The 130625-nt window shown below is 34.7% G+C and overlaps 1 protein-coding gene across 1 annotated transcript; it reads left to right on the plus strand.

Moving 5' to 3' along the window:
- Positions 1-16181: 16181 nt before the first annotated feature.
- On the plus strand, positions 16182-121045 carry mei-P26 (E3 ubiquitin-protein ligase meiotic P26). Its single transcript, XM_089099162.1, has 19 exons — positions 16182-16320; positions 24495-24710; positions 27786-27963; positions 30087-30272; positions 34111-34251; positions 39712-39942; positions 44099-44199; positions 51603-51816; positions 56877-57137; positions 58867-58971; positions 67467-67704; positions 70386-70487; positions 86826-86945; positions 97674-97733; positions 104420-104640; positions 107650-107843; positions 110148-110311; positions 114423-114655; positions 120152-121045. Exons 2-19 carry the CDS (start codon positions 24589-24591, stop codon positions 120254-120256), a joined length of 2976 nt encoding a protein of 991 aa, XP_088955288.1. The 5' UTR covers positions 16182-16320; positions 24495-24588; the 3' UTR covers positions 120257-121045.
- The last annotated feature ends 9580 nt before the right edge of the window (positions 121046-130625 follow it).

Genomic DNA, 130625 nt, shown 5'->3' on the forward strand with positions numbered 1-130625 from the left:
AGAAGAGGTCTCGTCTCTGAGGCTGGGAGAACTGTCTGTATCCCCTGTCTCGAAAATTATTTACCTTGGTTTACCAATTGGAAAGGATCTAAAAACTACCCGCTCCCTTCTTGTTGATCATCTCTGCAAACGCCTGGCTTTTGCTTACAGTAGAGTAGTCTCATCTAAAATCCGTTTCAACCGTTTAATTCTGGCTCGACTTTATAACGCAGTATTCCTTCCCCATTTCCTGTATCTAAGCCCGTTTTGGAGAATTTTTCCCGAGCCAGAGATCCGAGCAAGAAGATCCCGAGCAAGAAAGCTCAGATCCGCGTTTTTTCAGTATGCGAAGCTCTTGTTGCGGCTCCCGCCGTGGGCAAGAAATTTGCACCTTGTTAAAAATTTTAAAATTGCGGACCCAATGGCAGCTATAATTGAACAAATTAAACGGTACAACGAGAAAGTTTCTTCCCACCCTTGGTACTGTTGCTAAGGCAGTAAATCGTTGTCCATTTAATTTTATTTGCACATCTCTTGTCATATTTAGTCTTTTTACTGTCTCTTGTCATATTTAGACTTGTTGATTGAGTTCGTTGATTTTGAATTGAAGTTATCAAATATTTTGCTGTAGGTTAGGTTAGTTGAATTGAAGTTATCAATTATATTGCTTATGTTTCTTCAGTAGTTGGGAGTTTAAAAAGTAAAATTTTTTACGTACCTGCAGTGCAGTGTATAATTGAGTTTTTGTTTCTCGTATTTGTTATTTGTTCGATTATGTGTAATGTGTTGTAATTTGTTTTTTGTGTGTGTTTTTTCTTTTTTTGTGGTATTCCGTCTTTTGTACCTTTTTTTGACGGGTAATAAATAAATAAATAAATAAATAAAAAATTAGTCGTGACTTTTACTATTGGAAAAATAATGTTTGCAGTAACACTTATTTTTCTGACTTGGAATTTTTTGGACTTGGAAAATTATTCAACTTCTTTTTAATTATTTTTTTCACTTATGTGGCTGTTTTATCGGTAATCTATGGCTACTCATCGACACTACTTAGTTTAGTATATATTTTTTAACAGTATTTTTGTACATAGGAAGGACAAACGAATGCCATATTCATTTTTTTCCTACCTTCATTTTCATATTGCCATCTTCATTTTTTCCTCAAGGCATTCATTAATAATCAACTAAGTCTTTTTTGGGGACCCTTCAGCATTTTGATATTCATGAAGTTAGTATGACTGCTTTGCTTGTCGCAGTAACTTTGTCAGACAATTTCTGTACTGCCGAAAATTGGCCTGATTTTCATGTGTAAGATCTGCCATGAATTTCCTGAAGAGGTTACTTTTGGTATGGATAGGGGACAGAACAGCAGCTTTAATCCATGGTTTGTTTGGTTTAATATAACGCCTAGTTTGCCGGATTGATAAAGGACATGCCTTATTAAGTACTATTTCGAACTGGTTGATAAGTACTCAGTAGCTTCGTCCACGTCGTCACATTCCAAGCAGGGAGACCGGTCGACTTGGGACAGTAAACTTTTCGGTTTATCAATCAAACCAGCGTCCAGTCTTCTTGACCTCAAAGAAGACGATTTAGGGGAGGCACCCGTCTGAAGGTCGCATAGGATCATAAAATGTTCAGAAGTATCTGCAACTATAACGTTACAACCCAGTGTCTCGCGATTTGTGAAAATATTGTCAATTAACGACGCTGACGACTCCGTGATTCTCGTCGGGACCCGGCATGTTGGAAGCAAACCGCGGACATACAGATCGCGGACATACATACAATATCAATATTAAAATCACCCAACTTCATTAATTTACACTTTCTTTGGGTCATCAGCTAGCTACGTTCATCGAGCTTTTCTACAAATTGTTTAGCATCCGAGATCGCAGCCTATATAGGGCGCAACATAACACTTTCGAAGGACTTGGATCCTTCTCAATATCAAAAAATTCGATTGACATTTCTTCATATTAATTAAAAAAAAACCTTCCTAAAAAGAAGTTTTTCAAAGAAAAGTAAAGGTCATTTTAAACTTTAGATCAGTAGAAACAAATATCTTTTGAAATTCAAACTCAAAACGACCAGAAATTATTATTAAAGAATAAATTAAACCCAAAACGAAGAGAAATTAAATAAACAATCGTAGCAAAAAACAAACAACAAGTAATAATATAAATGAATAAATATATCTTAAAGCAAGTAATGCTTAGATTGAATATGAAAATCAAGCTTAAAACGAAAAAAAATATTTTTCTATTAAAGTATAAATGAAACTTAAAACAAACAGAAATTAAATAAACAATCAATGCAAACAAACATACAATATATATTAATGTAAATGAATAAATAAATATTAAAACGAGTGAAACTTAAATTGAATATGCAAATAAAGTTTGAATCGAATAAAAATAACTACAAAAAGGAGTTTGGGTATCGTCTCACTGTAGAAGCCTAAAAGCTACTGTTCGCATTGATTGTTTATTTAATTTCTGTTCGTTTTAAATTTAATTTATACTTTAATAAAAAAAATATTTGTTTTCGTTTTAAGCTGGATTTGCATATTCAATTTAAGCATTACTTGGTTTAAGATCTGTCTATTCATTTACATTGTTACCTGCTGTTTGTTTTTTTGCTATGATTGTTTATTGAATTTAAGTTCATTTTGAACTTAATGTATTCTTTAACAGCAACCTATGGTTGCGTTGTTTTTGTATTTAAGCAGGTCTTTTTATCTTCAGATCTTAATTTTAAAATGGGCTTTACTTTTCTTTTAAAAAATTATTTTTCGGAAAGTTTAGTTTTAATTGATTTTTGTTCGTTTTTGATTGCAAAAAGTTTGAAGTTTTTTTGGCATGGGGGGGGGGGTGCTTACTGTAAGATTATTCTTGACTTTAAAAAACAGATCTAGAACTTTTAATTTAAATTGAATGAGGCTTTTTCAAAGTCTATACGATTACCTCTTTGATAAAAACCTTATATATGAACAATAGAGAGCTTGCATAACTTGTGGACAGCGATTGACAACAATGAATGGATTGAAAAAATAGCACCAATTAGGGGTTTAGACCATTTCACTTGCTGAAACAAAGGGATCAAGACTATTTGGAATTGACCTTAATAGGAATTTGTGTGCCAAAGCAATTTTCCATCTATCACAGAGTATGTATTTTAACCTTATAATTGGATTATTATAACATATTTCCGATGTGTTCTTACCATACAAAACCCCTTCCCATGAGTTATAAACCCCCCTTAATAAGTTATGCCCCAGGGCATAACTTACAAAGCCTGCCCCTGGGCCGTGGTGGGCTGTGTCGACACCGAACATTTTTGTTATAAGAACTTTGAACTATTTTACCAAAATGTCTATCTCAAAATTTTTATCTGATGCATTTAGAGAGTGGAGGAGGGAGAGGGGCTAGTTGCCCTTCAATCTCTTTTGACTCTTAAAAAGTGAACAAGAACTTTCAATTTTCAATCAAACGAGCCCTCTCTAAAGTTTATACGAGCATCCTTCCATAAGAAATAATATGAAGGATTCGGAAAATCCTTAAATTATAACCCTTGCCCTGAGGGCTTTGGGGGAGTTGTAATCCTCAAAGACCTAATTTCCAGAACTTAAAACTACATTTAATAAAATGGCTGTCTTAAAATTTTGGTTGGATATGTTTCGGGAAAAGGTGGGCGTGAGGGGGGGTTAGTAGCCCTCTAATCACTTTCGACTATTACAAAGGGCACTAGCCCTCGGAATTTCCAATCGAATGAGCCTTTTTTGAAGTTTTTACGACACCGCCTTCTATAAAAACCTTATATGACCCCAGGGCATAACTCAAAACCCCTGCCCTGAGGGTTGTGGGGGTTTATCCTCCTCAAAAATATTTTTTCTATTTGGAAATCAAATCCGCTTACCGATTGGAAAGACAAACAATTTGGTTGGGTGAGGGTGGTAGGAAGGATGGGCGTGGGAGGGGGGTGAAGTGCCCATCAATCATTTTTGACTATTAAAAAAGGCACTAGCCCTTTCAATTTCCAATTGAATGTGCCTGTTTTGAAGTTTCTACGACAACGCCTTCTTTAAATACCTTATATGCCCCCAGGGCATAACTTAAAACTCTTGCCCTGGGGGTTGTAAGGGAGTGTCCTCCTCAAAAATATATTTTCTATCTGGAAATCAACTACGCTGAACAAAATGGCTATCTCAAAATTTTGATTGGATGTGTTTGGGGGAATGATGGGCGTGGGGGAGGGGAGGGGGCTAGTTACACTCCAATCACTTTCGACTATTAAAAAGGGCACTAGCTCTTTAATTTCCTATCGAATGAGCATGTTTTGAAGTTTCTACGACAACGCCTTCTATAAAAAACCCTACATACCCCCAGGGCATAACTTAAAACGCTTGCCCTGAGGGTTGTGGGGGTCTCCTCCCCAAACATTTGCTTTCTATCTGGAAATGAACTAAGATGATCAAAATGAATATCTCAAAATTTTTATTGGATGTGTTTGGGGGAATGATGGGCGTGGGGAGGGGCTAATTGCCATCCAATTCTTCTCGGCTGTTAAAAAGGGCAATAGAACTCTCGATTTCCAATCGAATGAGCCCCCTTTGAAGTTTCTACGACGACCCCTTCCATATGAAGCGTCTCTGGAAAAAAAAGAATAATAAAACATTGGAGCCGTATGGCCTTTACTATAGGCAAAGCTACAGCGTTGCCTCTGAAAGGTAATCATAATCATTCACTTCTTTCGCAGGAATACTATCATTTACAAAAAAAGTCAATCCTCCTCTCTGTCTACCTGTTCTATTTTAAATAACGACTTATACCCATTTAGATGAGCTAGCTCAGAAGATTGCTCATTTAAAAATGTTTCATATTGAAAAAATTCTTTATCAGCATCTGACGTCGAATAACATTGACACAATCTAAGTATCAGAGTGAATAAATTCTTTGTCAACATCTTTTGTCCGAAACATAGGTTAACCTTGACACAATCTAAATATGAAACTGAGTAAATTCTTATTCAACATCTTTTGTCAGTTACGTCGGTTAACATTGACAAAATCTAAGAATCCGAGTGAATAAATTCTTTATGAACATCTTTCGTCAGATACGTTGTATAAATTTGACAAAATCTAAGAATCAGAGTGAAGTTTAGTTTAGTTTTAGTTTATAGAGTTTTAGTTAGTGTTAATTTTAGTTCAAGAGTTTTATTTTAAAGTTTTAATTTATAGTTTTAGTCTAGAGTTTTAGTTTAGTTTAGTTTTAGTTTAGTTTAGTTTTAGTTTTGAGTTTTAGTTAGTGTTAGTTTAGAGTTTTAGTTTAGTTTAGTTTTAGTTTAGAGTTTTAGTTAGATTTTTAGTTTAATTTTAGTTTAGTTTCAGTTTAGATTTTTTAGCTTAGTTTTGTTTCAGTTTAGCGTTTTACTTTAGAGCTTTAGTAGAGTTTTAGTTTAGATTTCTAGTTAGAGTTTAGTATAGTTTTAGTCTAGTTTTAGTTAAGAGTTTCAGTTTAGTTTTATTTTAGTTTTAGTTTAGAGTTTTAATTCAGAATTTTAGTTTAAAGATTCAGTTTAGAATTTTAGTTTAGAGTTTTAGTTTAGTTTTAGTTTAGATTTTTAATTGGAGTTTTATTTTAATTTTAGTTTAGACGTTCAATTTAGATTTTTAGTTCAGTTTAGTTTTAGTTTAGAGTTTTAGTTTAGTTTTCGTTTTAGAGTTTTAGTTTAGTTTAGTTTTAGGTTCTCAACACCATAAACCCTAACAACCAAGGACCTCAACCTCCAAGGGCCCACAACCCTCAAGGGCCCCCTCCCCCAACTCCCCCTATTTTGTATACTTTTTTGGAAGTTTTTTTTAACTTTTATATTTTATATTTTTATAATATAGAAAGTTTTTTTTTACATGTCGGAATGACATGAAATATGCTTAAAACCAAAAAAAATCAAAATTAATATTTTCAAAATAAAAAATGAGAATGATATAGATACATTAGTCGTAACTTTTACTAAAAAATAATGTTTGTAGTAGCACTTCTTTTTTCTGACTTGAAATGTTTTTGACTTGGAAGATTATTCAACTTTTATTGTTTTTATTACTTATACGGCTATATTAGTGATACTCTACGGCTACTCATCGACACTGCATAGTTTATTCTTTATTTTCAAAGAGTATTTTTGTACATCGGAAGGACAAAAGAATGCCATCTTCATTTTTTTCCGTGCCTATTCTATTGTATGTTTTAAATTCTAACATCTGTCGTCGGACATCGTATTATCAGAAGTGAATAAATTATTGTAAATATCAGAGTGAATAAATTCTTTATCAACATTGTTTATCAACATCATTTGTTGGATACTTGAGATAACATTATCTAAACCTATGTTTCAGAGTAATTTAATTCTTCATCAACATCTATGGTCAACTACATCGAATAACATTAACAAAATCTAAGAATCATAGTGAATAAATTCTTTGTCAACATATTTTGTCGGGTACGTTGGATAGTATTGACAAAATCTAAGTATCAGAGTGAATAAATTCTTGATCAATATCTTTTGTTGGATACCTTGAATAAAATTGACAAAATCTAAGAATCAAATTGAATAAACTCTTTGTCAGCATCTTTCGTCGGATACATAGGATAACATTGACAGAATATAAGTATCAGAGTGAATAAATAGTTAATCAACATCTTTTTCTGATACGTCAGTTAACAATGACCAAGTATAAGTATCAGAGTGGATAAATTCTTTATCAACATCTTTTGTCGGATACGTTTGATAAAATTGAGAAAATATAAGTATCAGAGTGAATAAATTAACTGTCAACATGTTTTGTAGGATACATAGGATAACATTGACAAAATCTAAGCATCAATGTAAATAAATTCTCAATCAACATCTTTTGTCTATATGTCGGATAAAATTGACGGGAAGTTTATCAGCCGTGCAGCTGAAGTATCAGCCGTGAAGTTTAGTTTAGTTTTAGTTTAGAGTTTTAGTTAGAGTTTTAGTTTACTTTTAGTTAAGAGTTTTAGTTTAGAATTTTAGTTTAGTTTTAGTTTAATTTAGTTTTAGTTTTGAGTTTTAGTTAGTTTTAGTTTAGAGTTTCAGTTTAGTTTAGTTTAAATTTTGAGTTTTAGTTAGAGTTTTATTTTACCTTTCGTTTACCTTAGTTAGTATAGCGTTTTTATTTAGAGTTTTAGTTTAGTTTTAGTTTAGAGTTCTAGCTACAGTTTTATTATAGTTTTAATTTAGTGTTAATTAACAGATTTGGTTTAGTTTAGTTTTAGTTTAGACTTTTAATTCATAGTTTTTATTTTAGAGTTTTTTAATTTTTAATTTATTTTAGAGTTTTAGTTTAGGGTTTTAGTTTAATTTTCGTTTAGAGTTTCAGTTAGAGTTTTAGTATAGTTTTAGCTTACACGTTCAATTTAGATTTTTAGTTTAGTTTTAGTTTAGAGTTTTGGTTTAGTTTTAGTTTAGAGTTTTGTTTAGAGTCTTAGTTTAGTTTTAGTTTAGAGCTTTAGTTAGAGTTTTAGTTTAGTTATAGTTTAGACGTTCAATTTAGATTTTTAGTTTAGTATAGTTTTAGTTTAGAGTTTTAGTTTAGTTTTGGTTTTAGAGTTTTAGTTTAGTTTAGTTTTAGGTTCTCAACACCATAGACCCTAACAACCAAGGACCTCAACCTCCAAGGGCCCACAAACCCCAAGGGCCCCACAAAATCTAAGAATCAGAGTGAATTAATTCTTTGTCAACATATTTTGTCGGGTACGTTGGATAGTATTGACAAAATCTAAGTATCAGAGTGAATAGATTCTTGATCAACATCTTTTGTTGGATACCTTGAATAAAATTGACAAAATCTAAGTATCAAATTGAATAAATTCTTTGTCAGCATCTTTCGTCGGATACATAGGATAACATTAACAAAATCTAAGTATCAGAGTGAATAAATTATTAATCAACATCTTTTGTCAGATACGTCGGTTAACAATGACCAAGTATAAGTATCAGAGTGGATAAATTCTTTATCAACATCTTTTGTCGGATACGTTTGATAAAATTGAGAAAATATAAGTATCAGAGTGAATAAATTCACTGTCAACATGTTTTGTAGGATACATAGGATAACATTGACAAAATCTAAGCATCAATGTGAATAAATTCTCAATCAATATCTTTTGTCTATATGTCGGATAAAATTGACGGGAAGTTTTAGTTTAGAGTCTTAGTTTAGTTTCAGTTTAGAGTTTTAGTTAGAGTTTTAGTTTAGTTATAGTTTAGACGTTCAATTTAGAGTTTTAGTTTAGTATAGTTTTAGTTTAGAGCTTTAGTTAGAGTGTTAGTTTAGTTTTAGTTTAGTCGGTCAATTTAGATTTTTAGTTTAGTTTAGTTTTAGTTTAGAGTTTTAGTTTAGATTTTTAGTTGAGTTTTAGTTTAGTTTTAGTTTAGAATTTTCGTTTAGAATTTTGGTTTAGAGTTTTGAGTTTATAATTTTAGTTTAGAGTTTTAGTTTGGAGTTTTAGTTTAGAGTTTTAGTTTAGAATTTTAATTTAGAGTTTTAGTTTAGATCTTTAGTTTAGAGTTTTAGTTTAGAGTTTTAGTTTAGAGTTTTAGTTTAGAGTTCTAGTTTAGAGTTTTAATGTGGAATTTCAGTTTAGAATTTTAGTTTAGAGTTTTAGCGTAGAGTTTTAGTTTAGATTATTAATTTAGAGTTTTGGTATAGAGTTTTAGTTTAGAGTTTTCTTTTAGTTTTAGTTTAGAATTTTAGTTTAGTTTTAGTTCAGAGCTTTTGTTTAGTTTTAGTTTAGTTTTGTTTTCAGCTTAGAGTTTTAGTTAGAGTTTTAGTTTATTTTTGAGTCTTAATTTAGAGTCTTAGTCTATTAGATTAGAGTTTTATTTTAGAGTCTTAGCTCAGAATTTTAACTTAGAGTTTTAGATCAAAGTTTTAGTTTGAGTTTTAGTTTAGTTTTAGTTAAGTGTTTTAGCTTGAGTTTTAGTTTAGTTTCCGTTAAGAGTCTTTGTTTAAAGTTTTAATTTAGAGTTATAGTTTAGAGTTTTAATTAAGAGTTTTAGTTTAGAGCTTTAGTTTAGTTTTAGTTTAGTTTTAATTTAGAGTTTTAGTTTAGTTTTAGTTTATTTTTAGTTAAGAGTTTTAGTTAGAGTTTTAGTTTAGTCTTAGTTAAGAGTTTTAGTTATGATTTTTAGTTTAGTTTTAGTTTAGAGTTTTAGTTAGAGTTTTAGTTTAATTTTATTTAGTCTTAGTTAAGAATTTTAGTTAGAGTTGTAGTTTAGTTTTAATTAAGAGTTTTTGTTTAAAGTTTTAATTTATAGTTTAGTTTAGTTTTAGCTTAGTTTAGTTTTAGTTTAGAGCTTTAGTTTAGTTTAGTTTCAGTTTAGATTTTTAGTCTAGTTTAGTTTTCGTTTTGCGTTTTTAATTTAGAGTTTTAGTTTAACGTTCCAGTTTAGAGTTTTAGTTTAGTGTAGTCTTAGTTAGAGTTTTAGTTCAGTTTTATTTATTTTCATTGTAAAAAATTGAATTGAACTGTAACATTTTTCTCTTCTTTGAGAAAATTCAGAAGAGAATTTGAACTTTTCTTTACTTCTTTGAGAAGTTTCAGAATTAAAGTGGAACTTTTTTTCTTTTCTGGGAAAAATTCAGAAGAGAACTTGACCTTTTATTCATTTCTTTGAGAAAACTCAGAATTAAAGTGAGAACTTTTTCTTTTCTTGGGAAAAATTTAGAATCCAAGTATAACTTTTTCTATCTTCTACAAGAGATTCAATTCAATTTCAATTAAATTTATTGAAATAAAAACAAGATGAAACATAACACCAATAATAATATGGATCCTGGAAGCGAACTTGTTGAGGACCATAACAACAAAAAATTGAAAATGAACAAGAGAGAGAAAAAAAGAAAAAAAAACAGAAAAAAAGAGAAAACACAAAAATTTATCGATTTATAATATCAAAGTTTAGTAACATTGTTATACAGCGTGCGAAAACTTGTGGATAGCTCGATACTGGAGGGTATCATATTCCATTGAAGTATAGATTTATAAATGGGGGATCGCTGGGCGGAGCTAGAGACACACTTGGGGACAATAAAGGAACAGTTGGATGAACGGAGACATAGGCCTTCAGAATTATTCAATTAAAATAAGATAATAATTGGGGAGGAAGGTTTTTATGGTAAGCGGAGTATGCAAGGGATAAATTTAATTTTTTAATAATTTGTTCAAAAGGAATAATATAAAAATCGGAGAACAAGTCCTGGGTGGGATATAGTCGGGGCAGCCGAAAAACTGCTTTGATGGCACGGTTTTGGGACGTTTTTAATTTATTGGTAACTGAAGGATAAGTATTGCCCCAAACAGATCCGCAGTATGATATATATGGGTAAATAAAAGAGTAATAAAGTATGACAAGAATATCAGGGGGAAGAAAATTATTCACACGATTAATCATACTTACCTGTCGCAAAATTATGGCTCTGATGCAGGATACATGAGTTGAAAATGATAGGGAGGAGTCTATGTGGACACCAAGAAACTTGGCAACTTCGACCTGCGGGAGGAGATTGGTGGAATATTTTAGGCCAAGTGCTTGCTGAGCTTCATTTTTTTTGTAAGGAGTTCGAAATAATACAACCTGACTTTTCTTGCTGTTAATGGTCATGCGGTTAACGAGAGACCAGTACTGTACTCTATTCAGAAGAATTTAAGCAGAGATGACGACGGATGGCAAAGTAGGGCCTGTGATGAAAAAGTTGGTATCGTAAGCAAAAAGTACTAGGGGCACTGATGGATCCATGCCTTTCACACAATCATTAATATAAAGGAGAAAAAGTATTGACCAAGAACAGAGCCCTTCGGGACGCCCCTCCGGACAGGTAGGGGATGCGAGGTCTCTCTACCAGAGAGATAGGAGCCGAACCATGAGGAAGGAATTCCACGAATCCCTATGTTCTTGAGTTTACTTAATAAAACACTGTGATCAACCACGTCAAAGGCCTTAGAAAAATCCAGAAATAACCCAATTACAATATTTTTAAGGTCAATTTGGGAACGAATAAACTGTGTGGCGTTGATTAGTGCATGAGCAGTTGAAAATTTGGAACGGAAGCCATATTGATGGGAAGAAATCAACGAATCTGAAGGGTTAATCCCAAATAAAAAGGAAGAAAGACGTCGGAAGATAATTCTCTCAAGCACTTTGGATACAACTGGGAGAAGTGAGATTGGACGATAATTACTTATCTCAGACGGATCGCCTTTTTTATGAATCGGGATAACAACTGCTGATTTAAATATTTCTGGGAAGACTCCATTGATCATAGACAGGTTTGCTATATGCACAATGGGTTCACAAACATAGGAAGATGCAGTTCTAAGAAGCTAATTACTTATCCCAAGGAAGTCAGGTGTACTACTATTAGAGAGAGATTCGATAACTTGAAGCACCTCATTACTATCAGTTGGAGAGAAAAATATGGATCTGGGACTCTTGCTAGGGTGTACTGACTCGGAGGAGGAACAGGAGTTAGCATTTGGAATATTTGTGAAATAATTATTAAAAGCATCCGGTACTGAAATTGGGTCAATTAATTTGCCACTGATGTCCTTAAGGTTAATAGGTATAGATCTTTTTGGACTGGGATCATTTTGGACTGGGATGGAAAGTTTGCCGTTTTTTTCTTAGATTTCTTACCTTTGACTAGGGCAATGGCACCGATTTGATTAGCAGTTGAGTCAACAGGCTTAACTAGCTTCGATGTGGAATCTATGTCCTTTTTGATGGAAGATAGTTGAGCTATAGCTGTTTGCAAGATGTCAACACCTAGGTGTTTGGTGACAGCTCTCTTGTACAGATTATTTTTGGTTTCTCCTGGTTCATTACTAACCTCAGTTAAGTGACTGACTGTGAGATAAGTTGCAAGTCTTTGCCATTCTTGGCAACTTTCGGATGAATCTTTTGGGGGCAGGATGTTGAAGTAAACTTAGGTAAGGGGGGGGGACTGACTAATACCTTGAGTATGAACATTGTTTGCTTCTTTAGGAAATGATACTGTATTTGCATCTTCTACAACAACTGTTGCTTGGCTTCTACTGGGCCGATGGGGTTTGGGTTGCCGAGGGATTCTTGCAGCTACAACTGAGTAGGGTAGGTTCATATTAACCGATGTTCTAAGGATTACGACTCGCTTTTGGTGAGCCGGGCAAGATTGTTTTGGAGGGCTGTGTGTCCCTTACGGTTACAATTTCTGCAGAAAGGGTCTGACTCAGGGCATTCACTAATTGCATGGCCTGTTTTCCCACACTTAAGGCAAGACGGATGGGACAGTTTGCAGGGTTTTTTTTGCTGTGGCCGTGGGCCAGACAAGTAGAGCATTGTAGGGGCTTAGGCTTATAAATCTTATAAAAAAGGGACATACCGTACAAGAATGTTTCTCTGTTTAGCTCAACTTTGCAGGAAATGAGGATTAAACGGCTTGGGTGAAGGACTCCTTCTTTGTTTAAACTTAGCCTTATTGCAGTTGAAGGATTTATGAGAAGGCCTGAAGAATCTATTAGTTCAGTTTGTATTTCCTCCACTTTTACACTGGTATCAACACCATAAAGCACATACTTGTGTAACTTTTTCACATTTTTTTTTGTGGCTAAAATTTTCGAGCCATCAAGAATTATTTCTCTGGATTTTGACAGGACATGGTCTGCCGCCTGTGAAGACGTAAAGTAAATATCAATAGACTCGTTCTGCTTGAAAACAAGTTCAAAATTTACCTTGGCGATCAAAAAAACAGCTTTCCCAATTTGCATTATTCGATCTTTTGAAAAGGGTTGGCCATTGATTTTCTTGATTACAGTATGATAATTAGGGTAATCTGCACTACTAGTTTCTGGGACACTTGAAGGGAGGGGTTGCACAATCACTGGTGATCGAGTTTCATCCTTTTTCCTCTTTTTGCCAGGCGTCTCACATCTTTCATTAGAGTTAGTTGTGGCTAATGCCTGAATTCTTGACAGGTGGCTAACTGTTTTCAACAGCGTAGTTGGGGGGGTTCTAGACAGCGTTACAGAAGGAGATTGGAAGGGCGACTGGCCAAGGGTTTCAGTGGGAGTACCCTTCTCGGGTGGTAGCCGTGGGGGCTGCTTTTTTCCCGACATTTATTATGACGAGACACAACATATTCACGAACTGTTCATCAGTCTTAATTCAAAGTTACTTGACCAATATTAAATATTCAGTTATGGAACTAGATTATTCACTATGATAAAAAAAAAATGAAAAAAGATTCAGAACAGATCTTGAGATTCAGCACAATAGCAACCGAAACTTTAAAAACCAAATTTTTATATCAATAGACATACCAAAGGATTCGATTTTTTACACTGATTCTAAATAGATAAAATTCATTTAGTTTAATGTTACCCATCAAAAGCCACAAGCCCATGAAAATTTTCCAGACTTTGAAAGAAGGGGAAAAACATCCCCCAAAAGTCAAGGAATCTCAATGAAAATTACACTATCAGGTTCAGCGTATACGAAAACCTTGCTGTAGAGGTTTCAAGCTCCCATATGCAAAGATGTGAAAAAAAAACAAAGAATATTTGTTTTGCTTGTTTGTTTTTGTTGTTTTTTTTTTTTTTTTTTTTTTTTTTTTTTTTTTTTGCTTCCCTGGGGATGATCGTATCGAACCAATGGTACTAAGAGGTCGAAAGAGGGCTCATCAGAATGAATATTAAAAGTTTTTATTCCTTTGACCAAACAGATTGGGTGGGCAACTGGTCCTCCTTCCACGCCTCTTTTTTCCTAAAAGTCATCTGATCAAAATTTTTAGATAGTCACTTTGTTCAGTATATTTGATTTTTCCAATAACTATGCATTTGAGGATAGCCTGATCCCTCCAGTCTATGGGGGAAGGGATGTAAGCTATGAAAATTCCCCATTGTTTATATATATATATATATATATATATATATATATATATATATATATATATATATATATATATATATATATATTGATATGAAAATTCCGTTTCCTAGAGTTTTGGTTGCTATTTAGCCATGTTGCTCTTTACTTACAGTTTGGTACCACGAACTGTTTGAAAAAAATTCATGGAAAAGGTTACTTTGTAGTTCTCTAGATTCTAATTATTTTGCCGCTTCACGGTATACTGAGTCACTTGAAAAACGGAAACTGATAATCCTTAATCCTAAGATTAAAAACAAAAAACAAAAAAAACGACAATTTGGCAATGGAATAAGCCGTCAACTAGCATAGGGATATAATGACCAAAGGAATGGCATTTTCAGGCTCATAACGTGAGATAGTTCTTCAAAGTGAATAATCTTAGTAGATGTTTAAAAGCAAAATAAAATCTGTAAAGGGGAAAATTTGAATTGCTGTAAGCCACTTCAAATACATTATCAAACTTTGTGGCAAGAAATCAAAAGTACTGCCTTAAGTTGGTGAATAAGCTATTTGAGAAAAGCTTGTAAAGTTTCTTCCCACCCTTAAATATGCCATTGCCTACTTTGTCCATAAGCTGTTATTCCCATTTTCTGGCTAGAAATAAGTATCGATAGGCTTTTATAAAGTTACTTTGCACGCTGGCTGACTTAGCACACAGAAATGAAAATCAGTGCAAAAATATTGGGCTAAATAGAAATAGACCGGCGCTGCTGCGGCAAAATTTTCTCCCCGCCAGTGCGTCTTTTATTGGCGATACGCTGCCAACAAATCGGTGCGGCGTCGGATACTAGTAGTTAGACCCTTGTCACTATTATTATTATGGATAGATTCAAAAAACAGTTGAGTACCAGACCACAAAGGCCCAGTGCCTCCAAACTTCCTAATAACAGCGAGTAATATAACACCAAAGTGCTAACGGCACCTCGTTCACGCATAATGTTTCGGGATAGGACTTGTCCATCTTTTTTCTCCCTTTATTGAAGACATTGTGCCAACTATGTACCAACGCCTCATAACGCTCAAGGTATTTAATTTTGGGCCCCGGTAGGTGCCTCAGGTGTCAAGGCAGAATAATCTGCCCCAGTAAAATTTCGGCAGCTATAAATGGCTTCAAATCATTTAACCTCGAAATGATTTTCCATATAATACCCTGGCCAGTTACGTCTGTTGAGTGGGGGGGGGTAAAACTAGATTTTAAATAACTCCTGTATTCGTATTTCTCTGGAAATGCCATTTTATTGAAAAAATCGAAAAAAACACCCCCCTAGATTAAAAAAAACACTTTTAACCCCCTCCCCAGTAATTCTCGTGAATTGACGTCAAAGACCCTGGTTGATTATAAGACCTTGAATAAAACGATCGGGGGCTTTATGGTAAATGTGACCCATTAGTCTTAGGAGCGCTACGACAATGTTTAGCTCTACCTCCTATTCAACCTCTGAGTAGAAGTTAAACCCTTCACATGAATCCTGAAGGTAGTTTTTCTACGAGAAAGTATATATATAAGCCTATTTTCGGGTCTAAATACGCTGGTAAAGAATTTGCTACCGAAGAGCGTGAATTAGGAAGCAAAAAGGGCAAAAGGTTTAGCCACGGATCTGAAATACCATGTTGTTGTACCAAAAGCCGTTCTTAAGGGAGGGGGGGGGCGACTGGGAAATTTCCCAATTTGATTCGGATTTTTGTTTATATTTGATTCCGGAGGGGCGCAATAATTAATTTTGCCCCTGGTGCCACAAGCGCTAGGATCGGCTCTGATTGTATTATTATCGTCCCAAAGATTTTGTGTTCTTTTTTCAAGTTTTAGGTAATTTTGTTCCTTAAAAGCATTTCATAATGAAAAAAGTTGCAAACTATAAGGATAACCAGAGTGTTGTTCTTAGAAAAAGTAGCTAAAAACTTTTCATCCTCACTTGGTATGGAAAAGAACTTCGTCTTATTCGTTTTAGGTTAATTTTGTTGGAATGTAGCGAATTGCAATTTTAACCAATACTTTTGGTTTGACAGATTGAACCTAAAACTGAAATAAAAGAAAATGGTATTTCAGTTCATGCGCTAGGATTGGTAAATTTTAATGGGTAAAAGTAGTTCTTTTGAAAGTGTACGCGGCGACCCTTATGGTTGCAATTTGGATTCATCCTTGATGCAAGGAAATGACAAAAAAGTCTGAACCAAACCTAAGCATGGCTTTCGGTCCTTATTCGACAAGAAAAGAAGATCAAAGCTAGCTCTACTTCATTTCTTTGAACCCAAGAAAATTTATGATGTTAATCCGTCAATTCCTATGGAATATGTGAATTTCTCAGCTTGTTCGTTAGTGGTTCTTATATGGAGAAGTAAAAATTATTTATTGTAAGCAAAAGCCTTCATCCTTTGTTTTGATTGTAGAATTTCTTGCTTTGGCTTTGAATTGTCTATTAGCCTAATCTGTGTTTTGTATGTTAAGACTTACCTTTTTTCATAATTGATGTGTGCAAATTACATACATAAGTTGAAGAGTGTAAAACTAGGTGAGAGAGGCATTTGGCAAAATCTTGTAACTGTTGCTAGACCCCAGATAGGCTAGATGAGCAGAACACTAAGGCCAATACTTAATGTTATATAAGTTAAGGCAAGAAATTAAGCCTGCACAGGAACAGAAGGTAAAATTCTACTTTTGGCTATCTTGGAAAGGAGTTAGGTTAGGAAAATGAAACTTTCAAGGATGGGTCTACAGACTAAAGTATTTCTTGGGAAGGCATTTTGAAGCACCTGTCTCCACTTCTCCCTGTAAAGGGTCTTGACCTTTGATGACCTTTAAAAATCTGTTTGTTATAAAAATGAAAAATGAAACCTTCTAAAATAGATCTTCTGCTTAAAATGAAGTCCAACAAAATTGTTTTCAGCTTCACAACTTTGCTCAATCCTGATTTATAGAGTTTTAAAGATATGCAAATACATTTCCTAAATTTTGAAAATTAACATTGAAATGGCTTAAAATACTACTCAAATAACAGAATTGCATTTTCAGAACTAAAGCCAGAGAAAAAGAATCATATAGCCTAACTGAAAATTAAGTTAAAATGTTGTTTTGCTAAAATTTCAATAGATATAGACCTGTCATGTAGGTAAATTTCAGGACCCTCTAGAGAGAGAAAGAGAGGAGATAAGTACTTCAAAATACCTTCCCAGGACATAGGCCTATTTTAGCCTGTAGACCCATCCCTGAAAGTTTCATTTTCCGAACCTAACCCCTTTCCAAGATAGGTAAAAGTAACTAAAGTAGAATTTTACTGAACAAAAAAAATCCATTTGGCTCCCTAGTAAATACTTTTCATCTTCAATTAATATGATAGCTTAGATAGAATATAGGCTAGCCTAAACATAAACCTGCCACTTGATATGCCTGATCCCACTTAGGCCATAGGGTCTAGGCCTGCTTATTGTCACCAATATAGCTATGGGTAAGTTTTTAGCAGTTCATATTATTGACTCGCAAATAAAGTAAACATACCACTCAATGCCTTTTTTATGCTCATTAGGCTACAAGTATAATCATTTTTGTCAGAAATGAATTTTAATCCCCCCCCCCCTGATGGTTTCATATTCTCACTTGATAATATACAGGATAAATATTAACCAGGTTATCATGTTACCTTAAATTACAGCTTGGAGCAAATAAAAGGATTTTTCATCCTTGTAATGCTCCATTATGACTTCTGTAGATTATTTGCTGCATTTGGGCTAAGGACTCAACAGCCTCCTGTTATAGGCTACAGGAACTTTTGTTGTAGCCATTCTTTGTCAAGATTTTGCTTGAATGCACCTGTTGAATCAGCAGCCACTGTAAATTCAGAGAGTTGATTCCACAAGTTTGTTACTTGTTGGCTGAAGAAATGGCTCCTTTTGTGGATTATGGAGCATTTTTTGAAGATTTTCTTGGAATGCCCTCTAGTCACAGAAGATTCCAGGGGGGGACAAGGAGACCAGGGAGAACATTTTTGGAAATAGTTTTGTGGCCCATAAAAATGTTGCCATGTTTCCTCCAGTATGCAAGAGTAGGAAGCTTCAAGTAATGTAGACACTCTTTGTATAGCATTTGTTTGCTCATTCAACCATGTTGGTTGCTCTTTGCTGTACTCCTTCTAGTTTTGTTTTGTCCTTCTTGAAATAGGGTTGTTTCCTTTGATTATTATACCCTTTAAAACCATCTAAAATAATATTATGGTAAAATATACACTAGATCAAACAGAGACAAATTATGAACTGAGAAGATAACTTGTTGGTCCTAGTTTACAGTTACTACTCATTAGAAGGAAAGCCTATAACACTTAAAAAAGAACTTTAAAAACTTCTAAAATGCTAACATTATTTCTAAAAACACTTAACTATAAAATTTTGGAAACAACTTCAACAAATTTCAAAATACTTATATCCTTCCTGAAAGTGCTTCACTTTACTTTAACTTCTCCTCCCCCTCCCCCCTCCCTAATGTGCAAATATGTAACCCAAATTGTATATTTTCAGTGCATTTTTCTTGGCATCACTTTTTCTTCTAGCAGTTACATCAATGAATTCAAGAAACAGAAAAATGCATAGAGAGTATATAATTGGTTTAAATCTTGGTATATTAGGTGGTGGGTGTAAAGTAAAGCAAAGTGCTCTGAGGAATGATATAAGTAAATTGTTTAAAGTTGTTATTAGAATTCAAAAGGGTTTCATTCTGAGGTGGGAATAATTGTAAGCTAGGACCAACCAGATTAATATAGGATCTAGAAGATATGAATACAGAAGACCTGTATTCATTTAATATAAGAAGTAAATGATTAGGGCTATATATGGGACCATGAGATGGGGAGAAAAGTGCATTTGTGAGTGAATTGATTAGTATAGTTGGAAGAACATACTCAAAGGAATTAAGTAATGCTTACCTTGTCCCTATGTCAGTTATGGAATCTTGCATATATTTATTAAATAATACAAAATTAGCAACCTTTATAAACTTAAGTCTATATCTTAACCAATTTGGGAGAGGATAAGGCGTATTTTCAAGTGTAGTGCTTAGTATATTTAGAATCAGTATCAAAATATGCATTGAGTACATTATTATGTTTTGCTTTTTCCTAGTATAATCAAGGAAACTCAACTGACTCAAAATAAAATCAACCAATTCCATGCTGTTCTATCCTCTTTGCAAATGTAGTAAAGATTGTTGTTGTCTTTCTCTCTCAGTCTTCTAATGGATCATTTTTAGGGCCCAACCAATATGGATTTTTGGGGTCTAATACTGATGCTGATGTATTGATACCACAGCAATATGATACTAATATAATTTGCTAATAAGTTCCTCTAGAGAAAAATAACTTACATAAAGTTTAAAGCCTGCACTCTCTGCCATATTCATATTCACATATTTTCTCTGTGGTCTATTGCACACCAAATAACAGTCTCAATAATTTTCTGTGGATTCCAAATAGTGCAAAACAGATTTCTTTAGAAAAGATTTAGAAAAACAATTAAACCCAATAAAGTTCTTATCTAGCCATACTGGATACAGGAGTGCAGCTAGGGTTTGAAGTTTGGAGGAGAGATCTAAAGAATGTTTGAACAAAATCATTGAGGATGCCAACAACTGCAGACACATAAGCTAAATTTCCAAGCAACACCCCTGACTAGATATCATGGTTTTAATCAATTTAACCATGGATCTTTCACCCATGCAAGTGAACATTCATTAAATAGAAAGGGCTGGTGTGTTCTTGAACTCACCCTACATTTCAAACATTGCTGCATCAGGTGTGTATTGACAACAAACATACTTTGACTTCATTTGACTCATCTCTGCTACTCTCTCCAGCATGGTTAGACCTAGCTGATGGCTCTGCCCCCAATGAATAGACAAGCAAAAATTACCTGAGGAAATTGGGTGCCATCTTCTGGATAAGTTGTATAAAAAAATTGGCTAATATCTATTTTTTTCTGATATCTGATAATGACACTGACCCCCTTATCAGCCCAATAATGTTGGCTGGCTGATATATCAGTTGGGCCCTAGTCATAATCATGTTCTGGTCTTTAAAAGGCACAAGGGGCATGAATCTTACTCATGTTAATTTCTGCTCATTTTGAGTTTGACTTGGTCATTTATTGTAATTTCTGTGTTTGGGGTTTCATTTATGTATTGATGTTTATTTGAGGTATTTTTCACTTGGAAGATTATTTCTGTTTATTATTATTGACATAATCTTTTTCATAAAAATGAAAATAATATTTTAAATCTTTGAAATTTTTTTTCTATAAGAATCCATAGTTTGGCTTGCTGTTTGTGTGTTCAGGAAAAAATTTCTAACAATATACTCCCTTTTGAAAATCTAGACACAAATAACATTGTTTAATTTTGTTTTATACCTCCTCAAGTTGACCTGAAAAATTAAACTGATTGCCGTTCCCCAAGAACCTTATCTTCTTTGACAACCTGGATACACTTACACTCTTTTGATTGAGTTAAATTGTATGAACAGATGAAGTGATAGTAGTAGCCCTGAAAGTTTCAACTTGATGCTGTCAGTTGTTCTTGGGATATTGCTGAGATTACTTGTTGGTGACCAGCATAAACACACTGCCTTTTGATTTAGTTTTAAAGCATAATGGGCAAATTGTACAAGTGGGGGGGGGGTTAACCTACCCAATATCCCTGGGAACATAATTACTGGACCGTTCAAATATGCTGAACAAAAGGGCTGTCTCAAAATTTTCATTGGGTAGGTGTGAAAAATTAATGGTCTTGGGAGGAAGGTTGCTTGCCCTTCAATCACTTTTGACTCTTAAAGAAGGCACTAGATCTTTCAGTTTTCAGTTGAATTAGCTCTTTTAAAAGTTTCTATCATAGTTCTATCTGTGATAGCACTGCACTGCCTATGATATTGCTTACATGCCCTTTTGAAAACCTAAATGCATATATATTTTTTTTGTTTAACTGAAACTCCCTCAATAAGTTTCAACCCTAATACTCTTAGCATCATTAATTGTAGCAATCATAGTAGGAGTATTAATATTATACACATAGCGTCTTCTGGCAAGTACTAATTCCACCACAAATTACCCTGAAAGGTCCAACTTGATAATGTAATCTGTTCTCAAGACATGTTTTAATGTCTTGAAACATGTTGCTGTTTCATCCTTTTGACAATCAGCATGATGATAGTTTGTTTTAATTTAGTTCAACATCCACCTAAATGCTCCTAGAAAGCTTCACCTTAACACCCATAGCTTGGGTAGTGGCAATAGCAGTATGAATGAACCTTTGGTTTTAGTCAACCTCCCCTTCAACACATGCTGAAAGTTTCAACTTAATACCAAAAACCACTCCAGAAGCATTGCTGATGCACCTTCTTGACAATCTGCATGTACATTGTTATTTCGATTTAGTTCAATACTCTTTCAGTACACCCCATTTTTTGCCTTAATACCCATAGCTTTAGTAGCAGTAGTAGTAGTACCAGGATTAATAGTAGTAGACTTAGCTTTTGTAGCAGTAGTAGTATGAGTAGAAGCAGTAGCATTAGGATGCAAATATTGTCTTTTGGATAGTTCAACATCCTCCACAGCAAGTCCTGTAAGTTTCAATTTCACATACCAAACTGTTCTGAAGATACTGCTGATATGCCCTTTTGACAACCTGCCTACAGACAGCATGTTGTGATTCAGTTCACCATCCCCCCTCAGTATTCCCTGAAAATTTTTACCTTCATAACCTTAGGCATAGTTCTAATGGTAATCTCAGTAGTAGTATTAGTGCTAGTAGTAGTATTAATAGCAATAGCACTAGTACTAGCAACAGTAGTAGTATTAACTTTGTCTTTTGTTCAGTTGAATATCCCCTCATCAAGTTGTGCAAGTTTCAACTTGATATAGTTAGCTGTTGCTATGGCATTGCTGATGTGCCCTTTTGATAACTTGTATACTAACATAATTCCTGAAATTTTTATTTTAATGCTCTTAGCCTTACAAGTAGTTGGAATAGAAGTAGCAATTGGAGTAGTAGTAGATTCTCAACTGGTTTCTGGCTGGACGAATTTTCAGGATGGTGCCTTCTTTAAGGTGTGTGGCATTCCCCCCTAAGTTTTCTGATTCCTTCAAATATATCTTTGAATTGTTAAATAGTGTTGTTGATATTTGTTTCTTTAGGTTTGCTTACATTCATGACCAGTTTGACTAGATTCAGATCAACACTTTATCTGAACCCTAGAATAGGAACAAAATCAGTTTTGACTAAATAGATCTGTAGCTTCAATGCTACTTGGAACTGGTAGCTGCCTGTGACTTGACATGTTCCTCTGTCTGGGTTGTGGTAGCTTTATGGTGTCAAAGTACTTAACAGGAAGTATATTTGCCTGAGTCCCAGTTTCTGATTTGAATCAAACTAGTTTTGTCATTTAGGTTCTGAGTGATGAATGTCTCATCTCTACTGTTGGACTGTTCCACCATATGTTTTGTTCTTTTCTTGATCCATGAATGTGAATATTTAAAAAATTTCATGTCCCTTGTCACCTGTCCAGATTAGGAGGTATGCAAACATTGTTTTTCCTGTCTTTCCTGAGAGTGGTCCATCAAACATTAGATTGACATGTTTCTCAAATCTCTTCCTTTCATTTGCCAGGCATGGGGCATTCCAGTTGATGGTTGGTTGTTTGACATCAATGGTAAAGGCTGTCTTCTCTTCTCATCTATGGTTGCTGAGTGGCTGATTAATTTGTAAGGCTGACTGGCAATCCCACTTCTGACTCCATGTAATGATTTTGAGATTATTCTTCATTAAACCCAGGCACCTATTAATAAAACACATAAGCAAAAGTGGAGCAAGCAAATAAACAAAAGCAAGCAAAGCAACATCACATATTACTACAATGGCTTAGAAAAAACTTCAGATGAATACAGCAACCTGACAAGATTTTTATTGTTTTCTGGTTTCCAAAATAAAATCTCGTTACAGAAGAGATTGCATTGTTTCAATTTGGATAATATTGCAATAATAGTTCCAGAATCTTGTTTGTATAAATCTGGATTTAAACATGCTTTCTACTTAGCAAAATATTCCTTACAGTTGTGTACAGTGAGAACTTACATGAAAATTTATTAGAAAAGCTGGCCCACATGCAAGTTGCAACTACCATTTATGACTTTTAGGTGGAACTGGGTTTTCACATATGTCTTTACAATAATTGTTTTTAAGGCTTCTTTATATTTCTGTTTAAAAAAAAACAACAACAAAGATTTGGTATTATGTTTTTCATAATGCCAAAAAAAAGCCAAGGCAAAAGTTAAAGGTCTAATAAAAAAAAACGTAATTTTACAAAGGTACTAATTCTAATTTAAGGTCATTTAAAATGTTTAAGGGGTTGATTGATGAAATTGAAGCACAAATAAATGTGATTAAAAAACTAGTGAAAGTGAGAATCACAACAGCTAAAGAGAAAGGCATAAAAAAAACATCAGCAAGAATCACATTGAATTGTAAACAAAATTTTGAACAGTGGTCTGTGTTTGGAAACTAGGAAAAATATGTTTGTTATCTATAATGCCCTAAGAAAGTAAATGAGATGACGTATGAATCTAAACTGCTAAAGCAATAAAATAAAATTCAAAATAGGGATAAAATCCTTTTTAATAGACAGTGTATAGAAATTCACAAAAAATACCAGATATTTCGGTCACATATACAGTGACCATCATCAGTAGTAAAAGTAAAGCAGTTTTACTACTGATGACAGTCACTGTATATATGACCAAAATATCTGGTATTTTTTTGTGAATTTCTATAAACTGTCTATTAAAAAGGATTTTGTTCCTAGTTTGAACTTTTATTTTATTGTCATGGAAAGGCAGTGTGGTCTCCAAAATTATCAAATGCTAAAGCATAAGGCATAGAAAAAAGTTTCAGAGGTAAAGATGAACAAAAACGGATAATGAAATCTATGATTGGAAAACAAGGAACAGTGATGACTGGATCCTGAATCCATATACAGACTGCTGAGTGCTGGGGCCCAGCTAGCTAAACCTGGCTTAACCCAAGTGTACATAATATTTTGTTAGTATCAAAAAAGCAACAATTGATTTTGAGTCATACCAAAGACCAAAGAGACAAAGAAGAAAAATCAAGTAAATCAGAGCAACTGCTTTCTAAGTGTATTTTAACATATTCTTCAAATTGAAATATAAATGAAAGAATAAAAAAGAGAAAAAAAAAATCTTGAAAGAAACAAAATCATTGGCAGGATATCTGTACAAAGAGAGAGTATCTCTCCCAGGTAGTATTGGTTGAAAGCACTACCTGAGCAAAATATTAATGTTTGGACTAAAAGATTTTCTGTGATTTCTGAATACTTTCTGAAAACTTACAGTCAGAAACCTAATTGACAAAATTTGGTTTTTGAAATTATTTCAGAAACTTTCTGATCGTTTTCTTTATTTTTCTTGAGCTTATCCAGACAAACCCACAAAGAACTAAAAAATGATATTTCATGTTATTAACATCTATAATTTTTCAGGTGCTCAAGTATCAACTACCTCATTTCTACCTAAATTTAGAAAATAGTGCTGTTTAATGACATTCTTGTCAGTTAGTTCCCATACCAGTGAAGAATGACTTCTTCAATCAATGAAAGCGACTTGGGAGATCTCTTAGAACTGTATTCTGGATCTGAAGTGAAGTTTGATGCTTTAGAAGACGAAACGGAGTTAGAACGTATTTGTGGAATTTGCAAGTAAGCAGGAAAATTTATACCTACCCCCTCCTTTCATTTAGATTGACTGTAGTCATTTTTATGGGAAGTTAAACCATGTAGAAAAAGTTGTTACCCAATTCTTTAGTTGCTAGAGCCCTGCAAGGGATATATGATGCATTTAGTTTTATTGTATATGATTTCTGATTATTGCTTTTACTTTCGAAATTTCTGGATTTTTTTTAAATCGTTTTTTTTTTTCAAATTCTGCCACTTATGGGTTTCCGCATGCATGCCGGACGTAATAAGTTGGCGTTTGAAAAATATACCCTTCCAGTGGACACACTGCTTTCATATACTGTATGCTGTAAACACCAATAACAAAATGCGCCTTCTTATCCCCCCCCTCTTTCCTAGCTTCCGCACCTTATCAGCAACAATTATCCTTGATTGTGATACAGTTTTATGTTTAAGTAATGGTGCCAACTCAGTAGTTAAAAAAAGTAGGTTATACTATTCAAGACCCCTTATGCCATATTGGCACTGAAGGCAACATTTCATCTGCTTTATCTCCATTGAACCTCTGCTCTTTACTGTTAAATTGTTATTCTCCTTTTAGAGTCAACTCTATAAGAGCTTAACATCTTCTTAACGTACTAAGTTTTTGTAGCATTTTCGTTGTGCAACAAATGCAGCATTATTCTCTCTACCATAACCAAGAATTGTCTCTCTGTTTTGATATTCGCACATCTGTATGACTGAAATGCCCCTCTGAAAAGGTCCAGTAGATGACAATATATTGCTTTGTACAACACTTTTTGCTGAAAAATTCTGTTTTTAGAGCTGAATCTCATGGGGAGTCATTTTGAATAATTCTTATAAAGTGTTCCTTACTATGTCCCTTCCTTCTTCTCTATGGCTTGTTGAAGCACTCCTCCCCTGAAATATTTGGCCCCAAAGTACATTTGTTTTGTTGCAATTTTGCATACTTTGACTGGGGCTTGACTGTCATCAGTTTATTGTTCTGCAGTATTTTAGAATTCAAAATCAATTCTGTTTATATCAGTTATGAATCCCCTTAGTAAATTACTAGAACCCACGAAGGGACATAGTGTCTCAATGAATGCATAGTTATTCTTATGTTTTATTCTATTTTTTTCTCTTTATCTTTAGTTTACTTATATTTTCATTAATTTGAATATTTTCTTGTTAGAGACTCAACATTAATTTTTACTATTGTCTAATATTAATACTCACTCCTAGGCTGTTCTATGTATAATGTGTTTGTTTTTGGCTGCTTTCATTGATGTTGGGCCAGTGGTGTAGCTGGGGGGGGGGCAAAAGGGGACGGCTCTCCCCAGGTGTAGTCACTAGGGGAGGGGGGCAAACTGACGTTTCTTGTTGTTTTTTGTTTGCCTATATTGTGGTAATGATGATGTGCGTGTGTGTGTGTGTGTGTGTTCCATGGTCTTTGTTTACCTCTATAGGGATTTGCCTTTTTGACTGACTTTTCTCACCTCTTTTCAATGTCTATTCGCATGGTTACATTTGTTGTCGTATGTGGTATAATCCTAAATAGCTGCACTTCTAGCACTGTATAGGTTTTCTTCAGTGCAAATAAACCAAGTATTACAATTTGGCAAAATAAGCACAAATCCTGTTTCACTAAAGTTTTCATTAATGTTCTACTGATTATTATCCAAGACAATTAAAAATTTTCATTCTGAATACTAGGAATTCCATTTAGAGTTTATTTCTCTTTCGGAAGTTGCTAATTTTGAGCCAATCTTGTACAGACTTGTCAAAATTACAAAGATGCCCTTGTGTTTTTGAACAACCCCGAGCACTGAGAGACCATCCCTCCTTCTCCCCTTGTATGCGGAAAAACTGGTTTCAAATAAGAAGAGAAAACCCAAAACTTGATTTACATTCCCCCCCCCCTTTCCTGTGTGTTGTGTAACATGTAACATTTACCATAAGGAAGTATTCTTGGGCCAACTCTTTTCTTGGTGTTTATAAATGACCTAGGGGACAACCTTGTGAAAAACCTCACCATTTTGCGGATGACACAACAACAAAAACATCAGTCGCATAAGACGAAGATCCCAGTGAACCCCACAAGGAGCTTCAGGCTGACCTGGTGAAAATTGAGGCGTGGGAAGATGCATGGCTTGTAAGTTTTAACACCAGGACCTACCTTAGGTCTATATCTGAAATCTGCGATTTTCAAAGAATTTTTTCGGTTTTTTTTTTTATTATTATTATGAAGTTTCAAGGGTAGTTCCACATCATCACCAGTGTTGCCGCGTTAAAAATTTAAAATAAATAAGTAAAATTAATAAGTTAAATAAGTGAAATACAAACATTAACAATCTGTTGATTCTCAAAGCTACACCTTCAATGGAAAGCTACTTCTTCATAAACACTCTAATGCCATTTGTTTTTAGTCCATTATTTGCTGATGTTTTACTCACGTTTCTTTTTTTTTAAATTTAGTGCCTGCTGCTACCAAAAACTGCATATGGAGGTCTTTTTAATTAAGAATTGAATCTTAATTTTTAAGATTTGTATTGTTGTTTAAGTTCTCCTCTTCCAATTTAAACAATCATATTTCCTTTTCATTATGATTCTTTTTCTGTTTTGTATTGTTGTTTTAGTTTTCACTCTTCCAATTTAAACAATCAGATTTCCTATTCATTAGAATTCTTTTTCTGTTTTGTTGTTTAAGTTTTCACTCTTCCAATTTAAACAATCAGATTTCCTTTTCATTTCAATTCTTTTTCTGTTTTGTATTGTTCTTTAATTTTTCACTCTTCCAATTTAAACAATCAGATTTCCTATTCATTAGAATTCTTTTTCTGTTTGTATTGTTGTTTGTTTTCACCCTTCCAATTTAAACAATCAGATTTCCTATTCATTAGAATTCTTTTTCTGTTTGTATTGTTGTTTGTTTTCACCCTCCCAATTTAAACAATCAGATTTCCTATTCATTGGAATTCTTTTTCTGTTTGTATTGTTGTTTGTTTTCACCCTTCCAATTTAAACAATCTGATTTACTTTTCATTATTATTCTTTTTCTGTTTTTCTTGTATGTGAACTTACTGTGTATGTTTTTAGTGAAAATCTAAATACACCTCGATTTCTGTCATGTCTTCATGAATTTTGCGAAGAATGTTTGACAGAATTAGCTGAAGAGGGTGATATGCAAGACAAATCAAAGAAAGAAGGAGAAGCCACTTTGATGAAACCTAAACCTGCCTTATTGGAATGCCCTAAATGCAAGCAAACTACAATGGTAAGTACCTTTATACCACAGTTCATATAATTATCCAGTATGATCATTCCCTATCTCACCCATTATAAAAACCCGGACTGGGGTGCGAGTGCTCCAGAGAACGTAGAAACATAAGCGGCGTCAGATCTTTTCATGGGTAGACAAGTCAGACGCGAAACAATCGAAAACAAGTGGAAACCCGCTATTAATAACTGCACGAAGAAGTGGGAGGAGCTTTTTGTTCGCACCGAGAACGAAGACCAGAAATGATCTGCGATAAGCTCACTGGATAATTATATGAACTGTGCTTTATACAAATTCTACGCACGCACTTGTATCGTTCAATCGCGTCAACCGTGTCACTAGGCAGTTTTTTTTTTATTTTTCATTTCTTTTTTTTACAATGGTTTACATGAGAATCCAAGAATTGATTTTGTTGCAATTTATTGTGCATTGTCTTTACGCTTTGAAACATTCAAATACAAGTAGATCTGCAATTTTTTTAAAAGATATTGTCCAGAATTATCTAGGTCGCTGCTTTTATACATTAAGCGCGGCATGCGTGACATATAATTTAGTTGTATGCATTGTCTTTTTTGTAAAATAATCCACTATGGCAGCGAAAGCTGGTATATATTGTATGCTTACTGTCTTAGCTGTTAGGATCCTAAATGCAATCTGTTGTATAAAAGTTTTGACTCCTCTTAAAGGAATTTAAAGATGGCTTTCTTGGGATCACTTCTGCTGGGACCTTATAGCATAAGGGAGTTTATAAATATTAGTAAGCTTGATGCTTATGAAATAACACAAGCTCAGTAATTCATTAAAGCGTTTTGATACTGCAATAGTGTGGTGTGAAACCCTCTTCTTTGTATTATTGTAAAAAAAAAGAAAAAAAGGAGATAATAACAATAATTATTATCTATTCTTCTATCAAATATTCTACTTTTATTTGAATTTTAGATGCAGAAGCGCATATTTTCCCTACATGTAAAATATGTCGCCTTGGCCTCTATAAAGCAGTGCACGAAGATATGTAAAACTACCTTTGATAGGAACAAAAGTTAAATTTTAAATCACTCTAAAAGGAGTCAACATTTTTTGAAGGGTATTTGTAAAAATTTTGATAAAAGCTAATTGATAACTCTACTCAGATGGATTTTATTTTTTAATGATGAATAATGATTGTTAAGCAATTTAATCGCTACGTTACTTTTATTAATTTCTTAAGCAAGTACCAGCCTTGAAAGAAATGCTGTCCTCCGTTCTTAAAATATTATAAAGGTCTAAAAAATAGTAAAAGTGAAATGAAAAAAGGAAAAATAAAATATAAAAATAAAATAAAAAATGCTCTAAAGAAGCACTTTTTATCGTTAAAAGCGTGACTTGCTTTACAAATAATCACAGCCCCCACATTCTTCGAAGGTAAATTAGATTTTTCAGTCTTATTTTTTTGGTTTGAGATTCCAGTATACATTATGAGTGTAATTTTCGTGCATTATACCTTATTTATTTCTCCAATCTATTTCTTCAGAGGGTCACTATTCCAAGAGCTAGTGAGATTTAACGAAGAATGCTTTAAAAGTTTTAGCAAATGTTATTTTGTTTGTAGTTTTAATAGTAAAAAAAAAATGTTCTGTATCATTTGGCTCCTCCTAGTAACATTCATTGCTCTTGCCGTCCTCCCACTGCTGCCTCTCCATACTGTTGTCTGCTTGAGTAGCAGGACTTCAATAGCTCTTGATGGGAATCCCTGTCTATATGTGTATTAGGTAAGTAAACAAGTATGACGGCACTAGACCCTCAAAGTCGAAACCGCCGGTGTTGATCTCCGTCTCGCGGCCCTTCAGCCAGGAATTGCAATGGGGAGTTGGGGGCCAGCCATCCTTTGCTTTGCACACCCTTCCTGCTTACCTTCTTCAGATTTCTCCAGGTACCTATTAGACCTCGGTCGACTCTGGCTGAGCTTACGAGTCACGCCACTAACCCTCGTCCCAAACCAAAGAACTGGCCACGCCTGGAACCAAACCCGCGCCCCTGGGATAAAGGATTCCCAACCCAGCGCGCTATATGTGTATTGTTTGTTAGTATGAAAACTCAAATTCTGGCGTGTTTTTTAATTTATTATCATTTACTTTTTCTAGCTTGGTTCAAATGGTATCAAAGGTCTTGCTTTAGATTTGATTGCAGTGGGGCCTTCAGAAGCCCCACCCAAGGATGCTAACGGGTCATCTATCCTCTGTACCAGCTGTAAGGCGAAGGAGCCAGCTGTTGGCAGATGTGAAGACTGCTCCAACTTCCTTTGCAATAACTGTTTTACTGCTCACAAGGTTGTTTGCTCTTTTATATAATTATTCACAATAATGATGTCAATTTACGGAAATTAGGGGGGGGCAAAAAAGTATTTTTTAGAATCCAGGAAAGGGGATTTTGCTGTGTATTCAATTTCTTCAACGAAAATACCAAGTAAAAACAAGCCTTTTTTCAATGAAAATACCACGAAAAGATTTTTTTTAATCTAGGGGGTGCAGGAAAAAGATCTTGTCGGGAGAATGCCCCCCTCCCATAATTGACGCCACTGATTTACAAGATAGATTTGCGAAATCAATTATTCATTGAATTTTACTCATAGGGTTTTATATTTAATCGTTTTCAGTGATACCAGAAAAATTATGTAGATGACATTATAATGTCGATATATATAAAGGCTACCGGTGGAATAATTACATTCTAAAAATTGTTGGTTTAAGACAAAACAAAGAAATGAATATAAAAATTACAAACGGGTCTATTAAAGGAAATGAAGAGAACAAAGAACAAAAATCAAACGAATATTTCGCCCGTATAAAGCAAGGCGGCTCCAGCGTAGAAAAAACAAAAAAAATAAAAAAATAGAATCTAAAACTAAAGTAATATGAATAAAAAATATATATAAAACTATGTATATGCGAGTAATTGTATTTATGTATTTTAGTTAGTCTGTTTTAGTTATAGTGTATATATTTTTTATTTATATTATTTTAGTTTTACATTCTTGTTTTTCTTTGTTGTTTTTTTCTACGCTGAAGACGCCTTGTTTTATACGGGAAAAATATTCGTTTGATTTTTGTTCTCTTCCATTCCCTTACTGGCCATAGACCCGTTTGTCATTTCCAGAGTCATTTCTTTGTTTTTGTCATGGTTGGCTAGTTTGATTGTAGATATTTTATTGTTGGGTTAAGATAAGTCAAAATTAAGTCTTTGTTGTCAAACAGTAATCACAATACCGTCAAACAGTGAACAAAATAAAATAAAATGTGTTATCCAGAAGCTGACTTTTTAAATTTTGAAAGTCTAATATTGTGTAAAAAATTAAGCTTTAATTAAAAGTGTATAACATTAAATCTTAAAAGTTTAAATTTTAAATATTGCTTGAATCCAATGAGGATAATAGAATAAAATTATTATAGTTGTAAGACAATTATAGCTGTTAAGTTTATTAGTAGGTTTAATTATAAACTAAGTTGAATTTTAATGTGCTCTGTTAATATTTTATTAAAAAGAAGCTGACTTTTCAAATTTTAAAAGTATTATGTATTTAATTTTGTAATGTGAAAATTTTCTGGAATCTCAGAGCTGAATTATTAAATTGGTTTAAAATACCTAGATTCTGTTTTCAATTTTTGAAAACTGAAGCTTACTTAGGCATTCTTTCAACTGTGAAATTTACGTGTTGCTTCACTGAGTAATCCATCGAGTAAATTGTTCAAGATTCAAGTCCGTTAAAGCACCAATGGTATCAAAATAATAGATTGCCCTATGGGTCCTGAGGGCAATCAAAATAAAACACTCGTTGCCCCCCTGGGCGTATCTTAGGTCTATTCACACCTGAAAACCGTAATTTTATAATATACTGTCATTCTTTGAAATGTAAAATTTAAGTGTTGCTTCACTGAGGAATCCATGGATTATTTCCAAATTTGTGAAGCATTATACGGTTTATCATTTTCTTCACTGTTGCCACTGTGAACCGTGATAATAATTAAATGAAAAAAATTAATTAAGTTTGTGATTGTCTTTAGCCCGTAAAAAATTCAAGCATTGACATCTATTGACTTCCAAAGAAACTAAACCTTCAAAGGAAAACTACGCCTTTTTAAGTTGCTCTGGGGTCGTATTTTTATCACTTATTTTTTATAATTGCCTCCCCCTCTAATTCCCGACTTTCATAAATCGTTAAGACATCCATAGTTTTGCAAGTTTCACCTAACCCATTCACACAATTAGATGTTGTTTTTACTGTCCTTAGTGCTTCAAAGATTTGATTATTATAGATTTAATATTTTTATTGATTTGATATTATTATTATAATATAAAAAGATTTGATTTTTTTTATGATAAAGATTTACTATAATAAAATATAATATTATAATTATAAATTATTATAATAAAAGAAAGATTTTTATTATAATATAAAAGATTTGATATTATTATTATAATATCATAATGTAAAAAGATTTGATTTTTATTATAATAAAGATGTGTTATAATAAATTATAATATTATAATTATAAATTATTATAATAAAAGAAAGATTTTTATTATAATATAAAAAATTTGATATTATTATTAGAGGTTGTCTTAAACCTCTCTGCCTCCCCTAAAAAACAAAAATAAATATGCATAAAAGAGTCACGGTTTAGTAGAATTACGGCATGAACCTTTAAGTTTTTTCTCTTCTCCTCTTGATTGGGCCTTCCCCCCTCCCGTATTTCGTAATTACTCGATAGATATTAAGCAATATGTATTTCGCGAGTAAAAAAACTCCTATTAAGGTCACTATGTTAAATAAATGTTAATGCAATCGTAGTTAATAATAGTATTATAATGCTATAAAAATAGTTAATACTATATCGTAGTTAATATTATGTAATTAAGTGTTTACAATTCAATAGTATATACAAGTGTTTATCATAAATAATAGTGGGCTGCAGTTTGCCCCAATAGTCAAGTTCAAAGAAGTGGAAAACTGATAAAAAAGGAAACATTCAATGATCAACTTTGATAGTTGGTAGCCATCTCAGCTAAAAAGTTATTAGTTTGACAGAGGAATTAAAGAAAAAGGGATTTGTGGTACAAAACGGCAGAAACAGGTACCTTTTTGCGGCATAATCCCTTTCGCTTGAAAAGAGAACTAGAGCTTTTTATTTATGTTTTTCTTCTTGTTTGAATGAGGCCTCTCCCAATATTCTATGACCATTGCTTGGTGATACGTGCCCCGACCTGATCCCCGCTGCCGCACGATTAGGTGGCAAGGCTTTGAGCTATACCTGTAAGAAGACCCAGAAACTGTAACGTCAATTTAACGCTCTATGTGCCATCAATGGCTCGGAAGAATCTTTATCTTTATCTAAAACTCCAGTATAGACGCCAATTAAAATATCAGCTAGACGGCAAACAGTCCCTCTCCGTGGAGATGTGTTTATATATTATATTCAAGTTCATTATTGGTGGGTACAAAAAAACAATAAAAAACAAGATAAAGTACATTCTCATGCCACCGAGCATTTGAGGTTGGAGAAAAGAAGTCTGAATCTGAAAGGAAGTCTTGAAGAGATTCGAGGCGCTATTTATTGAAGAAGAAAAATCTATTAAATCACGGTTGTAGTCATAGGTCACATCGCTGTATTAAAAAGGATGTTAAAAGGGCTAAGGGCTTAATTAATCTTGGTAACTGTGTTGAAAGGTAGCAAAGTATTTTTACTTGATGTTACAATAAATTTAGTTTTTAAATATGTATTTGATTTGTTTTATTGCCCAACAGAACTTGCTTCCTGGATATTCCTTCCTATAATAATTCATGTTTAAGATTAAAGTTACATGTTTAATATAAATTATGTATACACAAGGCCATATCTAGGATTTTGTGGGGGGGGGGGTACATTTTTTTTTTAAACGCATCAAAAATGTGTTTTTTATGCATTTTTATTATGTTTTTACGAGAAGGGCAAACATTTCGGGGAATGGAGGGGGTTACACCCCATAACATGTCCCCTGGTAAATACATATCAGAAAATGTGTATGTAACATAGGCCACACTATGATTATGTCAACTTTTGTAAGAAAAAGTAACGGGTATAGCTATGGCTTATTTGTTTGTAGGAATAACTTATGTTTTTGTTTTTCCAGTATATGAGAGTTTTGGAGAATCATCGTATTTTAACGCTTGAGGAATTGCAAGCAAGTGGTCAAGTTTCCCCACCTCCCAAGTATTTCCCATGTCCAAGACATACAGACAAATCAATAGAATTTTTCTGCCTCCCTTGTCAGGTAATTTTATTTATTTTTGCTTTGATAGTACTGTACTGATAATACGTCGATTGATGCTGTTTTTAGATCATATTAATTTTTTGAATTCTTCTTATGGGAATGTTCATGTTCAAACTCGCTGCAATCTGTGCTTGTCCCGCGGACTTTGGGGGTAATTATGTAAAAAAAAAAAATCCATTTAATGTTCAAATATTATGAACAAATTGGCAATATCAAAATATTTATGGGTTATGGATGGTAGTTGGGAAAATATGGCATGAGAGGGGGTCTGCTTGCCCTGTTATTTGCAAGAGCTTTTGTCTCTGAAAAAGAACAAACAGAATCTTTAATTTCCAATTCAGGGAGCCGCCCCCAGAGTTCCTGCAATAACCCTTCCATGCAAAGTGACCAATTAAGAAAAAAAAAATCACTGAAGGGTATTGGGGTATTTACTGGGGTATCTTGGGGTCTTTAATCTTATTTTTTTGAATTCTTCTAACTTCTTCTTCTGAAATGCTAAGTCTTCTTTTCCGTATGAATTTAATTAGTAATTTGGGTCATTTACATTGATGTACTTGTGGCAGTGATAATAAATTAGTCAAGTCATCACTTTTTGCGGTCATCCTTGTTTTCTTAAAGAATATTACTAATAAAGGAAACGAAGCGTAATACTGATAATACTAATACTGAGATATGGATAATAGTGATAAAAGAATTAGTCAATAATTCGTCAAATCATTATTTGTTGTGGTCATCTCTGCTTTCTTAGAAGCTATTTTTATTTATTTTTTTTTGGTGCCGAAGTTTTTTTTTAGCTGATTCATGTTATTTTTGGATGCTGAATCAAAATATATGATCAGCCGTACTTGTTGAAATATAGCACTATCATCCACAATTAAGTTTATTGTTAAATCATTATATACCAGTGATGGAAAATCATGTAATAACTATTCTTGTATTTTGTTTATGTGTAACATGTTTTGCTTATATACTTTTGGGATGCTGATTCCAAATATGAAATCAGTTTTTCATATTTTTTTAAAATATAGCTCTATCATCCACGGTAATGGTTTAATGGTTCAAACTTAATCGTTTTATTGATTTCACATATCTTAAAATTTTGAGCTCCTAGCCAAAATCTAATGTAATATCTGAATTCAGCTTATTAAATACATTCAAGCTCAGCAACAAATGCTGCGGTACCAAAAGCACTTTTACCCAGTGCATTTTCATTGAAAATCTATCCAGACGTTTGAGATTCAAAACACCAGATTATTTTTTTTGCCCTTTAATTTCTAGGTGATTTTTGGGCTAGTTTCTAGGATAATAAATAGTCCTTTGTTATTAGGTTTATTTTTTTCTAGCTTAAAAAATTATCTGCTGAATGATAGAAACGTTTTTTTAGTCGTTTTTCTCTGATTTTGCTAAACAGAACTGCCGCCAAGAAATAGGACAACATAATGACATGGTGTTAACATACTAACTTACTACTACTAATAACTCACGGCAGTACCAAACCGCCAGAGGCTAACACAGCTACGCACGCTCCTCCTCCATCCTAATCTATTCAAAGCTTCCCTCTTTGCACACTCCCAGGAAGTTCCCATAATCCGACTTACTTCCACCACCTGTATAAACGAAGCTTTCAATTCATTTAATTATTATTATTTAAGCTCATCCTGGAATTTTCAACCTCCTTTGGCCACATTATGGTACTTCAACTATAATTTGAAGGCTAGAGTGACACCTGTTGCTACCAGTTTTTTTCCAAATAATTCGGGTTTGATTGCATAGGCTCTTGCACTAGACTGGAGAGAAGGAAATAGTTCCATCGGTGAAGTTTGTCTAATGGAATTAAAACACACTCTTTTCGTCAAAGTACGTTTTCAATGGTTGAATTCTGTTTCCTTACCACTATCAACCGCCTGATTCTGTGTTTTCTGATGCCACTCACTGAAGTCATAGTCGCTGAGTGAATCGATTGAGCAACAGGTTCCACTGATATGCAGTCCTTTTAATAATCCTTCAGTTGATACTGATATGCAGTCCTTTTAATAATCCTTCAGTTGATACAGTGACCTTTAGATTGTGCAAAATTAATTTTTACGCTGTTGATGTGCTCCATTTCTTGTCTGAAGGCTTTTGCTTAACAGAAAATGCCTTACTAAAGTCACACCATTTCATATCAGGGTTGAGTAGCATCTGGCAGCTCAATTCCTGTGGCATATTCTTTTGATGAAAGAACACTTCTGATTATAGACCTGCACACTGTGGCCATTTCATGGCCTACTGGTTGAAGACCGACGAAGGTTACATTACCCAGCTGTCTAGATACTGATTTATGTTTTACAGTGTTCATTTTTCTAATATTATGTTAACCCTCTAGAGATACTGAGACCTTCTGACAGGTTCCTTTGAAAAAGAGCTCAGACTCTTGAATTAAATATGCTATACCTATCAATGAGAGGGCCTCAGTATGTATACATGGTTTGGTGTTTAAGGTGGTGTTCCATTGCTCCGTTTGCATGGACAAATTTTTTGTTTTGACCAGTGAAGAAAGGGCAACATTCAAGCGAGAACTTGAAAACACCAGAACGCTGTACCCAGATGTCATGTTTAGTCACTAATTCAACTCTAGAAACAGTTCAAGTTTTTCAGGACCAGAACCCTGAAAATAAATTTTGGACTGTAAACTCCAGCAGAGTGGCAGAATGGTTTGCACACTCTCCATCGAAAACATTTCCAGTTCAGGAACAGTATGAAGATTCTGTACCCCTTCTGCTTTCAATCGGATCTTCACGTGAAAGAGTCAGCCCCAGACCAGTAGACCTTAGGGAACAAGGAAGCAAGAGTGAGATAACAGCAGATGAATATCTGGTCTTTGCTTTGCTTGCAGATCAGCTCTTCCAGATATCAGATTACAAAGTGCTTGACTTACAGAAGTTTGTGTTAATCTTTGGCTGCCAAAGCAAACCGATGAAGCTTTTAATGAAGCAGAGTTAGTAAATGCTGAATGGATGGACTGTCCGTTTTACATTCTGATCTGAATTCAAGAAATGAACAGGAATGTCAAATGGATCAAAACGAAAGTGTTGCTGAAGAATCTCCTCTGGCTGAATCAGTGGGGATAAGTGTTCCTATTTTCTCACCTGCCCATGAAAGTGTGAACTTACAAATCCACGGCAGAAGTCTAGAAGATGTTCCAGAAAATAGTTCGGACGCAGAAACAGAAAGCTCAGTAATCTCAGAAAAGCTCCGAAAACACTATGCATGATCTAGAAAGAACAGGAACAAAGACAGATTAAAGCCAGGAGAAAACCGATTGAAAAATTATTATGCTAGATTTTAGGGGAGAGAATAAGAGGGAAGAAAAGTACAGAACAGAGAAAATAGTGTGTGGAAGCTACTAGATTCCATGCTTGACCGAAAAATTGGCTCTCGATGCAAAAATTATATGCTCTTGTCTCTCAATATATGGCTCTCATTATTTGCTCTTGGCTCTCTATTTGCATTGGCTCTCAATACAAATGTAAATCCTAAGAAGGTCGGAGTTTTCGAATGTTTACTGAAAGTAAGCAGTGAGATGCCTAGTTTGTTTGGTAGTTTTTGGACAAAAATATCCTTGGAACAAAAGAAGGTCTGCTTTGCTACATTTGTGACGATTGTAAGAAAGTCAAGGGGGCTTACCATGGCCTTTCGTGGCGAAAAGGAACCCTGAAATATAATTTAAAAATTTTGGACAGATGCTAAGAGTTCTGAAGCAAACGTTTTTAAATACGTTTGGTATTGGTGAATTGCCAGTGAATAATTGGTCCGAACAGGCATAGGAGGATGGTATCCATCCATCACAGGATCGAAACCACCCAGAAGGCTCAATTTGATTGGATACTAGGAAATAACTTAGCTTTGAGAAAGAAGGCAAAGTGCAGGGAAAAATTTGGATGATCTCCCGAAACTCCATCATACTAATGTAGAGCTTAGGACAAGAAAAATTACTTTGAGTATCCTTTTGGGACGTTTAGACTGACGTTTTATGTTAGCACGGATAAAATGACGAAAGAAAAGGCTGCGATTTGTTCGAACATAAAAGAGTCGTTTCTCTACCACAAAGGGAACCTAATTGTATATAATCGGACTAATTACGATCTTGTTAGTTTTGACACATTGAATTGGACGAAACTGAAGGGCGATTGAATGCGTCCAAATTTGTTTCATGTGTCCCTGACAGGTTGGAAGACCTGCATTGGTCACACCCAGACTCTGAGACAATTATTATGTGGAGGGATGGATGTTCAGAACAAGAACAAAGTTCTTTCTTTTGCACTTGCCCATTTCGCTACGATACATGGAGTAACAGCAGTGCAGAAATGGCAATGGAGTAAGACAGTGCGCACCAGAAAATTGAAACCCAATTCAAAGATAGAGACATTAAAGTTCCATCCCCATCCCCTTGCATGCATCTTACATGAGGGATGCAAGGCGCAATCCTTACCCTTATCGAGTAAAACAACTCATTCATACTTTTTTAAGGACTATACAGAATTGAAGTATTACCCTGACAATCACGCCCTTTTCGGGTTCCCCTTTTTATCTTGATGTAAAAAGAGGGACCCGACTATTACCAGGATAGTTGCTTACAGTACCGATATATCTGTTTTTTACAAGCTCAGGCTTACGGACGAATGGATGGTTCTGCCGGATTGGATTCTGAAAAAATCGAAATATCGAATACGCCCATTTCATGAAGGGACTCTTAACCTTGATGCATATAAGGTAAACGACCTCAGAGGATTGCTGGATGTGGTGCAACAAGACACTCATGTTTTCTACAATTGTATTAAAACTAAGTATCAAAATGATTGTAAACCATTTTTGTTTTCATATGAAAATAGCTGATTTTAAATTAATTACCGACAACCTAAACTGTTATTATACCCGATACGCCTCACAAACAGATTATTAACCCTTAAGAAATTGTGCACACCTCGTAAAGATTTCTCTTTACAGCGCTGAACTTTTGCACACCTCGTAAATTTTCCCTTTTCAAAAAAAGTCGGTTATCACACCTCCTATAAAGCATATGGAAGCCGCGCACGCCTCATATGAGCTGTTTACATCACTTGTATCAAATTGCTTATTGTAATTAAAATTTATATCTACGTATAAAGGATTTTTTGGTATCTTATCTTAAAAATCATACCAACAAATAAATTTTTATCGTCTCCTCAACAATTTGATTTTCCTTCATATGAAGTGTGAACGCAGCGATATGTTCTGAATTGCCAGGAGTCCACAGTCTAAAATATTGGAAATCTTTACTATACATACGACATATTATATATATATATATATATATATATATATATATATATATATATATATATATATATATATATATATATATATATATATATGTTGATTATTCTCTCGTCAATGTATATTTTTGCTCTCAATGCTACAATATGCTGTCTGTTTTTTTAGGAGGCCTGCTGTTTTCAGTGCCTTAATCGGGTCCACTGTGGCCCTGACCATAAATGTGATTCCGCCCATGTTGCTAGCAGCCGTTTTCGCACAGAAATACCCCTTTTGGGTATCAAAGCCAAGTCCAGTTTAGACGACTGTAAGAAGATGTATCGCCAGTTAGAGGCCAGCTTTGGTCAAATGGAAGAGCAAAAGGCATCTATCAAGAAAGTTGTTGAGGATGCCTTTCAGGTGAGCTATTTCAATGCTATTTTGGATTATTTGTATGAAGGTGAGACGCAGCCAATGGAATGTTGTTGGAAGGTTGAAAATATGCGGTATCAAAGAGAGAAAGAAAGTTCACCTTTTTTAGTTCTTTGGTAAAAAGTGTGCTTTAATTGCATTGGTTTGTATTTGTGATATATTGTCATAAGCCAATTACGTTATTCCTTATATCTGAAGAAACGAATAACCTTGTCTTTTTAAGACCTGATTAGTTTAAAACTTCGAAATTCTAAGCCAGTAAAAAGATAAGATAAGTTAAATTCCACCTCATTGGTTCATCTGTGTAGCATTTTCAGCTTGTCAATAAGAAAAATGAATCAGAGTATGATTTACAAATAAACTCTCCTTTTCTCTGTGGTTAGGGCTTTGGAATTTTGGGACAACTTTTACACCAAATTGGGATATTCTTCTTAATGTTGTTCTTGTTTAACGCTCCTCAGTAACAACTTCTTTGTTGTGGCCGTGTAGCTAGATAGGCTTTATTTGAATTTTGATTCTATTATAACTACGTGATAATTAGTTAATAGAAATCAAACTGCTACAGCTTTATTTCGTGTTCAAAATATGTTTTAAATAGTAGAACCTACAACAGAATTATGTCAAAATTAATTTTTCTTTATACAGACTTTTATCAACATTTAGTACGAACCTTAAGGCATGCCCAAAAAGTATAAACCGTCGTGAATTAGACGCCCGGAGGAGGGGCCCGGAGGAGCACCAGGAGGAATATTCCACTCCTGAGACTGGTTTGATGTTTTTGTCCCTCGGAAAAATGCTTCCTTCTAGAGAAGGGGGAGGGGGTTTGTATGCTTATTTTATATGATAGGGTAGACATAAAAAAAAAACTCTTAGCCATGGTTTAGGACTGTAGAGAATTTGTCGTTTTCTTGTAGAATTAATAGATTTTATTTATTTTGGTCCTAATGAGAGCAATAACGAAGATGTGAATGTAGGAAAGGCATACACACTTCTGTACAAAACGTCTTTTAAACCAAAGAGAAAAATCCTTTAAATAAATTTAAGATTATCAAATGCCCACCTTTCAAATAAGAATTGAGGGTTGTTTTTTTTTTTTTTTGTTGACTATGTTATTAAGAAGAAGCTTAGCGGTAGAAACATTATACCTGGCACTCAATGTGTGAAAAACGTGCTACAATTTAGAATTTTGACTGTGTGCATATATAGAATTTGATTTCTGGGAAGGGCAACTCCTCCGAAAAATAAGTAACAAAAGATAGGTTTACCATACACAAATCTCACAATTACTGGAAATCAAGTAGAAATCTGCGCTTTTTGGGGGGGGGGAGTAGTTGACGTGGTACCGAAATAAACCATCCCGACGTCGTGCGCACCGGCTTGCTTTCAGCGTCAGTGTCCTGATTGTTGAGGTTTTTTCCAAAATAGTTCTCCCAAGATGTTCTCTATCACCTGGAATGATGCTAAAATATAAATTTTACCGATCTTCGGGAACAAAAATGTGTATATTTTGTCAGTAAACTTGCAAAAGGGCTTTTCACCTCAACCTTTCGAGTAAGTAAGCATGGTTTTATTCATTCCAGATGTCAGGTTTCTCTCGGGGGAGGGGGGAAAATGAGCAACTCCTGAAAAATAAGTCACAAAAGATAGGTTTACCGTACACAAATCTCACAATTACTGGAAATCAAGTAGAAATCTGCGCTTTTTTTTGGGGGGGGGGGGGTAGTGGACGTGGTACCGAAATAAACCATCCCGACGTCGTGCACACCGGCTTGCTTTCAGCGTCTGTGTCCTGATTGTTGAGGTTTTTATTCCAAAATAGTTCTCCCAAGATGTTCTCTATCACCTGGAATGATGCTAAAATATAAATTTTACCGATCTTCGGGCACAAAAATGTGTATATTTTGTCAGTAAACTTGCAAAAGGGCTTTTCACCTCAACCTTTCGAGTAAGTAAGCATGGTTTTATTCATTCCAGATGTCAGGTTTCTCTCGGGGGAGGGGGAAAATGAGCAACTCCGAAAAATAAGTCACAAAAGATAGGTTTACCATACACAAATCTCACAATTACTGGAAATCAAGTAGAAATCTGCGCTTTTTTTGGGGGGGGGGGGTAGTGGACGTGGTACCGAAATAAACCATCCCGACGTCGTGCACACCGGCTTGCTTTCAGCGTCTGTGTCCTGATTGTTGAGGTTTTTATTCCAAAATAGTTCTCCCAAGATGTTCTCTATCACCTGGAATGATGCTAAAATATAAATTTTACCGATCTTCGGGCACAAAAATGTGTATATTTTGTCAGTAAACTTGCAAAAGGGCTTTTCACCTCAACCTTTCGAGTAAGTAAGCATGGTTTTATTCATTCCAGATGTCAGGTTTCTCTCGGGGGAGGGGGGATAAAAAATATTAAGATTTAGGCCTAAAATCTGAATTTGCCCGAAGAAGATGAGGTTGTTAGGACCGGTTTCATGATATAGCCTCATTTAGATGTTAGTCTAAGTTGATCTTCTGTTTTTCCCCTTTTTTGGCGTTTAAAATATAAACATTTTGATCTGAAATCCATGCTTACCTGAAGGAAATGAGGTGGTTAGGAAAAGTCTCATCATATACACATGTTAGTTCTAAGTTAGCTCGTTGTTTTACCTTGTTATCCTTGTTACTAATTGGTCCTAAAATTATCTCTTTAGGTCAAGTTATTTATTATCGAATGTTTTCTCTGAGTGTGGCACCTAACCTGTGGCACTTTGTTAACTTTGGCGTAATTTCGTCAAAATCTTGGGGGGGGGGGGAATATGGAGCCAGTTTTCCCAAATCAAGTGAAAATGACAGTAAAAACTGAAAATGAGCCATTTGGTACCATGAAAGTATACTAAAGAAAACTGATCCGTTTCTGTTAATGCTTAAATTATGCAGGCTTATACTTTTATGTATTAAATTTTTTCCTTATAATTAATTTTAAGCCCATAAAATGAACAATAAATTGTCATGAGAATAGCTAGCAGAGCTTTAAGCTAGTTCAAAGCTCCTTTAAATGGGTAAAAAAAGTTTAATCAACTTTTAAAAAAGTGAATCAGAACGAACCACTCTCACTTACCTGGAATTCCTAGCTTTAGAAAAATGAAAACACTTATAAACATGATTTTTAATTTCATTGTATGTATAAAAAGGAATGAAAACGGCCAAATCTTGAACGCTTACAATTAGAGTCGGGCACAGCCAAAAAATCAAATTTTTTCATCCTTAAAACCCTTCTCCCCTAACTTATAATTATAAGTTGATTAAATAAAAAAAATTGTCTGAGTGCATGGTTGTTTCCCTCTGACACCTTATTGGCCGTACCAATTCGATCCCTTGATATTGTCGGTAGAAGCGCTGGTAGCTCTCACGTAACACATGTGTGACTTCCGTCCTGTGCGTTATCTTGGACTAAGTTGCGCTTAAAAAGTAAAAAATTTGTCGCTATGGACGATCGAGAATCAATTAGTTGTTTTTTTCGTTGGATTTGTCAAATATATGATAATTCTATATATTCTTATATATATTCGATAGTTCATACATATGATAATATCTCCAGAAAAGGAAGCAAACGTAAAGCCATATATCACGGTGCGCTGAAACTATTCTTACTCGTGATATAACAATTTATTTTCATTAATATATCAATTCGTCAGATCGGAAAATCTGTTTTATCTCTACCTGCTGTTATACTTCATCAGATGTCAAATACGAGCCACCAGTAAAGATCTCGAAATCATTAGACTTCTTATCAGCTGGCTTTGCAGCTTATGACGAACATAAATAGATAATCTAATGAAAAATTTGTGACACATATCCGAGAAAATCGAACAACAATGGCTAATAAATGCACTTCCTTTGTGTGTAACTGGACTCAAATCTTGAAAATTATTATTTGAAAATAAAATCAAGAACATACACTCATACTTACAATTTTCTCATGGTGCGTTTTAATTCATTTTTCTAAAGAAAAAAAAGAATACGAGTCTAGGACGGTTCTTGGGGACGAAGATCGGAAAATTTAAGTGTGAATTAGGTTGTGGTATGGTGGTAAGTGACTCGATCTCGAAAACTGGTCTAAAAAATATAAAATAGCCAAATATTGTACTTTAAATAAAGTGTTTGAATTTCAGGTTTTTCGCGCAGTACTAGAAAATGTGAAAGAATCCGTTCTTGGGCAGATTGATGAAAAACACAAAGTAAAAGAACTTAAAGTTATGGATGATCTGAACAAGTAAGTGCTTTCTATATTCAAGTTTGTGTGTATGTTACAACATAGTCTTCTGCTAAGAAAAATGCTGTATTTTTCTAGCGGGTTTTGTTCCGGAATTAACCCTTTTGTGATTAGATTGGTAACCAATAGTACACACAATCCCCAATTATCTTTCGGGGGGGGGGGGAAATAAAAAAGCGTTGTCAGTTGCCAGCAAAAGCAGTTCATTTTGTGCGTTCGTAAGGGCATTCTCTAACTGTAAGTTTTCTGATCATGAAGTAGTATTTGTATATATACTTCGGCTTTGGCATCTACTGATCTCACAAATGGTTATCCCCACCGTACTCCTACACCAGACTTGACTAATCAACTTGGACTGCGTTCCATTCACCAGGTTTGTTATTGTTTTCAGTTAACTATTGAAAATTCGATGTCAAAAGTGTCGGGACCAGACGAGAGAGAGAGGAAGGGGAATCAAAATTCTCAAATCTGATCAAATCAAAAAGGCATCTACAGTATTATACAGTGCCACAATATTTAGCATCAAAGGAGCCAAAGGACATCGAGCCCTCAATGTACGGCATAAAAAGGGCATATACATTTTTGTTCAATTTGCGGAACATTATCTACTCAAGGCCGTATCCAGAGGGAGGGGGGAATTAAGGAGTTTGCCTTCCCAAGGTCAGAACAAAATTTGCACTTTACTGAAAAAATATAAATGTTTTTACTTATATAACTTTAATAAACCATATAATATTAACGCTTTGATTACTAAATATCAGTATATGTATATTAAGCTGACAATACACATTTATTTATATTTTTTTCAGTAAAGTGCAAATTTTGTTCTGGCCTTGGGTAGGCATAGGGGTTTTGAGCCCTACTCATGTTAATTTCTGCTTGTTTTGAGTTTGACTCGGTTATTTATTGTAATTTCTGTTCGTTTTGTGTTTCATTTATATATCGATACTGACTTGTGGTAGTTTCACGCTTGGTAGATTATTTTATTTTTGCTCATTTTTGTTTTTGTGGAGTTCTTTACTTTTCTTTGAAAAATTTTGCGGAAAGTTTTTTTTAATTAATTTGTGTTCGTTTTATATTGACATAATCTTTTCAGGGAAAAAGAAAATAATTCTTTAAATCTTTTCGTTTTTTTAAAATTTATAGTTTGGCCTGCTATTTGTATGCTGGAGGAAAATTTTTAGCAATTTTTAACAACAACATCCCTTTTAAAAATCCGGACACAAATAGTAGTGTTTAATTTAGTTTCATACCCCCTCTAGTTGACCTGAAATAGAAAACTTGATACCATTCGCAAAGAAATTCCGTTTACTTTCTTTAATAGCTTGGATACACTTACGCTATTTTGATTTGGTTAAATTTTAAGAGCAGAAGTAGCCTCGAAAGTTTGAACATAATACCCTCAGTCGTTCTTGGGATACTGCTGAGATGCCTTATTGGGGATTAACATTAAGACAGTGCATTTTGATTTAATCTTAAGGCAACATTTTGTTTTTAAACATAATGGGCAAATGGGAGGGTGTGAGTTGGACCAGTTGCCCTCCAGTCACTTTCAACTATTAAAAAGGGCATTAGCCCTTTCTAATTTCCAATCGAATGAGCCCTTTTTGAGTTTCTATGACAACGCTTTCAATAAACACCTGATATGCCCCCACGGCATAACTTACAACCCTTTCCCTGAGGTCTGTGAGGGGGTTGTCATCCTCAAAGACCTAATTTCCAGAACTTTTAACTACATTAAACCAAAACGGCTATCTGAAAATTTTAAGACAAAGCTTTCAGTAAAAACCTTATATGCCCCCAGGGCATAACTTACAACCCTTGCCCTGAGTGCTGGGGGGGGGGGGTTGTCATCCTCAAAAACCTAATTTCCTGAACTTTAAACTACGTTGAAGAAAATTGCTATCTCAAAATTTTGATTGGCTGTGTTTGGGAAAATGGTGGGCTAGAAAGGGGGTTAGTTGCTCTCCAATCACTTCAACAGAGCACTAGCCCTTTCAATTTCCAATCGAATGAGCCCTTTTTGAAGTTTCTACGACAACGCTTTCTGTAAAAACCTTATATGCCCCAGGGCATAACTCACAACCCTTGACACAAGGGCTGTGAGGGTGTTGTCATCCTCAAAGACATAATTTCCGGACCTTTCCACTACGTTGAACAAAATGGCTATCTCAAATTTTTGAAAACGCTTGAGGATTAGTTGCCCTCCAGTCACTTCCGGCTGTTAAAAAGGGCACAAGTCCTTCTAATTTCCAATCAAATGAGCCCTTTTTGAAGTCTATACGACAACGCTGTCTATATGAACCTTACATGATACGCGGGCACAACTTATAACCAGTGCCCTAAGATCTTTATAGGATGTTTCAACCTCAAAGACCTCGTTTCAACAAATTTTGACTATGTCGGACGAATGGGCAGTCTAAAAATATTTATTGCATGTGTTTAGAGGAAAGGTGGGCGTGAGAGGGGGTTTAGTTGACCTCAAATCACTTTTGACTATTAAAAAGGGCATTAGCCCTTTGAATTTCCAATCGAATGAGCCCTTTTTTCAAGTTTCTACGACAAAGCTTTCAATAAAACCTTATATGCCCCCAGGGCATAACTTACAACCCTCACCCTGAGGGCTGTGGGGGGAGTGTCATTCTTTTAGACATAATTTCCGGACCTTTCAACTACTTGGAACAAAATGGCTATCTCAAAATTTTGATTGGATGTGTTTGGATAAATGGGGGGCGTGGAAGGGGTTTTAGTTGCCTTCCCATCACTTTCGACTATTAAAAAAGGCACTAGCCATTTCAATTTCCCATAAAATGAGGCCTTTTTGAAGTTTCTACGACAACGCTTTCTGTAAAAAAAACCTTATATGCCCCCAGGACATAACTTACAACCCTTGCCCTAAGGGCTGTGGGGGTGGGGGTTGTCATACTCAAAGACCTAATTTCCAGAACTTTAAACTACATTGAACGAAATGGCTATCTTAAAATGTTGATTGGATGAGTTTGGCGAAAAGGTTGGCCTGAGAGGGGGGTTAGTTGCCCTCCAATTACTTTCGACTATTGAAAAGGGCACTAGCCCTTTGAATTTCCAATCGAATGAGGCTTCTTTGAAGTTTTTATGACAACGCTTTCTATAAAAATCTTATGTGCCCCCAGGGCATAACTTATAACCCTTGCCATGAGGGCTGTGGGAGAGTGTCCTCCTCAAAAACAATATATATATATATATATATATATATATATATATATATATATATATATATATATATATATATATATATATATATATATATATATATATATATATATATATATATATATATATATATATATTATGTGGAAATTAACTACGCTGAACAAAATGGCTATCTCAAAATTTTGATTGGATGTGTTTGGGGAATTGGTGGGCATGGAAGGGGTGTTAGTTGCCTTCCAATCACTTTCGGACTATTAAAAAGGGCACAATCCACTCCAATTTCCAATTGAATGAGTCCTTTTCAAAGTTTCTACGACAACTCCTTCGATACGATGTGCCTTGGTCTAAAGAAAAGAAAAGAAATAAATAATACATTGTGCCAACATCGTTTTTTACTTAGGCAGCGCTATTGCGCTGCCTATGATAGTTTTTATTTTATCTCTTTTTTCTTTTAATTGGTTTCGTTTTTAGATTATTTCAGTTTTTAGCGCCGATGACGCCTAGTTTTATACAGGCGAAACATCCGTCATGGTTGATGTCTCTATTCTTTTCTTTCTACTGGCTATATATGCGTTGTTTTGTTTTTCTTGAGATTTTTCTCTCTTTGTTCTTTCATGTTCTGAATGACTAATTCAAGAGCTTTTATTGCTAATTCTTCCTAACCACATTTCTTTTGTGGAAGATCCAGGAACAAATGTGGAATATTTGTCATAAAATTAGTTGAGCAATTTTTTACTGGATTTTACTGAATTATTTTTGGATCAAACTATTGCGAATCTACCCTAGTTTAGAGGGTTTTCACTCCCAATCTGGATCTTTGATTGGATTGTCAGATTTTCTGACTGTCCGGGAAAATTTAAGTTCTTACAATGCAGATTGTCAGTAATTCGTTCGATTGTGTTGGAAAACTAGATAGTAAACTGTAATGAAGTTTTTATAAAATATTTGAAATAAAAAATGATTTTTTTACAAAGTATTTTTTTGTGTTGACTAGTCTAAAAGCTGCTGATTTAAATCTCCATAAAGTATCTGATTTTATGTTTGTTTTTCATTTTACTATGTCTGCTCTTGTATGATCTGATATTTATGAGTAACATTTTCCGTTTATACGCATTTTGAATATTTGTGCGCAACTGGGCTATTCCGTTTAATAACATTGCTAAGTAGTAAGATTGTTGTATTGAGAATCGAAATTAGGATCGTATTATGCAATTGTCACTGATAATCAGGTTCCCAAAAATCTGATCATAAAAAAAAATGGAAATTTTGGAATCTTATTGTCAGTAGAAAACCCCTTTTAAGCGGCTTTGTGTCAAATATTTTATGCATATATGCCATGTGCCTGTGCTTTTGCCAGTGCCTTCGTGTCATGAAAAAGTTCATAAATGCCATTGTCATAATATTAATAAACAATGTAACCCCATGACGAACTTGAGTACCGTTTTAACAATATTGACATATAGATATGTCGTCTGCAACAACTTTACCTTAAGAAATATGGAAATTTGAAGTTTCAAAATTTACGTACATAGCTATATTAAAAAACGTAATTAGAAGACAGAATTAATTTACCCAAAAGTGTTTTTTTTTTTTGTCTTTAAGCATATTCAATGGCGTTTCCCAGTTTTATAGCCGGGATCTGACAGCAGTGTTCCCAAGAAAATGTTTGAGGCACATCATTGAATTACAGCTATTTTAAAAATACTCTTTTTGATTAAGTAGGAAATAAAAGTTAGTGCGACAACATTGTTTACCAGTGTTTTCGCTTGAATTATTTTATTTCCTCTGATGTATTCCTAGCCTTTTATTGTACCAAGGTAGCACTAGGAAGCAATGTTAGATTGCCATGATGAGGTTATTTTTTTCGATTGTACTTCTCTACTTTGTACTGTACTTCGAAATATTATTTCGAAACACCGGGGAAAAAAATCTTAGAAAATCACAGTTTTCAGGTAAAGGTTCTAAAATTGGTCCATGGGGTAAAAAGTTGTTTTTAATTTCATGCCCTTCCTTTAACTATCATTCAAAATACCACATAGTGGGCAATTTCGTAATCTATTTGAAAAATTGATATTCCTTCAATTTGTTAAATGGGGTAGATAATCAGCTCCCACCTGAATCCAAATTCTAATATATTTGAGGGGTAAATTTAACTTGAAATGATATTCTTTACTGAATCTTACCTTATCTTAAGAAAAATAGTTCACAAAATCCACTAAAAAAAGTTTTAACATTCTGGGAAATTAAATTAGTTACAGTGCTTAGACCAGCTCATCTTTATTAGTTTATATACACAGCTTCCTAATTTGTGTTGAGATCCGCAATAACAGGCAAAAAGATTGGTGTTTCATGTCCTTGGCACTTAAAGACTCGAGTAGTATTTGTTTTCTAGCCCTTTTTTTCGAAATATCAGCATCCTTTATTATTCGTTATTCTGTATTTTATGAATCCGATCAGTTTCCTAAATCAAAGCCATATTAAAAACCAGTTTCTGTTTTTGTTAAGCACCTTTGCCTGAGCATGAATGATTTATTAATAAAACATAAACTCAGCAAAGTTAGAACTGTAGGTAACGGAGAGCAGAGCTCAATATTTCAGCTAAATACATCTAATATGGAAACAACACCAAACTGTATTATACAAAAATATTCAGACAAAAAAAAATCGAAAAAATTAAACTAGAAAGCAAAACGTAAAAGAAAGAAGAAAGAAAAGCAAAGGAGGCCACGCCAGCGAGATTAAACTGTAATTCAAAATTTAAATTCTGAATTCACATATCCTCATATCCTGTCGAAGAATAATCTTCAAGACACATCTTTTCATTGGCGAACCGTTCCTAAATTAGGGATAATTTCGGCCAAATTAAAGTTAATTTAGCCAAATACACTTAATTGTATTAAACTGAAAATCTAACTATGGCTGACCTGGAGAAACGCAGTTTTCATTAAAGTAGTAGATTCTTCTTTTTCTAAGTTCCAGCATCAAGGCTGCAACTATCTCAGTTATACAATGAACGTTCATCCTTTGAGCCAAAAAAATTGAAAGCCAAATCTATAATTAATTAGTATCCACATCCTAACAAAAGATAATATTAAAAACACTTCTTTTCCTTGAAGAACCATTCCTTAAATTAGAGATTATTTCAGCCAAATTGAAGTTATTTTGACCAAATACAGTTAATTTTGTTAAATTAAAAATCTAACAATATCTGAACTATGGGAAACTTCGCAGTTTTCATTAAAGTAGCATCCACCTCCTAGTGAAGAGTAACCTTCAAGACGTGTCTTCTCCTTGAAGAGCAATTCTTCAAATTAGGGACTGTTTCAGCCAGATTAAAGTTCTTTTGGCCAGATACAACTGATCGGAGTAAATTAAAAATTTAACTGTCTGAATTATTAGAAATCTTGTGAAATTTAATCTTCTATTTAATCAACATGTGACTACAAACTCTTGTTTGTAGTGATTTTTCTTTGTTTCAAGCTTGATTTGCATATTCAATGTAAGTTTCACTCGTTTTAAGATTTTTTTTTTTGTTTAAATCAGTATTACTTTCCTTTGAAAAACTTCTTGTTTGGAAGGTTTTTTTTTAATTAATTACAATAAAAGAGGACTTGGGCACACAATAGTATATATAAGTCATCTTGCCTTTGTGACTGATTTACAAGGCCGTATCCAGGGGGGGGGGGGTGATCCGGGTTTAACCCCCCCCCCCCCCCCCCGAAATTTTTGACCGACTCGAAAATAAGTCGAAAATTAGTAAAACCTAGGTAAAAATCAGTAAAATTAATCGAAAACTGAGTCAAAGATTAGTAAACCCCCCCACCCCGAAAAAAAATCCTGGATCCGCCCTTGCTGATTTATGACGTTGGACTTGTTTATAAACAGTAACTACATCTTAGTAGTTATTAACTGTTTGGTTTAAGTTTTGAATATTGCTCCTTACTTTTAGTTTTAAAAAACTTGTTTTTTTATTCTGATTGTTTCTTAAGTCATGACCAGGTCTAACCAAGCTATGCTGTGGGCACCATAGCTTGGTGTTCAAAGCAGAACCAGCTTGACAACTAAACGTTGTCATTAGACGACTAGTCGTCTAATGACGAATAAACGAAAAAATGCCAAAATTATCTTCAAGATATGTTTACTTGAAAAATCCTTCTTCATATTATGGATTATTTCAACCAAAATAAAAGAATGTGATTTTGTTTTGACAGGCTACAAACTCGAATGAATAAGATAGAGACCGCCGAAGCGTTTACTGGACGTTTGGTGGAATATGGTGAAGATAAAGCTGCTGCTCTGGTTCAGATGTATTTCGTTCTTCGCGACCAGCTCATAGGTTTAGCTAACCCTTTGGACATGACTGTGGTCACCCCTAAACCCATCAAATTTACCTGTAATAAGGATGCTTTTGAGCAGGCTGTGAAGGTGTGTAAAATCGTTGCTTGCTATTACGCCCAAGTATCTTACATTTTCATACTTCTGATGTAAATGCTGAAAACCCTTTTTTAACCTGTTCTCAAAAGGATGATCAGCAAGGCAATGTACAACGAGATGATTAAAGTGTGGTTACACAAACATTACCTTTTTGATTAAAAAATAAAAAAAACGCATCAAAAATTTGTTTACATGTATTTTCGTTATGTTTTTACGAGTTGGACTAATTTTTTGTCGGGGGGGGGGGGGTCAAACTCTGTACCTTCTGGATATGGCCTTGTCTAGGGGTGAACTTTGGTAATCTTCTAGGAATTTTTAAAAATCTTGAGAATTTTATATATTTCATTTCGAATTCGTGAACATTATTCTCCTTGTCGATTCATTAGTCACTATTCTCTGGTACAAGAATAATAGCAATCATGTCAAGATCATTCTTAATTGTTCCGAAACTTGGCTAACCAAATTTGCATGCAGCGATTTGCATAAAGTAGTACAGCTTTTGAATTAGTCGCCTTGCCATTGAACATGTCTATAACAGGGACATGCTATGGAACCAATTGCTGAGAAGCGTTTGTTATCGAAAGTGGGATCAGCGAGGCAATGTGTAACAGGAAAACACACATTAGTCTTTTCATCCTCCCTTTGAGCACAGCTTTGTAAACGGTTTGGATAATTATTAAACAAGTTTGAAAATGTCAGATATGACTTTAAGACTTGACAACAACAAATTTTTCCGCTATTGAACGATAAACTGAGGGTTCAGTCAGACACACTCAAGAAAGTTTGTTGTAGGTGAGGGTTAATTTAAAAAAAAAAATGCCAAACGTAGGCGAATTTTGAAAAAAAAACACAAATAAAAAAATAATTGTAAAAATAGTAGACATCTCGACATTTCAGGAGGCCTGGTTTCAGGATAAAAATTGAGTTTTTTTTTAATTAACAGTACCTATAAGCCAACATAATTGATAATTAGTATTATTCACTATGTTAATGAACCAATTATCTTATTCGTTTCTTTCACTGGAATATTTCAGTAGTTCTTGAATTTCTTAAAAAAGAAGATTTCTTTTCATAACAACAATTAAGATAGTCATGTGATGTTGTCTTTGTTTACTGTTATCATCGTTTGTCGGACAACTATCACTCTTATGCTAATAAATTGCCTTAACAAATGTTTACTAGCCTTGCTGAAATGTAACTGACAAATGTAGAATTTAGTTGCGGTTAGTTTACCACAGAAGTCTCGAAAATCGTTTGACTTTTAAAATGAGAATAGAGTTCGGTTATTCAAACTAAGTTGAAAGAATTAAAAAAAAAAAAAAATCAATTTTAAAAATGATTTTATCTATCAAGTATATTTAGCAGAATGAGAGTAAAGTTGCTAAATCAGAGTATAGAATAATAGCTCAGTTTTTGATATTTTGAAAGTCTATGTGCTCATCTAAGCTGAAGATATGTAGTTATCAGTAGAATCCGCAAATTAATTCGTTTGTTTGCTGAGGTAGCCTATTTCATTCAGTATTTGCTGAAGATGCTCTAATCTAGCAGATTTTAATTTTTGTATTTGGTTGTAATAATGACTTGACCACTACTACTATTCCAAAAAGACTTCAGTACTGTGGATTCTCCAATATTGATATTCCAAAGTATCTATTGTAATCAAAGTTCTTTTAGTCTTCTTGAGAAAATAATGAGCTTCAATTGCCTGCTATGCTGCGGAGAAATTCAACCCTTATCAAACTTCCAAGTTTTATAATCTAGCTCATTTTGGACAGTTGTAGAAATTCCTGTTCTCTCCCACATTTCCCATTTTGGGTTTCTGTGCTACCAAGATATTTGAATTCTCTGACCTCTTCGATATCAACATCTTCATATTGAATGCCTTCAGCCAGGGTCGTCATAACTCTTGACATACTTTTTGTTTTATCTACATCTGCCTGTAACCCAGTAGGGGCAGCTTTTGCTGCTAGTTCATTCAGATGATGTTGAATTTCATCCTGGTGGCGGGCAGCAATAGCGATATTGTTGGCGAATGTGCAATCATGTAGTTGACGCTCAGGGCTTAGTTGAATGCCTCCTCTAAAGTGGCAGGCCCGAAACAAAACCAATAAGTATTTCAAACATAATCGGGGATAAAAAAAAAACTGGTACCACTGCGACAGACCGATCTTCATCTGCACTGCACACAGTTGTACAGGATACAGGGCTTAAACCGTATGACAATTTTCATATTCAATAAGCTAGGAGAATTTTTCACATAGAATCTTGGTTAACGGAGTCGAGTACTTTTTAAAAGTCTATAAACACTAAACTAATCTGCACTTGGCATTCATTTGATTTTTCTAATAAAGCACCAAATCGCAGCAAGAACGATGGGTGACAGCCATATTGCTCGTCCCTTAATATATAATATTTGTAAAATTCTAACCTGGGACCAACTGGAGCGTGATGCCTCTTTAGCTATCACATACTATCTTTTTCTTTCTTACAAAGTTTCACAATAATGCCTTTATTACATTTGGGAGGGAAAGCTTCGTTCTCCCATACTTTACTAAGTAATTGAATATTGGCCCAGCAATTGCTCGTGTTCCATATTTCAGTAGTTCTGGAGGAATGCCATCATAACCAGCTGCTTTTGTATTAACTTCAGGGCTGCATCAACTTCTTCAAAGAGGATTGGGCTCGACGAACAGGGTTACGTTAAAAACCACCAGTGGCTCTTAGGGACATCGGCTGGTTCACAACATTCGATAAATATTCTCTCAAACGATATTGAACATCTTCCTGGTTGGTAAGTAGCCGACCGCTCTTTGCCCTCTCCGAAAGGACATGGGCTAGTTTGAGTACTGCCGAGCTTTTTCATGAGCATTCATACGGTTAAACAGTCGTCCAGAAAAAGACAAGCTGCCTTTTTCTGCTTTGGCTGCAATATTCTCAGCATATGCCCTCTTATCATTTCCTGTAGATGTTTTCACTCATTTTGTTAGCACTTTTATATTGTTCTTTTAAACTATCACAGTATTGCCTATCAAAAGACTGGTCAGATGAATGGCTAGGTGAGTATTTCAGATCCGTTCGTTCCTAGAACGAACGGCTGCCAAGTTGCATGACTGACGCATTCTTCCTTCTTCCGTTTCTTATAGCCAATGACTTACAATGCTTCATCTTTAATGTACTCTGACATCGATCTCCTGAGAGACTCTACATTCTAACGCCAGATTATAACTTTGTCATACTGTCGTATTGCGTAACTTCCGGGATTAAACATATTCACTGTAACTGAACTCCCTACACAACCTTCAGATTTATTTTAAACTTGGCTACAGTCCAACTTTCACTTTGAAATCACCGCAAACAACCCACATATCTCATCTATGAACCTTGTTGGTGACATTACTTAGCAACTGATACGAAAGTATCCATCAGAATCATTTGATTCATTTGTTGTTGCGTACACGACTGTAAGTGTCATTTTTGTCTGGGTAGTCGGAAAACGTGATCGCAAGACGCGGTCATTGATCGGTTCCCAATCTATAAGACATTTCTTCTCTGCCCCACTTAAAATCCGTTCCGCACCAGCCGTTTTCGAACGTTATTTTTCCGTCCCTCTCAATCGAGGGACGGAAACGGAAGATTTCGTGTCTCTGATAGTGCGTCCAGTTCTATCGTAATTTTCAAGAGTTTACATCACATTATTTAACTGACCCGGCTGGGTATCTGTGTTTATTGACCTAACGTTTCAAAATCCAATGCGGAAAGATTCTTACGTAGTCAAAATCGTGTCCGATGGTGTTCCACTGTTTCAAGATCAGTAAAATTTCCGAGGCCATTTGGTAGTAGTGGGTGACAAATTAAAAGAAATGAAACGTGGGTGAAAATCAATTCAAACTGAGCTAAAAGCATATTGCACCAGAAAGCTTAAAGGGGCATATCTTTCCTTAAAAGGTGTAATTGTGTTGGGAATCAATGGATAGTTAGCGCATGATTATTTAAGGACGAAAGTTTTTTCAAGTTTGACTAATTAGTTTTGCTTTTTCTCACGGTTTAACTTAGCAACATTGACGAAAATGTGGGACTGCCACAAAAATGCGTTGTTTTGAAACAACCAAATGGAAAATCTTAAAAAATTGCAGTTTGCAGGTATGAATAGACCTAAGGAGAGTCCTGGGGATAAAATGTTTTTGGTTTTAGTGCCCATGTAGTTTAAATGAATAAATTCTGCCTCTTTTAATGCTCTAACCATCTTATTATGAATATAAAATTGTCAACACTTACAATGTGCTTTATAATGAATTGTCTAAGGTTCCTCCTTTATCCTACCTGGAATTTTGATGTCTACTTCTGTATATTCGCTCTAACCTCTAGACTTGTCAGTCTTGGTTTTTAGCAATCCAACCAGTTTCGTATAAACTTGAAACTGGAAAACAGAATCAGCGCCAGCCGCAGAATGAATCTTGACGAACACCGTGATCAGTTCCTGAATGACAAAACTAATCAATAGAAACAATTCTGTCAAAATAATAATAATCAATCATTTATACTAAATACGTCAGTACATCCATGCTCAAATATGAGAACTTGAATAGAAAACTTATTTTAACAAATAATTTACAAATAATATCAAATTGTCTATTTTCACTAGGTGAAAAATTTTTGTGTCCCTTTTCCCCCTTAAAACGACTTTAGGAATGACGTTCCTCCCTATTTAAAGGAAGTGCTTCCTCATAGCGCTAAGTACATTGATTTCTAGTTAGTTGTTTATTAATGTCACAAATAGAAGTGGTAAATTTTATTTTAAGAGCTTTGTCAGCCAAGTGCTTAGGAATCTTCTGTCTTATTTTTTTTGTCGGGGGGGGGGGAGACAAATTGTAGGGTGAATGCTGGAAATTAGAAAACTATTGCAGAATCTTCCAAATTTTTAAGGGGGAAAGGGTATACTGATCCAAAGTTCCCACATTACATGCGTGCCAAAGTTTGATATTAAAATTTTTGTCAAAAACGTCCCAAATATTTTACATTCATTTAAGTTTGAATTGATTTATCCTTTGCAGAGTTGTGTTTCCACGTTTATAGAAAATGACAACAAGAGCCCCTCTCCCGTTCTTGGACCACTGCCAATTGGAATACTCCACGAAGAAGAAACTCATATCCTTCCTCAAGGCTTACTTTCACCAGAAACAAGGCACTCTTCTCCTATTCACTTAGGGCCTATTCAGAGACCTTCTCAAAGCACATCACTTTCTCCCGACTTGGGTCCTGTTTCCGCACCGGCGGCGTCAATTTCTTCTGTGCCGTCCTTGAATGATATCCAGGTAAGATTGTTGCCTTTCATCTTATATAGGTTGCCTGTTTGTTAATTTTATTTTAACTTTGTAATGTAATGTAATCGAATTAACCACGCTTCTTGACAACTAAAGTTCCTGCGTCTGCCCTGCAGTATGCTGCTACAGCAAGGTTCGATCACTGGGGCTCATATTACTAAGCTAAGGTCAAACCCACTGCGCCACTACAGGACATGTTGTTTCCCAGGAATATGACTTCAACCTTTTTGAAAATTTGGATTATTTTGGTGCAAAACCCCTTTCTGAACTAGCTATAATAACAACAAAATGTTTACATCATTCTTATTTCTTATCAAAGGTATTTTAAAGAATTGATTTTTTATTCGCTTTCAGCTTAATTGAACCCCCCCCCCCCCCGCCACCCACCCAAAATGTGTGGATATGGCTCTAGGGTTTACACCTAGTTGATTAATTGTTGTTGGTTTGCATTTTTTTTTCAGTTGTTTCATGAAGCCAATAATAAAAAAACGAAACGACAAAATCAGCAAACGTAGTGTTTTTTCCTAGATCCGTGTATGGGCACTGGAGGACAATGGAGGGGGGATTTTTAGGTCAAATTTTAAACTGTGGGTTGTTCGTAGCAATCTCGAAAAAGCTAGCTCAGCAAGTGGCACAAGACTTCTGACTTATCCCGGCTTGATCAATAAGAGACTTAAATCAGAAGTTTAATAAGAAGGAGGGGAAGCTGGATAAATTTTTGAAGTACCCGAGGAATTATTTCTTGTGCGATTTAGGGGAAAAACTGGTGCATACAAGTCTGACCCTTAAGGGCCCAACACACGTAGTTTTTCTCAGGCACCGATTTCAGCAGCTCAGTGGACAAACGATAGCAGTACAAGAACAGTGCCCTTTGCCCGAGATTTTCAGAACTAAATTTCATGAATACCATTAGTCAACTGCAGGTTATCAATAGTTGCAGGATTGATCTAAACTATTTATTTAGTTCGTTTATTATTATTATCAAGTTCTTTTATTGTTATTACTAAATTCTTTTATTATAAAACCATTTTTATTCTTTTTAAATTTTTATTTCATAAAAAAAAATTAATCTAATTCAAATTCTTTCATTATTAAATTACGAAGTTCTTTTATTATTAAATATTTAATTATCGTTATTATTATTTAGTTAGAAGAGTAGAAACATAACAATTTTTAATTGTAAATAATGTAACGCCATTGAATATTTTCAAAATAAAAAGGATAATCTACATTGTAGCAGACTGCGCTTTGATCGCATCCAGTTTTGCTTGCCTCCTAACTTGCAACAAAATCAGGTTAATTCAATGTCACATAAAAACTAGTAAATCAGCGTTTCTGGTTTTAAATTACATTCAACTTCTGTGCAAATTTGACGTTTATATTCATGCGAGATTCATCCCTAATGTTTTGAAAACCATTATTTTCTGAAATTTTTCCGAAAAAGAAGCCCTGAAAAGAACAAGTAAGCGAAGAAAATATAATTTGGACTATTCTGGTCCTTAATAAGTATTGTTTTATAAAAAAAAAAACTCCACTATGATGAATTGAGATTAGTTGGTTGAGACTTCTTGGAATAGTGGCTTGACATCCTTATTTTTTAAGTGTTTTCTTTTGTTACTGTTATTATTGTTTTTTTATCTTATAATGTTATAATTATTATATTACTATTGCTATTTTTTATTATTAATATTATTTTTGTTATCATTGTTATTATTTTTAGGCCCTTACTTCGGCTTTGGCATCTACTGATCTCACAAATGGTTATCCCCACCGTACTCCTACACCAGACTTGACCAATCAGCTTGGACTGCGTTCCATTCACCAGGTTTGTTATTGTTTTCCATTAACTATTGAAAATTCGATGCCAAAAGTGTCGGGACCAGACGAGAGGGAGAGGAGGGAGATTCAAAATTCTCAAATCTGATCAAATCAAAAGGACATTTACATTATTTTTCAGTGCCAAAATATTTAGCATAGAAGGAGTCAAAGGACATCCAGCCCTCAATGCATGGTATAAAAAGGGCGTCTACAATATTTTCATTTTGCGGAATATTATCTAATTAAGGCCGTATCCAGGGGGGGGGATTTAGAGAGTTTGAACCCCCCCCCTCGAAATGTTTGTTTGACTCGTAAGTAGTAACCAAAATGAATGTAAACAAATTTTGGACGCGCTTTTTAAAGTTTTTTAGTTCACATAATTTGTCTTCTTTGCCCACCCCCCCTGCCCTTTAACGAAATCTTACTTATATTGTTACACATTTCTGCTACATCTCGTATTAAAGTATTTACAAAGAATGGTGATTGTTTTATTTTTTTCTTGGTGCCTCCTTTTTTAAATCTTTAAAAAAGAATTGTTTCTTCAAAGGAATTCTTAACAATAGGTGAAAAAACTGAACCAATAAAGAGGGAAGACGGGTTTTCTGAAAGGCAGTCTCATAATCTTCTCTCTTAGATCAGAAAAATTAGATGGTTAAATAGTATTTTTATCTTTGAATTTTACCTATTTTTATTTGTGTATAATTTAACGGTCTATGAGGGAATGACCTCCCCTTCTGCAGTAAATTCTTGTCCTTTTTTATGAGATATATGTAAAAACAAAAGTTTTTAATTTTGATATTTGTTTTTATAAATATTTGGAAAATAGTTCGACAGCAGGGCGAGAAGCCACGGAATGCCCAATTTTGAGGCAAAACTAGTTGATGGAAGTACAACACAGTTTTGAGATAATCAGAAATATTTTGTTTATTTATTTAAACTTTAATATTTCTTAAACAAAGCGGCAAGCTTCGAAAATGCAAACCTATGAAGACTACTTTACACTGTTAATTTAAATTGGTAGGTTATGATGGTTTTGAAGTGGCTGTTTATCTATGTATCTACATTCCAAGTCTATGTGGCTTGTCAAATATATTTTACTTGTGTTAGTGTTTTAACAATAAAAGATTAGTCACAAACTGGCCAAAAATAATGTTTAATTGTAGTTTATGCTCTTTAGTGGTCTTAATAACTTTACACAATCTCTTTTCACCCTGTTTTATACTTCTGGTTTTTTTTTTTTTTTTGTAATTTGGGGTTCCATGATATTCACATTTTGTGTCATTCAATTAATTTGTAGCCCCTAAAAGGGCTGCTGGTTAGTGTACGATGTGACTGAGGTTGGATTCAGCTAATCCTTTTGTGATTTTTCCTGGGTTTAAATAAGACTGCTTAAATTTTGGACAAAACCGGTAAGGCGCAGAAAAACATCGGTAAAACTAATAAGAAAACTGACTTTAACCGACGGTAAAACTGACTTTGATTTTTTATGGTTGAACCTTGTCCAAGGCCAAAGCAGAGGTATGTATTACTACATAAAACAATATTGCATTAATTGTTTTTTTGAACAATTTGGAGTATATCTAAATCATCTTTACTTGCACCATGAGTTTTTCAAAGAGCTGAAAAGCTGTCTAATGTTATTTTGCGAATTTGTTTGCACCATTTAATGGCACTTAAATGGGCTGCTGGCCAAGAATCAGTTACAAAGAAGTGCAACATAAAGCTTTCTCGCCATGGCTCTGACGGGCAAGTCGAATATCTTTTAGCATGAATGTCACCATTTTGGCGTAAACGGCACACATTTTGATATCTCCAAAAATTCCAATCTCGTTAACTTCTTGTAGCGCCATCACACCCGAGCTCCTGTACCTCAAGATGGTTAGTTCTACCTACTTCTGTTTTGAGCCGCGCTGCAATAATGCGTTCCTTCCTTCTGTTATAATTTTGTTTGTTTTCTTCTTACCGCAAGTTTTTTTATGTCTCATATTCATTTGCGATCTGTTGTGATATGTTGCTTGTCATCTAACCGTAGATTTTGTTATGTATCCTTTTCGACCGTGATTTACGTTGGGGTTTGTTATGATGCTCGTCGCATATCTTCTACCCTCAGATTTCGTTGTGCTTCATTTTCCTTCTTCTTTACCGCAGATATCTTTTCCATGCCTTTTGCTTTGAGTATTAGGATTTATTCGTAACCTTGTATAATTTCGCATGCGTCATAGATAGCAAAAACGATACGATCACCCCTGGGAAAAATGATAAAAGTTGCCCTTGAAATACATATGAATGTAAGATCATTCATATGAAAAATGTTTTTCGAAAATTAAGGCTCTAAATGGATCATTCTAAAGTCGTGACCTATCTTGATCGTTTTTTTCAGGCCAGAAAACTTTAAAGAAACTGTTAGTCCGTCAAAGTATTCAGCTCTGGTTGTGCCAAATTGAGAGTTAGTCTTGTTCTAAGAGGTCATTCTTGTTCTTTTAAATTTCAGGTTTATTTCTTCAAACCCATCTTTTTGTACCATGTAAGCCTCCTTCAACATTTTAAAGGCTTAAATCGTTTTAAAGGCTTGTCTAACTCATAGCTACTTTTTTTTCGCTTGAATGCGACTACTTTTACGTCGCTGGCTACTTCTGCGTCGCAAGCCAGTAACTTAACTGGCCTGAAATGATTAGGTAAATTTTTGTAAAAATTATCAAGTAGAATCCTTAACTCCTCGTCATAGAGTAGGTAATATTTAAGATTTTGTGGAATATCCCAATTGTTGATGTCAAATTTATCGTATGTTTCATGATTCGCCATGACATATTCACGACACTTTGATTTCAATGTAGATTTTGGTCCTAATTTACAGAAAAAAAGAAGCAAGGAATATAGCATCTCAATAGAGTCACTTTTGAGGGAGATTCTTAAGCAATCTTTAATCCACTCAAGTACTGTACTATCTTTGTCTCTTTCTGTATTCTGAGGCATTGGATGATATTCGCCTTCGATTCCCTCTACCTTTTCATTTGTTTTTTGTTCTTGTTCTGATAAATATTTTACGATGGAAAGTTCAAGTGAGTTGTAAGTCACGTTGCGACCGGTTAAAAGTCTTGCCATTTCAATGTCGTCATTTTTTATGGCCTTCTTTAGTGTATCACGGTATTGTTTTTCGATGGCACCAACAACATTTAGCCTTGCCTTTTCTTTTAGAAAATAGTTGATGATTTTATAGCGTTTGTTCTTAACAGCCACTTGTAGTGGAGTTCTTTTTAAACTATTTAAAGCATTTACACTTGCACCGTAGGAGACAAGTTCCTTACAAATATCCAATCTACCATTCTTAGCAGCAGTGTGTAATACTGTTTCTTGCTTTTTATGCTGGATATTTGGGGTGCTCCAGCTTCTAGCAGGGTTTGAACAACTTCGAGAGAAATTATTGCGCTACCTATAGCAGAATATAAAGGTGTTTGTCCTTTTATATTTAGCGGATCTATATCTGCACCGAACGAGATGAGGAGCTTACAAATTTCAGCTCTTCCAGAGCTAGCAGCTAGATGAAGAGGCGTCTCAAGGAGTCGATTTTTAGCATTTGGATTTGCACCGTTTTTTAGAAAGTATTTTGCTATCTCAAAACGGTTATAGGGCACCGCTTTATGCAACGGTGTTTCATTTACGAAGTTCACAGCTTCTAAATCTTCACCAGATGCTACTAACCGCTTGCATTCAGAAAATAAACCGTATGAAGCACAATCATGCAGCTTTGTTGTCATGCAAGTATGTGGCCAGAATAACATAGCTATAGCTTATTCTTGATATGGATGTGTCAATTTAAATATAGGCTTGAAGTGTTGTAGAATACTTTTTAATATCCTTGGCTGCCTCATTGATTTCTGACAATAGTCTAATTTAAAATAAGAATCTGATTACTTTTAATTAGCCCAGCATTTTTTTGCAATTTTGAATTATTTTTTTTTAACAAATCAGGAATGCTTGCAATATCAGGAATCAGGAAAGCTATGAAAATTGTGAAGCCACGAAGCTAGGATCATTTGCAATAGTATTGACGGGCTTAGGTATAGCACAGACAAATAAGAACTAAAAAAAGAGTTAAAAACAAAGGCCAAGTCGAATGAAATACAGTAAACACTTAAGATCGATATGTTGGTTTGATTGGTGAAGCTGTTGTTGGCTTAGTTTGAGCATTGTCAATTGACTGTTAGAGCGCTAGGAGATAAACTTAATCTTTCGATGTAGGAAGTACTGTATAACAATAGTGCATGTTTTGCAGTAGTGTATATTTTGCCCTCTTGTTAAGTCCCCTGTTTCGTTTGTTTGACCGTATTTTAGAAAAAGTGCACTCAAGTTTTGATGGTGTCGTTATTTGTCCGGTCATCAACGAGACCAACTGTAGCTAACTTGGTTGCTTACTGTTGATTAAGCAGTGATGTAACACTTGACAAGAATATAAACGCATTTGATTTTTTTTTTTTTTTATTGAAATCCAGTAAAGACCAAACCACAAAAAAACAGGCAGCAGTGTCACTGAGATATGACGTTATACCCCCAGAGAAGCAACATTTCAAAAGATTATTGTCTTAAGCTCTTCCAGTCATGTGGGATTTAGACCTATTTATCAGTTTTGGGAGCAAGTAATCTTCCTTTTTGTCACTTGTGACCCTCTTGAGTAGATCTTGTATACGAAGACGCAGTCTTGTCAAAAATTAAATATTGTTTTAATCACCAATGCCAATTTCTATAAAAGCACTTAGATATAAAATTTACTTTTGGATAAGCCCTTAAATAGCTCTCTATAATGTTCCAGTGACCCATAGCTGCAAAGAAAAGAAAAGTTGAAAGAAGAGTAGACACATCCATACTTCCCATGCAAAAAATAGATTTTCCCTGTTGTTCAAGGTGGTAGGCTGTAATTATTCCAAAAAAGATTCCAAAAAGATCCGACCATGCTAATTCCAATGGTACGCTCTTCACTTCGATCCGTTGCCATCCAATACCATTTTTGAGGGACTTCAGGCTATGTTTCGAGAATTCCATAAACTTGTTTTCGCAGTAAAGTTTCAGCTTTAAGATCAACGGATATTACAGTTACCATTCCTGAATCAGCTTCAAAGGCAGATTCCTCCTTACTTGAGTTTTTTTCCAAGCACTTTTAAATTTTCAGTTACTATGGGCTCGAGTTTGTTCTTTACTAGGTTGCGTATGCTGCTGCCACCATGATTTACAAACTGGTGTCTCAAAATTTGGCTACTATGGATCGTGGTTCGCTTTTTACCAGCTTTTTAACAGGATTTTTCTTTGTTTGAACCAAGGTCAAACCACCATTTTACGAGGAATTCAGCATGATGCCATTACATCATGTAGATAATAGTATGTAGATGACACCCTCCCCCCAAAAAAAAAATAAATTGAAACTATGGTTTTGATGTCAAAACGAATTTATGAAATACGCATAGATATTATAATTAGATTTCAAATAAGCCATTGAACAGCCCTTCAGGGTATTCCAGTATCCTACTAGCAGCAGAAGGGGAAAAAAATGGAGAAACATCAATGGCATACAGGCTAAACTATCATTTTCTTGGGTTTTTAAAATGAAGGGGTTAAGACTTATTGTCAAGGGTTTTCGACCATTGTAATTCCAATTATCTACTGTCCTTATCGATCTGGTGTTGTTTTCAATGGATCTCAAGCTCTTATTAAGAATCCTCATAGATTTATTCGCAATTAACTTACTTGTAACGGGAGCCCGAGCTTTGTTCCGGCCCTGGCACTCGGCACGCCTGTATATACTGATTTTCAAATTACAAAATGGCATGATGATTGTGTTATTCCTTAGTTTTAAGTCATAAGGTGTCAAATCGGCAATTTCAACTGAATTAAGAAGTTTTGGCGTGCGTTCAATTCTTCCTTTCTGTTTATTCTTGAATGAATTATATATTTTGTAGGCTTTGTTTTCTCCTGGGATTCGTTGTGATTCTCGCTGTTGCTTCTCTTCTAACCACAGATTTTGTTACGCGTCATAATATTTTATGATTCGATGAGATTCTAGGTGTCGCCTGTCTTCTAACCGCAAACATCGTTGTGCTTCATTGTCTTTCATCATTACCTCAGACATTTTCCACGTGCCTTTTGCTTTAGTTGTTCGGATTCGTTCATCACCTTGTATAATTTTGCATGACGTCAGAGGTAAAAAAATCTTTTCCAGCTATTCCCCAGTAATTTGCTTTGGCTACGTCACTTTATAACTCCCTGAAGAGAGAAGCTTGAATGCTAAGCGATGGACATGGGCTAGATTGGGATCCCATGTGAAAATGAAAAAATATTGTTGGTATGTGTTTAACGCATGGTTACCACGTGAGCAACGGTCTAACCATTCACGGTGTTAGGCATCGGTGAACAAGTGCTAGAGCGAGAGAGAAATTTGGGACTCTTTTTGAGAGCGCCTCGCAGCTTTTGTTGTATAGCATTTTCGTTTGTGATTCAATGTGATTCTTGTTGTTGCCTGTTTATTGGCTTCTGTTATGCTGTTTGGGGTCATTGATTTTGTCTGTGAATTAAGAAATTCTTGCGTGAATTCAATTCCTTTTTCTTATTTATCCGGGTTGCAGCGGTAGCTAGCAACCTAGTAATCCTTCACAGAACCCTTTATTTTCTAGGATTCGTATTCTCCTGGGATTCCTTGTTATTCTAGCAGTTGCTTCTCTTCTAACCATAGAGTTCGTTGCGCGTCATTTCCGTTTATGTATGACTCGTATGACTGTATCGTACAACTCGATATGATCCTCGATGTCGCTTGTCTCCTAACCGTGGATTTTATTATCTGTCATTTTCCTTTGTGTTTCGTTGTGGTGGTTGTATCATAAACATGCATCAGTTTATATTCAACTTTCAACCTCAGTCTAAAAATCAGAATAAGAGATTGTTGATCCCAAAAAGCCATCTCGACAGATCAGATAACACTGATTCGTGTATTCTCGACAACACTGGAACAGTTCTTGAACAGAGCCAAACGTGTCGTTTGACTCTGTTCCACAACATTCACATTTGATCTACACAATACCTACCGGTCTGAGTTCAGTAGCCGCCTTCTATTACATTGTCAAAATTGAATGTGACTCTCTCCCCACGGGCGCAAAAGGTTTTAACGCATTTATGACCGACTGTTTTATCAATCACAAGTTGCGTTTCAAAGGATTGTCGATATCACACTATGTCTGTGATATCGGTTGGTGCTTGATTCGTTTCAATTGCAATAGAAGCTGTACCATCCCCTGGTAGCACATTGAAGTCTAGACCACAATGACGGATATATGCTATAGGCAAACACAGAACCTGTGCAGGAGGACATATCACGAAAACAGGCATTCTAAAACTAGTCAATTTTTTTCTTTTTCTAAGTTAATCCAAGTACATTCTTCTGGTGATACATTGAAGCATTAGACCCAGTACGTTTTCATCAAGCATCTAGAACGACATCCTTTCCCATAACAGCTTCTTTCCCTTCCCAATGTCTGTCAATTCATAAAGTCCACAGCTGATTTCAAAAGAAGGGAGGAGCACAAATACTAAAATACAACTGTAAACGATTAGAACGCTCAAAGTCCACGTTCAGTTTTCGTACATATTCACATCTAAAGATTAACAGGTTTCAGGACCTTTCGCATTAAAAACATAGTTATGTTATTTGTGTTTATAACTAACGTTTCCTCTTAGCTTTATGCCTCTTACCCTTTGAAAAGCAAATTAGCATAAAAAATGAACATGGACTTCGAATTGTTAGTGCATCCTTCTTTTCTGAACTTTCTTCTGTATTATTTGAAGAGATGAGCAGAAGATACAGTTATTTTAGACCTTTTTGGAGATGTTTGTGAAGTTCATTCGTAATACAATGCTCCAGATCTGAACCAAATGTAAATGGTTCTCTACTGATATGTTGTCTAGCTTCTGGTGTTTTTAAAGATATTTTCTTATCTTTGTTTGCTTTAACCAATTTCTGAGCATAAATATCATAGTAAGTACATAATGAAAGGGTTCCTCTGTGTTCCTTGAAGATAATTTCCTTGCTTAGCAATGTTTTTGCTTGGTTAAGCCATAATGTCTGTCGCTGATAGATTTGGAATTTTTATAGGTGATTATAGCCACATGAAACACTTTTTCTCCACAGTTGTTTGGCTTAATTTTGTAGAAAATTAATTTAATATATTCCAAATGATAATTATCTTGAAACAATTACTTGGGCACTGGACCAACTTTTTTGTTACATATACGCGTATTTTGCGCCAAAAAAACTGTCTTAAATTTACTTTGTCAATCTTTGAAATGAATTTTATCATTAATATGAGACTTTCTGGTCGTAATTTATAGCCAAGGTGATTTTTTTTATCATAATTAATTCCAATTTGTTACAACTAGATATTTGTATTCCACTATACCGTAATTGATACACATTACCTTCTATTGTATTTACTTCTATGGAATCAAATTCTATTTGTTTTTAAGGCTTACAATGTGGCAGTCCCTGACTTCAATATGTCGTCACAATTTGGAAATTACGTCGATAAAGAAAGACCTATGCATGGACGACAAGTTGGCTCTCCTACACTGGGACCGCCAACTGGCGCCATGACTCTGGCTGATCTTATTGCTGGCGTGGAATCTAATTCTACATCACATGCTATGAATAATTTACAGGCTTTGGTTCAGTTAAATGCTGCTCAGTCGAATCAGCCTCCTCAGCGTGAGTAATCAGTTAAATATTGTTTGGGTCTAAATAATGTTTGCAATCGGTTATGGAATTTTGAAAGGGTTTTAGTTTTTTTTCTTTTTTTAAGTACCAAGGACACAAAAGTAAGAATTGCGCCCCCTCCGCTCCCCTAGACCGGTCTTACGCCTTTTCATATCCTTCCTGAAAACTGCGATTCTTTTAAATTTTCTTTTTTTTTTAAATTTTGAAGGGCAGAATCTAAGTTTGGTCAGTTTTGCCAAATTGAGCCATGAACAATAAATAAGCAAAACTAATTAGTTAAAGTTGGCAGCGCTTGTTGTCCTTAATACTTCAATCTATACGAATCGGTTTCCAACACCTTCAAATGACAGCTACACCTTCTTAGGCTTTTATCTGCCATTTGTTTTAGCTCTTTTTCTGGTGATTTTTCACCCTCGTTTCTTCCTTTTCAAATTTAGCGCCACTACTACCAAAAACTGAATAACTCCAGATGGGGTCCTTTTCATTAAAAATTGAATTCTTGCCTTTTCCCAATTTTTAAAGATAGATAAAATTTTGTGAGTTTCCACTTAATTTCAAAAATCAGGTTTTATTTTCACTCTGCTTGGTCCTTTAACAACTTTCATATAAATTGATAGTGCAACTAACTCATTTTTGGGTATGTAATGGGAGCATAATTCTACTTTAATTCACCTCCTTGACGTAAGTATCTGATTAATTTTTTATGGGTATATTTAATGGTTTATTAGTTTGCCAATTCAATGTTTTAATTGAGCAGTAGTTTTATTTATGGAGTTTTAATCAATTACAAATTTGAGAGACAAAATGCACTCTGTGTTACCATTTGTATTTATTCCTCCTTCTCAAATAGTTAATATGATTGTTTAGGTGTTTTATTTAAAGGGGGTAGGGGTAATGAGCACCTTATTTATATTTCAGTCTCTTTTTGTAAATAATCCCTTATCTTGTCAATGCTACTCAGTCGAACCGAACTCATAAGTAAGCAATTGTATTTAATGAATGAATTAGATTAGTAACTCAAGAAAAATTTGAATTTCGTTTGTGTTTAAACCGTTGAGAGAACTCGGCAAAATTATCAAGACATCTTTTTTCCATATTTTTCATACGTTATAGGAATGCCTGGAAGCATGTCCAATGCCTTTGAAGGGAATGGGGGTAATTTTATAGGGAACTGGGACTCTGGTCCTTGAAAAGGGTGTGCTTAGGCCCAAATGCCGTGATGTTTGCACCGTCTAACGCAATTCTTCGGATATTCTTGAGGTGGTGTTAAAAAGAGTTCTTTGATAGTACTTGCGGGGAATCCTTTTTGCAGGGCATCGATGTACATAGTTGCAGAAATTGAATACAGATTAATGGATGGGGTTTCATATTGCAAAGTGAAGTATAAGTGTTTCTAGCTCTATGATCTTGAAGTCTCTTGGTATGTTATTATGAACCATTTATCAAAGGAAAAAGACATTATAATAAGAAAAATGCACTTTTTGTCTAATATACATAAAATAAAGAAAGGAAACCAAACCAAACACAACTTATTGCTTGTACGAGTTTTATGAATTTTGTAAACATTTTTTTTGCAATAATTTTAATTCTTGGAACATAGTTCTGGCTAATTACCGCGAGTAGTTTGAGCCAACTGTCTGCTAATTTGTGGTAAGAATGAGGGAATATCCGGAATAGGAGGTAATCTGTCTCAGCTGTTGGGAGAATGATTATTATTTGGGCTATTTGGTGTAGACAGCTTCCTCATTTAAAAGGTTATTTAGAAATATAAGGACTTGGCAACTGCTAAAAAGTTTTTTTCAATTCTAGATTGACGTTATTAAAGACCGTGAAATTGCTTTGAAATGTAATGACATTTTAATGTCTAAAGCCGTTCTTTGCCATCACCTTTTTGTTTCAGATTAGATTACGATTACTTGAATTAGTTAGTTAGGGCTTGAAAATTATGTTAGGGGGAGGGGGTCCTTGGACATCCTGAATTGGATGCTACAATTTTGACCAAAACAGGATCACCATTCAGGGGTGTTTGTCTCCTTGTTCTGAAATTGTGCAAATTCACGTGTCGTTTTCGTAAATTATTTGCATTTACATATTGTTTCCAAAATTTCAGTTCTATTTATTTTGTTACCATTAGCACGGTTCGACCCCACTTTTTAGGGTTTTGATGAAAGAACGGTGGTTAGGCCATATTTTATGAATGAAGAATAGTTCTCCTAGATCATGGGTTTCCAACCTTAATTTTACCACGTCCCCCTTAGAAATATTCATCGTATGGCGCTCCCTTCCATTTTATAAAATTATACAAGCACACAATTTCTTCTGTCTTAATGAAAAAATGTCTTAATGAGATGGCTCTGCTTGCCTATTGACGCGAAATTAATCAAATCGGGGCGTCAATGATGAGATAGCTACACGAAGTTCCTTTTCTAAAACCAAAAGAACACGATATTTTGATTTCATTTCAGCTAATGAAGAAAATCTTGTTTGGCATGAATAAGTTTGGATCGGCAGCAATGCTTTTACAGCTTTATATTACTAAATATTTTATACTTACTCTTATCTTAGCAACTTCTGAGAATCTCAGAATTTAAACAGGTCTATTATTTTAAACTAATTTACAAACAAGTCTACTTACAGTAAATGAAGCTATTAATGTGGTATTTTTGATTCAGCAAACCCAATGATGCATATGCGAGCTCCTGCTGGCCCGCATATGGGAATGTCAAATAGTGCAATGCCTACTGGACTTGGCTCCTACCCTAATTTGCTCAATGGTAAGTACATTCATTATTTACCCAGTTGCTTGTACAAAGAAGCTTTTTTTAAGGTATCAAAGATACGGCCAAAACAATATGGGTATTTAAAGCTTTAAAGGGTATTATGGGTATTAAAGGGTATATTATGGGTATTTAAAGCTTTGTTTTTAAACAACTGCAGAAAAGGAATATAGGGTATTTTGCAAAAAAAAAATATATATATATTCAAATCTTGCGAACCAATTAAGATGCTGGAAATAGGATGAAGCCTATCGGCTGAGTGTGGAGGGTAAAAGTCTCCGTTGGTCTCAAAATGTCACGTAACACCATTTGAATTACGATACTTAGGAGGGAAGGAAGCCGTCTTACCATTTACGGTACTTGTGATTTTTAAAATTGATCTCCCATAACTTCCTATTATTTGCCTGAATTTGGCTGCTAAGCTTCATGTCAGGAAATACAATTAAAAGGAGGCAATATGGCGGGTTTTCGGTAAAATTGATATCACCAGGGAAGATTATATTATATCTCAAGGAGGAAGGAGTTACTTTAAAAGTGACAATTGAGACTAAACTAAGGATTTTGTGATATGACATTTTCTTTCAGTTTTGTGTGTACGTTGGGGGAGGGGATGTTGATCTAGGATGAGATAAGTTTTTGACTCCTTTTCCCTTTTCCCCCTGTACATAGGGGGCTTGGGTGTAATTTGTATGATGTTATTACAAACAGTCAACACATTTTTGTGTATCATTGATTTAAACTGTCACTAATTTTTTGCCCTGTTATTAGAGGATTGGGTGGATTCTATATTAAGTTATGGAAGTTTTATGGGGTTTAATAAGTTGGAAAAATTGGTCTGTACCGGTATGGTACATAGCGACTATTGTCTTTGATTTGTTTATTTATTAGTTACGATTTAAGGGTCTGTTTTGTTTTTAAATTTTATGTTGTTGTCTATTTTTGCATTAATAAGGCCTATAAAGGCTTTTTGTATCGATAGATATTATATCATATTATTATAGCTTTCTTGAGCAAATGTTTTAATTGTATATAACTAAAGATTGAGTACTATTTTCTTGTAAAAAAGAAATGAATCAAAAACAGTTTTCCCTCAGTTTAAATGAGAACGTGAAAAACCAAATTAAAGAGAGAAAAAACTAGTAACTTAACGTGGCCGAATAATAATAGTTATTATTATTAAAGGGACTAAATACAGAACTCTGAGAGTTTGAATTTGAAATCCAGTAGAACATCTATCAAGGGTGACTTATTGAAAAAACAGGAAGTTTAAAAGACACAGTGATTTATTCGATTACCGATGTTCTTTAGTTTTTTTTTTTTTTTTTTTTTTTTTTTTTTTTTTTTTTTTTTTATCTCAGAAGCGTTAGGAACAGATGATATTTGTTTCGGATATTTGAAAGAAGAGGTCAAACTTTTTTTTTTATTCATTGACTTGGGACGGCTGTTTCAGCAAGGATACCAGAATAATCATTTTTCTAAAGGGTTTATCGTTCTTTAATGCTTTTTTTTGTGATCATGTTATTGCGAAACGAAGTATGAATCGCTTAATGTATGCGACATAAGACAGTAAACAGCTAAAAATAATGAATATGATAAATGACTATTTTGATGTCGATTTGTCGAAAAGTCTTCTTTGAGTGAGTTTTTCTGATGGTTAAACTCGGAGAAAGCTCATTTTATATGAGATAGCATTAGTCACCGCTTGATATTAAGTAACGCATGGTTTCTTTGCCCTGGTTTGGTTGATTCAGTCTTTAAGTAAGTGCTATACGGTTGTGGTCTTTTATATAGTATAGTTGAGATTATACGCCTTGCTATATCTGTTTTGCCTTGATTAGAATAAGTATGTCATTTGGTTTTGTTAAGATTTTTGGCTGAGGGTTATTAGTCACTGGCTTTCCTTTTATTGCTAAGTTTTGATAGAAGTGGGAACACTTAGCAGGCGAAAAGAATCATGTGACCTTGTCTTAAAAAATTTAGCTGTATGTCTGATTGAAAACGAAGTTCTCAAAGTATTCCCTGAACATTTCTTGGAAAAAAGAACTCCTTTGAACATCAGTCTAACACCAATCATACATTTTTAGCAGTCAATAAATATCAATGCTTTATTTATTTTGAGCTTACTTTTGCTAGCCAAAAACAAAATAGAATATATCACTTTGACCCAAATTTATCACTTAGACGAGACCGGTGTCGGTCTCGGAAATCCTAGCCCAAAGGGAATCGGTCAATCCCTCAAACAATTAGATTTTTTTATCGGAAATTGTTTGGGAAAAAAAGTTATTTGAAAACCCGTCTGATCCTGATAGTATATTATTATCAGTGTACAAACATGAACCCTTTATTTATTTTATGCTTAATTTTGCCAACCAAAAAAATCTGAGCATTTTTGATCCCCAAGCGAATCGTATATTTGCCCGCTTAAAGGGATTATTTAATCGGTAATGTGGAATCTGGATAACAGAGTGAGATCCGACTTCTATCAGAACCTAGATTAACTGATTATCAAAATTCGGATTTATCATCGCTCATCATCGATTTTTGATAATCATCTATTCAAAAGTATTTCCAAATGCTTTATTTGTACTATTAGTCAACTAGACCATAAGTAGGAATTTGCGTCGTATGATGACAATGGTGAATCTGAGGGTGACTCATTGGCTTCAGCCACCCCTGCCAAATCAAGACAGAATATCGGTGGTTTGTTTAGTTTAATAAATTAGTCGATCTGCTATTGTCTGCACAGTTCAGTCACCTATTTTATAGTTCATGTTAACCTGTCCCCCCCCCCCTCGCGCCACTTTCGCCACTCAAAGTAAACGTGACTAAATTGTGGATTCAGGGGAGCAGAAATAAAAGTTTTATATTTAATGAACAATTATATTGACCGTTAGCAAGTGTCGTTGGATGTAAAGCGGAAAAAATTGTATCTTTTTTTCTTTCTTTTTTTCTTGCTATCTTTTTTCTTTTTGTTGTATTTTTTTTCAAATATTTTTTTTTTCAAAACTTTCTTTTCAAAGAGTGGACGTTATGTTATCTCCATACTTTGATGCCATGTTACATTTAAAGAACGAAAATGCATCATGTTTTTTAAGACATCACGTCTTCCGTGATAATTTTTTCATGAATTTTATTTTATGGGTTCTCCCTTTTCATCCTTTTTTATTCTTAGTGTATGCAACTTAATCCTCATAAACCTAATTTTCCAGCCTATTGTAGGACCCTGAAATCTCAAAACCTCCAAAAATTCATTGATTTTGCTAACATTTGGTCTAGGACACTCAAATCATTATAGGATTTGGTGGCCAGCGTTTACCCCTCCCCCGGCGATTACCCCCCTCCTCCCCGCGGAAAACACCCCCGTGGAAAATAAGGCTTTCCAAATTTGAGAATTTTATTTGAGTTTTATTTTTTTAATTTCCGTAGGGGGAAGGGCTTTTGGTACTTGTGTATTATGCGCCACTCGCTCAAGTTTACGTTGTATAAAATTCGAAAACAAACCGGTTTTTTCGTTAATTTCTTCGATACTTTAGAAATAAATTTTGGCTATAGATTTGCACATTAAGGGGGAGGGGTAAAGTATTTGGATAGTTTGAAGTCAGAAAACAATTCTTATTTTACAATACGCTGAATTATTGTACGTACTTTACCCCCTCCCCCCCTAATTTGAAAATATATATCCCAAATTTGTTTCTGAAGGAACGAAGAAACCAGTTTGTTCTCGAGTTTTACACATCGTAATCTTGAGTCAGTGGCGTATAACAAACAAGTATCGGATTTTTTCATGGAGAGAGAACTTTAACTTAAAGAGTGAGGTCTTATGGAGTAGGCAACCCCTTTCATATATGTAATAATTTCAGTTCGTTTTAAATTTTGAGGCTGTTCCTCACTTTCAGTTGAAAAAGTTTTTATTTTCAATTACTTACAGATAGTATTTGTTAATGGGAAACATAAGTTTTTAAAGAAAAGTAAAGAATCTGGCTAAACCAAAAATGAGCGTAAGTAAAGTCAAGGAATGTTAAAAGTGAAAATTATTCAGTATAATAGAAAAAAAAATTAAAAAGATATAAAATATTTTTTATACGAGAGAGATTGCGTCAATAAAAAATGATCGGCAACTAATTCTAAAAACTTTTTCCACAAAACAAGTTTGTCAAAGAATAGTAAACAGTCTCGTTAATCCAAAAATGAGTAGAAATAAATTCAAATAATTTTCCAAGCGTAAGACTATAAGGAATAGATATCAGAATATGTATATCAAACTGACAATACACGATTATTTATTTTTTTCAAGTAAAGTGCAAATTGTTTTCTGGTCTGAAGAAGACATGGGTATTGTCAGCCATACTCCTTTAACTTTTTGCTCGTTTTGAGTTTGACTTGGCTATCTGTTGTAATCTCTGTTAGTTTTGGGTTTCATTTATTTGTTAATGGTGATTTGTGGTAGTTTTACACTTGGAAGATAAGAAAAACAAACTCATAGAATTTGACAACGCTTTTGTCTTTGAAAACTTAAACAATTTAGAATTTGTAGGTTCCCAATAAACTTCTCAAATTTGGAAAGCCTTATTTTCCAAGGAGCTGTATTTACCCGAGGGTATTTTCCACGGGGGGCGGGGGGGGGGGTAAACGCCTAGAAACAAATAATCTAAGTCTAGGACAGTTTTACATTCCCATTTGATTTCTTGCTCTCCCTTACCCTTTGCTGTGTTCCTTAGGAACAAATCCTTCCAAATGATCCATATAATTGGGGTTAAATTCCACCCTATTTAGCTCCTCATTCAATTTCAAACCAGCCACTAACCCCATTTCGTAACTTGACTGCAGCAATATTGTTCTCATACATAGCACTTATCACTTTAATTTATTTATCTAGTATACCATACAGGGTATAGTATCCATAGAAGATCTTAACCGAAGCTCTCCTATCGGCGGATTCAAATAACTGCTCATAATCTATAACACTGAGGACTACAAGTGTTTCATAATTCAGGCACTTCTCAATTATTAATTTATGAATGAAAATTTGGTCTTCGCATACTCTTCTCTGCCTAAAACCACCCTGATCTTCTAAAAATTTTGTCTACAGCATCTCTAATTTAGTACCATTGTTCTAAGTACTGGCTTCCCACAGAAACCTGGCTAATGCCTCTATAATCACACAGTCTTGAAGGTAACTCTTGTTACCTTTCTTATAGAGGGTTGCAATTAAAGTTTTCCTAAAATCGCTTGGTGCTTCCCCTTTTTAAAAATCACATTAATAGTCTTCAGAATTTTACCTCAAATTTCATACCCACCATATTTCAAAACTCCTTTACCTCACAGTCGGCCAACTTTAACCAGCGGAAGGAGATAATGCAAGGCTGTATTCCTCAGGGTTGAGGGCCAGAGGAAGCTGATTGAGGTGACAAAACCCGGCTAGAATAAACTAACAAATGACCCTCTTGGAGCAGATGTTTTTTGAAGATAGTAGTTGTTTCGACATAGATTTTTTTTTTGTCAAAAAATACGAACGACTTCCGCTTCAACGCTAACATTTTTCGCTAACGATTTTTGCCAACGGTTTCCGCTTCAATGTTTTTCCTAAAATAAGCCCTCTAAATCTTTCAGCAGGGAAATTCTAGTTACACTTTTGAGTATTAGTAGCAATTCCACAGAAGTCAAATGAGAAATCTCTTTTGCTTGTCCGTCAAGTTTAACAAACACATTGTTTTATCAATTTTCCTGTGTCAAGTGTATGAGCTTTTTTCGAACACTCTTTAACTGACATTTAACTATTATTTCTGAAAAACACGGCAAGTAAATACTAACCCCTCTATGCATTTTTTTTTTATAGTTTAAGGAAATAAAAAAATGTAGTTTGTTTTCATATTAACAAATTTTAGTGATTGAGGAATTAGTATTTGATTTTTTTCTAGGTGGAAATCCCTACCGTTCCAACTACTATCTAAATAATTATACCTCGTCTTTCTACTGAAAGTCGGATATCCTGACCTTAAACGTATTTGTGATTGTCTTAGTACCGTGAGAGAAGATTTATTGCTTTCATTAGCCCGTAGAGATGATTTTTTTGTTGTTTGACTATTTTTGTTACATTTCGTTTTTTTTCCTTTTGTGAGCTAAAATCAAGTCACGACGCCTCTGTACTTGTCATGAAAATTCAGTCATTTATTAATAAACGGTTCACTTGTTTCAACGTTCGTCTCTTTTTTTAAACTACGCAAGTCACAGATTCTAATAAATTAGGATAGGAAAATTCACTTATTTCAATCTTTGACTGTTTTCTACCCAAATAATAGACCTGATAAAATAGTTGTTTTTAGTTTAGTATTTAGTGGCATATTATGCCCCAAGTTTCTAGCGGCCTGGCGCCATGAAAATGGCGAGGAAAAAATGGTGTACCAAAACGGCTGAAAAATTCAGGTGTTTCAACGTTGGTATATTTTTAAAACACTACAAAACTAATAGAAATAATAAACTAGGCATATCAGATGGATTGATATTTCACTTGTTTCATATTTGTCTTATTTATAAAGTCAACGTAAGAAATGGACCCCGGAACTTGGCGTACCACAAGGACTAAATAGGTCACTTGTTTCAGTGATTATCTGTTTTTGTATGGCTACACTAATAATTGACCCAATAAGCAAGATATATCACGGGGAGCTCGACTCGACAGAAGAACCTTAGGTTTCAAATCCCCTGTACTCTGCTAGATACTCTGTTGCATTTATTCTTCAATATTGGAACATGTCTCCTGTTTTTAGTGAAGATTTGAGGCTATTTTCATGTTCTGATTAAATACTTGTTATTTATTTGACAGAATCAAACTAGCAAGGATAAAAGTTAACATTGTGAAAATAATTTTTTTTTCTTCTGGTAATGGTGTGATGTTATTTTTTGTATTGTTATTTTCTTTTGTGGATTAGACGAAGCTTATTTATAAACGATTATTAACCAAATATGTATACTTTTATAATAGTGTTTTTTTTTGTCATAAATTCATTTTTTATACTGATTTCATTTTTAACCTATGAAAAATTTTCAGATTGATCATGTAGTGTTGACCCCAATGAACAACGCGTCTTTTTTAATTCTGTGTTTACTTTTTTTTTAATTGGATAACTGTCAATAGGGCACTACATATAAGGGAAAAAACATTATTTTTATGTAAACCCTGTCCATATAATAGAACGGTTCACTGTTGACTAATTAATAATTAAAAGGTAAGAAAATAGTTTTTGGTATTGCGGCATGATAAGTCCTGTGTTATAGCTATGGATGAAGTGAAAAATAATAAAATTAAGAACTCATTATCCATGACTTTTTGTTTTGAGGCTTTTGTTTTGTAGTAAATGTGGAAGTAACACTTTGTAACCCTACATAAATTTCAATGCGCTCTCGATGTTCTCTGTATTGGAAATATGTTCTTTATATCTGCCTCTTGTTGTGCAAAAAGTATTTTATGCAAAATCTGTTGTTTTTATGACCAAACAAAAGAAGGCAGGAAGATCTAGGTTCCTTTCAAAACAGATTTAAAAATGAAATAGGCATTTAGCTGCCGACTTACATCAGGGGGTATGCCGACATACCCCCACAGCCCTAGGGGAAAGGTCTATAAGTTATAAAATTTGCCCATTGTTTACGCATAGTATTTGTTATTGGGAAGTATGCATACATTTTTGGCGGGGGAGGGACAAATTTTCTGCTGGGGGTTTTTCCACGGGGGAATTTTCTCAAATTGGAATTGTGTCTCAAAATTAGGGCTATTCTAAACGATATGGGAATTTTCGATCTTATCTCGTAACCATAGGCCGACCTTCTAGTGCTAAACCAAAAGCAGGTCGTCCACGGTTGGGGTGGGAGGATGTGGTAAATAAATACTTAAGAGAAATGGGAACTTCCTGGGAGGGTGTAAAGAGGGATGCTTTGAATAGATTGGGATAAAGGCGGAACGTGCGTAGCTGTATCGACTTCAGGTGACTCGGTGCTGCGGCGTGTTGTTGTTAGTAGTAATAGTAGTATAGAGCAGACAATATTATTCAGTTTATGCCACCAATGCTTAATATTAGGATTTCTATTTCGTTTTGTTACTTTTGTTTTTGCAATTCAGTTAAGTTTTTGGATGATGTAAAACTTAATTGTATTTGTATGTGTAGTGCTGTTTTGAAAGTCAGTTGGTATAGTTTTATGTCACTATCGTTGACTGTTTGTGCATTATGTTGTGTTTTTCATGTTTTCTAGCTATTATTAATGCAACACAGTCTGTGCAAAGAATCAACCAAACCGGCTAATGCGTGGCTTAGTAGTTAAATTTAAACCCAAGGGTTTTAGACTTGCAATTGAAATTCTTCTTTTTAGAGAAGAACTTAAAACGAACAGAAAATATTTCTTCTTTTCTACTTCTTTTGCAATTGAAATTCTTCTTCTTCTTCATTTCAAAATAGTCCTTAAAAAACATTGGGTGATTGATTCCACATCTAATCCAACTGTTAATGTCAATTTCGGTTTTACAAATTAGAAGTATTTTTCACCAAGCAGGCTTTTTTGGTGGCAACGTTTTTTTGTTTTTTTTACAACTCCAAAAATATTTACGTAATATATGTAGCTCAGACCGAAAAACATTAAAATACTCCAGACGCCCTGTTTTGAGCCGTCTCCATGTGCCTTTTCTTAGTGGGTAGAATGCACCCTATACGTTATATAAGTTATGGTCAAAACCCCAGGAAAATTGTGTACCTTACTTGCATAATTTACGTCACATTCCACCCTTGCGTAGCTGATTAACGCTACGTTGACAAAGGGGATGCAAAGGCAATGGAACTGATTGCAGGTCACGTCATCCTAAGCGTGAAATCGCTACATTTCAATGTCTTCCCATGAGAATTGTTTGTTTGAGTGATTAAACAAACAAAGCAGGGTTTTTTTCAACTGAAACTAAGGATCAACATTAAAAATTAAATGAACAGAAATATTATGATATGGGGAGGATACACCTTCCATTATACCTCACTCTTTACGCTAGCGTTATTTAGAATGTTCAAAAAGCTATCTTATTCTATTTTAACGAACCTTGTGTTTCACTTTTTGTTCGTAAAGGATTGTGATACAAAATCATACTTTAGCCTAAAGGGTAAAGTATTTAAGATGGGGATCCCCCACACCTACCACTGAAAATTCCCCCAGAAAAAATTCGCCTCCCGAAAAATGTCTGTTTACTTCCCAATGACAAATGCTATGTGTAAGCAATACGCTTTTCTTTTTGAATTAAATGAAAAAAAAACAAGTTTTTTAACTGAAAGTAATGAACGACATTACAATTTAATACGAACAGAAATTATTCTGTATATGAAAGGCGCTGTTCCCTCCTCAACGCCTCGCTCTTTACACTAAAGTCTGACTCTGTCACAACTCTACTTTTTTAAACAATAAAAACTTTAGCGTTAAGAGTGAGGTGTTGAGGAGGGGACAACCCTTTTACATATACGGTAATATTTCTGTTCGTTTTAACTTTTAATGTTGCTTCTTGCTTTCAGTTAAAAAAAAAACTTGTTTTTTTTATTTAATTTCTGAACGTTTTTCAACTAATGCAGGTTCCAATTTGGCTCACCGTACATGAAAAGTTAAAACAAAATTTGCATATTAATTTTACTTTTTGGAACTAATAATAACCATATAATAACCTAAGTTTCATTTTTGTTCCTGTTGTTTAAGAATGACTCATGAATCACAAAGGCTGTTATATAGAGTAATAACTTCTTTTAAAAGTTAAAAAAGAAACTTTAGCGCAAGAGCGAGCTATTGACGAGAGGCAACCCAACTCATATACGTTATATTTTCTGTTTAAGTTTTAATGATGCTTCTTACTTTCAATTGAAAAAAAAAACTTGTTCTTTATTCAATTGCTGATCGTTTTTTAAATAACGTAGGGAAATCCAGCTCACCCTTCCAGGAATTCCCTTCCCCCACGAGAAATTTCTCCATGGAAAGATTCTCTCACGTAACTTATATTATCGATATTTGCGGAACTAATTTTGTAAGGCATTGTAACGAAACGGTCAAATAGGTCGAAACTATTTGTATGAAAATGAAAGTCACAAGTTGAGCAATTCTCAAATTTAAAGAAAAGATATTTATGTTTTTTTTTTCAAGTTTTAATATTATTCCTTACTTTCAGTTGGAAAAACTTGTTTTTTTTTTTTTTTTTATTTAATAACTATCACAAGTTTAAGACATACAATATCTTTGGTTTATTATCACATAAAAAACGTAGTTCTGAAGCTGCTTAAGGCGAAATTAAATGCTAAGATTGGCCGGAAAACAAGACAAACAAATCATTGCTTATGTCGGCCATTATTTAACAAAATTCCAACTTTAGCGTAAAGAGCGAGGCATTGACGAGGGGGTCAACTTTTTCATATATGTAATATGAGGGGGTCGCCCCCTCGTCAATACATCGCTCTTAACGCTAAAGTTCGAATCTTGTTCCAATTCTTTAAGTATGACCCCTGAATCACAAAGGCTGTTTAATTATAATAAATAGCTCTTTTGAAATTACTAAAAATATTTTAGCGTAAAGAGCGAGGAATTGACGAGAGGACGAACTCCTTCGTATGCGTAATATTTTCTGTTCGTTTTAAGTTTTAATGTTGCTCCTTACTTTCAATTGAAAAAAATAGTTTTTTTATTTAATTTCTGATTGTTTTTTAAGTAATGCTGGAAAATCCAGCGCCCCCTTCATGGAAATTCTCTTTTCCCATGAAAATTGTTCCATAGAAAGATCCTCCCACGTAACCCAATCACCCGACCCCCCCCTCCCCACCAGAAATAAATCCCCCTGAAAATGTCTGTATTCTTACCAATAACCAATACTATATGTAAACAATGGGTAAAGTTCATAATTTGCAGCCCTTCCCCGGGGACTGTGGGGGATGAAGTCGTCCTCAAAGAAACAGTTATTAGATATTTAGACTATGCTGAGCACAATTTTGATCCGGTGACTTTGGGAAAAACTGAGTGTGGGAGGGGGTCTAGATGCCCTCCAATTTTTTTGGTCACTTAAAAAGGGAACTAGAACTTTTAATTTCCGCTCGAATGAGCCCTTTCATGACATTCTAGGACATCTGGGTTGATACGATCACCCCTGGGGAAAAAAAACAAAACAAATAAACAAAAACAAAACAAAAAAATAATCCCTGATATTTCTTTTGGCAAAAAAAAAAAACAAAAAAAAAAACAACAACAACAAAATTACACATTTTTGCAGATAGGATCTTGAAACCTCTACAGCAAAGGTATCTGATACGCTGAATCTGATGGTGTGATTTTCGTTAAGATTCTATAGCAGATACTTAATATAGATGCTTAGAATTGTTTAATCTTACTTATTATTCCTTACTTTTGGTTTGGTAAAACGAATTTTTTCCTTTGAATGAAGAATTTCGTATAAATTTGAAATATTTGCCGAATACGCTCCTTTTTCTGTGAAATAGACAGGTTCCTATTCGTACGCGTAGGAAAAAGCAAAAAAAAAAAAAAAAAAAAAAAAAAAAAAAAAAAAAAAAAACCGTATCCTTGATCTTTCTTCTGGCGAATACAAAATTCCACATTTTTGCAGATAGAAGCTTGAAACCTCTACAGTAGGGTTATTCAAAGAGAATTTCCCCTTCATGGAAATAATCTTCCCCCATGAAAAATTCCTCCATGGAAAGATCCTCCCACGTAACTCAATCCCCCGACCCCCCACCAGAAAAAATCCCCCCTGAAAATGTCTGTATACTTGCCAACACAGTATAAAGATATAGCAGTAAGTTTACCACAGATAATTTCTGGCGCTTCACTCTTGGTGCGAACAAATAGCTCCTCCCACTTATTCTTGCATTAGCGCGTACAAACAGCTCCTCTCATTTGATCTGCCATCAGCAGTCCAATTACCCTGGAACACGTATTTTGGCAGAAACTTTCTCAAAATGCCTTTGAAACCAACTTGAGACTTCGAAACCTACTTTTAATTCCTAAAAACATCTAATAATAACATTGCACTACTAATTACTGATTTTCATATATATATATTGGAATAAATTAATTTAAAATTAGTTTCTTCAATATTTATTGTTCCAACGTTGAAGCCAAGTTTCGTGTTCAAGAGAAATCTGACTTGTCTGCCCGTGAAAAGATGTAATGTCGCTTATGTTTCTACGTTCTCTGGAGCACTCGCACCTCGGTCTGGGTTTTTATAATGGGTGAGATAGGGAAAGATCATACTGCCTATAATTTATAAACTGTGCTTACCAATAACCTATGTAAACAATGGGTAAAGTTCATAATTTGCAGCCCTTCCCCCGGGGACTGTGGGGGATGAAGTCGCCCTCAAAGAAACAGTTATTAGATATTTAGACTATGCTGAACAAAATTTTGATCCGGTGGCTTTTAGAAAAACTGAGTGTGAGAGGGGGTCTAGTTGCCCTCCAATTTTTCGGTCACTTAAAAAGGGAACTAGAACTTTTAGTTTCCCTACGAATGAGCCCTCTCGCGAAATTTTAGGACCACTGGGTCGATACGATCGCCCCTGGGGGAAAAAAACAAACACGCGTCCGTGATCTTTCTTCTGGCAATAAAATACAAATATATGAGGGGGTTTCCCCCTCATAAGCCCCTCAAATATTTTCTTACGTACTTATTACAACGTTGAAAATAAAATTACGGTAAAGTTAAATTTTCAATTAATAGGCTTTTCAGCAGCTGATATCATTATATATCCAATATTTGGTTATCTTTTTTCTTCCCAAGACCGTTCACGACAAATTTAGTTTCACTACAAACAAGAATTTAGCTACTGCCTCCTTTCCTAACTTTAAAAATGTAAAACCCACTGCGTCATTGGCGCTTCACTGAAAGCGAATTATATTACAAATATTCTCTTTTCCAGTTATTACAACATTGAAATGAAAATATATATTACACAATTTAAATTTTATTTATCATAAAAGTATTTCAATTTTATTTATTCAATTAGAATTAAACCTTTAGTCTCTTTTAGTATATTAAACGCTAAATGCATATTAAATGCGTCAATACCTTGTGGCAACTAAATGTTCCTCTGGTACAGAGAAATGCAAACTGGTACAGAAATTTTAGCCGACTACGCCACTGCGCGTGTGGGCGGTTCTAGCAGACAACAAGCTCAACGTGATTGATGAAATCATGTTTCAGTCCGGGTATTTAGCCTGTTGATAAAGTAGGCCTATTTTTTCACTCATCAATGTGCTAAGATTTTACATCTTTGGTCAGAAAATACTTAAAAGTGAAATCTTTGAACTAAGATCTTACATCTTTTGTCGTTTTTATGTAAACATCTTTTAGCATTCTGCTCTGATCAGCGGTCTGAGAACAATGATGAGTATATCATCAAAGTTCTCTCATCATTGTTCTATATGGCAGAACAGTGGTGTTCTTCACACTTTTTGCTAACACCAGTGAACTGTAAGATCTTAGAACAAAGATGAGTTAAAAAACGATAATCTTTGCAGAAAGATGCAAGATCTTAGTGCTAAAAAACGGCCCTAGTATGTTTTGACTATAACTGATATCAGGGTTGCCACCGTCAGTAGGATTTTACTAGATCTAGTAAAAAAATAAATCTAGTAAATTTAGAGGATCTAGCAAATTTCCCGAAATATAGTAAAAAGTCATGATTTGTAGTAAACAAAACTTGTTATTTTCCATGAATTGGGAAAAAATTAGAGTCCGTTCATTATAAAATCTGATTTCGATTACGTTAGACATTATGGCTACTATTGCTCTCATTTTTGCGATTTCGCGTCAATCCTAGCGCTTAAAAATCTCTACTTTTCTTTCGGCTTCTTCTTTTTACTCGCTTTGAAAGGCAAATTATTTAAAATCAAGACTGGTATGCCGGCTTAATTTGTTTTCAGAAAATTTTCCCACACTCTCATAACAGCTGCTACGTTTGTTAGTTAGCCTTGTCCCTTTTTAAAGTCGCTGCTGGAAACGGACGTTATCAATACTTACTTAAGTTCTTTCTGACTCAGCAGCTTGCCATATTCAAGTGCTGGAGCAGAGAGACAGTTCTTGCTTTTGTCGGTCATCAAAAATAAGAAACGGTAAAGGCTAAATGTCTCGAGTGCTTCGTCCCTGATGAAAACGAAGCAACTTGTTCTCAGGTCGTCAAGTGGAGTACCTGACTAGGTGATCCCCAGCGATTTGACTCGGGCTATCAGGAAATGGAAACAAGTAGATCCCTTCAGTCAGAATTCGGCACTGGTGGATACTTTAAATTTGGACGAGGCCGAGGACGATTGAGGCCTTTTAAGTGCGACTTTTTAATTGTGACTACGTGTTTTTCTCTTTACCTTTCAATTTGTATGATTTGCCTGATCTGAAGAATATTGATACAATGTTATTTTTTTTAAATTAATTATTGTATTTTATATAAGTTTTATATATCTTGGAAGCCCTAGTCCAATTTGAGGCGCACTTTTTAATTTAAATAATTTTACAACTAAACTGGTAGCCGATTACGTCATTTTCGTTTTGAAGTGACTACATTGCATTGGTTTTTGATTCCCTTGAATACGAACGATAGAGAATCCAGAAAAAAATCTGTTTAAAAAAATCCTACATTAATTGCTTTAAAATTTGCCAGAAATCTTTGTGAGCACGTTATCCCTTATTTAAAGACCAGCCCAATTAGTTTTTTAAAAAATGGCAAATTTCCTTTTTAAAATGCCAAATTGAAGGGTTTAGATTTCAAACCTAAAAACGGAAACTGGGGTTTTTAATTTTGCAATATATCTGAATTTCATGACCATGAAGACCGTTAATAAATTCAAAGCCGGGCTTCACCAACAGGATTTCCAGAATCTAAGATTCCAGACTATTCTTTGACGTCTTGGATACACCGCATCTGGAATATGAAGCCTATCCAGTAGTAGCCTACATCCAAATAATAAAAAAAAGGACTTTTGAACTTCTAGGTTTTTGGAATTTTCAATCATACTATGAAAACGAAAGAAAAGAAGAAAAGAGAAAAAAGAAGAAAGAAGGAAAAAGATTGTGGAAATCCCATTGATTATCCTCCTATAGTAATTATCGATGCTTGATGGTGCGCGTGCGGCAGCCGCACGCACGAAAAATGTTCTTTGAGCATTTAGTAAAAACAGATGCGAATAGTAAATTTTTTTTCTCAGATTTAGTAAATTCTTCCAGACCAAAATGGCAACCCTGTCTGATATAGGCCTTAGAAGAAGGAAGAAAGACATGATGTGCCTAATCATATAAATTTTTGACTATGAAAAAAATCTATAAGAAAAAAAATCTATGGCTTATGCAAATAATTTTACCCACACTCTACCAGACTAGGTTTCCGTGCTGAACTTTTAAGATTCTTAGAACACCTCTTATCAACTTGCTTGAGGAAAAATACGCCTTATTTATGATCATATTTAAAGCTTAAAATATTTAAATAGATATTTTTACGAAAAAGATTAAAGTACCGAGGAAGGAAATCTTATTGTTTGGATTTGTTGAGTAGCAGCTTGCACAACTATGTATGTCTAAGAAAAACTAGGAAAAAATTCTAGAAAATTCTGCAGTTCTGCAGTTTTTAGTAGCAGCTGGTGCCAATTTAAAATAGAGAAACGTGGGTGAAAAGTCAGCAAAAATTAAGCGAAAAACATATGGCACTATACAGCTTAAAAAGGTTTAGCTTTCCTTTGAAGTTGTAATCTTTATATATCAACAGACTGTTAATGTTTGAATTTTTGCGATTGAAAAGTGTTGTCAAATTTTACGAATTGGTTTTGTTAATTCATTTTCACATTTCAACGTGACAACACTGACAAAAATGTGGCAATGGCCTCAAACTCAGTAGAAAAGCTTAAAAATCGTAGTTGACAGGTTTCAAAAAAGAAAGAAGCTTACGACCTTTCTGCAAGTTATTTATTTCCTAATTCATAAATACATTTTCTAGCCAATAATTTGTTTTTTCGCTGAATTTATTTTATGTTTCGTTAAAAGTTGACAATAGGTTTGAAACCTCTTTTATTTGTTTATATACGGAATGCAGAAAGTATATTTAAAGGGTATTATTTATGTAGAGAGTGCAAAAGTTTTTGATTTTTGTTGTTAGCATCTCTCAAGCTAACTTAAATTTCATTCAAAGTCAACAATAGGTGTGTATACCTTTTTACTCATTAACGAAAAGAAATTTAAAAATATGTTATTATTGTTATTACTTTCTTGACAAAACTGTCGTTACCATGTATGTTAACGTGAAAATGTTGGCGTCGAGTTTGAAGCTTGACCTGTTTTCAGGTCTGTCGAATCCACCGCCCCCAGTTCCTAGTACAATACGCCTTCCCAGCTCTTTTGAGTCTTCCACAGTCTCTATGTCATCTGCGACTTCTGAGGTTGTAACGTCAACTACAATGTCAGGTGAGTTCGAGTTCCTTCTTCTTGAAACGCTGTTTTAACCCACGTATAATCCGTACGTGGCTGCTGCACCTGCCATAAATTACCAAATGCCACCCATGTGATTGATACTGATCGTTAAGGCTGTAGAGGCTTTTTAAGTAAAGTTTTACATTGTTTTCTTGGGCTTATTTTTAAAAGAACGTTCAATGATGATACTGATAAAAAAGACGAAACGTGAAATAATCTCTTTGAATATGATGAACTCAGAAGTTTAAATGTTATTTTCAACAAAAATATATGTATCTAGGTAATTTTCTTTTTCCAAAAAGAAAAACTAGAGTTTTTCACCTGATTCAAATCTTTAACTTTTGTATTTCTTTTTTTTTATTCAAACTCAAGATCAGTTTAATCTTGTTTTCGTTTGACGTCTTAAGGACAAAAAAGAAAGTAAATCACCATATAGAAATGCAAAAATACTGGTCTGCTCTGAATGTTGAGAAAACTGATTTTCTCCTTATCTAATTTGTTTTATGTTTTGTCTTTAAAAATTCAAATGAAAATGGTGCTTTAAACTTCAAACAACTATAAAAACCTGTCTCATCGTTGGTGTTCAGCGTGAATACTCCGCGCGGTTGTATGATATACAGCCGCAATAAGACGAAAATATAGATAACTATGATATTCATTATTCTTAGGAACTCCGATTCGAAATATCTTGCTTTTTGATCTTTAGATTGGGGTTATGGTGGTGCTTTATTGTGTTTGATTTGGATAGTTAAGTATCCGATTGCGTCGTTTTAGACAATTCCATTCTTGCTGAAAATCACTCCCGAAAAATTTCTTCGGGCAATTCTGCTTGGAAAATTCTCCTTAGTCTACTTTGATCAAAAAAAAGGCTCGTGTTTTATTTAATTTATGATCGTTCTTCAAATCATGCAGGAAAATTCCCTCTTCCGTTGAGAATTTTTATGAGAAATCCTCCTCCCTAATGGATAGGTTCTCTTGCCGAAAATCCCCTTATAGAGGATTTCTCTCGTGGAAAATCCCCCTCCCCCATGGAAAATTCCCAAAATAAAATCCAAGCGCGCTAAAAATTTCCCCTGGACAATTCCCTTGGAATATCTTCACATGCCAAATTGAGTCGCCACAGAGAAAGCAAGATAAATAAAAAGAATATCATATAGGAATTCTGGCAATTCCCCCCCCCCCCCCTGTCAAATTTCTCCTGGAAAGTTCATACCCGGAAACTTCTCTCCTCGCATTGAAGTCGAGCAAAAGTTTTTGAAACCGGTTGGGGTATAGGGTTGTTTTTTTTTGTCTAATTGAATGCTAGGTAGATCGAGGAAGCTTATTAAACCGGTTGCCTTGTAGAATTATTTTGTAAATGTTTATATTGGGTTAGAGCAAAGAAGTTTATAAAACGGGTTGCCTTGTAGAGTTATTTTGTAAATTTGAATACATGGTTTAGAGTTTAGAGTAAAAAAGTTGATAAAACTGGTTGCGATATATTTATTTTTCACCATTGAACATCCGGATAAAGCAAAGACGTTTATGAAAACCAGCTGCGATGTCGAATTATTTTGTTTATTTGGGTAGAGCAAAGGAATATATAAAACCGGTAGTGAGGCAGAGTTATTTTGCATCGTTGAAGTTTGAGGTGGACGAAAGAAGTTTATAAAACGAGTTGCGATGTAGAACTATTTTGTATAATTTTATACTTGGGTGGAGCAATAGCCAGTCAAATTTAATTTTCACTCTACCTACATAAGTTGAAGTTCACTTTTGTATCTCGAAGTGTTTTCAGCGTGCCTCGTTGAGCCGAAACCTCGGTGTGCAGGTTGCAACGAGTCGGTGAATCACATCTGCCAAAGCGTCTACCAGCGTTGTCATTGCATTTTAATTTTGTGTACTGTACAGAGTGCGTGTTGTTTACATCGATAGTATTGTGATTGTGCGTACATAATTCGAGTGAAAATGAGTGCGAAAAGACAAGTAAAAACATTCGGTAGGTGAGAAAATGGAGATAATTAAGATGGTGCATGAAGGGACGCAAGAGAAAAAAGACACAGCCAGAGCCGGACTTAAAGCTTTTACGCTTCTAGGCCCAAGTGTTTTTGCTGCTCCGTGTCGGCGAGATTTTTGGGGAAATCCCCGAGAATTGGGAGATATGGGAGAACAGAACAGAACGCAACTGATAAGCCAAAATTAATGAAAGAGAGAGAGGTGATACCGAACTCTCGGATGCCATTCTTGGGAGACATCTGGCAGTTTCTAAGTGGCTACGGAATTCCTGTGTTGTTTTAAAATCACTTTTCTATTACTAGTGTTCAGCGACTGGCGGCAGAGTGCACCAGACACTTTGACGGTAAATCACTTCAGTCCAGTTTTTGTTAAGACGAAGATCACTCAGTGATAATTATTTTCCCCCCTGGCATTGTGCGCCTCTAGGCCCGGAACTAGTGGGTCTATTGATAAATCTGGGCCGGGATATAGCTGTTATGTTGCTTACATCGCTAGGCATGTACACTTGTGCATACATAATTTAAGGAAAAGTCAGAAATCGAAAACCCAGCAAATGATGGTAACATTAAATGTAAGAGGAAGAGATCATCTGAGTTTGCTAATGTAGAAGAGTGCATGAATAATGATTTAAACTATATAGAGAAGCAAACATTCTTCTTGGGTTTCAGTGGTTTTAGAAAAGGCTGAGCACTTCACCAAACATCCAGGGCATGATAATTTTAAGGTCAGTAACGGTTGGCTTGAGAATTTTAATAAGAGGCATAATATTACGTTTTGAAAAAAGTTTGTGGTGAGAGTGCGCCTGTGGACATTAATGTTCGTGATTAATGGAAGGGCTCGTTAAAGCATATTTTGAAGTTGAAAAACATTTTTAACGCTGAAGAAACAGGTTTGTACGTCAAGTGCCTCCCTGATAAAACCTATCAATTTAAAGATGAAAAATGCTACGTTGGTAAACACAGCAAAAAATTGTTATAATTTTACTAGCAACGAATAAAGCAGGATCAACAAACTTAAAGCCCTTCGTTATTGTTAAAGCGAAAAATCCTAGATGCTTCAACGGAGTAAAGTCTCTGTCTGTTGAACACACGTCTGTTGTTTGTGGACAACTGCATTACAGATATTCCTATTCCTCCTCTAAAATGGGTTAATGTACAATTTTTGCCGGCCAAAACAGTAAAAAACAAATGCCACTAGATGCAGGAATAATAAAAAATCTCAAGATACTTAACAAAACTGAAGTGATCAGAAAGATACTTCCGACATTGAAGACGGAAAGGTATGCGTTATCAACCTCTAGAGCCTATTCAATTTTCGAATAAATGTTGGGACAAAAAAAAACGAACAAAACAATAACCAACTGCTTCAGGTCGTGTTGATTAGGAGGGTTCCATTGTAACTGAACCACCGTGTAACTGAACCCCAAGCAACTGAACCCTTGTAACTGAACCACCGTGCAACTGAACCACCGTGCAACTGAACCACCGTGCAACTCAACCACCGTACAACTGAACGACCTTGTAACTGAACCCCCGTGCAACTGAACCCTCGTGCTACTGAACCCCCTTTAACTAAACCCTCGTGCAACTGAACCCCCGTGCAACTCAACCCCATTTAACTGAACCACCGTACAACTGAACCACCGTGCAACTGAACCACTGTGCAACTGAACCACCGTGCAACTGAACCCTCGGTTAACTGAACGCTCGTGCAGCTCAACCACCGTACTTACATTGGGTAAAACACAAGTTAGAATCCTTACATGTTCAACCTTGTTTGAATTGTTTGCTTTTTTAAGTCTTTATATAAATTACTGTCAAGATGATTTTTAAAAATGCTCTGTTTTGTTGTCACAGAAACAAAGAAAATCGGACGTCATAAACTCTTAAATCCAGGTTTATTTCTTTTTTTTATGTCTGTTAATGGGGGTTCCCTTCACCCTGTCACTTTCTACGGGTCTAAGCGTTTTCCCCCCTCCCCCGCCGAAAATTTTCCCTCCTCCACCCACGGAAATGCCATCACCGGGAAAATAACCCCCTCGTGGAAATTATGGTTTTCAAAATTTAGAAATATTTTTGACTCGTGTTATTTTTTGTTTAATTGAGAAGTTCTAAGGGAAGTGGAAAAGAGGAATTTATGTGTAAATCTTCCCCCCCCCCCCCTCCGTGCAAATACTTTCTTCTCATGAAAGATCCCCCAGAAAACCCCCACACAAAAAATGTATGTATGTTTCCCAATGACAAATACTATCTGTAAGCAATAGACAAATACAAAAAAAAACTTAAAAAGGAACTGAAACTTCTGCAATGGGGTTATCTGATTATTATGTAGCTAGAAAGAGAGGTAGATACCTCAAAAGGTGCATTTTGATGCCAAAATCATCTCGGCTCTCATTGAGCCTTCAAATAAATACAGAATTAGCTCTAAGGGAGAGAAGAAAGGAGGATAGAAGTAGAAATTGTTTGATAATCCCCAGGCATTTCTAGTCTTTTGTTATAAGCCGAAATTAATTGGAAACTAAACAACCGCAAGGGCTATTTTTGGGGGGGAGGGGAGATTTTCCATGAGTAGGTATTTTCTGGGAGGGAGGTATTTTCCGTGAGGTGTTATTTTCCTCGGGGTATTTTCTCTAAGGGATGTTTTTTGCGGGGGGGGGGGGTAGCGCCCCCCCCCGGCCATATTAAACTAAAGACTAGCATAAATAAATTCCTATAATAATTCAAATCCAAAATGATAAGAAATTACGGTACTGTTTCGCTTAATGGTACACAACGGCTATAGACAGTCGAATGAATGCCGTGATGGAAACCCGTAAGCGAGTAATTGTTATCTAAATTAATTTAAAAAAAAAATTCCTAAAAACAATTTTTTAAAAGAAAATTAAAGGATATTTTAAACTTAAGCTCAGCAGATATAAATACCTTTTAAAATTCAAACTCAAAGCGACCAGAAATTACTATTAAAGAATAAATGAAACCCAAGACAAATATAAATTAAATAAACAATCATAGCAAAAAGGTACAACAAGTAATAATACAAATGAATAAATAGATCTTAAAGCGAGTAATTCTTAGATTGAATATGAAAATCAAGCTTAAAACGAAAAAACATATTTTCCTATTGAAGTATAAATGAAACTTAAAACGAACAGAAATTAAATAAACAATCAATGCAAACTGAGTTCAGTGGTTCAGTTGCACGATGGTTCAGTTACACGAGGCTTCAGTTGCATGGTAGTTCAGTTGCACGATGGTTCAGTTACACGGTGGTTCAGTTGCACGGTGGTTCAGTTGCACGGTGGTTCAGTTGCACGGTGGTTCAGTTGCTACGGTGGTTCAGTTGCACGGGGGTTCAGTTACACTGGGGTTTAGTTACATGAAGGCTCAGTTAAATAGGGTTGAGTTGCACGGGGGTTTAGTTACACGAGGGTTTAGTTAAATATGGTTCATTTGCCCGTTGGTTCAGTTACACGAGGGTTCAGTTGCACGGGGGTTCAGTTGCACGGTGGTTCATTTACACGGGGGTTCAGTTACAGGAGCTCAGTTTCTTGGGGTTCAGTTACATGATGGTTCAGTTACACGCACACCGATTAGAAGTGCCAGAAAATCAAGCTGAAACAGAAAATGAACCGCAAGTAGAAGAACAACTAGAAGTGGAACTACTAGACGTTAACGTTGAGGCTGAGTGGAATGAGGTGATACGATAATGCAGCTGACATCAGACAAGATATCAACATTTTAAGAACTTTGTCGACGAGGGGGTAGCATTAACCGGCACATTAACTGATCAAGAAATAGTAGAATCCCTAACCATCCATGAGACCGCTCCTTGTGACGATCAAAACAAGGCAGACATTACACCTAAAGAAACCAAAGCCGCAGTCCGTACTTAACGTATAATTTTAGAAAGAAAAACAGTAATTTATCAGATAATGATTTTTCACCAGCAGTTTCACTCGGAAGTATGATTGACACACGTGTTGCCAATAGTCTTAAGCAGAAGAAGATTAGGGACTTTTACACAGTGAGGGTAATATATGGACTTTACTTTTTAGTGTGTTTGTACATTCTTTTTTCATCGTGTGTGCTGTGAGTATTTTCTATTAATACAATAAATAACTTGATTTGATATTAATGCAGCAATAAAATTAACCTTATCTTTGTAGTGGCTGTAGGGAATAAATTTAGCGATCCTTTTACGTCTGTATCTTGAATTTTCATTCGTTTTACCTTTAACTCGTTACCTTTGCAAGTTGAATTTAATGTATAAGGACCTCTATAACTCGAACTATACGTAATTCGAAGAAAAATCGTGGCCCTGTGAACTTCGAGTTAGCGAGAGTACATATATATATATATATATATATATATATATATATATATATATATATATATATATATATAAATATATATTATGTTTAAGAGGTAATTACTTGGCAAAAAAAAAACAAAAAAAAACTGTCGTCCTAATCCAGCAATTGAGACAAATGTGCACTTGAACGAGGTTTTGACCTTACTCATCTATCCAACTACCTAGGACCAAACAGTAAAGCCGCACCATCAACCAAATAGAAATTTCCAAATCCATGCAAAGTCGTCATCAATAAATATAAGTCATTGTAAATTTACGAACAAAAGCGACTTAAATCTAGTGAAATATTTCGTAGTAGAACCTCACCTTAGGGCTCATTAGAAGAAATACCAGTGCCTTAACGGGTTTCGAGGCTTTACTTTCTTTACCCGGCACAGTGGAGCCTCTACCATAAGATCTATATGGTATCCCTATGTCAGGTAAAACTTGTGAAATACATGCATACTAGTAAAGCTATTAAAAATTACATACAAAAAGTGTTTCATTGTTTCCTTAATAAAATCCCAGAGGTCACTGGCAAAGACCATTCTGGAACAAATGAAGACTGGTCCAGATGTGTCTTTTATTGGTATCCGGAACCAATTACAGATATAAAGATCCTCAAGCTTGTTTGAAAACAGTCTACAAATTCAAAATTCCAAAAAAAAAGCGAAAGAGAAATTATATTAAAATATCATTCTATATTTATTTATAATTTTTTGTATATTTATCTAAAAGCTCATGATACATAAAACTAATTTTTTTGAATCGCCAACTAATGTTTTTGGCAAAAAGACATCTAAACATCCGTTTTTCGCTCAGTTTTTTTACATCTATTTTTAAAATCTGTGTAATTACTGCATATTTTTCCATACCTAAATAATTGGGAATAATAAGCTGAATAAGTAATATTTGAATGTATATTACTTTCAAGGAATGGAAAATTAATTACTTCAAAATTAGAATCATCCGTTTTATTATATATTTTAAAAACTAATTTATTATTATCTGAAATAATAATATTTAAATCTAAGAAATGGTCAGAGTGTCCTATCCCACAGCTAGGCTCCAGAATTAACTCTTGTGGATAAATATTTTTTGAAATCTCAATAAACTCTGCACAATTTATTACTAAGAGATCGTCCAGATATCTTTTATTTGAAAAATTATATTTTACATTGCTTGGGCTATTTTTATTTATCATATATTCATATTCTAATTGACTTAAAAACAGGTCCTCTATGAATGGTCTCGCATTCCACCCATAGGAATGCCAACAGTTTGTTTATATAAGTTCCCATTAAATCTTATAAAAGTATTAAATAGAACAAATTCCAATAAATCACATACCATATCCAAGCTATAACATCTTGAATTAATAGTACTTCTAAAAAAATTCGTCCATCGGGCTTTTTTTTTTATTAAAAGTATCAATTTTCAAAAATCCGATATTAGACAAAAGAAAAGATTTCTTTATGACCATTTATGATAGATATATATATATATATATATATATATATATATATATATATATATATATATATATATATATATATATATATATATATATATATATATAATAATAATAATAATAATAATAATTATAATTTATTTTTGACCCACTATATATATATATATATATATATATATATATATATATATATATATATATATATATATATATATATATATATATATATATATATATATATATATATATATATATATATATATATATATATATATATATTCATATTTACAGATAGAAGGAAAATTATAATATTAAATGTTTTTTCTCTCCCAGGTGAATCAGGATAGTTATTTCTGATGTTAAGGAGTTAAGATGGGCCATCTGCAGATTGTTCATCTTCCCCTGTTGTCTTGCAAGATGCTGAAACGATGGCTTATATTTCTGAATTTTTCACATCAAATTCAATTGATAAATATAGACCTACAGTCGCTTTAAAGAACTCAACCAAGCAGTCTTTTTCTGTCGGTTGCAAAGGATATCAGTTGCTTTTTGATTAAATTGTTAACACAAACTTGACTTGCACTGAAACTCCACGATTTATTTCTGTATTTTCTTGAGTCCTATTGTTCTATTCTGCGTCCTCTCGAAGTTCTTGAAGCGATCAGTAATCCTAAAACGTCTGAAATAGTTTCACTGTTGCTCAATACAATGAACCAATAATTGTTGGCGATGTGCCTTCACTTGGCCAAATATATTTTTCAGTCTGACATTTCCCTTGTGCAAGATTCTTCAGTCGGTTAACCGTGATTTGGCTGCCGCTTGCAGACATGTAAATACTGTCAGTTCCAGAACAAAAGAAATGCCAGAAAAAGTTGCTTCCGTTTTTCGTTTTATTTTCAACGAAGCTTAGCCAGGTGCCAATAACTTGAGATGACAAGTCCAAAAACAAGCTGTGGAAGGATTGTGCGTCCAGATGATCCTGATATACTTGCTCAGTATAGAACTTGTGTCTGTATCTCTTCTCTTGACTTCTTTATATTACAGCTGAAACGACGTTTTGGACTTCACTGAATGTTTTGTCACACCTCTGCATCTTTTCCCCTTCTGAGATTGTTTCTGTTGGCCCCATGAGCATGAAAATGGAGTTTTAACTTAAAAAAGTGGCTGGGCTGTCGTACAGCAAATGGGAAGATTTTCAGATCACGGAAAGGCCTTCTTGTGCTGTGTCATCTTCAAGAATGCAACCCTACCTTTTACCAAAGATTTAAATTTTATTCTTGTTGCGTTGCTTGTGAGTACTACTACTTCAAAAGGTGCAATCCCGCACATGGAAGGCTAAAGTTTAGCTAAGGAGTTCAACCGAACAAAAAAGGCTGGGGAGCTTTTTCCTGCTCGTGACTCATAGGAACATTGATGTCTGTCCCGAAAGGATAGTTGTCGTTTTTGAATTGAAGTAAACTCGCCGTCGTTCTGTAAACACTTGCTGTACTGAACTTGACAAATTTCTTTGTCGCCTTTTAGAACATATGATGTATAAAATATGTCTATGCTTGCCATTTTCTACCAGCCTTTTAGAGCTAGTTAAGCTGTTTGTGTGTTCCTTTCGGTCCTTGTATCGTATTGAATAAAAAAAAGGGGTTTTTTTCCAACTGAATGCAAGGAGCAAATTGAAACTTAAAACGAACAGAAATTATTCCGTGTATTAGAGGAGGGGGGCTACCCCTTCGCCAACCCTCGCTCTTTACGCTGAAGTATTAAAGTTCTTTAAAATACTTCTTATTCAAATTTATCTACCATTGTGTTTGAGTAGTCTATCTTAAAGAATTGTGACAAAAAGTCAAACTTCAGCGTAAAAAGGGAGGGCTGAGGAGAAGATATCTTTTTTACTGTTTTTTAAATCATACCAGGAAATATCTTTCCCCGCCCCCTGTGTGTAAATTTTACCTGGAAAAAATTCCCACGGAAAAATATCCCCGATGACCCCCCCCCCCCCTGAAAATTTCCGTATATTTCACGATGATAAATACTATATGTGAACAGTGTGGAAACTGCACAACTTACAGTCCTTTCCCCAGGTGCTACGCGGGGTCTTGCCATCCCCAAAGGTATAATTATTGGACTTTTCAACTTTCCTGAATCAAATGGCTGTCTCAAAATTTTGATCGGACATCTTCGAGGAAAAAGAAGCCTGAGAAGGAGACTAGTTATACTCCAATCTTCTTAGTCACTTTGATAGGGCTCAATAAATTTTTGATTTCCGTTCGAATGAACCCTTTCCCTATCTTATACGACCACTGGTTCGATAAAATCGCCATAACAAAAATAAATGAAACACGCATCCATGATCCTTCTTCTGGCTAAAAAAATCTTTGTAGATAGAAGCTCGAAACCCCTTTAGTATGTTCTCTGATATGCTGAATCTGATGTTGTAATTTTCATTAAGATCGCTTGAATTTTCGGGGAGTTTTACCTCATTTATCGAAAATCAGGCCGAAGGCGTCGAATTAGGAGATCGGTACCTGCGCAATGCAGACCATTGGTCAGCCTGCGAAAAAGTTTTGAAGTTTTAAACTTGACTAATTTTGTATATTTGGAATCAGCATAAAAAGGCAGTTCTTTTGATGTATCTATTGTTATCAAATTCTAAAGTTTCAGTTACTATTGTGCCGAGTCGCTTCTGACTTACTGTTTGTTACCACGAACTGTTTGAAAGTTTTCCGACGGGAACAAAAAAAATTGTACTATATATGGCATTGTATATATATATATATATATATATATATATATATATATATATATATATATATATATATATATATATATATATATATATATATATATATATAGCCAAAAACATTTGCCTAGGGTATTTGGTAGCTCTTATTATTAACGTATCTTTTATTTAGATGTAATGCAGCGATGGGGCGAGCCTCCCGTTCTACAAAAACCAAGGGATCCCAGTATTTGTAAGTTTTTTTTTTCAGTTTAATATGTAGAGGTTATATACAACTTTTCTATCCAAGAGATATTTTCTAGAAGTTATGATCTAGTACAGTCTGTTTATCTTGCACCCTCTTTGGCTTTGTAAAGGGGAAGTGTCTTTTCCTGGGGGGGGGGGCTCGGGGTTCCTTCTACAGAATGTGAAACATCACATGCATAACCCCTATTTTTTTGTTATTTATTGCCACAAACGGTCCCATTCATTGGTTGCCCCTCCCTCTTCCAAAATTGCTTGGCCCCTATCTATCCTCCTAAATAAAAACCACGGATGCGGGATAAAAACAAGAATATTATGCCGAAATGGGGTCTTTATACAAAAGTTACTAAATTCGATCCTAAACGGATAATTTACCTATTGTATATCTGACTCGTCATCACGGACGTAATGGGCCTCTGTGGCCTGAGCCTCGATCGAGAGGGTTCGTGTCCGCCCTGCAATAGAGAAAAACTTGTCGTCATCGAAGAATAAACACTATAATTACAGCTGTTAATCATTCAAATATAAAAATTGAGTGATACCTTTAGGAAAAATAAAGAAGTTACCGATCTCGATATAAAGTCTATTCTAAGTGGGAGGCCAACAGCTATATGGTAGCACTCTTTTAAATATCAGCAGAATTGACGGAAGTCAATCAGCCCACTCAATCACTCCTAGCCGAGTGGATTGGTGCGCTGGATTTAGGATTCTTCGCCCGAGAGGCCGAGAGTTCGAATCCTATTGTATCATTGGTTTGGGACCTTGAGGAAAAATAATGAAATTACCGCTGTCGTTATATAAAATTCTAGTCCATGCAAGAGTGATCGAGACCCTTGGTAGACCTGGATCTCGTAACAAATACACAAATATCTAATAACCAAGGTTCTGTCTAAAAAAATTATCCTAGAAGATAACCTTATGGAATGATCGTTAATTTAAAAATGGACATTTTCAATTCCTTATAACAATCAAGTTCATTACACAAATTCACATTTTGAAATTGAAACCAAATTCTATCTCCACCCCTTTCCCTGTACAAATACGTCAAGTAAAAAAAAAAACAAGGTAGAAACCAAATAGGCGATAAATAAATAAAAGTAACGGAAAATATAAATAAATTCCCATAAGCTGTTGGATGGCACACGTGATTTATTTAATTTTTTTCATTTTAGCATTATATCAAGCTGATATCTTTAAACATATCGAAATCTTTAAATGATCGTAAATTTATTTATGTTTTCTGTGGTGTGGCGAACGTGACTCATGGTGGGATCTTTAAAAGGGAGGGAATTAGTAAAGGGGTTGACGAGGGCTATTTACCTGTTTGTCGGTAGGTGGGGTGGGGGAGGGGTGGGGCTTAACACTGTGGAAAGTTTATAGAAGTAGTAGTATTTGCAATGGCTAGTCACCAGAAATAATATCGCATAAAGGTTATTCGTAATACTGTAAATATCCTCCAGATGTTTTTTTAGTATCTAAATATTGTAAACGATGCCGCAAGTCTTGATGAACAACCTATAAATGTGTGTGCACTTTGAGAAGATGTGTGCTTTACACACTGCGAAAAGTGACTGAAAAATAACAGAAAAAAAAGGTTAATTTGTAAAGAGTTCAAAGCTCATCTCTCGTGCTTTTATCTTCCTCTTTCCTTCATTAAAAGTAACTATTCATTCAAGTTATGGTTTTGTCATAGCATAAAACAGTTGCTTTACATAGATTTTCATGATAAATGGTGAAAGAAAACTTTAGTTCTATCCATGACGGTATTATCCACTCGGGGTGAATAGGGGGCTCTGAGTCGGAGCAGCGTGATAAATTTAGGAAAATGAGTAAAATGTTTACAAATTTAGTGCTATCGAATAAATTTTTTAGTTTAAATCAAGACTCACCTTAATTAAGGAAATCCTGGAACTTAAATACCCAATTGAAAAAGAGCGATCCTAATCTTCAGTTCTTATTTGAGGACAAACGTTAGAGACATGGGGTCGGTCCTATTGAACGGCGAAAAAGAGGTCCTAATTTCGTAATCCTTATTAGAGAATGATCATTCGAGGAAAGGGCTTCAAAATTCAGCTTTAGATCTTCAATAAACACCTCAATTTTGAGCCTCCAAATACACCAATGTTATGTGGGTGTCAGTCAGGGTTCTCGGGAAGGTGCATAAAGTCTCTGCGAGAAAAAGTGACGTAATTTAATAAAGCTCTGTGCAAAATTAAGGGCCATTCTAATATTTTATTTTTATTTTCCAGGAAAACAAAAATAAGGTTCAAAGTCTCTTTACCGGGGGTATTTTTGTTGGGGAATTTAAATGGGGGAAAATCACGTTGTTCATCTAAACAGTGTTTGGTCTGCTGTGTATATAAGTGCACATATTGTTATGATATGATAGGCGGTGTCTTAGGTACGTTTACTGAAACTTCTTTTATCCCAATGACCGTTTGGCTTACCTATCTCCTTTGCGGTAAATTTACGTATCTAGTGATATCAATAATGAAAAAATATGTATGTAATAGAGGAATCTTTCTCTGTTCCTAAGTAATTTTCTAAAAAGGTGGGAGATACCTCTATTCGTATTAGGCTCTTTGCAAACACGAGGGTGGGGTAAGCTCTGTGAGGAAAATTCAGATAAATTAATAAAGCTGTTTCCAAAATGAAAGAGTATATGTTTACAAAATGAATCCCATTTCTAAAAAATAGAGAATGCACTGAAATATAGCTGAAGGTTTAATGATTTTTAAACAGGCTTACAAATTAAAAGTTCATGCAACGCACAATGGCAATATACTTTCTCATGGCAGGCAAGAATTTTGGGAAATGTATGGGTTATAGCCAAGTTTTATGGAGTAAACAGAGCCGGTCTTAAAAGTGTAGCCATACTGCGCTCACAGGCCTCTGGACCTCAAATACTCTAGGCATGCGCTTTAGCAGTATTTTTTTTTTTTTTTTTGCGTGGGCGTGTCAGTATTTACCTCGTGAAAAACGATAAAAAAAAAATTTTTTTATGGATTTTTTTGGAGTAAACATAGCCATTCTTAAAATTTTAGCCATACTGCGCTCACAGGCCTCTGGACCAAAAATACTCTTGGCATGCGCTTTAGCAGTATTTTTTTTTTTTTTTTGCGGGGGCGTGTAATTATTTACCTCGTTAAATACGATAAAAAAAAAATTTTTTTATGGAGTTTTATGGAGTAAACAGAGCCAAGCTTAAAATTTTAGCCATACTGCGCTCACAGGCCTCTGGACCTCAAATACTCTAGGCATGCGCTTTAGCAGTATTTTTTTTTTTTTTTGGGTGGCGTGTCAGTATTGACCTCGTGAACTACGATACAAAAAAAATTTTTTTATGGAGTTTTATGGAGTAAACAGAGCCGATCTTAAAAGTGTAGCCATACTGCGCTCACAGGCCTCTGGACCTCAAATACTCTAGGCATGCGCTTTAGCAGTATTTTTTTTTTTTTTTGGGTGGGCGTGTCAGTATTGACCTCGTGAACTACGATACAAACAAAATTGTTTTAGGTAGGAGTAAACAGAGCCAGTCTTAAAAGTGTAGCCATACTGCGCTCACAGGCCTCTGGACCACAAATACTCTAGGCAGGCGCTTTTGCAGTATTTTTTTTTTTTTTTGCGTGGGCGTGTCAGTATTTACCACTTGAAATAAGATAAAAACAAAATTGTTTTATTGAGTAAACAGAGCCAGTATTAAAATTGTAGCCATACTGCGCTCACAGGCCACTGGACCACAAAAACTCTAGGCATGCGCTTTAGCAGTATTTTTTTTTTTTTTTTTGCGTGGGCGTGTCAGTATTGACCTCGTGAACTACGAAAAAAACAAAATTTTTTTATTGTTTTTTATGTATTAAAAATAGCCATTATTAAAATTTTAGCCATACGGCGCTCACTGGCCTCGGGACCAAAAATAAACGAGGATTGCTTTTTTGCAGTATTTTTTTTTTTTTTTGCGGTGGCGTTTCATTAGTTAAATCTGGAAAGAAGATAAAAAAAAAATTTTTTTATGGAGTTTTATGGAGTAAAAAGAGCCAGTCTTAAAATTTTAGCAATACTGCGCTCACAGGCCTCTGGACCTCAAATACTCTAGGCATGCGCTTTAGCAGTATGTTTTTTTTTTTGCGTGGGCGTGTCAGTATTGACCTCGTGAACTACGATACAAACAAAATTGTTTTATGGAGTAAACAGAGCCAGTCTTAAAAGTGTAGCCATACTGCGCTCACAGGCCTCTGGACCTCAAATACTCTAGGCATGCGCTTTAGCAGTATTTTTTTTTTTTTTGCGTGGGCGTGTCAGTATTGACCTCGTGAAATACGATACAAACAAATTTTTTTTATGGTGTCTTTTGGAGTAAACAGAGCCGTTATTAAAAGTTTAGCCATACGGCGCTCACAGGCCTCTGGACCTCAAATACTCTAGGTATGCGCTTTAGCAGTATTTTTTTTTTTTTTTTGCGGGGGCGTGTCATTAGTTACCACGTGAACTAAGATAAAAAAAAAATTTTTTTATGGTGTTTTATGGAGTAAACAGAGCCAGTCTTAAAAGTGTAGCCATACTGCGCTCACAGGCCTCTGGACCTCAAATACTCTAGGCATGCGCTTTAGCAGTCTTTTTTTTTTTTTTTTCGTGGGCGTGTCAGTATTGACCACGTGAACTACGATACAAACAAAATTTTTTTATGGAGTTTTATGGAGTAAACAGAGCCAGTCTTAAAAGTTTAGCCATACTGCGCTCACAGGCCTCTGGACCTCAAATACTCTAGGCATGAGTTTTAGCAGTATTTTTTTTTTTTTTGGTTGGCGTGTCAGTATTGACCTCGTGAACTACGATACAAACAAAATTTTTTTATGGAGTTTTATGGAGTAAACAGAGCCAATCTTAAAAGTGTAGCCATACTGCGCTCACAGGCCTCTGGACCACAAATACTCTAGGCTTGCGCTTTATCAGTATTTTTTTTTTTTTTTTTGCGTGGGCGTTTCAGTATTTACCACGTTAACTACGATAAAAACAAAATTGTTTTATGGAGTAAACAGAGCCAGTCTTAAAAGTGTAGCCATACTGCGCTCACAGGCCTCTGGACCTCAAATACTCTAGGCATGCGCTTTAGCAGTATTTTTTTTTTTTTTTGCGTGGGGGTGTCAGTATTGACCTCGTGAACTACGATACAAACAAAATTGTTTTATGGAGTAAACAGAGCCAGTCTTAAAAGTGTAGCCATACTGCGCTCACAGGCCTCTGGACCTCAAATACTCTAGGCATGCGCTTTAGCAGTTTTTTTTTTTTTTTTTTCGTGGGCGTGTCAGTATTGACCTCGTGAACTACGATAAAAACAAAATTTTTTTATGGAGTTTTATGGAGTAAACAGAGCCAATCTTAAAATTTTAGCCATACTGCGCTCACAGGCCTCTGGACCTCAAATACTCTAGGCATGAGTTTTAGCATTATTTTTTTTTTTTTGCGTGGGCGTGTCAGTATTGACCACGTGAACTACGATACAAACAAAATTTTTTTATGGAGTTTTATGGAGTAAACAGAGCCAGTCTTAAAAGTGTAGCCATACTGCGCTCACAGGCCTCTGGACCTCAAATACTCTAGGCATGCGCTTTAGCAGTATTTTTTTTTTTTTTTGCGTGGGCGTGTCAGTATTGACCTCGTGAACTACGATACAAACAAAATTGTTTTATGGAGTTTTATGGAGTAAACAGAGCCAGTCTTAAAAGTGTAGCCATACTGCGCTCACAGGCCTCTGGACCACAAATCCTCTCGGCATGCGCTTTCGCAGTATTTTTTTTTTTTGCTGGGGCGTGTCAGTATTGACCTCGTGAAATACGATACAAACAAAATTTTTTTATGGAGTTTATGGAGTAAACAGAGCCGGTATTAAAATTTTAGCCATACTGCGCTCACAGGCCTCTGGACCTCAAATACTCTAGGCATGCGCTTTAGCAGTATTTTTTTTTTTTTTCGGGGGCGTGTCAGTATTGACCTCGTGAACTACGATACAAACAAAATTTTTTTATGGAGTTTTATGGAGTAAACAGAGCCAGTCTTAAAAGTGTAGCCATACTGCGCTCACAGGCCTCTGGACCTCAAATACTCTAGGCATGCGCTTTAGCAGTATTTTTTTTTTTTTAGTGGGCGTGTCAGTATTGACCTCGTGAACTACGATACAAACAAAATTTTTTTATGGAGTTTTATGGAGTAAACAGAGCCAATCTTAAAAGTGTAGCCATACTGCGCTCACAGGCCTCTGGACCTCAAATACTCTAGGCATGCGTTTTAGCAGTATTTTTTTTTTTTGCGTGGGCGTGTCAGTATTGACCTCGTGAAATACGATACAAACAAAATTTTTTTATGGAGTTTTATGGAGTAAACAGAGCCAGTCTTAAAAGTGTAGCCATACTGCGCTCACAGGCCTCTGGACCTCAAATACTCTAGGCATGCGCTTTAGCAGTATTTTTTTTTTTTTTTGCGTGGGCGTGTCAGTATTGACCTCGTGAACTACGATGAAGAGGTTGAAAGAGGTTGTGTACGTTGGATTGAAGTACCGCAATTAGTTGTTCATTTTGTTTTTAAAGACATATTATAAAAAAAGAGGTTTATTTCTTAATACAAACAATATTGCCATTTAAAGAAATATTGATTGCAATAATAAAATTTCCTTTGCAGTGTTAGAACTGTCGAATACCCCAATGCTTGATATTCAGAATGCTGATAACATGGTACATCTGGAACCGAAGGCTCATCAAATGAGCGTACGGACCAAATTTGGTAGCCAAGGATCCATGTCCAAGGGTGCCAATATGAGCTGTTTGGCTTCACCACATGGATTCTGTCTTGGTCCCGGTGAACAAATATTTGTTGCTGATACTCAAAATCATAATGTCAAGGTATTTATAGTTTCTCTTTGATTTTGTGAAATTTAAAACTGTCATTATGTCCAGTTTATTCGCACGTGGTTTCTATAATGTATTACGTTAATTACTTGGCTAAAAAAAAAAAAAAAAACTGTCTTCCGACTTTAGTAACTGAAATGAATGAGCACTTGAACAAGGTATAGACCCTACTCATCCATCCAGTTCCCTAGGACAAAACAGTATATCCAATCCGACAATCTTAAAATAAAGTCCAAATTATAGCAAAATCAGCAACAATAAGCATACGTCAATGTTCCAAAACCAAGCTATAGCACCTTAAATCTACAAAAACATTATATTCCCAAGGTGATCACCACATATCGGGGCTCATCAGATGAAAACTCATTGCCTAAATGGATTTTGGCGCTTAAATTTCATTACCCAGACAAAATGAGCGCGCCATGCCATAATCTGGCATACCCCTATGTAGTGACACCTATGGAATATGTTGAAGACTATCCGTGGGTAAGGTCATGCCATGTTCGTGTAGAAATGTCTTGATGGCCATGTTTTTTACTTTCTTTTTCCAGTTGAGGTTTTTCGTAAGAAAAGCTTTTCAGTAGGTCAAGTAACAGGGTATCAATGTTTTCATAAAAAAAGAAAAAGATTTTCTTCGACCAACAAATTAATGATACAAAAAAAAGTTTGCTAATAACCCATACAGCTATCTCCAAACAATCGAACAATTCTCTGAATAATAATTTTCCCCAACAGAAAAAAAAAACTAAGAAAAAAAACCATACAGCTATCTCCAAGCAATCGAACAATTCTCGGAATAATAATGTTCCCCAACAAAATAAAACTCAGGGGAAAAACCGTACAGCCATCTCCAAACAATCGAACAATTCTCGGAATAATAATGTTCCCCATAAAAAAAAACTAAGGGAAAAAGCCATACAGCTATCTCCAAACAATCAAACAATTCTCGGAATAATAATGTTCCTGAACAGAAAAAACTAAGGGAAAAAATCGAACAGTTCTCGGAATAATAATGTTCTCTAACAGAAAAAACTAAGGGAAAAAGCCATACATCTATCTCCAAACAATCGAACAATTCTCGGAGTAATAATGTTCCTCACCAGAAAAAAAAACTAAGGGAAAAAGCCATACAGCTATCTCCAAACATTCGGACAATTCTCGGAATAATAATGTTCCCCAACAGAGGAAAAGCCATAAAGCTATCTCCAAACAATCGAACAAGTCTTTGAATAATGATGTTCCCCAACAGAAAAAACTAAGGGGAAAAGCCATACAGCTATCTCCAAACAATCGAACAAGTCTTTGAATAATATTGTTCCCCAACAGAAAAAAACTAAGGGAAAAAGCCATACAACTATCTCCAAACCATCCAACAATTCTCTGAATAATATTGTTCCCCAACAGAAAAAACTAAGGGAAAAAGCCATACAGCTATCTCCAAACAATCGAACAATAATTGGAATAATAATGTTCCCCAACAGATAACAAGCTATCTTCAAAGAATCGAACAATTCCGAATAATAATGTTCAACGAAAAAACTAGGAAACCATACAGCTATCTCCAAACAATCGAACAATTCTCGGAATAATAATGTTCCCCAACAGAAAAAAATAAGGGAAAAAGCCTTACAGCTATCTTCAAAGAATCGAACAATTCCTGGAATAATAATGTTCCCCAACAGAAAAAAAAACTAAGGGAAAAAACCATACAGCTATCTCCAATTAATCGAACAATTCTCGGAATAATATTGTTCCCCAACAGAAAAAAGACTAAGGGAAAAAGCCATACAACTATCTCCAGACAATCCAACAATCTCGGAATAATAATGTTCCATAATAGAAAAAACTAAGTGAAAAAGCCATACAGCTATCTCCAAACAATCGAACAAGTCTCGGAATAATAATGTTCCCCAACGTAAAAAACTTAAGGAAAAAATCCACGAAAAAATGAAAAAAAAATCCTCATAAATCCTACACCCTAAAACAGTAGGCTATTTAGTGACCCATGAAAAGTAGACCTATAATTCTCTTGAGTTTTATAACAAGAAAGGCGTGTCTGCGTAAGTTTTAAAACACGCTCCGTAGAACGTACGAACATGACAGAAGAGCCCTCCAGACGAGTCTCATCCCAGAGTGGGAGGAATCTTCGGAGCGGCCCACTTCAGGGAAGATTGGAGGCTACTAACTGACGCCGTGTGCGCCTCTGGAGGCACTGGAGGGACTAAGGTCTAAGGAAGGCATAAGAAGGACAGATATGTTGAATTGAAAATGCATACCTTGTGAACCTCCTAGTTGATTTTCTACTGAATTGCTCTAGTGAAAACCTCCTAACCGGTTTCCTAGTGAATTACTCTAGGGAAAACCTCCTGACCGTTTTCTAGTGAATAAAGTAGTTTCTTGTCTCATATTCGTGACGTTCACTCTCAATGATACCCATCAAACTTTAAGGAGTTTTTTTATGCAGTATATCCAAGACAAAAAAGATTTACAAAATTAAAAAAAAGCTGGAACCAGATAGATATCTTACTGACATCCCATTATCACAATTTCTTAGAACACCAACCGCCAAATTTTGATGACTCTTCTATCTGAAAAATAGGTGGCTACACCAAGCAACAGTAAATTACGCAAGGACGGGCAGCGCCGAATAATATTGATCTAAGCCTGTTAAAGGATAAATGAAATGAATTTGTAATTTCTAAGAATTCCATCTTTCCGGGTAATTTTGAATATAACTGCACAATTGTTTGAGATTTGCAGTAATTTAATCTCCCTCCTTACCGCAAAGAAAAATACTGGATTAAGAATGGCATTACTAACTCGAAAATCTCTCCAGTTTTTTTGAATTAATGTGCCTATAAGGTCAATAGGGTGGATAAGCGCCTTTTTTTTATTTAGAGATAACGTTCATTCAGGACTATTAAGGCCTTTTGAGGATATCGGTATTTTAAACTATAAAATCTATCTTTTAAAGTTGATGGTAATTGTACGAGCTACTTCTAGGTTTATGACGTCAATGGGTTGTTTTTATTCTCCTTTGGTTCAGCTGGTCAGGAGGATGGCCATTTCTGGTATCCAAGGAAGCTTGCCTACATTAGGCTATCTAATCTACTCGTCATATGTGATAGAGGTACGGACAGAACACGCGTTCAACTTTTTACTGTGCAAGGATCGTTCGTCAGAAAGCTTCGAGTCAAGTGAGTCGATTTCTCCTTCGTCCTTTTTTTCAAAGCTTCAATTCTCTATGTTGTTTAGGGTCATTGAATAAAGTTGTAATATAAATTAAGTGGTACTTGTATGATATACCCCTGACCTAATATTCTTCATCTAAGGTGAACTTGTTTCTCTGACGCTCAATCCTAATGAAATATACCTAAGTATGAAAAAAATATAATACTTAAGAAACAAATTTGGGCTATATATTTGCGTATTAGGAGGGTTGGGGGTAAAGTATAGCGGGTCTGCATGCCTAATATGTTAGGTAAAATTATTCTGCATATTATGAAGTAAGAATTGTTTTCTAACTTCGCACTGTCCAAATACTTTATCCTCCCCCCCTAATGTGCAAATACATAGCCGAAATTATATATTTCCCATCTATTCTGTAACTTCTCTTTGTCTTGGCTCACGCTAAGCTGAAAGAAACTAACGAAAAAAATAAACGGTTCTACAATGCATCAATGGATGAACAACTTGAGTGGTCGGCGCTATATCATACAAGTACCAATTATTTTTATTACCAGGACTAAGACACAATGGATGAAGCTGTAAAACTCCCTTTTTTCTTCTTTTTTTTTAATTTTCTAACTTAAGAAGTCTTAAAAACGTGGAAAAGGTTAAATGTGTGCCCATCAAAGAACCAATAACCTTTTTTTTGTCACCAAAAAAAATGGAAGTAGTTTAACTCCGGATATGTTATTTAGTCTTACTTGTGACCATAGGTGAACGTTGGTAGTAATAACATTAAGTCAAACTTGACGTCCAAATTGTTTGTCAATAAGATGTCTTTCTCTCTTTCTGTTTCACTCTTTTTCATTGTCTCTCTATCTCACTCTCTCTTTCTGTTTCACTCTTTTTCATTGTCTCTCTATCTCACTCTCTCTTTCTGTTTCACTCTCTTTCTCCTTCTCGTAGTATCACGGTCTCTTCATATCAAAGTCCCAGAGGAAACAAGTGCCACAGCAAGCCCGGTAAAAAATTGTCCATTAATCACATACCAAGGCAATATCCAGGGGAGGGGGTTGTATGGGGGTTTGAACCCCTCCCCATACGTTATTCGATTCTTAAAAACCAACAAAAATGCATATAAATAAATTTTTATGTGTTTTCTAAGTTTTTTGTAAACCCGCCCCCCGCCGTCCCCCCTAAAAATAACCCTCCCGAAAAAAAAATCCTGGATACAGATGTGACATATACCCAAGGTAGGATCAAGGACAATATCTGGTCTAAGAACTAACGTAGCCCGAAGGTTGGTTCGTACCAGAGTTTGGGTTTAGTAAGCTAGTCTATTAAGTTTTGTAAAAAAAAGGAAGAAAAACCGTATCAGTTAAAAATTCTAGGCACACCTAAGATAATCTGGTGGCAAAATGCTTAAGAACTGAAAACTGTTTGTTTTGTGTTATTTTTTTTATTTTTTTTTGAATAAATCAACATAACAAAAAAACATATACCCCCAACAGAGAGCAAAGCTCGTAAAATTGGGTATTAATAAAAAAAAAAAAAAAAAAAAAAAAATAAAAAAACAAAAAATATAAAAAAAACCATTTCCTCATCATAACAAAAGAGAGAAAGAAAAAAAACCTGGTTAAAGAAAAAAACAAAAAACATAACAAACATAAAGAAAACAAACGCTGGACAAGTGGGGCATGGAAGGCTATCCCAACATGGGTAACAAAAGGTAATCCCCCTCCTCCTTTTTTTCTCTCTAGAACACGAAAAGTATGTAAAAAGACATCTTTAAATTTTAACGCTTTTCTGGTATTAAAACTTGTTTTTCAAAATCCCCCCCCCCCTGGAGTTCTTTTGGCAATTCCCCTAGTTGCAATAATTTTCGTAAATACCTTTGAACCGATACTTTGAGATGTGTGAGTCTTTGAGGAGGTATTTACTTCTACTACTACTAGCAACAACGCACCGCAGCACCAAGCCGCCTGAGGCCAACACAGCTACGCATGTGCTTCCTCCATCCCAACGTATTCTAAGTTTCCCTCTTTACACCCTCCCAAAAAGTTTCATTTCCTTTAAATCTTTCTTTACGGCATATTTACTCTTTTGCCACCTAAATTTGGTTTCTGAAATAGATGCCAAAAACAAAATCCACTTTATTGCTCGCCATTTTTTAAACGTTTTTTGTAAAGTTTTTGAAACGGAACGCGATGGAAGTTACTGGTAGTTTCTTGTCGTTTTCGAATGAGTTACCTCTTTCTATATTCTTTCTATATTCAATGCCCATTGCCTAGTTCTATCTCTACACTGTATTTATTTTTGTTTCATTTCCCCAGCTATATCGATATTATTGCCAGTGTTACCGTGAATCGTTTTGGACACATCATCGCAGTGGATAGTAACAATCCTGCCATCTATCAGATTGACGGTCAAGGAAATCTCAAATCATGGGTCGACTGTAAGCCTTATATGAAGGAGCCTTCTGATATTTGTGTTTATGGTAATGTTTTTTGGATTCGTTTTTATTTTAAACCCCCCCCCCCCCATGGGCGCCCATAAGCTGAATTCCAGGGGGGAGGGGGCAAACTTCGTCTAATTGCTACTTTTAATGCTATATAATAGAAATCTCAGAACAAAAATATAAAAATAAGGCCGCATCATTCAGCCAGGGGGGGCAAGAGCCCCCCCCCCATATGGGCGCCCATGCCCCCCCCCCATTTTTAAAAAGATTTTGTTTGTACTTTAGTGAAGTACATTTAATACTTTTGCTCTTGTTTTTGAAATTCGAGACTTTTACATTATTTTTTTTTCATATATGACTGGAGCTAGCCTTTTGTCCTCACCCACTGCCCTTTTGGATCTTCAACCCCCACCGATGAGGGGCTCGGGCCTTCATTCCTTGCATTCTTGCTATCAGACCCCAAGATAAATAGGATCATCGTTTTATTAAGTGCAACCCTCCAAAGAGGATCTGAAATTAAATAGAGTCGTAGGCTTATTTGTAGTATTCTTTTCTCCTAACCTGACGTCGTATTTCTTGTCTTTTCTGCCTTAAATGGTTTATAATGATTAGCGCAAGTGAATAACACTGATTAAATTTAAATATTACAAGCAATAAAAGTCGCTCCTCTCTCCCCCCACTTTCAAGCCCATGATCATGATTACAGTATATCTTATGCTCTATTAAATGCGTAATGTTATAAGAAAAACGGAGCTTTGATAACAAATTTTTTTCAAATGCTATTTAGCAAATGCCATTTTTATGTCTTGTCCGTTTCGATGGTTCCAAAATTATTTTCCTTGGGTTTTCTACCCTAATTAGTTTGGTTGTAACTTTAGCGAAACGAAAGAAAGGCAAAACACGCATTGTTTGATGTTTTAGATTTTAGTATTTACCATTTTTGCTATTTTTAATTTGTCATTTTTTCATTTCATTTTTGTTATCTACATCACTACTGGGCAGTGAAAATCTTATTTATTTTTATTTATTTTAATATTTATTTTATTCAAAACGTCTTGATGGTTAGTAATTAAGGGCTCTGTTCACTATTTAATAATGATCCTGTGTTGAATTAAAAGCAAAATTTGAATTAATTCTGGCTAAAATTTAGAATATTAATTTTTTTTTTGTCGCCGTTTAAAATCTACGTCTCAATAATAATTCTCAGTTGAGAAGGTAAAGAAAAGATAATATGACAAACATGTAGTATTTTCCAGTGTGGAGGTTTGTACGGTTACAATGTTCAACTGCTTAAGCGACCGGAAGTTCTAAGAATTCTAAGTTCTAAGAGTTCTAAGTTCAAGAATTGTAAGCAGTGCATAACGTTCTATGTTTTTGAAAGATTTATTGATTTTGAAAGAATCTGAACAGCTACAGTAAAAACCATGGAAAAAGTTGGTGGTAATTATGCTAAAAAATGAAGTGCAAACAAGATCAACTGTTACAACGAATATCGTAAATGCATCACAATCGAAATAGCATCATAATCGAATATCACAACGAATATCGTAAATGATATATGCATTTAGATGAGAACCATGCGGCTTGTTACAGAAAACCTAACAATGCTAGCCAACAATTTTGTTAGCTAATGAATCGCAATTGTTAATAATTGGGTACTAGTGCATTATGTGGACACTGCTATATATTATACGAGAGACGAAACCCGCCAAACGCGTTATTTGCAAGGGACCGTTATAGAGAAATGGAATGCAAAGCGTGGTTTTCATTGCGTTTAAGATATTTAAACTGTTGTTTTTGGGGGGTTTAGGGGGGAGGTACCTAGGTTATGTTAGGTTACGTATTTAATATATGATATGATTTTAAAATACAAAAGTATTATTAGAATATAAGTATATTATCATTTTAAGATCATTAGAAATATTCTCTGGACCATTATTCTTGATGGTTTAATGTTTCAGCCAATTATTGCCTCTACAATTTTAAGAAAACCATTTCTAAGATAGAAGTCCAAAGTAAAAACTACCATTTTTACATCAATTATGTTATTTTCTTTAATAAACTACTATTTGCTAAAACCACGAAAATTGAAAACGACTATCTAAGTTGTTGTTCAAAATTATCGTTATTATAATTTTTATAATTATTATAATATTATATTTTATAATATTTTTAATATTATATATGATAAATATTCTAATATAATTTTATATAATAATTATAATATTTTGATAGTAATTATAAAAAACTATTCTCTGTACTATTTTAATGTTTAAATTGAGGGACCCTCTATCATCTACCTGTTTGTCTAAACTTCTTACTCAAACAACAGGTTCTTAAAATCTTCATTTTTTTTTTTATTTCATAGAAAAAAGGACATTATTAGTGTAGAACTTAATATTTATTATTGAATTCGTCAAATAATGCCTTAATGTTTCTTTATGTACTTAAGCTATTATAAATACAAAAATAAGCATTTATGATGTACTGAATAATAGAAGGTACAATGTGTCTCTACTTATGAAGTCGTGGGGATAGCTCGGAGTCGTAGGAGTCCTACTCCTACGTAGTCGTAGGGATACCTCGGAGGTTTTGTGATTCGTCCACATTGGTCATGCTTTTGACTCTTTAATTATACGGAGCCAACAATTGTTCGGTTCTAACCAAAATGTAATCACCTACGGAACAAGTACTGACAAAACTCTCCAAAAGTGACCCCGCGTACCTCAACGCCTCTAGACGCAAAATGTTGTACTACTTAATCGCTCCGAGCCAAAGTGCTTTGTTCCGGCCAATAATTATGCTAGAGCGTGATTCTTGTTCCATAGGGACGTACTTGTTCCATAGGTGATTATACTTTGGTTGCCAGGTTCGCATAGGTATACAAAGGGTCACTTTTTTTGTGTGGAGAGGATAGGTTTTGTCAGTACTTGTTCCGTAGGTGATTATACTTTGGTTCTAACTCTTGATCAAACACAGTGGAAGAAATGTGTAAAACTGATGATTCAAAACCGTTTCCGTAATAATTCCTGAACACCCATAAGTCAAAAGAAATGTAATGTTTATTTACTTACGAAGTGGGGCGGGGGGCTTGGGCCGGAGGGACCTGTATGCATATAGATGGCCATTCAATAAGGTCTATGTTTCTACTAAAATGTATCTTAGGTTAAGTTAGGTTAGGTTAAGTTTATTAATAAGAATAATACTTAAATATATAGATGTATATAATACATGGAAAACAAAGTCGTTCAGCTAAATCTTCTAGCCTGTCCATGAACTTGCAAAGGTAAGTTGTCCTAGGGGCGTGACATGAATGGAAAAAAATAGTACTGGTTTTAAGCACAAATTAATTGTACCACAAATTCTGATAATATAAATATGGTAAATAAAATAAATGAGATTCCTGCTTTTTAGTGAAAACGAAAAGGAGCTATCCTAGGGATGAGGAGTGCCAACCTCAACCACCCAATCATTACGATAGGGGCTGTGCAGGTTTTTGGATCACACTAGCACAGTCCTATCCTTATATTTCAAAACCTTGGTCATCCAAAATCATAGCACAACGAGTAAGGCCTAGTCCACATCTTTCACATTTTTTAGTTAGATCGGTGTGTCAATTTGTATGTGTGTGTGTGTGTGTGTGTGTGTGTGTGTGTGTGTATTGTTTATGAATGTGGAAGGATTTTTTTTTTACTATCCAAAGCAAGGTTGCGGAATAGATTGGGTGCGAAAAAAATGATATGGTGCAAAGAATGTTGCGAAAAAATGATATGGTGCAAAGAATGTTGCAAAAAAAATGATATGGTGCAAAGAATGTTGCGAAAAAAAGACAAGGTGCAAAAAATAACCTGAAGAATTGTACTGGCCATACAGTCCCGCGCCGTGAGTATACGACGCTCATATGCAACGTATTTGTGGCCGTTAATTTTCATAAGAAGATATACTTTGAATGAAAGAGTCTATGGGCCATTGAAAATTTATTTAAAGAGACTCCATACAGGAAATTCTAAAAATCTGGGTACTGCTTGTCAATGTTATAATTTAAGTTAAATTTCCGTGTAGTATTCTTCAGCCGTCCCTAGCGTGATTGTCCTTAGTGATTAATAGCCTTATTAAATTAACGTAATTTAACTCCAGTTTTTCATTGCAGGAAATGAGTATTATGTTTGTGATTTTAAGGGTCACTGCATTTGCGTCTTTAGTGAAACTGGTCAGTTTTTAAGGAAAATTGGTGGAGAGCCGCTGACTATGTTTCCAAATGGAATCGACATTTCAGATGCAGGTGATTTATTGGTTTGTGACTCGCACGGAAACCGTTTTCATGTTGTTGTCTTTACAAAAGAAGGCCAGGTTACTGCTCGATTTGAGTGTCCTCATCTAAAGGTATGTCACTGAGAGTCTTTTATTTGGTTTTCAGGCGGTTTATGTGACTCGACTCACTTTCAACCGGTTTGTGGCTCGGTTGTTACCAATCAGTGGAAAGCTGCTGCTTGTTTTATGTGCCTTAAGTTAACTGTAGACAATAATTAAGACGGTTTTCGTGGGGTTTGTGTGACTAACTTTCAAACCCTTTGTGATCTCGATTTGAGCCGCTTCTCAATTTGAGTGTCCTCATTTAAATGTGAATTATAGATAACGTTTTAATTTTGTCCCGGCAAATGGCGGTACTAGTCGATATAGCGTGTCGAAGGGAAGATGATGGATGCTCTTGTATTAAACAGCCTTTGAAGCCCATTAACCGACTGTTTAGAGGCTTTGCCTGATCGTTGCTGCAGCTTACCCCTGAGGCCCTATTTTGGATCCTCGGGATTGATGGCAGTAGGGTTTTAGGAGCGGCCATCCATATTCAGAAATTGGCCTGACGCCAATTATTGTACAGAGGGATAATCGAACTGGTTAGTAGCAGGTTCCCAGAATGAAGCATCGCACTCAGCCTTCTTGCGCATGAAGACTGGACTCAATCGAGATGTTCCCTCCCAAATGAAATCTGAGGGAAAATGTATTCCCAAAAGACGAAGTTTGTAAACTTTCTTGTTAATTTTACGCATGAAGTTGGACTCAAGATGTTAATCAAGCTATTATTAGGTCCTTAGTCTTACTACTACTACTAACAACTCGCTGCGAAACCAAGCCGCATGAGGCCAACACAGCTACGCAAGCTCTTACTCTGTCCCAATCTCTTTAAAGCCTCCCTTTTTACACTCTCCCAAGAAGTTCCTGTTTCCCTTAAATCTTTCCTGATGACGTTCTCCCACCATATTTGGGGACAACCGGATTTGTCAACTATGTCAATGACGAAGTTTGTCAACTCTCTTGTTAACATTATGCCTGAAGATGAAGTCAGGATGCCGACAAAATACCGTCGATTAGTAGCTCCTTAGTCTTAGATGCGTTGAAATCGAAGATCCATGCACCGGAATACTTTTTTTTATCTTCAAGAGAGCCATTTGTAAGAACAGGGAAGCTTGTACTGGAACTGCGTGTCTATGGCTCGTGGTATCATCAGCAAAAAGAGTGCTTATAAGATTGTTTCCTGTATCATTGATATATTCTAAGGAAAGTATGGTTCCCAAGATGCTGCTTTGAGGAATTCTGCTTTGGAATAGATACAAGATATAGGAACAGATATGGATATAGATAGTTATAGAAACTTGGAATAGATATAGATAGGAATGCTAATTCGGAATAGATATAGATATAGAATAGAAAATATATATTTTCTGGAAGTAAGCCTATCGGAAACTACGATGAGGGTACGATTTCTTAGAAAACTCCAGAAAAAAAATCCATGAGCTAGGAGTTTTTCACCGGGCCCTTATCCTAACCTCCATCGAAAAATTTGCAAAATCAAAAGACATGAGCCTAACATCGTGCCCCTGCGCTAAAACTTCGACTCATGTCTGATGCTGCGTATCAAGGTAGTCTAGTGTCAAAATTTTCTGGCGGAATCCATACTGCTTATCAAAAGTAAATAATTATTATATATGTTATGTTAATATATATTAATGGTATGTAAGTAATACATAATAAAGTAATAAATCAAAAAATAAACATGAACATATAAAAAAATCCTTATCGTAAGGTCTGTAAGCTCTGTGTGAAAATAAATTAGTCCTATTTTGTGACAAATATTGAAAATATGTGATATATAAATATATACAAATGTGACAAATATGTGTTTCAATATGAAAGAAGTTTGGTGTTTGAACACATCAGAAATAAAAATTTAAATCATATCTACTGCATATCTGTCAATGTCGTCGAACCAATTTTGAAATTGCCCGATTTGAGAATAAAGTGTCCTCAGGTGTTAATCGACAAGTGTATTAATTGTCACAAATATTTTATACCAAGAAAATATTAACCTGAAATAAGTGTTTCGAAATTGTCCTGATAATCGATTTAAGTGCTTCAACTCAAGGTGAACCCTAGAGAAAGTTTTTGTCGGTATTCAAGCAATTCATAAATGAGTTTATTTGGGAAAAAACAACTGAGAGCTCTGCATTTTAATTGAGGAATGATAAAATGCTTTTAAATACTAATTTAAATCTGGAGATGCATTATCATCATTGATACCTTATCAATATCATCATTGTCATCTAATCTGTTTCAAAATTATGTTGATTAAGTTCCAAAGCGTTGACAATAATTTCCAAATGAAATAGTAGCTAACTCAAAGAAAAAGCTAAATTGGAACAGATTGAAAGCAAATAAAAAAAAGGACGAGACAATTTTATTGGAAATGTGGCAGCAAGTGTGGATGTTCAAGCCATTAAATTAGTATTTGTGTTTGTATCTATGTTAATTCCCTTCTAAAAGAATATTTTAATTACCTTAATACTGCAACAAGTGCTCTTGTTCCTATATTGCGCTTTTTAGAAAAATGTTTGAAGGCTACAGCCCATGGGCGCCCATATGGGGGGGGCAGGGGGGGCTCTTGCCCCCCTGGATGAATGATGCTGCCTTATTTTTACATTTTTGTTCTGAGATTTCTATTATATAGCATTAAAAGTAGCAATTAGACGAAGTTTGCCCCTCCCCTGGAATTCAGCTTATGGGCGCCCATGCTACAGCCTAAGTGCTTATGGACAGCTCATGATCAGTGAATTTCTGACAAGTCCATTGATCACAAAAACGTAGAAATTTCCAATGTTCCGCGATCTTTAGTCTCCCTTGACACATAACTAATTCATAACTTTGTTATTCTTGTATGTTATAGTTCTGTCACGTTAATGTACCTATTACAGTTATTAAACAATGCTGATTGCCAGTTTTGTTTCTAATAGACGCAATTGTTCCTAGTGTATTTTGTTGACAGGCCTATTTTCTCTACTGGTGAAGGGAGCTGGCGCAAAAAAAAACTAGACGGAAACAGTTTTAATGGCTAAAAATAGGACAGCAAAAAATGAAATAATAATAATTAAAATAACTGGCCAAAGTAATAGATTTTCATTGAATAATAATTAATTATATAATTTCAGTAAGCATTATTTAATAATTAAGATAGTAGGCTATCAATTAAAATAATAGGTTTTAAAGTTCCAAAGACAGTAAAAATTAGATCTAATTATTTGAATTGGTTAATTGGACTTGCACAACCATATACAATTACTACTACTAACGACTCACCACAGCACCAAGCCGCCTGAGGCCAACACACTTACGCACGCTCCTCCTCCATTCCAATATATTCAAAGCCTCCGTCTTTACACCCTTCCAGGAAGTTCTCATTTATCTTAAATATTTCTTTGCGACATTCTCCCACCCCAACTGCGGACGACCTGCTTTCCGTTTAGCCCTACATGGTGGGCCGAAAAGAACAATCTGGTAATCTGTCGTGTTTCATCCGCAGAACCTGCCATAGCTATCTCAACCTTTCTCTTATTATAGCCCTAGGAAATGGGATTGAACCACACTTTTTTTTTACAACCTTCTGTTTGAATTACGGTCAGTCAGCTGGGTACCTAGAACAATCCTTAAGCAATATCTCTGGAAAACATCTAGCAAATCTTCCTCTGTTTTTTTGGAGCACTAATGCTTCAGAACCCTATTTGACCACTGTCATCACTGTAGCTTCCAATACTCTAATCTTGGTTCGCAGAAATATCCTTTTTATTCTTCCGAATTTTCTTCGACTGAAAAAACACCCTGAGCCTTGGCTATTCGACTTTTAACATCTTCACAGCTCCCACCGTCTTTACTAGTAATACGACCAAGGTAAGTGAAGCTGTCTACTTGATCGATGTTTTCGTTACCCAACATCACCTTTTAATCTTCACTTATTTCTAGCCTTAGTGACTTAGTCTTAACAATAATTTTCAAACCTATCCTAGTACCCTGAACTCGCAAAACTTCTAAAAGTTCATTCATTTTGCACACACTTTCATCTAGGATGCTTAAATCATCAGCATAATCTAAGTCCAGGAGAGTTTTTCCTCCCCATTTGATTCCGTGGTCTCCCATTGCCTTTCCTGTGCTCCTTAAGACAAAGTCCATCAAAATTTTCCATATAAAGCGGAATAGAATACAGCCCTGCTTAACTCCTGATTTAATACAAAACCAGCTACTAACCTCATTTCCTACCTTAACTGCAGCAGTGTTATTCTCGTACATAGCACTAATCACTTTAATGTATTTGTCTGGTACCATACAATATACCTTACAAGGATAAAACCTTCACTAAAGCTCTTCTATCAACAGAATCGAACGCTTGCTCATAATCTATCAAACTGAGGACCAAAGGTGTTTGACAACTCAGGCACTTCCTAGTACCCTGAACTCGCAAAACCTCTTAAAAGTTCATTCATTCTGCTCACACTTCCATCTTAAAAAAATTGGGAAAAATCCAAAATTTAACTTTTTAATTGAAAAGACATCCATATGCACTTAGGCAGTTTCTGATAGTAGCGGCCTCCAAACTAAGCTAAAGAAAGAAACGCAGATAAAATAAAAACAGCAAAAAAATAAACTAAAAACGCATGTCACCAGACATCTTAGGAAGGTGTAGTTTTCCTTTGGAGATATAGTTCTCTTTGGCAATCAATAGATAATTAGTGTTTGAATTTTTTCGAACGAAGAGTGTTCTCAATTTATTTAATGAATTTCGACTATTCGTTTTCACATTTCAACGGGTTAACACTGACGAAAATGTAACACTATCCTAAAAAGTTTTGGAAGAGCCAATAGAAAAAGCTTAATAATCGCGGTTTTCTCCTTTGAAAAATAAAAACAGCAAAAAATAAACTAAAAACGCATGTCACCAAACATCTTAGGAAGGTGTAGTTTTCCTTTGGAGATATAGTTCTCTTTGGCAATCAATAGATAATTAGTGTTTGAATTTTTTCGAACGAGGAGTGTTCTCAATTTATTTAATGAATTTCGACTATTCGTTTTCACATTTCAACGGGTTAGCACTGACGAAAATGTAACACTATCCTAAAAAGTTTTGGAAGAGCCAATAGAAAAAGCTTAATAATCGCGGTTTTCTCCTTTGAAAAAACATAAGATGGGTCCAGAAGCAAAAAAAAAAAAAATTAATATTGATATCCTTGGTAATGGCTAAAGCAATAATGGCCAAAAAAAGACTGTTGCATTGTTTGTGATCCTTTTTAAATCTGTAAATATTTTTGCTTTGGTATCATGATATTATATAGTTTTATTGTGTGAAATATTTATGTCAGTGTTTTTTTGGAAAACTGTTTCAATCTCCAACTTTTTATAGCATATGCTTGAAGTTATTTTTCCTTTTGTTAGCAACACACCCTCGCAAGCGACGGCTTTGGTATGCTACCGATTGATTTTGTGTCTGGTTTTATAAAAATAAAGTATTATTACTCTCTCTGAAAGTGAATGGTTAAATAGGATACTCTTATTTTTAAGGTTTCGCGCTGTTGCGGCCTCAATATAACAAGAGAAGGCTATCTAGTGACACTGGCCAAGAACAATCACCAAGTCCTAGTAATGAACACGCTCTATGTTCAGTGAACTTTAACATACGTATCTAAAAGTATCTTAGCATAACTTTTGAGGTGCTTGTGCTATTCAAAAAAATTTGTGTCTGTTTTTTACATATCCTCTATGGCCGTTTATTGGTCTTTATTTTATAAATAGCATAGCAATACTTAAAAGTGTTGGAAGTTTTCTTTTTGTTGTTATGCTTAGTGTTTAATAATGTCCGTTTAAGTCTCATGTCAAATCCCTGACTGTCTTGTTCGTTTGGCCACATGGCCTTATTTGGTGTGGTTATAGTAAATTTTTCTCCTTCAGATTCAGTTAACGTTATTGGTAAGTGGGTCGTGTGCCAACTTTTAGTACTTTATTGATTATCAGATTTGCATAATTTTTCTTTTCCGCGAGCACATACGTTGTACATATACGTTGTACATACGCATGTGGCTTGGAAGTCGGGTAGAGGTGGATTACTGTAAGTAGCTCCGCCTGGAACCAAAATATACTCTCATTTTTTAATTATATTATTATTTTATGGTCTTATGATTACAGTGATTGTTAAAATGAACATTTATTGATCGTGATTTTTTTTGCCATTTTTTATATTGTTAATATTAAATTTGTACTGTTTACTAATGTTAGCCCTGAGTTCCCTTGGAGGTAAAAACAAAAGTTTATAGCTTGGTTTTTACTAGACCTCTGTTGGAAGAAAACTAAGACCCGAATTAGAGGCTCGGATCCCAGGTCCCTATATAAGAAATTTTGTTTAGTTTCTGGGCTATTCTTATTCGAATTGTCAAATTAAAATTGTCTTTTTAATACCCCTCCCCCCCCCCCAAAAAAAAAAAGTTTGATAATTTTCCCTTACCCGATAATAACCCTTTGTACATTACTTTCCTGAAGAGTCTAATGTTCAATTTAAAAACAGCTGAAGGTAACTGAAGCTATAACTATGATAGTTTTTTGTACTGAGTAGTTGAAACATTGGATTCTAATCAACATCTTTTCGTTCTTCTTTGTATGAGCTGATAGATATGATTGTATTCACGTTAAATAGAAATATTGTATGAATTCAACATTTTTTTTTCTCATCAGAATAACAGTAGACAGATGATTCATGGTTTTGTAATAAATATTGCGTTTATCTAAATTCATGTATGATGAGATTAAAGAAATAAAATAAATCACTTGATAAAATATTTTAAATATTAGAACATGAATGACAACATTACTTTTTGAATTTTTTTTTTTCATGTTTTTTATATTCTTTTTTAAATGCGCCCTAACAACTGAATATGGAGACAGAGATTTGACATAGGAGACGAAAAACGGAACCTATTATTAATTGTGCCAATTGCACGGTTAAATTTTTAAGTTCTTTCATTTGATTCTAGTTTTAATTTATCCAGAGTTCCTGGAAATTGTCTTTTTTAATGTGAGTTTGTTTCTTAGCAAGAAAAGATGAGATCTGATTTACCGTTGGAAAATCGTTTGTTTTGTTAAGAATTTGAGGAGTGTTAATTTTTAGCGTTTGGTGAAGTATTTATTTTTAGTTCTTTTTTTATGTGATTTGAAATATTCCATATGTAAATTACTGATCTCCGAGTATCTTGTCGCGTTCCGCTTTGTGGTTTCTAGTAGGTTTCTAACAGGCTTTTGCAGTTATTTTTCTTTTCGTCCAATAGCTACCTTTGGCGGGGAATTTTCGAAAGGTCTTCGTTTTATCTGTCTAATATCAAAACGGATTATGTGATTTTCTTATTATTTTTTTTTTTCAATGAACCAATTGACCTGCTGAGAGATCAAACTCAAACAGTCAATAATGAATGATTTATTTTAGTTTTTAGCGTGAAAGAAGTTGCTTACTGAAGTATTCGCTGCTAAAAATAGGATAAATCCAAAGAATGACGATCTTCTTTTTTTTTGGGGGGGGGGGGGTATTTTTTTCATCTTTTTGCAATTGAACATTAAATCAATTATTTTAAAAGACAATTTGATTAAGTCTGTACTCAAATGAAGCAAAGAACAATTTTTATTTCCGTAGACAGAAGCAAATGCCATAAAATTACCAAACCGTAATTTTTTTAACTGTTCTCCCTCCCTTAGAAAATATTATCTGCCCATCCCCCCTCCTTTTCTTAACTTGACAACCTATTGTCCAAAATTGAGTAACCACAAACTCAGTGTTCTGGTGTATTGTCACAGAGCTTTTAATCTACTTTGTATTAGGCTAGTATTTGTCTTAAGTATTTCGTATTTTCCTTAAGTATCCCCTTAAATATTTAGTATTCCCTTTGCTATTCGGCCAGTCAAATCTGATATTTCCCCTTATACTTTTCGAGTTTTAGTTTTGTTTTTCCTGTTTTTTGTTTTTAAAACTGTATAATTTATTTTTTAAGGCAATTTGATTAAGTTCATGGTCGAATGCAGTTAAGAATATATCAATGCTCATATACTATGCCGTAAAATTGTCAATTTATTTTTCTATTTAGAACGTTTGTATGATCCCACCGGGGGGGGGGGACGGGGGCTGATTAAGGCAAAACTGGTAATAGATGCTCCAGTTGTATCCGTTTAAAAGCATTGACAAAAACATGGAATTGAGTATAGATAAATTCAAGCTAAATAATCGCTTCATATTCACTATAAAAGAATATTACCAAAAAAGAAAAAAAAAAGAGATTACTTTCCTATAGTTCTGTCGTAAAAATTTCATTGGTTTATATCTGTGGCGTATTTACGTAAGCCAGTCACATGATTCCTTAAGCGTATGTAAAAAGTCCATAATCCCGCCTTTTTAAAACCTCGTTATGTCATTGGTTCTTCTTTGTGAAATTTAAGCCAGTAAAAAGAGCGAAAATTTAATAAGCAAACGTCATAAAACTTTCAAAAGATTTCAAAATGAATGGTAGTTATATTAAAATCAAAACATATATTGAATATTTCAGTTGTACTCGTTTAAACGGATTAACGGAAACAAACTTCGTAATATTAGATGCAAAAAGTTTTTCTGGAATATTAAATTAGAGGAAATTAAATCCGGATATTAAAATCAAGACACAACAATGAATCTTTTTGTCGTATCATTTGAAATGTATTGAAAAAATTATCCCTTTTTTATAAAAAATTATAAGCTATAAAATTATTGTATTATTATTGATAATTTATATAATTTATATTTCATTGGTTATGAAAATTATTATAAAACTATAGAATTATTATTAAAACTATAAAACTATAAATTCAAGATCTTTTTTGACTGGATTAAAGTATTTGTTGAAGCATTTTCAGAATCAAAATGTTTATCAAAATCAACAATTAATTTTTCTTTTAATTTTTTTCTGCTCTGTGTTTTTGTGGACTTGTCTATTCAACTTCAAAACAGTTCATGAATTTGTCTTTGCTGCTGTATTTATTTACAAATTTTGAGCAATCTCCAGAAGTTTCATTTCAGTTTGTCCCTATCCCAAAACTGGAACTTTTTTCATAATTAATTTTTTAATTTTTCATATAACTTGGGAACATGAAACAAAAAGTGTCTGAATGTTATTTTTACATAATACGTTTTGATTTTGGACCTGTGATCTTACCCAACAAGATTGAAAGTCGTCTCGTATTTGTACAGTTGATCCTCTAATGTGGCTCCAAAAAATTACGCGTGTTAAGAAATTAAAGTAAAAATCAGAAATATAGAAAAATACAAAACTTGTGAATGCTATTTATTAAAATAAGATATATTAAAAGTATTATATATAATAAAGATAAAGTCACAATAGAAATATATGAATATGTATATCTGCCATCTGGTGGCTGAATTAAGTACTAAATTGCTATAGCAAAAATCTAGTTGTGATTGGAAAAAAAGTCGAATGAAAATACCAGTAGTTAATGTCGCTTCGCGAACCTTTTTTTTTCGTAAAACTAAATTTTTTGAGTGTTTGGAGTTAAATTTTGAAAGGTGAACCTTTATAACTTAATTGTTGCCAAATGTCACCTTGTAAAATTGAGCACCCTCAACCATACACTAAAAAAATTACTTTCAGAATTGTAAGTTATTTCGGATTATCTGTTTTCTAATAATAATTATTGTATGAATTTTGACACTTTAACATTTGTCTATTTATCCTAGTGAAGTCAGGGAATTTTGCGAAATGTCATTATCTGTTAAGTGGCAAAACATTTCTTTGGAAAATTTCGAAAAACACCTTTTTCTTCTGTATTTTTGCTAAAAAGATGCCCTTTTTTGGTATTCTCAGAAACAAAAATTGAAAAATTACAAAATTGCCCCCACCCCTAGATTTAGAAAAATAATTGTATATTAATAAACATTTGTATTTACTTAAGCATATTAATTAATACAAGTTAATTTCTGTATATTCCTCCTAGCAAAGTCATTGAACTTAGCGAAATATCACTACATGGCAAGTGGCAAAATATTTCTTACATACTCAACTAAATTTAAATTGGCTTTCTTTTTTTCTTACATTGGGAGATTGGCACCATCGTGGGGTATCCCTCGGATTCTCTTTTTCGTAAACTCTCTATTTTGATTATTCGTCCGTTATAAATTTGCTATTTTCGTAAGTTATTGCTTTTGTCTCATTGATATGGTTTTCCTTCATTCTACCTAAAAACAATTAGACTACTATATGAGGTTTAATATGTTTCATATTTTAATTGTTTACAATAAGTATAGACTTGTCTCTAAAAAAAGAAATAAATTGCAAAACAGTAGCAAGAAGGTTGTTATTTGCGTATACTTTGGCCAAGGCCGCACCCAGGATTTTTTTCGGGGGGGGGGGGGGGGGTACAAAAAAAACTCAAAAATACATACAAAACTTATTTATAACCATTTTTGTTACGTTTTTATGAGTCGAACAAACATTTCGGGGGGGGGAGGGTCAAACCCCCTACCCCCCTCTGGGTACGACCTTGACTTTGGCTATAAAAGTAAATATGCCTGAAGTATTTAGAGATAAGACTATCATTCTAAAGGGTGTGTTTTATTGTTGCTGAATTGATTCTGTCCAAACTATATGCTTATTGGTTCATACTGTCAAATTAGGTTTTCTGGACATGTTCCTTGTCCAAGATTAGCGATTCATTTAAGGTCGGAGATATATGAACACTTTTGTGTTGGTTTTGGAAAATTTGAGCTTAGACTAGGTTAGCAAACTAGTTTGGATTATTCCTCCAATTTGCCACCATCGTCAGCAATTTAAAAATATTTTGATCCCGATTTTGCACTTTAGAAAAATGTAATAAAAAAGAGAATTCATTTTTTTAAAGTCTTTTATATGTATATTATACTTAAAAAATTTTTTTTTAGTATTTAAATATATAATTATACTTTTAAATATAAATTAATAATAAAAGTTGTTCAAGTAGTGATTGAAGTGATGAAATGGAGATTAATAAACTATTTCAAATGACAACGATAGAATCGAATGTGGAAATCAGAGGCAAGGAAACCTAAAGATACCCTTGGCATCTTTGGGTATGGGAAAAAGTATGATGTTCTTCTTGTTGACAAGAACAGCTTTTCTTTTGCAAAAATTAATTATTTAATTTTAGCGCATTTTTATCATAAAAGCTGATTTTTTCTTACATTAGAAAATAAATTTTAATCTAGAAAATAGTTTAGGAAACCCGGATTCGTCACATTGAATTTAATGTTTGAACCAACCTGCTATCTGAGTAATTTATCCTTTTTTTCTTTTTTTTAATTCAATTTCCTTGTTTTTTTGTTTTTTTTTGTTTTGTTTTTTTGCAATTTCGAGCTCTGTTATTAGTTAACATGTTTGTACTAAAGCGAAAATTAAAAAAAAAATTAAATTTGAGGAAACTGCTGATGAAAAGTAAGCATATACGTATGGAGTTGACTAATAGACAGTTAACTAAAGATAGTTTGTTAGATCAATATTTATATAGACATTATAGATTAATAAACAATTGACCATAGTCAACCTAAAAATGTAATTTATATTACACGAGTTTCATTGCATTAAGTTTAAAAAACAGAACCAGGTTCTTAGTAATTTTTCAAGTAAAGTTAGTAATAATATCTCTAGAATGTATTTTTACCAAAATATAATAAGAAAATTTCCTGAGTAAGGCATTTTTAAACTTAAATTTTAGTTAAGCTCAGTTTGAAATTAATCAACCTCTATTATGCCTCTTACAATACAACTGTGATATGGGTGTACAGCTGTGTAATGTTACTGTCATATTGGAATGCTATTTGAAAGCGGCAAAAAGATGTAAGAAGTAAAGAAGGGAATGATTTTGCTTGCAAGAAACTTGGGGAGATTTTTTGCCATAAATCATTTCATTCAGTAAGGCAACATGTTTCACTAAAACGTAAGCAAATGAAGTTGGAGGCAACCTTAACATATAGTTTAATTTTCGCAATTTTAGTGCATTTGATTCACATACCTAGCCAGCTCTCTTGCTATCTTTTTGAAAATACTATTTTTTTGAATTCTTGTAGGACTGGGGGGATTAGTCTCTCTTTCCCTCTCTTCTCTCTCGGCCTTTCCCTCCCTCTCTTTTTCACTATCTTTTTCCTCTCACTCCCTTCACTTTTTATGTCTCTCATGTGTATTTCTCTGTTGCTTTATGAAATATCAATTACTCTATGTTGTTTGTTCCTTTTTTTCAATCTCTTTTCCATTGCATGCTCCATGTTTTGCGTCTCTGGCATGGGAACTGCATAAATTTCATAATTCCCGTCCCCTATAAACACGAAAAATTGTTGCTGCTGCGGCTCTATAAGCAAGATGGTTTTTGTGTTCTGATCAACTGTAAGCGAAACATTTTCAACTTCGGAGAATTGTAACAATTCCTGAAATTTAAAATCGTCTTTAATAACAGACTAAAATACACTTAAGTTTCAAATCATGCTTATGTTTTCGGAGTTTTTTTTGGGGTAGGAGGGGGGAGTTGAAAACTAGCTATTGTCTTGGGAGGATGGCAATATCGTAAAATACTCTGTTTTTTTACCGTGTTACTTTTAGGAATCCTCGCTTTTTTGACAAACACATTTTATGAATTTTGAGTCTTTCTTGTTCCTAGTATATGCTTCAATTTTTTGGTCGTCTACTGGGTTTTTCGAAATCTGTTGAATCAATTCTATCGTTCTTTGACGCATAGTATCGGTGTGACTCAGCGAACCGTATTTTACAATTATAAAGATTGGTAGTATTTTTAAGTTATTACCTCTCAATAACTTGTGATATTTAGAAATGTCGAAAGTATATATTCACCCGGCTATGTAGAAAGTAATTTATAAATATTAATAAAACTAATTTATTGTAAATTTTCGAAGCAAATGTAAATTCATAATAATGCTATGAATCAAAACTCTCATTCTGTATGTTAAGATCAGGATCCATCCCAGTTGCTTTTTTTGAGGGAAAATTCAGACTTAGGAAATTATTGTATTAAAATTACCCGTCTGTGAAATTGCCACTGCTCATTTGTTATATTTTTGCCAAGTGCTACGGATTATTATTACTCTTTTTTTCTTTTTTTCTTTTTTTCTTTTTTTTAATGTCAAATATATGTGTATGGTATTGAAAGTAAACAGAAGTAACAACTACTCTTGCTATAAAGAGTTCTTGCATATGAATCTTCAGGAAACAAAATGCTTAATTTGATCTATAGCCTTTGTATAGAGTAGTTTTTCAGGCCCGTGAGGGTTACCAATTCACGAAAATGTGGGGGGGGGGAGACTTTTTCAATTTTTTCAAATGAAGATAAAAATATAAGACAAATTTCCAAGATATAGAGAGGGAGGGAATATAGGGGACAATTGCCTCTCTAATTGTTGCCCTTGTGACATATAAGCAAGGTTTTGTTTCCTTGAGGCCACAATACATAGAAATTAAAGGAAAAATCGCAAAAATCTCGAGACTTCGGAGGCACGGATCTGTCGTGTTTGATATACATTTTTTTTTTTTTTATGAATATTTTTGCTTATTATTCGTTTTGGCGTTTTGGTTTGCAATCTTTTTTTGACTAAAATAGAGATGTACTGATGGTCTGAAATTTTAATCAGTATATTACAATTTGTATTAATCATCTTTATGTGATATTTTGCGCACTTTCACCTTGCTTTTTAGATTTTCCCACTTTTATACTCGAAAACAATCATACCAAATTTCAAGACTTGCCTATTGAAAAGACTGGTGACTTTTTATGTGATCAGTTTTTCTCCCTCTTTTATAATCACTTTTTTTGGCTTTAAGTCATTTGCTATTGAAAATTACTCGTCGATTTGTGTGTTTGGTTGTGAAATTTTATTAAGTCAAAATTATATGTGCAATGATTGATGCAGTTCGTTTCGTTATCACTATACTATAAAGTGTAATTATCAAACAGAAGCACAGGGTATATTGATATGCGAGGAGGAAACCTTTCACTATGTATACAATATTGCAGTGATTTCAACGTTGTGCCATTTTTATTGAAAAGCTTTTTATTGGCTATTTTCCAACTTTAGTTTTATATGATTTAGTATACTGTTGCTCCTTATAATAGGTATTGAAACCGTTATTAACGTTGTAATGTTACAACGTTGTAACATAATCGTCACACTATTTTACCCACGCTGTATTATCTTTGTGTCGATTGCCTCTGCTTATATTGTACTCGGCCTAAATATCTGGGAAGTTTGAATATTATGGCTTATATTCGAAGTGCTTTTTTGTGAAAATGTTTTGAAATTAAAATTGTTAGCTGAAACTATATCTTTGGGTCATTAACTTTATTTATATATCTTTGTAGATTGCGCTATACAGTCGCGCAAAAAAGGTTCATCGTGTTGGAGGAGAGGGCCTCTGGGCCCCTGACCACCTAAATGTTGATAATATTTGGAGCCCTTAGGTTCCAGAAACCAGAAGTGCTGGGAATGTTCAAAATTTCTTCATAATTTCCTTTTACTTTTTGATAATGTATTGCTTTTATGATTGATTCCCTCCTCCCCTCCCTTTGTAAAAAAAAAATCACGCTTGCCTGCAGAAAGATCTATATATACGTGTATTTAAAAACAAGTGGTCGTATACGCAAAAAAGAAAAAGAACAAAAAAGGCAGAAAAAAAGATATACATACGTATAAATTAGACAAATAACTTTGAAATCATAACTTCCGTGCCTCTAAAGCATTATTTATAAAACTTTCAACCGCAATAATTAGCCGCCTAGAAGAAGTCACCAAGATACATGAGAGTCGTGGTGCACCCCCCCCCCCAAAAAAAAGAAAAAACAACTATTCCTTAAACTCTCCAAACTTTGGCAATTATTCATAAAACATTCCAGGTTATCCTCATACTCCTCACAAAGGGGGCCAGCACACTTACCTCCTGGGTCATCTTCATCACAAGAATCCCAGGGTCCCCTACGCAATGGCACACAATTTGGGCACACCTGCAGCCAACATTGCATTGCTCTCCATGGTAGGTTCAGTCTCAAGTAAAAATCCTCTCCATACACTCTTTTAATCTGCTTATAAAACCTTAAAGTAACTGACTTCCCGACACTAGTAAGCCAAATTTGGATTACCTGGTCCCGACGCAGTAAATCCAACATTTTAAGGAAATTATCAGGTTTGCAATCGGGGTCCTGGCCTTAATTCCATGCCCATGAGAAACCAGCTTTATCCAGCAGGGTTTTAACCTGTTTTGGCCATGTTATCTTTTTAGGAGATTTCGTGAGAAATCATCAACTTAATGTGTTCGGTCCAGTTACCATTTGCTACATGCACGCATCCCAGGTAATTATATTCTAAGTAAGTTTCAGGTCAATTCAGGAGAGTTTGAAGCTCCTCGGGTGACTTAGCCACCAAAGCCGGGCCATCACCGAACAGTAAACAAGAAAATAGAGTATTCGAAAGTGAGACTGTCGGTGCCCATCTCTGTTCAAGCTATTTTCTCAAATCATTAATGTATAAAGTGAAGAGCTTCGGTGACAGTGTGCCTCCTTGTGCCTCCTCGTCAAGTGTGCCTCCTTGACGGACTCCTTTAAAGCTTCTGAATGGCCTAGATACACCTTATCTGGTAATGATAAGTATAGATAAAATAATCTCATACATGCTTATTAGCAATTGAATAAATGGCCTAGGTAGCCCTATCTTAACTAGATAACAAAACAAAATGGGCCTATCAATGATATCAAATGTCGAGGAAAGTGACATAGAGCTTACCCTTTCCCCTGCAATTTTTCCCCATGAGAGCTTGAATTATAAAAACCCGGTAAGATAAGATAATATAGCATTTATTTTTAAAAGTTTGCTTCAAGCTCTAATAGAGCAAAATTCGCATCATATATCAAAAACATATTAACAAAGCAAAACAATGAAAAAAATAGTACAACAAGGAGAGAAACACTAATCAAGCATAAAAATTAT

The sequence above is a fragment of the Artemia sp. Qi Xiang Cuo genome, chromosome 2 (genome assembly GCF_049724085.1).
Source record: "Artemia sp. Qi Xiang Cuo chromosome 2, ASM4972408v1, whole genome shotgun sequence".
Lineage (NCBI taxonomy): Eukaryota > Metazoa > Arthropoda > Branchiopoda > Anostraca > Artemiidae > Artemia > Artemia sp. Qi Xiang Cuo.

Bases quoted from the DNA above. Each gene is read 5' to 3' on its own strand.
- mei-P26 (XM_089099162.1), top strand. From the start codon at position 24,589: ATGACTTCTTCAATCAATGAAAGCGACTTGGGAGATCTCTTAGAACTG. The intron at 104,641-107,649 runs GTATTTATAGTT...AGCTACTTCTAG, and splicing joins CTCAAAATCATAATGTCAAG to GTTTATGACGTCAATGGGTT. The intron at 110,312-114,422 runs GTAATGTTTTTT...TTTTCATTGCAG, and splicing joins TTCTGATATTTGTGTTTATG to GAAATGAGTATTATGTTTGT.